The sequence below is a fragment of the Cajanus cajan genome, chromosome 2 (assembly GCF_000230855.2).
Source record: "Cajanus cajan strain Asha chromosome 2, NIPB_CcT2T_4, whole genome shotgun sequence".
Classification (NCBI taxonomy): domain Eukaryota; kingdom Viridiplantae; phylum Streptophyta; class Magnoliopsida; order Fabales; family Fabaceae; genus Cajanus; species Cajanus cajan.
Window position 1 is genome coordinate 54,089,332 of NC_138518.1, and position 144,179 is coordinate 54,233,510.

At 33.1% G+C, this 144,179-nt stretch overlaps 8 protein-coding genes across 8 annotated transcripts; 4 read left to right on the forward strand and 4 right to left on the reverse strand.

The window, feature by feature from the left end:
- Window positions 1-11,743: 11,743 nt before the first annotated feature.
- On the reverse strand, window positions 11,744-13,431 carry LOC145955041 (uncharacterized). Its single transcript, XM_083069737.1, has 7 exons — window positions 13,347-13,431; window positions 12,729-13,227; window positions 12,511-12,620; window positions 12,328-12,387; window positions 12,164-12,246; window positions 11,873-12,049; window positions 11,744-11,803 (listed from the first exon to the last, which is right to left on the reverse strand). Exons 1-7 carry the CDS (start codon window positions 13,429-13,431, stop codon window positions 11,744-11,746), a joined length of 1,074 nt encoding a protein of 357 aa, XP_082925863.1.
- A 26,598-nt stretch (window positions 13,432-40,029) lies between these two features.
- Window positions 40,030-41,037, reverse strand: LOC145955042 (uncharacterized). Its single transcript, XM_083069739.1, has one exon. The coding sequence runs from the start codon at window positions 41,035-41,037 to the stop codon at window positions 40,030-40,032; it is 1,008 nt and encodes a 335-aa protein (XP_082925865.1).
- Window positions 41,038-41,760: 723 nt separating this feature from the next.
- On the reverse strand, window positions 41,761-43,158 carry LOC109811243 (uncharacterized). Its single transcript, XM_020374921.1, has one exon. The coding sequence runs from the start codon at window positions 43,156-43,158 to the stop codon at window positions 41,761-41,763; it is 1,398 nt and encodes a 465-aa protein (XP_020230510.1).
- Window positions 43,159-54,228: 11,070 nt separating this feature from the next.
- LOC109811244 (putative sucrose-phosphate synthase 3) lies at window positions 54,229-67,174 on the forward strand. The gene is made up of 12 exons (XM_020374922.3): window positions 54,229-55,189; window positions 55,920-56,152; window positions 56,705-56,768; window positions 56,871-57,566; window positions 58,462-58,596; window positions 58,680-58,811; window positions 58,891-59,067; window positions 59,158-59,211; window positions 59,307-59,369; window positions 59,541-60,461; window positions 60,562-60,689; window positions 66,710-67,174. Exons 1-12 carry the CDS (start codon window positions 54,911-54,913, stop codon window positions 66,990-66,992), a joined length of 3,165 nt encoding a protein of 1,054 aa, XP_020230511.2. The 5' UTR covers window positions 54,229-54,910; the 3' UTR covers window positions 66,993-67,174.
- Window positions 67,175-74,818: 7,644 nt separating this feature from the next.
- On the forward strand, window positions 74,819-105,535 carry LOC109811229 (callose synthase 7). The gene is made up of 43 exons (XM_020374906.3): window positions 74,819-75,527; window positions 77,919-78,019; window positions 78,318-78,430; window positions 78,513-78,600; window positions 78,689-78,799; window positions 78,905-79,066; window positions 80,592-80,678; window positions 80,813-80,904; window positions 81,275-81,398; window positions 82,574-82,708; window positions 82,798-82,874; window positions 82,989-83,079; window positions 84,501-84,629; window positions 84,757-84,874; window positions 85,645-85,976; window positions 91,085-91,137; window positions 92,114-92,174; window positions 93,645-93,729; window positions 93,808-93,857; window positions 94,172-94,258; window positions 95,110-95,214; window positions 95,332-95,426; window positions 95,515-95,596; window positions 95,693-95,856; window positions 95,952-96,075; window positions 96,167-96,261; window positions 96,367-96,472; window positions 96,562-96,713; window positions 97,379-97,488; window positions 97,577-97,684; window positions 97,775-97,843; window positions 97,935-98,118; window positions 98,213-98,324; window positions 100,841-100,963; window positions 101,058-101,176; window positions 101,310-101,393; window positions 101,977-102,089; window positions 102,226-102,455; window positions 102,972-103,769; window positions 103,865-103,915; window positions 104,186-104,371; window positions 104,837-105,101; window positions 105,211-105,535. The coding sequence occupies exons 1-42, from the start codon at window positions 75,317-75,319 to the stop codon at window positions 105,074-105,076; spliced, it is 5,757 nt and encodes a 1,918-aa protein (XP_020230495.1). The 5' UTR covers window positions 74,819-75,316; the 3' UTR covers window positions 105,077-105,101; window positions 105,211-105,535.
- A 5,754-nt stretch (window positions 105,536-111,289) lies between these two features.
- On the forward strand, window positions 111,290-111,826 carry LOC145955043 (secreted RxLR effector protein 161-like). Its single transcript, XM_083069740.1, has one exon. The coding sequence runs from the start codon at window positions 111,290-111,292 to the stop codon at window positions 111,824-111,826; it is 537 nt and encodes a 178-aa protein (XP_082925866.1).
- A 7,415-nt stretch (window positions 111,827-119,241) lies between these two features.
- LOC109811251 (uncharacterized) lies at window positions 119,242-122,645 on the forward strand. Its single transcript, XM_020374935.3, is given in 4 exon segments — window positions 119,242-119,366; window positions 120,779-120,844; window positions 121,997-122,489; window positions 122,491-122,645. Coding segments are annotated over 3 exon segments (552 nt in total). The 5' UTR covers window positions 119,242-119,366; window positions 120,779-120,815; the 3' UTR covers window positions 122,521-122,645.
- A 3,589-nt stretch (window positions 122,646-126,234) lies between these two features.
- Window positions 126,235-126,654, reverse strand: LOC145955044 (uncharacterized). The gene has a single exon (XM_083069741.1). It carries the CDS (start codon window positions 126,652-126,654, stop codon window positions 126,235-126,237), a length of 420 nt encoding a protein of 139 aa, XP_082925867.1.
- Between the last annotated feature and the right edge of the window lie 17,525 nt (window positions 126,655-144,179).

The window sequence follows — 144,179 nt, forward strand, 5'->3', positions numbered from 1 at the left end:
CTAAACCACATTTAATTTTCTTATTTGTTTAGGTGACTTTTAGGACAAAAATTAAACCAATAAACTACACCGCAAACACCCTATTCTTAATGTCCTAACATGACACATCATTCTCGTCATTCTATAACCTATAACTTTTAAACAAGCTTTTAATCCTACAACTTTGTAAGAATTTAATTTTTACTTCAGTTGAATTTTTTTTTACTAATACTTAATTTTGGCATAAATATATTTTTAATCTTTTAAATTAATTTTTTAATCTCAATAACTTCAAAAAAAATCTTGTTTTAGTTCTTATACTTATTTTTTTTATAAAATATGTCAAATATAGTTGTAAAAAATCTATCTACTAATGTCTTTGTTAGTGAAAATATAACATTAAATTTAATTAGTAATAGTTATCTAAATTTGTTACTTTCATATATGTTATTAGTGACTTGAAGGATTAAAATGAGATTTTTGAAAATTACACGGACTAAAAAAATATTTTTAAATTTATTGAACCAAAAATAAATTTATTCTAAATTTGAAAGACTAAAAACATATTTAAGTCTTTAATCTTTTAATAAGTTTCCATCACATAAATTAGTCCTTAAGAAAAATTTAAGAAAGAAGGGGAATATTACAAAAATATTTTCAAGTTCAAGTTTAATAATAGTCCTTAATAATAAAAACTTACAAATAATTTTTTTTTTTAATTTCGGTAAAAGGGTTCACATGAGAATTTTCAAAATTATTCTTCAATAACCACAATAATAAAAATGAAACGCAAGAGTTTACAAATTGTTTTCAAAAATAACATTTACAATTCCAAATCCATATAAAAACCTATGTTCTAAAAAAATCTTCTGCCCCGATGTCACAATATCAGAGCATCCCCACAATTCAACTGTTGGCATTCTAGATGCCACTCGTAGCCGAATCTTCCTCACCTAAAACATCCACAATTTGCACGGTGAGAAAAGAAAACATTTATATATACAGCACACGAGGAAATCCACAACATCATAACATGAAATATTAATTACAAGCATTTCTATAGATATATCATCATTCTATCAATCATTCATCATCTTCACATCACAATTCATAATCAAACTCATTCATCTCAAATCTTGCAATTAAAATTATCCTTTTCACATTCATAATTCACACAAACTTACAATTAACAATATGCCAAGGCCACGCCACAACTGACATAAGTGATACAGGTTAATTGCCTCGCTCATCCCACACCATGCTAGGGTCACGCCCTCCCTGTAGCATCACTTACCCAGGGACCATGTCATCCCTAGTCATTGATGTAAGGAACCACAATCACATCACAATCCACACAATCTCTTGCAATTAACCCTATGCCAAGGCTGTCATATATTTGACATAAGTGATACGTGTTAACTGTCTTACTCATCCCACACCATGCTAGGGTCACGCCCTCCCTGTAGCATCACTTATCCAGGGGCCGTGCCATCCCTAGTCATTAGTGTGAGGAACCTCAATCATAATCATATTCACATTCATCACATCTCATCTTATAGCTCAATAACATATCACATACGTACACAACGAATAAGTCCAACAAAATAAGGGTTTCATACACCTCAAGCAATTCACATATAAATCATCAATTTTTATCAATTGATATAACAATAATATTCATAAATTAATATAATACTCAACAGAATTACCAATTTAATATAATTTAACATAAATAGTAAAATTCCCAATTGTTCCAAAACCTAGCTCACAGGCACTTTTCTACAATTTCGTTCTCTCTCTCAGATCATCATTCTTACAAATTATTAACATATTTATAATCCTCAACACATACAGAATCTAATGGGATCATCAATTCCTCAAACAGAAATCATCCAATTTTTCACAACCTAACTTACAGGCACTTTTCTATAATTTCGTTCTCTCTCAGAGCATCATTTTTACAAATTAAACATATATTTTTAGTCCTAAATATATACAGAATCAAATAATACTAATAATTCTCCAAATAGAATAAATTATAAAATTACTCATAGTCTTAAGGGATTCTTCCTCTACCCAATTCCCTCATGTAACTCTACATATAAATAATTCCCTTTTCCCCAGTACCTGGATATGTAGAAGCTGAATTTATACGAGATTTGGTTGATCTCCCTCGCTGGGTTCCCCTCGGTCTGAAGCAGAAAGTAGAGGGAAAAGAAGAGAGAGCAGAAGAAAAGAAATCACAAAATGAGAGGTGTGCTTTTTCAGAGTGGCAGACAGCTCAATTTATAGGCCTCAGACTTCGCCAGAATGGCCCGTTCCAATTTCAGAACGGCCCGTTCTGGACCCCAAAATCGTGGGCAAAAATCACACCCAGAACGGCCCGTTCCCAAACCAGAACGGCCCGTTCTGGTGTGCATTTATTACTCAACTGCCATAGCCCGTTCCAAGTCCATTCCCACTTAGAGTTTAAGGCAGCTTTTAATAGTCTGGAACGACCTGTTCCAACTTGAGAACAGCCCGTTCTGGGCTATTAACTCACATACAATTTGGTAGTTTGGAACGGCCCGTTCCAATTCCAGAACAGCCCGTTCTAAGCTACTAAATCACACACCTTTTGGTAGTTTGGAACGACCCGTTCCAATTCCGGAACAGCCTGTTCCAAGCTACTAAATCACCCTTATCACCTTTATAAAATTACCAAAACACCCTCAATTAAAATAAATAAATAAATAATGAAATAAAAACTGAGGTGTTACAATAGTCCTTAATAATATTTATGTACGAGCTGAGACGGAATATTACATGTACAAAAAAAACTCTAATCTCACATCAATTAGAATTAAGGTGAACAAAAAGTATATAACTAAAAGTCAACTCTTATCTTACAAGATAAATTTGTTGGGTTGAGTTAGTTCAAAAACTTATGAATACATTTATTTGACATTACTAGTTTTAGAACTTTTTTATTTACTAGTTTTATTTCTGGAAATATGTTTTTCTCTTCCAGAAAATATTATTCCATTAAAAGAGTATTTAGGAAATAAATAAATAAGTAAAAAAATATGTATTATATATTAATTAATATAGGCGTATTTAGAAAAAATAAAAAGTCAAAATCAGGCCCCAAACGAAGGTAGACCAAGCCCTAGAACCCAAATGAATCTTAGACCCAGATTATACTCCACTATTCACACATGTTAATTCATTCTCTCGCACAATTCACACAACTGAAGGAAGATAGGAGATACTATTCACACATGTTAATTCATTCTCTCGCACAATTCACACAACTGAAGGAAGATAGGAGATGGCTGATGGTGGATGTGCATGTGAGTCATATAACAACACCTTGACGGTGTTGTTAGTTGCCAGGAAGTATTAGTGATCCAGTTACTCCATTTTTCACCACAACAGCTCATCAATCAACATAACTCAGCCACACCATGAGTTTAGGAACTCATTTTCAACCCAAACAGATAAAGACCTAACTTCCCTTACCTCAGTGCGAAAGTCTGAGCTCCGGGAAGAAGAAACGGAGGGGAAGATTGAAGGAGAGCTTGAACGAACACTGAAGGAGAGGAAAGAACTCCGAACACCCAGCTAGCAAAAACCCAATTCACTCCGCACCACCACCTTGTGTCAGCCAAGAAGAAAGGTCCAAAGCAAAAGAGTGAGTAAAGAGAAATGATAGTTAGAGTGTGAGGGTGAAGTGGGAAAAGAAAAAGAGGGGCCTCACAACCTCCCCAACAACAGGAGTTTTCGTCCCCGAAAATAGACTTACCTGGAAAGAGAAACGGATACCGCTCCCTGCACTGCTACTCCACCTCCCAAGTAGCCTCACCAGTAGCTGCATCCCACAACACCTTCACCAGAGCAATGGACTTGCCCCTCAATTCCTTCAGCTTATGATCAACCACAGCTACCAGCAACTTCTCAAAAGTCAGGTTCTCCTTCACTCGCACATCATCCAGCTCCACCACATGACCAGGGTCATGAACATACTTCCTCAGCTGGGATACATGAAATACATCGTGTTGGTTTGAAAGAGACGGTGGCAAAGCCAACCGATAAACAACCGGACTCACACGTTGTATGATCTGATAGGGACCGACAAACCTCGGTGTCAACTTCCTTGCCTTCAGCGCTCTACCCACACCAGAAGTCGGGGTCACCTTCAGAAACACATGTCACTACAAGAAAATTCGCTATTACAGACGGCCAAAATCCGTGGGAAATGCCAAAAATCCGTGGGTAATAGTGCATTTCCGACGGATTACCGACGGACACACCAGAAGTCGGGGTCACCTTCAGAAACACATGTCACTACAAGAAAATTCGCTATTACAGACGGCCAAAATCCGTGGGAAATGCCAAAAATCCGTGGGTAATAGTGCATTTCCGACGGATTACCGACGGACACTAATCCGTCGGTAAATTGCTCGTCTGAAATATTTACCGACGGATTTTTATCCGTGGGTAACTTTCCGACAGATTTTCCCACGGATTTATCCGTGGGTAATTACCCACGGATATATCCGTGGGAAATTTCCCACGGATTTATCTGTGGGAAATTACCCTGAAGGAATTTTTCGTCGGAAATTATAAATTTTTTTTTAATTTTAATAAATTTATTAATGTAACAACCCTCATATTTGGCCTCTCAAGGGTTTTATTTCACGATATTTCATTGTTTAGCGTGTTTTATCCTTACTTGTGCAATTTCTGGGAAACTTCCCAGAAGGTCACCCATCCCAGTACTACTCCAGCTCAAGCACGCTTAACTGTGAAGTTCTGATGAGTAAGCTACCGAAATGTATATGTATTTGTCAGTATAACTTGTACAAATTAATTCATTTAAGTCATCCTCAAATATACAATCTCATATTTGTACTATAATAATAATATATAATAATTTTATATTACAAATAATAATAATTAATAATAATAATAATAATAATATATTTAATTATTATTTATTTATATCTACTTACTTTTATAAGTAATATCTACTTATTTTTATTTAAAATTATAATTTAAATTATTTAATTTTATAATTTATAATGATAATATAATTTATAAAATTATAAAGATTTATTTATTACATACTTATAAATTAAATTTTAATATTTTAAATAAATTATTAATTAATTTAATATATTTATTTACCTTAAATCAAACATAGAAAATTCAAAAAATGTATTTATCCTTGTTTTTTTTTCTTTCTAATTATCAACTATTAATAAAATACTAACTTAAAATCTTATCTAATTATATATAATATTCTCATATCAAATTTAAAATAAGATATTAGTTATACAAAAATATTAAGATCATATAGTAAATTGTCAATAAGATTCTAGTTAAATAATTTAAAATAATTAATATTTCAATTATATTGTTAATTAGCAAATAATTTATTTCAAAACTAATTAATTTTTTATATTAATTATTAGTAAAATTTAATAACTTTTAATTTAACAATTAATTGGATCGATAAAATTCAACACACACCATGAGTTATTCAGCGGAATAACTTTACCAAGAGTTATTTTGTAAGTTATCTTAAATCAAACATATAAAATTCAAAAAATGTATTTATCCTTGTTTTATTTTTTAATTATCAACCATTAATAAAATACTAACTTAAAATCTTATCTAATAATATCATAATATTTTCATATCAAATTTAAAACCAGTTCTTACATTTTTCGACAAATATAAATTTGTCTGAAATATTTCATCAATAATATAGCTTTTCCTACAAAAATTTTCTCATCGAAAATATAAATTTTCCAACAGATTTAATTTTGTTTTATAAGAAATCATCTTCGATTAATATAACATTTTGTATATATGATTTAAGAGTAAAAGATTTTTAATTTAACGATTGAATTTATAAAATTCACATTTAATACAAAGTTATACATCATCTTGTAACTGATTTTGTCTAAAAAATAATAGATAATCATACCCTTAACTGATTTTTCTTTTATATATTCTAATTTTATTTGTAATAATATTGTTATATATTTAAATATGTTAATTTTAATAATTTTTTAAGTATATTTTTGTCTTTTCACTTAAAATATTTGAATTTCTATATTTTAATTTAAATTATTTTTTAAGTATATTTTTTGTCTTTTTGTCTTAAATTTTTGAATTTCTATATTGTAATTTTAATAAATTTTTATTTCTATTATTTATTAATTCTTTTCTTTTTTAATGTTTTATAACATTATTAAAATTTTATAATTTTAATCTCTCTAATTTTATCTTACTTTTTATTTTATAAATATAATTTGGATTATTCATTTTATAATTAAATTAATTTTTTAAATTTTTTATGAGTTTACATTAAAAAAATGTATTAAAACCCCTCAATCTTTATGAATGAACTTATTTTGATTTACATAATTATAATTGATTTAATATCTTTAAATAGGATAATTATTTAATACAATTTTGAATTAAAAAAAAATTCACAGAATTTCCCACGGATTTATCCGTGGGTAATTTCCCACGGATTTGTCCGTGGGTAATTTCCCACGGATAAATCCGTGGGAAATTCTGTGAAATTTTTTTTTAATTCAAAATTGTATTAAATAATTATCCTATTTAAATATATTAAATCAATTATAATTATGTAAATCAAAACAAGTTCATTCATACAAAATAAAATGTCATACATAACAAATAAAGTTTAGGAGTTCAAATTTAAAAATAACATATAGTACGATCAGTAGAATTATAACATAATGTCTAATAATCAGAATATCCATGTTATTGCTATAATCAAAGATTGAGGGGTTTTAATACATTCTTATAATGTAAACTCATAAAAAATTTAAAAAAAATTAATTTAATTATAAAATGAATAATCCAAATTATATTTATAAAATAAAAAGTAAGATAAAATTATAAATAAAATTATAAAATTTTAATAATGTTATAGAACATCAAAAAAGAAAAGAATTAATAAATAATAGAAATAAAAAAATTATTAAAATTAAAATATAGAAATTCAAAAATTTAAGACAAAAAGACAAAAATATACTTAAAAAATAATTCAAATTAAAATATAGAAATTCAAATATTTTAAGTGAAAAGACAAAAATATACTTAAAAAATTATTAAAATTAAACTATTTAAATATATAATCATATTATTACAAATAAAATTAGAATATATAAAATAAAAATCAGTTAAGGGTATGATTATCTATTATTTTTTAGACAAAATCAGTTACATGATGACGTATATTTCCTTTTATCTATTACTATAGATAATCAAACAACTATATATTTAACTATTTTTCTTCCATTCATTTTCTTTGTCTTTATCTCTACTTTCTATATATAGATTCATTGAATTAAATACTCATATTTATACTCGTTACTTTGTATTTTACTGATTTACTTAAATAAAAAATTCAGAAATCAATAAAATGTAAATTTAAGAAATTACTACAACTTAAAGAGAGATTTTTAAATTAATCAGTTATTAGGAACAAAAATAATTATTTAGTGTAATTATTTTAACTTTAATGTTTTAAATTTTAAATAAAGAAGATTTAATCTAGAAAAAATTCCATTAACCCCTACTTGAAGTTTTTCTCAATAACGTCATACGTATATCTCTTCTCAAATTTTTAAGTGAGTATTAATTTTCTTATTTATTTATTTAAGTGGCACATAAAGATAATACTATTTATATACTAATAAGAGAAAATAATTTATTAATACAAATATCATTAATTAAATGAGATTTGATCTCTTATTTCATTATTTCAACTTTTTTGAAATTTATTTTAAATATCATGCACACTGTGATTTAAAAAATATATTAAATTTAAGTAATAATTTTGAAAATAAATTGAAAAAAATCTTATTTTCAAAATTGAAGATCAATGAAAGTTTTCATGAAAATGACATGCATAGTATTGGATGTAATTTAGAAATAAATGATAGATACTTATATATGATATTTGCAGGACATAATTTAACTTTTTTCTCCCTTATTTAATTAATAACGTTATTTTCAAAGAGATGAGTGATTTTTAATAATTAAAGAAAAGATATGGTATTCTTAAATTTGGACGTCATGTGTTGGTATTTAAGTAAAAAAAACACATTTATGCTAATTAGTTTATAATTTATAATAACCTAAACATATAATTATATATAGGTAATATAATATAAGTCATACCTCACACACTTTGATTTATATTTATTTTATTTATATTATGAAAACACCCATATAATAATGAAAATATTATATAGTGCATTGTTGTGTGGATCGATGCGATTAGGATTGGTTGTATTTGAAAAATAATTGGCTTAAATTTTATTTAATAATTTCATATGGGTTTAAATCCGTGGGAAACTCTGTTCAGAAATTTCAGACGGATTTAAATCCGTGGGACATTCTATTCAAAAATTTCAGATGGATTTAAATCCGTGGGAAACTCTGTTCAGAAATTTCAGACGGATTTAAATCCGTGGGAAACTCTGTTTAGAAATTTTAGACGGATTTAAATCCGTGGGAAATTCTCTCAGAAATTTCAAACGGATTGAAATCCCTGGGAAATTTCGTCGGAAATTTCAGACGGATTTAAATCCGTCGAAAATTTCGTCGGAAATTCAATCATTCAAAAATCCGTGGGAAATTTAACTTTTTCTTGTAGTGTGTTCCTCCTCAGCAAACTCCAAAGGCTTGCGCCTTTTATCAGCATAAGATTTCTTCCTACTCTGAGCAGTCTTCATCCTCTCCCGAATTATCTTCACCTTCTCAGTAGTCTGTAGGATCAACTCCGGTCCCACAACCACTGACTCACCATCTTGATACCAGCACAGAGGAGTCCTACATCTCCTGCCATACAAGGCTTCAAACGGCGCCATCCCAATACTAGCGTGAAAGCTATTATTGTACGTGAACTCAACCAGCGTAGGACATCCTCCCAGCTTCCCAAGTGGTCTAACACACAAGCCCTCAGTAGATCCTCCAAGGACTGGATTGTCCTCTCTGACTGACCATCCGTCTCCGGATGATAAGCAAAACTCAGCTTCAGCTTCGTGCCTAAGGCTTGATGTAGACTTTGCCAAAATCTGGAAGTGAACCTCAGATCTCTGTCTGAAATAATACTGGAAGGCACCCCGTGCAACCGTACTATTTCCCTCACATACAACTGTGTTAGCTTCTCCAAGGACCACTTGATGTTGACAGGCAAGAAATGTGCACACTTGGTCAACCGATCAACAATCACCAAAATAACATCACTATTCCTAGCCAACCTATGCAACCCGACGATAAAGTCCATAGTGATACTATCCCATTTCCATTCCGGAATCTCCATCTACTGCATCAACCCACTCGGCTTCTGATGCTCAACCTTTGCCTTCTGACAGGTCAGACAGGCCGCCACATATTCAGCTATCTCCCTCTTTGTACCAGACCACCAGAAAGTCTTCTTGAGGTCTTGGTACATCTTAGTCATACCTGGATGTATGCTAAGTCTGCTCTTGTGGCCTTCCTCCAACACAGCTCTCCTCAGCTCAGCATCCTGAGGTAGGCAAATTCTGCCTTTGAACCTCAAGATTCCATCTTCACCCAGCTCAAAACCAACAACCTTCTCGGTACCCAGCAAACCAAGAAGCTTCACCAGTTCCACATCTTGCAACTACTTAAGTCCAACTTGCCTCAAGAACTCACTAGTTATGGTAATCATCCCACAACTAATGTGATCCTGAGCTAACTCCACACAGAGGTTCAGATCTCTGAACTCCTCAACCAGCTCCAGCTCTCTCACCATCATATTAGACATGTGGATGGATTTCTTACTCAGCGTATCCGCCACAACATTGGCTTTTCCAGGATGATACATCAACTGGAAGTCATAATCCTTTAGAAAATCCATCCACCGCCTCTGTCTCATGTTCAGCTCCTTCTGATCAAACAGGTACTTCATACTCTTGTGATCACTGAAGACGCTGAACCGAGCACCATACAGATAATGTCTCCATATCTTCAAGGCAAACACCACAGCTGCTAACTCCAAGTCATGACATGATTCTTCAGTTGCCTTGAAGCATATGTCACTACTTTCCTGTTCTGCATCAGCACACACCCCAGACCCTGGTGAGAAGCATCACAATACACATCAAAGGGTTCACCAGAATCCGGCAACACCAGCACAGGAGAAGTAGTCAACCTCCTCTTCAGCTCATTAAAGCTCCGCTCACAGGCATCTGTCCAAATGAACGACTGCTCCTTCCTTGTCAACTGGGTTAGAGGCGCCACTATCTTGGAGAATCCCTCAATGAACCTCCTATAGTAACCCGCCAAACCCACAAAACTCCGAATATCAGTGACAGTTCTTGGACGCTCCCACTGCAACACCGACTCCACCTTAGCCAGATCAACAACAATCCCCTCAGCTGAGATCACGTGTCCCAAGAACTTCACCTCATTCAACCAAAACTCACATTTTGAAAGCTTAGCGTATAACTGCTTCGCCTTCAAAATCTCCAGCACTAACCTCAAGTGCTCTCCATGCTCCTTCGGGGTCCTCGAATAAATCAGGATGTCATCAATGAACACCACAACAAACTTATCCAAGAAAGGCCGGAAGATCCTGTTCATGTAATCCATGAACACTACAGGGGCGTTGGTCACACCAAACGGCATCACAACATATTCGTAGTGACCATACCTAGCCCTGAAAGCAGTCTTGATGTGATTCCTCTTGGAAGCACATGAACTCTTCAAGCCTTCACGAAGTTCCTTGGAAGATGCTTCAAGGAATGGAGTCTCCACAAGGCCCAAGGTGACCTAAGCTAGCGTGTAGCCAAGTCCCAAAGAAGAACAAGACCCTAACTCTACAAGGAGAAGCACTCAAGGAGGGTAGAGTAGGATGCAAAGTGACTTCGGAAGTGATGAAATTCAAAGAAGAATATCTCATCAATATATGATCCAAAGTGATGCAATATCCGGCCATGGGAAGATTTATAAGAGAAATTAGGTTAAGGGTTTAAGTTGGGTTCACCTAGAGTTAAGTAAAACAATGGTATGGTTAACTTAACTCTAGGCGCCAAAATTTGAATTCTAAAATTCAAATTTTGGTGCCAACCGGCCACCCCCTCCATGTGCACTCATTTGGATGTGATTTAGCATCCATTTGAGTTGCATTTCGGTCACACCATGTGCATGTGTGCACATGGCCGAAATGCACCTTCAAATGTCATACTAATGACATTCACATGAAGTGAACATGTGACCTAAATTAACCCTAAATCTTAATAACCATGAAATGAAATTCCTATGCTATATGGCCGAAAATACAAGGCCCAAAAGAAATACAAGGCACCAAGGCCCAACCCTATACTAACCCTAATCTACTTGGGCTTGAGTCAAAGCCCAACAAAACAAAGTGGTGGGCTTTCCATGGGCTTGGGCTCACTCTTCATGCATCCTCCTTGCCATAGTCCTAGTAGTTGGGCCCTTAGCCCATGGGCTTCCTCCATCACTTCGGTATGTCACCCTCCTTCACCCTAATCTGGTGATAACCTGACCTCAAGTCAATCTTCGAGAAAATGGATGCTCCCCTTAGTTGATCCATTAAGTCATCTATCCGGCGAAGTGGATATTTGTTTTTAATGGTCAACTTGTTCAACTGCCGGTAATCAACACACAGTCGACTACCTCCATCCTTCTTCTTTACCAACAACACAAGAGCACCCCACGGCGATACACTCGGCCGCACCAACTACTTCTCCAGCAGGTCCTCCAATTGACCCTTCAGCTCAACTAGCTCAGCAGGAGCCATCTTATAGGGAGCCACCGACACTGGCCCCGCACCTAAAACCAAGTCAATGCTAAACTTCATCTCCCTAACAGGAGGCAATCTCGACACCTCATCAGGGAACACCTCAGCAAAGTCCCTCACCACATCAATATCATCTATAACTCTCTCAGTCTCCACACTCATGGAAGCAAGTAGAAGACAACACTCTGCTCCATCTCTCAGCAATGATTTAGCATGGCCAGCTGAAATCAACAGCTCCTCCTCCATCTAAGGAAAAATCAGTCTCTTATTGGCACAATCTATAAGGATGCGATTGGCAGACAATCAATCCATCCCTAAGGTTATGTCAATGTCAACCAAAGGCAAACAGATCAAGTTCACCTTATATCTCCTCTCATTCACAACAATCGGACAACCAGCACACAGCTCAGAAGCAACTACCAAAGCAGAAGCGGGCGTCGACACTAGCAGTCTCAATCCCAAATCACACACAGGCACACCCAGCATAGCAGCACAAGCATATGATATAAAAGAATGAGAAGCACCAGAGTAAAAAAGAATCATCACATCCTTGCCCGCAGCTCTACCCTTCCCCTTCACAAGATCTGAGGAAGTAGAAGCTTTAGCCTCAGTCAAAGCGAATACCCTACCAGCCGTAGTGGGTCTGTCATCCTTCTGAGCATCACCTCTCTAGGCACCACCCCTCTGAGCATCACCTCTCTAGGAACCACCCCTCTGAGCATCACCCCTCTCCGGTCTGTTTCTAGTAGGACAGTTGGTCGACTCATGACCCATCTGATGACACTTTAAACACCGGCTCTCCGTTTGTGGACAATCCCTGACAAAATGGGGCCCAACACACCTGTAACATCTGAGAGTGGCACCTCCACCCTATCTCCCTCCCCTAGCAGCATCAGAAGGTTGCCTAATGACAGGACCCCCTTACTGTGGTTGGGGCCTATCATATGGCTTCCTCTGATTTCCTTCTCTCTTGGACCCAACTAGTCCCTCAACAGTTTTCACTACACAGTTGCCACCTTCCAACCGCTCAACAACCTTCGCCTTCTCCACTAAGGCCGAAAACTCAGTGGTGGCCATAGGCACCACCACCCTCTTCAACTCATGCTTTAGACTTTCAGCAAATTTCCTACATTTCCAGGCCTCAAAAATAGCTTGCGAATAGAAACGAGCTAGGTGCTCGAATGTCATCGCATACTCAGATACTGTCATCCCTCCCTGGTGCAACCGCATAAACTCAGCCTCATTGGCGTGCCTCACGCTCTTAGGGAAATACTTCTCCATGAACATCCTCCTAAAGCACTCCCAATCGACAACCACTCCTCTAGAGGTCAGCATATGGTGAGTACCCCTCCACCAAGGCTCAGCCTCCCCAACCAGCATGTACACAGCATATTCCAGCCTCCTCTCTTGAGAACATCCCAACACTGTAAAGATCTTCTCCAGCTCACAAATCTAGTGGTCAGCTACTTCAAGATCTGCATCTCCCTTGAACTATGGAGGATGGCATTTCTGAAACTCAACTAGATCCCGACTCTCCTGTGACCCATGGGCCTTGCTGCACCAGCTGCAGCTCTATCAACATCCATCCGAGAAAAATAGGCATTTTGCTGTTGCATAGCCATAGCCATCATCTCCATGGCACGGGCTATCTGCTCATTGGTTCTAGTCATTGTCTACAAAAATAACAACATCTTCAGTATACAATAACTAAACCAAACAACAATCAACAACACAACAAACAACAAGAAATCTGCACATCATAGAGTTCAGCACAACAAAAGCCTAAAGGAACCACCCCCAAAGAGTGTTCACTAGACTTGAACTGCTCTGATACCACTAAAGTGTAACGACCCGACTGGTCACTACACACAGCATAGCACACCAGAAACACCACACAGAAAGGAACAAGTGTATACATATAGTGTCTAGAATATATATATATATATATATATATATATATATACAAGGTCCAAGCCTGGATAGAGTTAAAGTGTACAAAATACATCAATCGCTACTACACCAAGCTGCTAAAACAACAAGACACCCAAGAGGATCAGCTCTATCTGCCAGCTGCAAACTTACCACCAGCCACCTATCCCTGCTTTGCTCCCATACAATGTATGATCATCATAGTCCAAACACATGGAAACAAAAAAGGGTAAGCTAGTGAAAAGAAATCAACATACATATATAATAATATGAATGGTAAACAGCTACAGCTATCAGCACATCAACCAGCTTATACTACATCACAGCATTCAACAATATCAGCACCGCAAAGCGGCAATATCAGCACTGTATAGCAGCAATAACAGCACCACTCTAGTGGCCATAACAACACTGCATAGCGGCAATAACAACACCGACTTAGCGACTATAACAGCACCACTTAGTGGCAATAACATCATACAACATAGCTTAACAGCAATAACAACTCACATCTCAACACAGCCCAGCTAAACAACTTACGGCCCAGCTAACACAGCTCACAACACAATACAGCACAGCTAACAACTTACAGCATAGTAATATACATCAACTACAACTTAACACTCATAACTCAGCTCAACAGTCCACAGTACAACAATATTTTAATTCAACATTAATAATCATCAATTGACAGCCCAACTCAGCATAAAACAGCGTTTCTCAGCATTTCACAACATCTAATAGCAATTAGTTTAACATCACCTCCGCACCCGGTGCACTCCTGGTCGCGCCTGGCGCGACACAACTAGAGAGCACCAAGGCCAACGCGCCCGGCACAAGAGTTCTCGCGCCCAGCGTGACCCAGCCAGAGAGCCCAAGGCTCACCCGCGCCTGGCAAAATACCAATTGTGCCCAGCACAACCCCAGGCAGAGACTCTGAGGAGTCTCATCCGCCCTATGTGCCCTAACCCGCACCCAGCGCGGGAAAGGCAGAGACCTCCCAAGGTCTCGCGCCCAGCGCAATTCGAATTGCGCCTGGCGCCCCCATGGAAGAGACTCCCAAGGAGTCTCCGCGCCCGGCGTGACAGAATCGCGCCCAACGCAGCACCAGAAAACCCCAAACATGTCATAAATGATATCGCGCCCGGTGCGGTCCAAGTCACGCCCGACGTGGGCCATCTAGAGGCTCACATTCTCAAACTCGCCCGGCGCACATACCTTTGCGCTCGGCGGGCTTGCCTAAATGGAGCCCCCTGGTGGTCACGCACCCGGCGCGAAGAACGGTGCTCAGCGCGAAGCTCATCAGCAACCCACAATCTTTCGAAAAACTTCACCAAATCCTGCAAAATCCACCAGAAAACCAACATGCAATCCATCCAAAAGCCCACATTTTCATCAAACATCAAGAAAAACACCTCATTTTCAACATGCAATCTCAAATCCAAGAAAACCCAAATTTCTTCAAAAATCCCGAAAACCCAAAACTCCATTTTTCACCACAACAGCTCATCAATCAACATAACTCAGCCACACCATGAGTTTAGGAACTCATTTTCAACCCAAACAGCTAAAGACCTAGCTTCCCTTACCTCGATGCGAAAGTCCGAGCTCCGGGAAGAAGAAACGGAGGAGAAGATTGAAGGAGAGCTTGAACGAACACTGAAGGAGAGGAAAGAACTCCGAACACCCAGCTAGCAAAAACCCAATTCACTCCGCACCACCACCTTGTGTCAGCCAAGAAGAAAGGTCCAAAGCAAAAGAGTGAGTAAAGAGAAATGAGAGTTAGAGTGTGAGGGTGTAGTGGGAAAAGAAAAAGAGGGGCCTCACAGTATACTTGGATAGAGAAACATTTTTTTAGTAATTTACAATTGACTTAAATATATTTTTAGTCCCTCAAATTTAAGATAAATTTTAAGTTATTAAACTGAATTTTAGAATGAAAAATCATTAATTATTTATAAAATTTTAAAAAAAATTCCAGTGACAAACTATATATATATGTGTGTGTCATAAAAAAAATTAATACGATAACTAAAATTGTATTAAAGAAATGATTTTACTAAAAAAAAAATATAAGAATTGTAGTCAAATATATATATTAAGTGACCAAAATATTTTAGTATTATATGCTATTAGTTTTATTTTTGATATATAGCCTTAAACAAGTAATATAATATTACATATTTTTAAATGATTTTTAAATAATAAATTTTAAAAACTGCAAAAAATAAATTAAACCAAATTATAAAAGATTGATTTGGTTTAATTCATATTTCATAAGTCATTCAAACTAAACAAAACTAAATCACATTTAATTTTCTTATTTGTTCAGGTGACTTTTAGGACAAAAATTAAACCAAACTACACCCCAAATACCTTACTCTTAACGGGCTATAACATGACACATCATTTTCATCATTCTATAACCTATAACTTTTAAATAAGGTTTTAATCCTACAACTTTGTAAGAATTTAATTTATTTTTTAATCCTACAACTTATAAGAATTTAATTTTTACTTCAGTTGAATTTTTTTATTAATATTTAATTTTGACTTAAATATATTTTTAATCTTTCAAATTTAATGTAAATTTATTTTAGTTCCTTAAATTTAAAATTGATTTTTTAGTTCCAATAACTTCAAAATATCTTGTTTTAGTCCTTGTACTTAATTTTTTTTTATGAAATATGTCAAATGTAGTTGCAAAAAATCTATCTACTAATGTATTTGTTTGTGAAAATATAACAGTAAATTCAATTAATGTTACATAACTAATTCAATTTTTCACTTTCAGATATATTATTAGTAACTTGAAAGATTAAAATAATATTCTTGAAAATTACATGGACTAAAAATATATTTTTAACTTTATGAACCAAAAATAAATTTACTCTAAATTTGAGGGACTAAAAACATATTTAAGTCTTTAATCTTTTATTAATTTTTCATCACATAAATTAGTCCTTGAGAAAAATTTAAGAAAGAGAGGAATATTACAAAAATATTTTCAAGTTCAAGTTTAATAATAGTCCTTAATAATATTTATTATGTACAAGTGGAGGAAAAAAAAATCTAATCTTACATCAATTAGAATTAAGGTGAACAAAGAATATATTACTGAGAGTTAACTCTAATCTTATAAGACAAATTTGTTAGGTTGAGTTAGGTCCAAAACCTATGAATATATTTATTTGACATTACTAGTTTTATAACTTTTTTATTCACTAGTTTTATTTCCGGAAATATGTTTTTTCTCTTCCAGAAAATGTTTTTCTTTTAAAAGAGTATTTAGGGAATAAATAAATAAGTAAAAAATATGTATTATTAATTAATATAGGCAACCCCAAGCGTGTGGTTCAGCGGTAGGAGTTGATCCACGCTTAAGCAAGGTCAGGGGTTCGAATCCTGCCTTGTGTATGCAGCCGCGTTAAATCTTGGGGCCAACTATCCCACTCTTTGAGGTGCCTCCAACGTAGCGAGGAGATTAGTCACGCCTGTCGGGAGTGGATACTCCAGGGACGAACAAAAAAAAAAATTAATATAGGCATATTTAGAAAAAATAAAAAGTCGAAATCAGGCCCCAAACAAAGGTAGACCAAGCCCTAGAGCCCAAATGAATCTTAGACCCAAATTATACTCCATTATTCACACATGTTAATTCATTCTCTCGCACAATTCACACAACTGACGGAAGATAGGAGATGGCTGATGGTGGATGTGCATGTGAGTCATATAACAACACCGTTAGTTGCCAGGAAGTATTACTGATCCAATTACTGTATTTTGAATGTATGTTTTTTTGTTTTTTTTAATTTTTAATTATAAAGATAAAAGTACTTTTATCAATATGTCCCGATTGATTTTGATTTTTTACTATTAATATTTAAAAACACTGTAAACATAAATAAAGATTATAAAAAAAGTGAAATGAGTACAGCAACATGGGAAGACAAAATATGATTAATGTCATTGTGAAAATATGGAGCAAACAGGACAGTAAAACACTATCAACGTAAGACTGATTTATTAAAAAAAATTGGTAAAACTGATATAAAAACAAATAAGTAAAACTGATATAAAAACAAATAAGTAAAACAGTAAAATACTATCAACGTAAGACTGATTTATTAAAAAACTTTGTTGTTGTGTTGCATGTGTTGAAAATTTGTTGGATTTCAAGGTGTAGCTTAAAATCGGGTTCTACATTATGCAGAATTCTAATGTCAGGCTAAGTGTGCTTTCAAAGTGTCAGGTGTTGTTCAAACTTAAAGCTATTTGTCTGGATAACGCTAGGCATAAGATTGGTAGTACCAAACGTGAGGAGAAAGACTCATCTCGTGTTGGAACAATGTTGGACATGGTTAAATAATGTTGGGCATGGGAACCCTAAGAACTCTTTGACTTGGTGACGTTGGGCTAAAGTTGAGTGACACCCAGTATGTCCAAGCTAGAGTTCTTTGTCTGGATTTCATCAAGTGTCAATGTCATGATGTTGGGCAAAATTCAGGCAAAAACTCTCTATTTGAGATGGGTCTGGGTGTCATATTTTATCACGCCAAGCACAATTTCTCAAGGACCTTTATTTTAGTCATATAGAATACAAGTCATGTAATATAAAATTATTAATTTTGATATATTTCCAACGTAAATATTTTAGCTTATGAATTAAATATAAAAAAAATCATAGATATAATGTTTAAAATACTTATTATAAAAATTATTTTTAATTATATGTTAATTCTTTATTAGATGAGTTATAAAAGTTTTATATTATCAATACATTTAAATTAAATTTTAACCATGTCTTTTGTTTTAGTAATTGTAAAATTTGTCTTAAGATATAAGATTCGTCAAATGTTAAAATAATGTTTAACAATCACATTTTATAATTGAAGATTAATCATTAATTATCAAATTTGAAATATATATATATATATATATATATATATATATATATATATATATATATATATATATATATATATATATATATATATATATATATATATATATATATATCCACCAGATTGAGGGCTCTATGACAAATCGAAGTTATGTTATTGAGTATGAAAAATCTCTATGAAATTGTTATAATAAAAGTGTATCTATATATTTTACTATTATTTGAAAAGGGGGAATAAAGTTAGGAGTTTGAAAAAAAAACCATCTAAGAGAAGCTTGGTGCATGTCTAATTCAAATGAATTAAACAAAAGAGATCGAAATGTAATTTATTACATGGCTAATTTCTACACAGGATCATAACAACATCACAAACTCATACTCTTATTGATGCTCAAAATGAAGGAACAAATTAACCAATTGGAAGATAATCTAAGGTAATATATAGTAATAGTAGTATTACACATAGAATTAATTAATTAATTAATTAATTATTCAGAAGTTGCAACCACAGCAAAGGTAGAATACACAAAGCGTGGAAACTATGACAACGCCCTCCACCACGGAGACAATCTTGAAAACGACGGTGTCCACGATGGTCGTCGCGTGGAGGTGAAGCCGTCGTTTTGGGCGAAACGACGACGACGACAACTTCCGAGGCCACAAGTCCTTGCTAAGCCTCTTAAACGACCAGCTAGTAGCACTCTTGACCTTGTTCCCCTCCATCGTGAACGAAACGCTCTGGATTTTTCTTTGGTTTGGTCGTTTATTATTATTCAGCGGGGAAAGAGAGCGCGTGGTGCGTTTTATATATATATGCGTGAAAAGCAATGCTTGAACGACAAGAGTGTTTGCTGGCTCTGCCTGTTTCTTGCATTGCTGGCTCAAGATTATATGTAAAATAGCACTTTAGTTCTGGACTGGTCCATCTTCAGATTCGTAAGGGATAAAATTAAAAATCATATATAACCTTTGTCATGTGTATAAATTTCACAAATGATTTTTCTTTTTAATGTTATTTACTCTTGTATTATATATCAGAATATTTAATTTGGAAAATAAAATTTTCACTCTCACATTTTTTCAATTCTACATTCTAAATATTTTCTCTCTTTTTTTAAAAAAAAAAAAGAATATTTTTGATCTCTCAGAATATGAAGATTCATTTAAAAGATTGATATTTTTTAAGGAATTTTTTTGTTCTAATATGATTAGGTGCTTAAGGGTAGGGATGACAATAGAACTCCATGAGGGCAGATAGTAGTATACTCGTTCCCGTCCCGTAGAATAAAAATTCGTCTCATACTCGCCTTATATCCATGCGTGTACCGGTTAAGCATGTATATATGAACTTTTTAAATATCCACGAGTACCCATGAATATCCATGGATAATTATGATTTTAAGAAATTAAAAAAAAAAAAATTTTTTTGTTCGTTCATGGAGTATCCATTCCTAATAGTGGTGACTAATCTCCTCGCTTACGTTGGAGGCACCTCAAAGGGTAAAGGGTGAGATAGTTGGCCCCAAGATTTAACGCGGTTGCATACATAAGGCAGGATTCGAACCCCTGACCTTGCTTAAGCGTGAATCAGCCCCTACCGCTGAACTACACGCTTGGAGTTTATTACAAATAATTTTAAGTTTGTATTTGATATCATTAAAATGTTAAAAATAAAAAATTCATATTAACTTTTAAACTTGCATTTAATGTTAATTCGGTTGATATTAAAAATAATAAAAATATGTAAGATAATTAATAACTTAAAATATATTAATCTCATAATTTAAGAAATTTTATTAAACGGATACTCGCATGTATGTATACTATAATACTATTATACCTATCCCCACCCCATTTATAAATAGGTAGAAAAATACATGTACTCGTTACTTGGGGGTATCCATTTAAATTACCTATTTATTATTCGTAGTGGATTTTATCCACGAATACCTACGAGTACGAATATTTTTGTCATCCCTACTTAAGGGCATGTTTGTTATTATATTATTTAATTTTGTTGAACAAAAAAATACATTCTAAAGTATCAAATTAAGAAGTAATTTTTTTAATCTTTCTTGTTGAACGGGATTTTGTGGATTTTTGGGAAATTAAACACACGTTAAGAAGCATACTACATCATGTTAGTCTCTCTTCTCTCTTTTAAATGTGCATTTCACACACTACTCTTCAATAAAATTAAATTTTTAATTAACTTTTATACCACTTAATGAATGAAGGTGATTTATTTTAAGGACTTGTGCTTGCTTATATATTTTGAACAATAGTAAGATTTTGATCATTTAGCACCTAAATAATTATTGCAATAATCAAATGAAATTAGTTCTTATAGACAATTTCATTAACTATAACTAACGACCATTTAGTTTTCATTAAAATTCTGCTTTTCTATAATAGACTTTTTTTTTATAAAAAAAAATAAAACTCCGAAAAACCTTGTCATTTATAACCATGATTAATTAAAATTAGGAAATTTTATTTATCTGATTAATAGTGTTTCATTCGGAAGAGGTACCTTTAGTTGTAAAACTCACATGAAGCCTACCCTGAATTTGCCTTTTTCTCTACGTGCTTTCTTTTTAAGTCCAAGTTCACATGGTAAAGCTGTGTTTGATAGTTTTACTTTTCACACTCATTTTCTTTTGAGATTCTTTTCTCCTTTTCAACTCCATCAAACACCAATCAAATTTTCTTTACCAAAAATATAAAAATAAAATAAAATAAATAAACCCCAATCAAATATTGCGCAAAAGCTGGACTTCATTCATTTTTTGTTTTGGCCAATAAAGAAAGAAAAGGAAGGATAGTATATATTCCCTTCCAACACCAAACCTGACCATAGCAAGGTTGGAGAGCTACTTAAGTTTCCCACCCTGGAACATTAATATACACTATTAGTCATATTAATTATTAAGGTTTAAATATATTTTAAATCTATGTAAAGTAGATTTAATTTGACTTTATTTTTGTAAAATATATTATAAAATTTATGAACATTATTTTTTTTTAATGAAATACGTGAATTTTGATTTGGGCCTTTGTTAAATATATATTTTTTTTGTAACCCCAAGCGTGTGGTTTAGCGGTAGGGGTTGACCCACGCTTAAGCAAGGTCAGGGGTTCGAATCCTGCCTTGTGTATGCAGCCGCGTTAAATCTTGGGGCCAGCTATCCCACCCTTTGAGGTGCCTCCAATCTAGCGAGGAGATTAGTCACTGCTGTCGACCCTGGATACTCCAGGGACGAACCAAAAAAAAAATATTTTTTTTGTTTTTTATCATTCTAAAATATAAAATTATTTTTTGTTTTTGTCAATCATTTTAAAGTAAGTAAATAATATCTATTTTAAAAATTTATGAAAATTTTTAGAAATGTTACACACTAATATAATATTACTAACAATTATAAGTAACATTTAAATAAATATATAAGTAGTTAAAAATAATCAAATGATTGAGACATAACATAATAATAGCAATTTTAAAGAAATGAAAAACAAAAAATAAATAAATTTATAGAGACTAACATCAAAACCTACTCATTTTATAAAGAATAAAAATATATTTAAGAGATTATTTATTTAATAGTTTTTTTTTTCTTTTTTCCTTTCCACTTTTCTCTTTCTCAAATTTCTTTTTAACCCATATCTATCCCACTTTTGATGGTGATGGATTTGTCCTGTCCTCAACACATATGGGTGACATAGATGCTTCCTCCCATTGCTCGCTGCCATGTTTAACAGTTTTATTGTCACAATCACTATACACGGAATGCACAATGCTTGATGGAAGATAGAATAGTATTCTTCAAGAAATGTTTTATAGGCCAACATAGGTGTTCTTGGATTCGTGAAATTCACCATGTGATTTTGTATTAGTGACTTTCAATGTTCATTTTTGCATGTATCTTCTTTATCATTTTGTTTTTAATGTATGGATATGAAAATGTGCAAGTACTTTTTCGTTAAGGTACATCTTGTGCTGCTTAACTTTATTAATAAAAATTTCTTTGATATTAAAAAAATAACTTGGATGGGCAAGGATTGAATTTTTAGAAATTAAATTCATTAATATTCGATTAAATGGGTTGAGTTTAACATTTATATTCTCTTTTTTTTTTCTTTCTAAATTTGGATTAAATTTTTTGAAACTAGTTTTAAAATCAGTTTGTGTTTAAAATCAATTTTAATTGACTTCAAAATGCATATAAGATTTTTTCTTAAGATGTAGGTGAAAATTTTAAATTCGAGCATGCATGGTAGCTATTGAGAAACAATATGGAAGATGGACATAATAAAAAATTCTTCAAAAATAACAAAGGTGTCTACTTTCTAGGTGTATTCTCATCTTTTATCATAAAGGCACCAATTGATTGCGTAGAATATGACTCAAATTATTAATGGTCATCCTTATAGGACTAGCAAAAAGGAAGATTAAAGATAAAGGAATTAAAACATTTTTTATGAATATTTATTTTACAAGCATGGAAAATGTTAAATGTGACACCCTGTATCTCTCATGCATAATTTTAAAGTAACATAATGATAAATTGGAGCATACTTCATTTAATAGAAGAAAATTTGAGAGTAAAAGGTATTATATTCAAAATTTGAAATTCAAAGACTTAAACTATACTAAATCATTATAAGGAAATTCAAACAATTGTGAAACTGCATTCAAAAGAAAGAAAGTAAATGCTAATGCAGTAATAACAAGAAAGTAGTCCTAATTAAGCTCCAATATCACATCCTATCAAAGTATTCTCATCCATAACTTAAATTTCTTTAAAATTTGAAATCTCCTACATAACCAAACCAAAAACAAGACACAAAAGAAACATGGGAATGAGAACATATCTCACTCCAACTACTAGTGTAAGAAAAAGCCGGATAGCCACCCACAAACAATTCACATGAGTGGAATATACATAGGGCTCATCAATAATAATCCTACATAACATTACAACAATTAAAACAATAATTCTCGATTCATACTTCATCACATCACAACATAAACCATATTTAATTTTAATGCAAATAATATGTCATATTCATGCAAGGACAAAACTCTCCTATTTATATGTATGTGGCACCAGTAAAACTTTTATCATTGTCCAAAGGGTAAGTAGCCTAAGAGTACATGTTAGGCCAAATCACCACAACACTCTACACTAGAAGAACATACAACTAGGGTCTCGTTGACATAACTGAGTCGCACAAGATCCATCTCATGCACACAATGGACGAAATTGGGCCTTTCTAAACCAAATTATCCCCGGGGACTGATCTCCAAACTTTTACACAATTGGATCTTCCTTAGCAACGTATTACGTATCGTACTCATCACAAAAACAATTATGAAAATGATGAATTAATAACAAACAAAACTCTATGCATGATCACATAATTCACATTTACATATTTCACAAGTCACATCCCTAATAAGTTATACTTAGACTTATTTACACAATCATATCGCATGGATTCACATTTCACAATTCCCATTACATCTAAGTTTCACTTAGACTTTTTAATCACTTATCACAATTCACATATTTTCCAATATCATAGGGGCACAACAATATCATATAATTTAGAACAAATCAAGTTTCAAACTTACTAATTAAATGAAATTAAATCAAAAAATTGAAATTTTCATAATAATATCCATAGATCTCCCTCTAGGATATAATATATCAATCATGTGTTGCAAACAATCAAATAATGTTTCGAAGATAATTAATCTAATCAAATTTTATAATTTTACATATATTGAATTACATGCATGAAAATTAATGGACATACTAAATCAAATTTAAAACACAAAAAACTTTTCAAGGATACTTCAAACAACATATATGGCATCATATAAATTCAGATACCCAAAATTCAACTTTTAAGTATTATCTTTGAATTAAATATCTTTGTTAAACTATATATGTAAAATAGGATTGATGTTTTTTTTTATAAATATTAAACCTTTAAAATTCAAGATATTTTACAAAGGTCATATCTAATATCATTATATACACATATAATTTTTTCACGATTTATGATGAACCACAAATACCATTTTTGCAATTATTTATCACCATTGGTAGAAAACACAACTTACACCATAAATTAATATCACATCAATTTATAATATTCTAAGAAAGTTCTAGGGTATTCTTCATATGTTTACACGCATCATATATATTTTCCAACAATTACCCCACACATAAACTATTTTTCATTCAATAAAAACTTGATAAGATAAATTTATGAAATTCCAATAAATAATCAAAATTAAATACTTATAGAGCTTGGTAAATTCATAATAAAATTCATACACATCATCAATGACATGCAGAAGGTTTTTATTGCACCAATTTTTACTAATACCATATTTAACCAGTTTAATTGAATAAAGATAGTACTAGGGTAAAAATTGAAATTTTGGGTCCTAGCCCTCAACATATGAAGGTTCACTCAACGAGAACGATTCGTTGTGCAAGAATGCATCGCACCTCCATGGTACTCTCCAACATCAAACTAACCACAAAAAACCCACATACATTCCATCCAAACTCTAGATCATGAATTCATCCAAAAATAACACATGCAACATAGATTTGAGAACCAAAGCAACAATTCCAACTTCACCATTAAAACCCCCAAAATCGCTCAATATGGAACTCAACCAATCTCAACATTCATCCATTAGTTCAATTGAAAACAACTACATATATGCTTATACAATCTATATAAGCTACAATCAATCTTCTCTTACCTTAATTAAGCTCTTTAAATAAAAGAAATTGAGGTAGAATAATACTTCCTCTACAGCTTTCACTAGAGCTCCTTCAACTTTGATTTTTAATAATCTTAACACCAATATCTTCATTAGGCTTCAAGATCCACCGATATCTAACTTCAGGTAAGATTCATGGAGTTACTCAAAAGCTTGAATAGTAGCTCAGAGTTCCCATAAAACTCTCCAAATTTGCCTTATGTAACTCTTGTTAGTATATCCTTTATGTTTTTAGTTATGTAGTAGTTGTGTCGTACTAAGTGTACTGATCTGTCAAATCATTATAATATTTTTTCTTGAGACAACTCAAGGTTGTTAGTTGATTAATTAGTTTGTAGCATGTTTTGTAGTTTAGGTTTTATATCATGATGTTATGATGTTCTTAGTTGGTTTATTTTATGGTTATGAGTAGAACATTTGCATGCACTAAAGTTGTTAATTTAGATCATTTTTAGTTAATTTATGTATTTATGATGTACCACATATAATTTAGTAATATATATGAAGTATTTTGGTCCATTGAGAACCCATTAACTACCTAGTATCTACCTATGATCTATTTATCTGAATTATTAAAATTGTAGTTGCAAGATTGGGATCACAAAAAATGAACTTAAATTTTTTAAAAAGTTGCAATATATACAATATTGGATATTGTATTGGCCTTGTTAAATAGATGAACTTAGTTGAATATGCATGTTATTGAGGTGGTACACTTAGACGAATTCGATCATGTAAATCATCTATAACATCGGGATAACACATCAACAATGAAATTTAATCATGACATGATATCGTGACAATTATACTTTTCAAAATAAACGTCTTATTAAAAAGAGATGTACATATAATATATATCGCAAATAAATTAGACTAACTTAATCTTCAGAGTCTTTTGTAACGTAGTAAGTTATTTCAAAAGGTCCAGAAGCCTAGTATAGGTGATTCAGTAGCCTAGAACGGGCCGTTCTAGAGGGAGTACAGGGCGTTCTGGAGGGAGTACGGACGGTTCTGGATGGAGAACGAGCCATTCTGGATGAGTCCCAAAACGGGCTGTTCTGGTTTCAGAACGGACCGTTCTGCATGTGATTTTTGTACGTGATGAAGGGGTGCAGAACGGGTCGTTCCGGATTCGGAACAGGCCATTCTGGCCACTCCTGAACTTCTATAAATAGGGGTTTGTGGTTGAGGAGAAAGTGATGTTTTTAGAGAGAAGTTTTAGAGAGAAGGACTCTGGGTCTGTGAACTCCTTTCTCTCCCAAATTTCTTTGTATGATTCATTTTCTCCTCTAGATCACTAATATCTTTTGTCTTTTCTTGAAATTCAGACTAGGAAGCTTGCTTTGGGAGAATTGAAGTTACGGGTTGAGCTTCGGAAGGGAATTCTACTTCTTCTCAGTTATTGGCTATTTTGAGCCAATCTTCAAGTGAAGGAAGCTAGAATGTTTGTTGTTTAGGTTGCATGTGAGTTTAGAAACTCAATTATTGCATGAATGTTGAGAATCCACAAATGGATTGAAGAAAATCTCATTTTTTTTTTGGGTTTTGAGAAAAAAGAGGATTTTGATGATTTTGATGCATAGGTTGGATGCATGTGAGATCTAAGTTTATTTAAGTTGTATGGAGCCTATGCATTGTGTTTTTGTGTTTGCTGTGGCTGGATTTGTTGGGTTGGATGTGAATTTTTGAACTCTATGACTGGGATTTAGGCCGGGCACAGGTTGAGCACGCCAGACGTGGAAGAGCTTAGAGCTCTCGAGTTGGTGTTAGGCCAGGTGCGAGCTGACTGCGCCGAGCGTGAATATGTTTATAAATAATTGACTTTAAATTGATGCTTATGCATGTTTAAATTTGAAGTTTTAGATCATGTATGTATGATATATGATGTATGGTGAGGTGTGATTCATATGTATGCTTTGTGATGATACATATGATGCATACATATGAATGTTTGAATATGATATGACATGTGTATATGTTCATATAGGTATGTTTATTGATCATGATGGTGGGTAGACCATGTATGATGTATGATGCATTATTGCATGTGATGCTTTATAGCATGAGTATGTTTATTGATCATAATAGTGGGTAGACCATCTATGATGTATAATGCATTATTGCATGTGATGTCTTATGACATGTGTATGATTGTTGATCATGATGGTGGGCAGACCATGTATGATGTATGATGCATAATTGCATGTGATTCCTTATGGCATGAGTTTAGCCTAGGACTTGAGAAGAGAAAAAATATTTTTGAACTGGAAGAGCTCATATAGAGTCTCTTGAGAGTGGTGCTTGGATAGGCCACTAATATATGAGAGTGGTGCTCAGGTAGGCCACTGGATTTGGGAGAGTGGTGCTCAGGTAGGCCACTGGTTGGGTGAGTCTCCTCTAAGTCCTTAGCTAGTGTTGGAGTGGGGTATGAGGTCGAGAGTTATTCCCTTAACCAAGTACTCGGGAAGGTGCGTGGATCCTTGCGGATAGTCGGTGGGTGAACCCCACAATTGACTTGGTTATGCATGTCAAGGTCGTGGTAAGCCCGTACCCAACTGTGCTATACCTGACGGTAGATTTGGACTTCCAATTGTGTTAGTGACATCATCCGAGTAAACCTGAGTGAGGATTATATCCTGTTTAGCTGTGACCGAGCGGGTGCATTGGGCGTGAAAATGGTTGGGGTGGTTTCGGTAGGATGGGATGTCACTTATACAGCTCTATTGTTAGGGAGATCTCCTAGGTGTATGCGTGACGACGCATTAAATGATTGATATGCATTGAGATTTGTCATGAGATGCATTTATTGCATGATTGTTAATATGATGAAGTGTGTGGTGTTTCGCTTCATGATTGGTGGATAGTATTTTATGCATAATTAGTATTGGATAGAGTATATAGTGTGTGACTCTATGAATATGATTGCTAGTTGAATGATTGTGTAGTATAGATTATTGTTCTATACTTGTATGATTGATTTTTGAACTCTAGTTTACCTTTCTGTTTCCATGTAGATGGACTGCGATGATCATACCTTGTATGGGAGCAGGTCAGGACTAGCTTGGAGTTGAGGTGACCACTGCGAGACGGGGAGTTTGATCCTCGTGTTAGAGTTACCATTTTGGGTAACGATTTCCTCTGTGTTTGACCGACACTAAAATCATTATTTTTGGGATGACTGTATATATATGGTATTATATTTTATAACCAGAAACTTAGTTATTTTCATTCTTATTTATACATGTATGTATGAATTATCCAGCTTAATATTTTTCTTAATTCACTAACAGTAGTGCGATTCCACTAAATATAGAGACCGTAGCGGGTCATTACACTTTTTGTCATATACCTCTTTCATTTAGAATCGAAAGAAGAGATCATATCATTGAACCTCGAAATACACGTAGAAGAAGGAATCATATTTAACTACGTCAACAACCCAACTATTTCCGATAAAAAAACAATTTGAAATAATTGATGTAAATGCACATACAATATCGATCAACATTCAGTATTGTATGTGCCCAAATATTACGAGAATAATATCGGTTGTAGAACTAATTTTATTTTACAACACAACTGATGTGAAAAATCAACAGTGACTATTTACATCGGTGCTTCAAGTTTCAAAATATTATTTTCCAAAAAAGACGTGAACTCATCTCTTTGGCCCATGCATGTTGGAGAATGACAAATTAACGAGGAAATGAAAACCTCAAAAAATTATAAAGCCGACAAAATTAATAGAGAGTATTGAAATTTAGCTTTACGAGACAAAATATAGATAAGCAACCCCAAATTAAAGATGACAGAAACTTGAGTCCCACAACTGCCATATAGTTAGGTTTTGTTTGGCAGCTGCTGATGTGTTGTCAATATCACATAAATTGAACTAATAATAAGTGCAGTATAGTGAATATTTCTGGTTCAAATAGACAATCTAGTTTAAAAGGTTCAAAAAGTTTAAGAAAAATATGACGAGATAATGTTTGGTTGATGGTATTCTATTGGTCTCACAGCTTGTAGGATGGGGTCCACGTGTCACAAACCTTCACATCAAGTCTCCACAATGAGATTAACATATCAACATTCTGTTCATCGTGGAAGGATAAGAAATTTTATTTATTATATATATATATATAATTAAATTATTAGAAATTTATTGAAGAAAATAAATTAATTATAAACAATTAATCAATATCGATTGTTTTACTAGTAAAAATAAATTTACCAATAGTTTTTAAAAAATAAATCAATAATATTAAATTGAAAAAAATATAATGTATTATTGATTTTTTTGTGTGTAAATTTCTATAAGTGTTAATGTTAAACTATAAATAAGAGTTATTTTAATTTTCTCTATTTCTTTTATCTTTAATTCTTTGATTTTATTTTTATTTTTTAAACATGATTTGTCTTACTCCATGAAAATTTCATAATCAAAAAATCTCCACTTCTCTTTTATGAATCTTTGTGATATGTAATAATTTTTTAAGGATAACTCATAATATTGTATGAATGTATCTTTAGTCATTTTTTAAGTTATTATATATTTAACTATTTATATGTTTATACTTTCAATGTCAAGAATTAAAAATGTATAATTTTTTTTTTTAACTTTTATCCAGAACACCAAAAAATCCTGGACTGGCATGACCATATATGCTTGATGGTGAGTTTTTAATTATATATATTTAAGTTGTTTCTAACTTTCATACGACGATAAAAGTGATTCTCCAACAAAATAGACTTATCATCTAAACTTTTAACAGATAGAATCAGTGGGTTTACACGTGACTTGATTTGACTTATCAAATATTGCTTTAAAGACACATTTTTAGCATATTATCTTAGGTGATTTTTATATTATTTTTTAATTAAAAAAGTAGAATTTCGCCTCATTAATTAACTAGTTTCAAGTACAATACCGAATTTTATTGCATATGAGTTAATAAAATAAAACTCAAATTTTAAGTAGAGAATAACACCCAAAGTATTACGATAAAATTTTACCTAAAGTACGTACTACAATAAAGTTTTCTCTTTCTTTTTAATTATATAGAGTTATATTCAAACCCAATCCTACTAATCGGACAGGTTAATTATTATTTTATTATAAAATAAATCCAAGTAAATTTGCTTTACTACAATCAATGAAATTTTATTATATTGAAATTTTTGTTTTTGGTTAATTGACTTAAAAGTGTTTAAAAATAAATGAAATAGCATATATAGCAGAAAGATACTTGGTGGGTCTTCTTTTATGAAAGGAAACGTGTTGATAGAAGGGCTCAAAGATTCAATTAAATAAGGTACGTGTGTTATGTGTAAAGAGCAATGAGTAAAGACAAAAATGCGTGGCTATGGGTCAAGTACAAACTGAACAAATATTTTAGAGGTGCGTTCTGTCTCATTAGGTTTTTTCTACTTGATCATACTAAACAATTAAAGGCTTTAATTAAAGTGAATAATATTCACTTTAATGAAAAGATTAAAAAAAAAAAAAAGTGAAGAGAATTTTTTTAAAAAAACTATTTATATTTATTATATAGCTATGTAACATTAATTGTAGTTTTCTTATAAATAATTTTTATTTCTAAGGAAAAACTATTTTTCATTTATTATATGTTAAATTTATATTTTATCTAACTTATCCCAAAAGTTCTTTTATGAAGCAAAGAGTTGTCTTCTTTTATACATATATATAATTTAGACATATTATTAGTTAATATGTGATCTTTAATATTCTTTTTCATCTCAAGACTGAACATTTGTTGGATAAGTTAACAACAACTAATTGATAAAATAGAATATATATATATATATATATATATTATTTACAACTTGGGTTAAACTTAATTTACCTTTTAAAGTTCATTACACAAAAATTAATTTTTTGTGGCAATTAATTTATTATTTAGCGGTCATATAAATGGTCATTATTTTTTTTACCAGCATTTAAATAATGGCTGGTGTATTCAGTGTCGCTATTATCGACATTTATATAAAATGCTGGTAAATATCTACTAAATTGTCAGAAATTTATTTTTTTAGTGACAATTCTAATAGTCATTTTAAAAGTTATTTTTTTTCAATTGTCTCATTTACTTTAAATAATTTATTCCTATAATTTTCTTTTCTAAATTCATAACTTATATACCTTTTTATCTCTACTCGATGTGGGACTTCTAAGATGAGGGTTGTCTTTTATTTATATATTTTTAATTTATTATTTTTTTTCTTGTCTCTTAAGAGATGTGAGATTTATAATGTGAAAGTTACTCTCTAATTGTTTTATAGCACTATTGAACTTGGTAATAATGGATAATTTGATACCAATTTAGAATAGTGAATTAGGAGTCAACCCTATAAAATGAATCTGTAAGGTGATAGTTATTAATCACTTATATATTATTTAATTATCTTATCTCTAATCGATGTGGGGCTTAATTTTTTTCTAATAAATAATTGTCGCTAATAGTAAACTTTAGTGTAATATAAATACATTTTTAGTGGCTATTATATATTAGCCATTAATATTTTTATATATGGCGGTAATTAAATTATTGTCATTAAATAATTGTCGTTAATAACAAAATTTGTTGTAGTAGTTAGTTCATGAGACAAAAAATTACTCATATTTCTATATATTATATTGGTCATATTACTAGTTATTATAAGGTGTATATTTTGAAATATATTATTAATTTATTTAAATTTAAAAATTATATTATTGTCATAAGCTCTTTTTAATTCATTTTAATTAATTTTTTAATATATCTTATGGAAATAATTTTTAATTTATTCTAATTATATTATAAGTTTATTAAATTTAATCAAATTGTTTATTCCAAAACACCGTTTAAGGTGAACTTTCAAAATAGATGAATGTGACTAAACCTCTAAACATGTCAAAGTCAGTGACTCCTAATAACACTTATAAGTAACTCATATTATATTTTTATAATTTTTACTCCAACGAGAATTGCTTATAAGCACTCCAACTTTTCTACAATTTATACTACACCTTTTAATACCTCACACTACACTTTATAATAAATTAATTATTATAATAATTTATGTACAGAAAGGGAAAAAGAAAGTGAAGAAAAAACAAACAAAAAGTACAACAGAAGCAGGCAAGCACCCGTTGCTTCTACAAGACACGGACCTAAATTTTTTTTTTCTTCTTGTGCCACGCAAGCGTACTCCAACGGGCGTTCCTTGTTGGAGAGGGTGCTTGTGAATAAGAAACTCATTAAGCACCGTGCGTTGGAGGTGCTCTTAGTGCATCTAGGAACTTCCAAACACTACAACAATTAAGTTGTCGAGAAAGATTGTGTAGGTCCAACTTGTAAAATATAAACTTTTATTGTTTGGTACAAAAGATTCTGATCCAATGATTGGAAGTATAATACTGTGATGGAAAAAAAATGTTTAAAAGTATACTAATATATCAATATGTACAAGTCACTAGGCCTCGAAAAAAATTTTCGAACCATCCAAAAATCCGATTAATCCGAAATAAAACATAATTGTTAGGATGGGTGTGATTGATGAATATCAAATTAAAAAAAAAAAAGAAGAAGAAAAATTCAATTATAAACAGCTAAATTCGGAGGTGAGGTGAGGGTTAGAAAAATAAAATTCATTTCAACTTACATTGGAATGAGAATCAAATAAATTAAACAACTTTTAAAAGCTTTTTTTTTTTTCTCTCTATTAAACCATTTTACAAGTTACATTACCATTCACAAGTGGGTCTTAATAGAAAAAAAATACATATATAATCTAAAGCATTATATCTATTACTTTTTCTTTTTCATCATGAATGTCACCTTTCACTATCAATAATGATTCTATAAATTTATGTCAGACTTTATATTGTTGCAATGGATATGGAAAAACAAATATATAAATCATATAGATTTTATCTTCTACATGAAAGTCACCTTTCACGTTTAATGATTTTAGAGCTCAAACCTTTTTTTGCCATCCTTTTATTCTCTTAGCCACAATAACATAACATGTTCTCCTTCATAAGAACTACAACTTTGATACTTTCAAAAGAAGCTTCTTTTTCATCGGTTGTGATTCCAACTCTTTCGTTCACACCCAAAAATAAGAAGGAGCATACCCGCTACAACCTACTCGAACAATCTATACATTTGACACTCTTGAACCCGACTAAACTAAGATCTTAAATTAGTCAGAATCGGTTTCAATTTTGCATGTTTTGATTTATAATAGGTTTAAGATTTTGAGACCTTAACTGATCTGAACAGTATGATGATCATCCTTACAAGTCTCAATCCACGACTAGATATCTAATATATTACAATTTAAAATAACATTAAAATAAATTTAGTATGAATTTTGTTACTTATTATTACTTAAAACTTGATAAATTGTGAGTAAAGTATGTTTTTTTAGTACTCAATGTTTTAATCTCACTTAATCTTACAAAATCAACATTAGTGCAAAAAATTATATAATAGAAAAATGATTAATACTACCTTTCTATGCTAATAAGGTTGACCCTTTCCACAATTATAGGGAAATGATTAATATTTCCCTTTTAATTATTACTTCCTGCATTTCTTTTTATTGATTAGATTTTGATTAAAATTTTATTTATTTTTACGTTCAAGACAATATTAATTGTTATGTTGTTAATTATATCCTAACGTTTCACTTAACTTTTAATTAATTTACACATGACAACTCATATGCATTTATTATGAAGCAAAATGGAAAAAGGTATAATAGGAAACATTAAAATCAACAACTTGTTTTTAGTAAAATTTTGTTTTTATTTATCAATCATTTTCAAAGTTTAAAACTACATTAATTACTCTTTTATTAATTATAATCTTACATCTCATCTAATTCTGAATTAAATTACACTTACAACTAACATGTATTTATTGAAAGAAGACATAATAGAAAACATTAAAATCATTGTATGGAAAACTTAAGAATTTATTGTGTTTCTTAGTTTGTATATAACAATCTTAAACAACTATTAAAAAAGAAGGGAGATACTAATATCTCTTTATAATAAATTGTACCTGTCTGATGGGCACACTAAGTCTTCTAGTAGTCCAAAGGCCGAACGAGAGCTCCGATCCAATACGCTGGTGAGGGGGTTGGTACCTGCAAAAGGCACTCCAACGCTCAAGTCAGGACAAACACGAATATCTAAGGTAATTAATGAACAGTGACGTTACCTTTTGACCTGAGCTATTTATACTGACATTTATGGGCCCTGGACCCCATGGGCCTTGCACATATTTACCGTATTAGGTAATACACCTTAATCAGCTAATTAACCCCTAATCTTTGATTAAGAGTAACAAGTGATAATAGGCCGATCCTGGTGGCCGATTGGCGTTCGGCTACCCGGTTCTGCCATTCGGCGACCGATAGGCTGGTGGCCGAACGCCCTTACCTGTACACTGCCCCCCAGCCTTGAAGGTGAACGGTTGTGTACCTGTAACCGTTGGATCTTGGAGATTGAACGGTTACATTTTTTCAAAACTTGAACTTTCCCGCCCCTTTTTGGAGTTTATAAATAGCGGAGTGGTAGGGCCATTCACACGTATTGCTCTCAACCGAATTGTGGTAGTCGAAATTCTCTGAAGCCAATCCGATTAACAATTGTGATTCTGTGAAGAAATTGGTAAGTTTTTATCGCCATGGTTAATACTTCTACAAGCTCTTCGGTCGGTAGCTCTCGACCGTCATCGTCCGAGGGGTCCCCGTCTAGTGATTCAAGTCGTCCAAGTATAGTTCGGTCTCCTATTGATGCCGAAAGTCCGGATGGTGGTGCTTCCTCTTCAGGAGAAACTTCTATTAGTGGGAGTGAAGAGGTTCAGGAAAAAACGAAGCGTGTGTCGAATCGACAGCGGTACGGTCCTTCCGAGGTGCCTGACTACGAGTGGGTGAATGGGGAGGTAACCTCCTATTATTCGCGTTACCAGGACACGAGCATGATTACAAATCTCCTGGATTACACAAAATGCTTGACTTTTGATGCCAAGGAGCAGCCATACCCGATCGGGATTCGGTCATGCCGAAACGATGCTTTTTCAAATCCCGATACAGTTTGTCTTGATCAAAGTGGTGTGAAGATGGAGTCGTTTTACATATACGACTGCCTGGTTCGGGATCTCAAGGTGAAACTACCTTTTGACGAGTTTACCATAGGGGTGTTAAAGGTATTGAATGTTGCCCCGACACAATTGCATCCGAATAGCTGGGCACAATTGCAAGGTTTCAAGCATTTATGCAAGTGTATTTGCATTAAGCCCTCTCCCCTCCTTTTTCTCTATTTTTATTCGTCCAGGCCTTCAATATTGGCTAAATGGCTTTCATTAAGCCGAGTGGGTGATCGGAAGCTGTTAGATAGTTTTACTTCATCATATAAGAACTTCAAGGCTGGATTTTCCGAGTGACGATCCGCCCGAATGGACGTCGCTTCTTCTTTGACCAGGACGATAAGAGTCTATTTCTGTTGTACTGGACCCGTGCCCCTCGGCCTTATGACGTGGTGCCGAAGAAGATGCTATCGGCCGAAGAGTGGAAGGACCTAAAGTTATTACTTTGTCTTCCTCGACGTTTGCCGACTAGGTCCTTAATTAACTTGATTGAATCTTCCGGTTGGGAGAACGATCTGATAGGTAAGTTATTTGTCCTGTTTCGGCTGTAAGCTTAATTCCTATTGATGTTTACTTAACCCTTTTTATAGGAATCATGGTTACCAGCGGTGCCGATGAGCTTAATATTCGCAACCTTCTTGCTGCGCGAGTGAAGCAAGTTAAGCAAGCTGGGGGTGTTGGTACTTCGACCATTGCACGGACCCCCCGACCTGAATAAGATGACCGAACGCCTCCATCTCCCGAACGCAAGAAAAGGAAGGGAAAGAAGGGGAAAGAGGTCAATCGGGAGCAACAAAAAAGGAAAGGTGTCGAGGAGCGACACGAGAATCCGAAGAAGGCTAAACAGGTGGCCGAGGCGTCGCCCAACCGGATCGTGATTGTGGTGCCGCCTCAACTAATGTCTCGGGCCTTTTTGAGTGATGATGTCCCGGCCGATACTCTGATTCGGCCCGATGCTGTGTCGCCCTTCGGGCAGGAGTTCTTGGCCGGCTTGGAGGCAAGGAACAAGTGGAGACTCTTCTGTGAGCTGCAAGCACGTTCATTGGCTCTGGCTCATCACTTGGCGATGGAGCCTATCGGTGAAGTGATGCACCTGAAGCAAAGACTGGAAGAAGCCGAGAAGGTTGCAGCCGAAGCTTTTTCGGTTAATGAACAAGTTGCAGCTAAAAACCGGGATCTGGCGGCCGAGTTGGATACCGTTCGGCGAGAAAATGATACTCTTCGCCTGATCCTTCAAAAGGCAGCTAATGAAGAGCGCCGCCGACTGGAGGTAGCTCAGGCCGAGTACGACCGCCTAAAGGAGCAGGCGAAAGAGAAAATTGTTGCTCAACATGAAGCCGGATTTAAACACGCTGTTCGGCAGGCCAAGCATTTCGGCCAATTTGAAGAAGGCTTCGAGTTTGACATGACCCACGATTTTTATCAAGGGTCGTTTATGTCATTTGTTGAGATGCCCCAAGGGGCCGACCCTGATGACGCTGAACTGGGTGCTGCCCCCCAAGCGGAAGATGATGCTGAAACTCCTTTTGAGGAAACCGCCACCGAAGGAGAAAACCCCGTGACCGAGACCGAGGCCGAGGGAAATCCCGAAATCACCGTTCAAGACGATCCAGCCGGAACCCCCGAGGAGTAGTTTAGCTTTTTTAGGGTTTAGTTTCTTGCTTTGGTAGATGTAGACTGGGGGCCGATAGAGCCTCCATTTTTGGAATGAAATGACATCGCATCTTTTTGAATCTTGCTGTCTTTAATAAATTTCGATTCTAAATTTTGTCAAATTTGTGCTTACGACTCAAATAATCAATAACCAAACGAACGTCTTTGCTTGTAAATTGAAACCCACTTACATTTTGAGAAAGACCGAGTGGATTCACTCGGAATTGCTTTGCTTTCTGAGCAAGACCGAGTGGACTCACTCGGAATTGCGTCGCTTTCTCAGCAATTCCGAGGTGATTCATTCGGAATTGCTTTGCTTTCTGAGCAAGACCGAGTGGATTCACTCGGAATTGCGTCGCTTTCTCAGCAATTCCGAGGTGATTCATTCGGAATTGCTTTGCTTTCTGAGCAAGACCGAGTGGATTCACTCGGAATTGCGTTGCTTTTTGAGCAAGACCGAGTTGATTCACTCGGAATTGCTTTGCTTTTTGAGCAAGACTGAGTGGATTCACTCGGAATTGCGTTGCTTTTTGAGCAAGACCGAGTGGATTCACTCGGAATTGCGTTGCTTTTTGAGCAAGACCGAGTGGATTCACTCGGAATTGCGTTGCTTTTTGAGCAAGACCGAGTGGATTCATTCGAAATTGCGTTGCTTTTTGAGCAAGACCGAGTGGATTCACCCGGAATTACATTGCTTTTTGAGCAAGATCGAGTGGATTCACTCGGAATTGCGTTGCTTTCTGAGCAAGACCGAGTGGATTCCCTCGGATTTGCGTTGTATTAAGATTGAAGATTGGCCGAGTTGATCAACTCGGGAGGGAAGCCTTTTTGCGTGAATTTCCGAAGGCACATCCTTGGCCGAGTTGATCAACTCGGGAGGGAAGCCTTTTTGCGTGATTTTTCGAAGGCACATCCTTGGCCGAGTTGATCAACTCGGGAGGGAAACCTTTTTGCGTGATTTTTCGAAGGCACATCCTTGGCCGAGTTGATCAACTCGGGAGGGAAACCTTTTTGCGTGATTTTCCGAAGGCACATCCTTGGCCGAGTTGATCAACTCGGGAGGGAAGCCTTTTTGAGTGATTTTCCGAAGGCACGTCCTTGACCAAGTTGATCAACTTGGGAGGGAAGCCCTTTTGAGTGATTTTTCGAAGGCACATCCTTGGCCGAGTTGATCAACTCGGGAAGGAAGCCTTTTTGCATGATTTTCCGAAGGCACATCCTTGGCCGAGTTGATCAACTCGGGAGGGAAACCTTTTTGAGTAATTTTCCGAAGGCACATCCTTGGCCGAGTTGATCAACTCGGGAGGGAAGCCTTTTTGAGTCATTTTTCGAAGGCACATCCTTGGCCGAGTTGATCAACTCGGGAGGGAAGCCTTTTTGCGTGATTTTCCGAAGGCACATCCTTGGCCGAATTGATCAACTCGGGAGGGAAGCCTTTTTGCGTGATTTAAAGTAAGATGAATGATGAGAAGGAAGAATTGAACTGTATTTCATTGATATGTGCCTCATTAAAAACCTTGTCGGCCAAAACCCCTTTTCACTTTTTTATAAGGGGAGAAAAGACCGATCAAGGAAAAGAGTGCACTCTTGTGATTACATTGTCATCGTATTACAAGAACTAACTATAGTATGTTTTCAAAAGCGACGCGTTCCATGTTCTTGGGATGACCTTGCCCGAGATCTCTTCAAGTTTATATGCACCGTTGTCGAGGCTGTGTCGGACTCGAAATGGTCCATCCCAATTTGCTGCCAACTTTCCTTCCCGTGGATTTTGCCTTGCCGTTCCTTGAACTCTCCACACCAAATCTCCTTCCTTGAAGCTTCTCTTGATGAGATTAGAATTGAATCGCCTGACCATTCGCTGCTTACAAGCTTCGACTATGATCTGGGCCTTGGTGCGGACTTCATCGGTCATATCGACTTCGGCTCGAAGTGATGCTTCATTAGCACCCTCGTCAAAATGTTGCCGCCGAAAGGATGGTTCCCCAACTTTGACAGGGATCATGGCATCGGTGCCATATGTTAGCCGAAAAGGTGTCTCTTTAGTTGTGGACTGACGCGTGCACCGATAAGCCCATAGGACTTCTAACAATTCCTCGGCCCAAGCTCTCTTAGCGTCTCCCAATCGCTTCTTTAATTCAGTGAGGATCACCTTATTAGCCGCTTCGGCTTGCCCGTTGGATTGCGTATGTTCGACTGACGTAAATCTGTGCTTAATGTCGAGATCTTGAATAAATCGGTTGAGTTTTTGATCAGTGAATTGCAGACCATTGTCAGTTACGAGGGCATGTGGAATGCCGAAGCGAGTAATGATATTCTTCCATAAAAATTTCTGGACATTCGCAGCTGTGATATTGGCAAGTGGCTCGGCCTCAACCCACTTTGTGAAGTAGTCTACGGCAGCTAATAAAAACTTGCATTGGCCCTTGACAATTGGGAATGGTCCGAGGATATCCATGCCCCACATTGCAAACGGCCAAGGTGAACTAATACCATGAAGCTCTTCAGCTGAAGCATGAATAAGATTGTCGTGCCGTTGGCATGACACACAATGCTTAACAAATTTTACGCAGTCATCCTTAAGGGTTGGCCAATAATACCCCGCCCGAAGCACCTTCGTGGCTAGGGTTCGTCCTCCTGAGTGAAAACCGCATATTCTTTCATGAATCTCTCTCAAGACATAGTCCTCTTGTACCGAATCAATACATTTCAATAGTGGGACCGAAAGACCTCTGCGGTATAACTCTCCTCCAATAATTGAATACCTGGCTGCCTATGTTCGAAGTTTCTTGGCGGCAAATGGGTCAGATGGCTCCTTGCCATGTTCAAGGTAATCTGTTATATCGGTGATCCATGTTCGAGTGGGCTCCCCAACCGTCATGCATTCGGTAGGTGTTACACTCGGAGTTGTAAGGTCCAGGTGAAGTGTGGTTCGTAACTGTCCAGGTTTCCGAGTACTGCTTGCTAACCGAGCTAACTGATCATCCCTCTCGTTATGTTTTCTCGGCGTGTGCCTTACTTGGACTTCATCAAAAGTACTACGCATTCTTTGAAACAAATGATAGTATTTCAACAAGCTAGAATCTTTAACCTGGAAGTTGTCATTTACTTGCTCTGCAACGACTTTTGAGTCAGTCCAGCACACCAATCGTCTGGCCCCGATCTCTTGTGCAAGTCTTAAACCTGCCAACAATGCTTCGTACTCGGCTTGATTGTTCGAAGCTTTGAACGCAAACTGCAATGACTGTTCGAGAGTCAACCCTGTTGGTCCTTCAAGGATTATACCAGCTCCACTACCTTGATTGTTTGAAGAGCCGTCCACATGCATCGTCCACATATCACTGAGAAAGTGACCCTTCGGTTGCAGTTCATTAACAAAATTCGCCAAGTATTGAGATTTGACCGGACCCCGTGGTTCGAAACTAATGTCGAATTCTGATAGTTCAATCGACCAAGCCATCATCCGCCCTGCTAACTCTAGTTTACGCAAAACCTTAGCGATCGGGCAGTCAGTTTGGACTATGACACAATGACTATGAAAATACTGTCTGAGGCGTCGAGCAGTGTGAACAAGTCCTAACGCCACCTTTTCTAGGAGCTGATATCTCGTCTCGGCCTCCTGTAACATGCGACTAATGAAGTAAATGGGTTGTTGCCCCCCTTTCTCTTGAATTAGAACGACACTGATTGCCTCATTCGATACACATAAATAGACCACCATATCAACCTCAGGAGCAGGTTTTGAAAGGATGGGGGGAGAGCCGAGACGTTCCTTCAACATCCGAAATGCTTTTTAACATTCGATCGACCATTCAAACTTTTTCACTTTCCTTAGCAATCCAACAATAGGTTTCGCTATTTCGGCCAAACATGGGAGGAACCGTGACAAAGCTGTGAGCCGTCCTGCTAGCTTTTGAACTTCTTTGAGGTTCCGAGGGCTCACCATGTCGACAACTGCCATGCATTTATCAGGACTGGCTTCCATGCCCCTTGCCGACAGCATAAAGCCGAGGAACTTTCCTCCTGACACACCAAATACACACTTTTCAGGGTTAAGCCTCATATCATATTTGTGCAACTGTTGGAACACCTCCGAAAGGTCAACTACGTGTTGCTCGAGGTCTCCGAACTTGACAACCATATCATCAACATACACCTCCATATTCCTACCGAGTTTTTGTCGAAAAATTTTATTCATTAATCTCTGATAAGTTGCACCTGCATTTTTCAACCCGAAGGGCATTACTTGGTAGCAATAATTGGCCGAGTCAGTTATGAAGGCTGTCTTTTCTTCGTCGCGGGGATGCATGGGGATCTGATTATACCCCGAATAAGCGTCGAGAAAGGTGAGGACTTTGTGACCAGAGGCACCATCAACTAGCCGATCTATGTTTGGGAGTGGGTAAGCATCTTTGGGGCATGCTTTATTGAGATTAGTGTAATCAGTACACATTCTCCATTTTCCATTCGGCTTTTTCACGATGTCAGGCATGTCAGAAGGTGTCTATGCAAAAAGGTCTTTATTTTTCACTATTACCCGGCACAGGATGGAACGATCTTTTTTAGATATATCAGCACCAATATATGTAACTTGAGCTGGGTGTAACCTGATTTGTAGCTGTATTTTTGGTTCAACTGGCTCTACACGCTCTTCGTCATTCATTCGCGGGTCAAGATCCCAAACTGACTCTTCAACCAATGCCGAAGAGTCAACAACATGCACCCTCTTGGACTTTGACTTTCTTTCTTCCATGGGCGTAACTCGCAAACTAGCAAAGTAGCATTCTCGGGCGGCCTTCTGATCGGCGTGTATAGTGATGATCTTCCCCTTGTCAGATGGAAACTTCATCGCTAGGTGCGGTGTTGAGACAATTGCCCCTAGTGCGTTCAATGACGGTCGACCGAGGAGGATGTTATAAGAGGTGTTAGCATCGACCACGATATATTTTACTTGAATTTCCCTACTTTCCTGTTCGTCAAAATAAAAGCGAGTGAAAAGTTTAATATATCCTTTGGTGCTTACTCTCTCTCCTGCAAAACCAACCAACGGGTCATCATAAGGAATTAACTCTTTTTCGGATATACCCAACTGCTTGAAGGTATTCCAATACAAGATATCTGCTGAATTGCCTTGGTCGATCAGTGTTTTCTTGACGATGCAATTGTGAATTTCTACACTGATCACCATTGGATCGTCTTGCACCGGATCAATGCCTTGAAAATCAGCATCAATGAAAGTTATTGTTGGCAATCGCCGAGAAGGTTGTCTATCAACGGCATTAACTGACCGGATGGCTCGTAGGTGCCTTTTTTGGGCTGAAGAAGTTGAGCCTCCGCCCGCAAATCCACCTGCGATTGTATTAATGATCCTCCTACGCGAAGGTGTCGAGTCATCTTTCCTGTCCCGCGATCTGCTTCGTTCGCGTCGGGATCTATCAGAACGGTCCTGTCTATGCCGATCCTGGTACCGAGGTTGATATGAGGAACGAGTTTGGGATGAGCCTGACCGATCCACAAAATTATGCAATTTGCCTTGTTTAATCAAATCTTCAATTTTGTCTTTGAGGGCCGCACACTCCTCGGTAGAATGCTCACGATTGCGGTGATACCAACAAGATTTACTAGTGTCCGCACGTGGTGGAGTGGATGCTCTCTTCGGGACTGCCAGCACTTCTGAAGTCAAAGCTTGCTCGAGTACCGCGGCTCGTCTTGTATTGAGTGGAGTGTAGTGAGTGTACTTCGGACCCCGTATAGGGCGGTCGCGAAGAGTTATCTCCTTGCCTCGCCCCCTGTATGGTTGTTCTGCTTGCTTCTCTGGCTTGCCCGATGGTTCGGGCTTGATTGCGATACTCAGCCAATTCTTCCATTTGCATATACTTATCGGCCCGCCTTCGTAAGTCATTCATGTCCGAAGGAGGCTTTTTGCATATGCTATTAACAAACGACCCAGGCTTTAAAGCTGTTGTGAGGTGATGCAGTGCAACAGCAGAATTGAGATCCCGGATTTCCAAGGAAGCCTTGTTGAACCGATCCATAAATGTCCGAAGAGACTCCTTTTTATCTTACCGAAGACCGACCAGGGATAGAGACGTCAAGCTGTGAGGACGAATCGTTGCAAACTGAATAGTGAACTGAGAAGACAACGTGTTGAACGAGTCAATGGAGTTAGGAGGTAGTCGAGTAAACCAACTCAAGGCCCTGCCTTTGAGAGACATCGGAAAAATCTGGCACAAGGCAGCATCATCAGTTGTACTCAACGTCACCTGTGTCAAAAAAACATCCAGATGTTCATCAGGATCTGTTGTACCATCATATTTATCAATGGGCAAGGATTTCCAGTTATCCATTAAAGGGAGTTGCATAATGGAGGGTGTAAAGGGGTGTCGGTGCGATCCAACAGTGGCCAAGTCTGCAGGACGACCAACAGTAGGTTGAGCCGAAGGGATTCTTAGAGGTGCTGCTACCGAGGCATGAGGAGCCGAGATATGGACCTCATGAGATTGATAGGACCCCTGGGTTTGCGTGTTGGTCACTTGAGTGGGTTTCCACGACGAATCATTTTTCAGTGCCTCGTTTTCGGCTCTTAAGGCCGAAAGCTCCTTTGCATCCTTCTCCCGCTGTTGTTTCATCGTGGCCATCTCCTGTTTCAATAAACGGACGGTTTCAGAGAGATCGGTCTCGTCCACCACCTCAACATGTTCCTCCTCAGGTTGTTTTTCTACCGTGTTTGTTCTCCTTGTTATCGCAATTTGGTCTTCTTGCTCAATTAATCTTCCAAACGTCTCAGTTCGGCCCCACGGTGGGCGCCAAAATGTACCTGTCTGATGGGCACACTAAGTCTTCTAGTAGTCCAAAGGCCGAACGAGAGCTCCGATCCAATATGCTGGTGAGGGGGTTGGTACCTGCAAAAGGCACTCCAACGCTCAAGTCAGGACAAGCACGAATATTTAGGGTAATTAATGAACAGTGACGTTACCTTTTGACCTGAGTTATTTATACTGACATTTATGGGCCTTGGACCCCATGGGCCCTGCACATATTTACCGTATTAGGTAATACACCTTAATCAGCTAATTAACCCCTAATCTTTGATTAAGAGTAACAAGTGATAATAGGCCGATCCTGGTGGCCGATTGGCGTTTGGCTACCCGGTTCTGCCATTCGGCGACCGATAGGCTGGTGGCCGAACGCCCTTACCTGTACATAAATAAAATGACAGAGAAAGATAAATACAAAAATAACATTATACAAGTTGTTATACAATTTTTGTTATACATGTAACATTACTAATCAAATTAAATTAAATTAAAGATGAACACGTGAATTAATTACATAATGTTGTTCTAACAATTTATGATCTTAAATTCAAGTATTGAGCATACATCTTGTAAAATATTTGAATTAAAATTTTTATCATCTATAATAGTGATCATATATTATTCAACGAGATTGCTTCCTTTGAAGGATATTTTGTCTTATACCAAAATAAAAAAATCTAAAATTATTTTTTATACAAAAACATTATTAAATTAACAGTTGATTCATGTAAGTTATTTTTATAATGAGTATTTTAGCCTTTTTTTATATATGATTAAAATTTAGAATATGTAACGATTTGTCATATTCCTACACTTTTCAGCTTAGCAACTAAAGTAGTGGAAATCCTAAATACAATTAGCTCAAGTTAACATGCAAATAATCCCTCTGTGTGTGTAAACTTCATCAACTAAAAAACATAAATGTACGTCTTTTAATAGGACTACAACTACAAGCTATACATATATGTATATACAATAATCCTAGACAGAAGCATAAAAACCTAAATTGTTGATCAAACAACTACTAAAACTAGTTACTTTAGAGTAGCTAAAGCAATGATGTCATCTTCCAACACGACTCTCGAAACTCGTACCACCTCCAACTTCTCCCTATTTTACTTCTATTACAAGTACAATCGTTGTATTTCAACCACAAGAAACACATGCAAGGGTAAACTTACACATAACAACATAACAAGTATAAAGGTAAAGTACAACTATACTATCAACATCAACATATATAAACCACATCATACAACTCATAAAGGTTTTTCAACTTAAAAAACACAACAACACCATAACTTACAACACAACATACAAATTATCAACACATCTTGTCCATAACACAAAAACCTAAGCAACAATACCACATATCAAATTTACAATTTATCAACACAACATAATGTGTTGTTACACATTTTAATTAGGAGATCTCTTACTACACAAGTAAGCAGTCTAAGTGACTTGATCCAACCGAACCAGCTTAACAACATGATCTTTTTGGGTTTGCTAGATCAATAGCAAATTTGGATGAAAATCCATAATGCAACATGATTTCTTAGATCTCACTACTTAAACTAGGAAAATCCAATATTCATGTCAAGGTTAGGATAGCTTGGGTGTGAGCCTACCATGGCCTTAGCATGCATAACTAAGCCTATTATAGAATTAGTTTGCCAACTAACCTCCAAATATTACGCCCCTTCCAGTACTAGTTAGGGATTTTGGCCTCCGACCGTGTACCTTACTTGGTTTGGTCACTTTATACATGTGTGGCTCAATCTTGTCACCATATAGATCTACATTTGGTCGCTTTAGTATGGCAATCTGATCCACATACTATATCAACTAAGAATTAAGAGGAGACTCAACACTCCACTTCAAAAATCAACTTCTCAATAAAGGTTTTCAAAAACTAGGCTCGTAGAGTATCACAACGCCATATCTTCACAATGAAATACTCATATTTTAAAACATCTATGTTTTAGTCCTAAACTAATCAACACAACTCAACTTCATGCCTTAAACATTATCAACACAACTACTTTAACACTACACAACACACAACTCTACTATAGTTCAACTACCATCAACTTGCAACTTTAAAAAACTTAAATATCAACCACCATCATCCTAGATCAAAATATAATGAACTATAATTATACAAAAACATGCAACACGTGAGTAACTTAATCTACAAACCACTTGTTCAACACTTAGCCAAATAAACAACACATTTTCATTTAGTATCTAGCGCTTAATGACATTCTCCCTAAACCTGACATCATTGAGACAGAGAGTCTCTGACTCGCTCGCACTTGACACCATTCTACCCGAGCTCGACATGAATGAGTCAAATAGTCTTGTGTCATTCACATTTGGTGTGCCTCATTTAGGCCTAGATCCTTTACCTGCCTCGCGCCTAATGTCACAATATTGATACTCGACATCATCTAGGTAGAGAGCTACTAATTTCGTCACACCTGATGCCACTTAACTAGCACTTGACGTCACTAAGTCAAAGCTCCACGCCCGATGCCCCTCAACCCATGTCTAGTATGATCAAGTCAGAAAACTCTCCTCTAACTCGTGTCTAACGCTACTAATCCCATGCCCAATGTGATAAGCTAGAGAGCCTCTAACCTATATCATACTCATGCCATAAAGTTGTGCTTGGTGTGATGGTGAATTATGCACTTGGCATATTCGCATTTTATTTTTGGCTCAATCCACCTGAAACTTAGAAAACTCCTACATGCAATGCACCAATTAATATACATGCATCATAATCAGTTCAATTCTAGTTAGATGAACAACATGTAACTATAATCAAATACTAGAATCATCATTCTCTTTCAAGAAATGCAAAACACGCAAAACTCAATAACTCAAATCTTCTTTCATGATTCAGTTCAATCAACAATCTGTAAGAGGAAAACTACATGAAATCAGCATCAACAATCCGACATCTAGAAATCATCGAGCTTCTTTTACCTCAAGTCATCTAGAAAAAAGGTACAAGATGAGAAGAATGAAATCCTCCAAGACTCCGCACGACTAATCCACATCTCTAATTCTTAGCACTGAGTGCCTTGAATCTCAACTAAGTTGTTATTAACTCCAGGGAAGGGATCCTAGCACTCTTGAGATCTCAAAAGAAGAAGGAAATTGTAACTCTAGAGAGCTCCTTTTTCTAGCTTCTCTCTAGCTTTCTTTAAGAAATGAACTTATGAAACTTAAGTCTTAAGGAAAACATTATATACCTTCCCTTAACTAGTCAACTTGACCTTAATTCATAACAACTCTTAAATAACAAAAACACATTAGAATTCTTAAATCCTTAGAATTTTACAACAATTATACAATTAAACACAATATCAATTTAATTAATAAAATCAATAATTATTAACAAAATGTACAGCGTTACAAATTAAATAAATATTTTTAACTATATTTTAAATTATTATATAAATTTATTTTTAGCTATTAACATTTATTTTAAAAAAATGAAATTCAATTTAAAATCATAGTTAAAAGATATTAGTTCTTATTTTGGTAAAAACCACAAGTGTCATCCACGGTAGACAACGACAAACTTTTATGAGTATTTAATATATTTACATACTCAAGAGTCAAACTTGATATTATAGTAAAAATAGCTGACAAATAAATTTTCTAAGACGTACTAATAACTATCCTAAAGGACTTATGCTTAGTATCTACGCAAGCCCCCATGATACAACAAAAATATATCATAATAGAACTGAGACTATAGAACTTAGCAAGAAGAAAGTTTAGAACCTAGAGCATAAGATATCTAAAAGAGAAGAAAGAGCTTTTAGTGTATCTTTCCCCTTCAATAGAGATGCCTATTTATAGGGAGCTGGGGCATCAAGCGAAATAAAAAAATATTTAAAGAGAATAATGGGTAATAAAGCACCAATGATCAGAAAGCAAAAAACCTTAAAAAGAATAACGGGTAATAAAGCACCAACAATTAGAAAACAAAAAACCTATGAGTAATCAATTTCAGAAGATGCTAAATTTGTTACTCTCCTGAAGCCTATTTAGCTTTGAAATTATTTAAAATAATAATAAAAGAACATAAAAATTTACAAGAAGTTTGTGTATCTCGTGCACAGGGGGGACAAATTGGCTAATTTATACTACAATAGACCTACTTGGCCCATGTACATGGGTGCGAGCCTCACCACTTATGCTCTTTATATGCTTATATCACAACTTGATATATAAACCATTCTCCAAAGGTAATAGTAGTCAATGTGAGACTTCTTCCTTTTGTAATACCTTATATACAACAGATACTACTTGTTAAATTGAAACAATCTCATCCCAGTTAATCAATGTTTTTGTCATTAATAAAAGATAATCTAAATTAAACTTTTGATCTTTTATCTTATTTTTAAAATTTATTTTAATCCTTTATCTTTCAAAAAAAATTCATTTTGGTCTTTTATCTTTTAAATTTCGTTTTATTTGGTCATTTTGAAACAGTTATTATTTTCAATTTTGATATATTATTTTTAATCATTTAATGAATGATTTAAGACTTGAAACTTGTTTTATTAGATTCATTTACATAAAAACTATTGATTCTAATTGATGTTTGAACCAAAAAAAGTCATAAACACGGTGAGAATCGTGTAAAAATGAATTCAACGAGCAAATAAAATATTTTAAAAAAATATAATTCAAATTAGTTTCTAGTTGCTTGTGCGGTATATTTTTTTATGCAATTTTCATAATGCATAGTGTTTTTTGTTTAAAACATCAATTGAATTGCATAATTTTTGTGTAAATGAATTTAATGGGATAAGTTTTGCATCGTAAAATAAGCAAAAAAAAATAATTCAAAATTTTGCTATAAAATTGAAAATGGTCATTGTTTTAAAAGGACAAAATTGATCCAAATTTAAAAGATAAAAAACCAAAATTAGCATTTTGAAAAGTAAAAGACTAAAATGAATCTAAAAAATAAAATAAAGAACTAAAGGTATAATTTATCATTAAAAATATTAGATTAAAAGAGAAGAAAAGTTAAAATTTTCAAATATACATATAAAAATAAAATAAAGGTATTTTGAGAGAGAGGGATAAATTGAAAATTTTGGATAATTGGGAAGTAACGTGTAAAGGTAGGCATGACAATAAAGTGACCTAACTAGAAAGTAGTTTGAAACATGATTCAATAATTAATTTATTGAATATATTTCATTAACTAAATGAGTTGAACTTGAGTTAAAAGTTAAACTCAATATAAAAAAATGAGTCAGACTTGAATTACGTATAAATATATTTGTTTGGTTTATGATATCGTCTCAACATATAAATATATAGTTTATATAATTGACTATTTTATTTAATTCCAATTTATTAAAAATTTAAATAGCCTTCAAAATTTATATAAAAGTTAATGACAATAAAAGAGTTCGATACCTTAGGATTTCATGATTATGTAGAGTTTTTTTTATAATTATTTTATGCAATATAAAGTAATATTTATTTGTTACTAGTGCAAAAATTGGATTTAAAATCGGAGTTTTAAGATTGATTACAAGGTAACCGATCTTAAAAGTGACGCGGTGACAATTTTGTAAATAATATGAACACTTTTAAGATAGGTTATTTTATGAATGATCTTAAAAGGTATGTCTAATACAACTTTGAAGATCAGTTACAAAAAAACCGATCTTAAAAGTCGTATCAAACATCACTTTTAAGATCGGTTCTTAAATAACCGATCTTAAAAGTGCTACTTTTAAAATCGGTTATTTTAGAACTGATTTTGTATGTAGTATACAAAATCGGTTCATAAATAACCGATTTTAAAAGTATCGTCAGAAACCTTTTATATTTTCCTCCATTCTCATTCTCTTTAATCTTTCCCTCCATTCATTTTTTTACTCTCTCGCGCTCTCATTTTCTAAAGTCTCCAATAAGGTAAATTTCGTTGTCATTTTCGTTTTCGTCTTCTCATGCTCTTCTTGTGTCTCTTTTCGTTTTCTCATGCTCTTCTCTTGTCTATATTTTCGTTGTAGGTTCATTTTTGGCAAATTACGAAACTGAAACGGCCCGTTCTACAAGGAGAACGGGTCGTTCTGCCAGGAGAACGGCCAGTAGAATGACCCGTTCTCCTTGCAGAACGGCCCATACTCATTTTTAACAACCTGGAACGGCTCGTTCCAATTTTGGAATGGCCTGTTCCAGTTTAATTTTTTTTCACAGCCCGGACTTTTAAGATCGGTTATAGAACAATTGATCTTTAAAGTTAACTTTTAAAATCAGTTATTTAACTGATTTTAAAAGTCTAACTTTCAAAATCGTCTCTTTTAAAATCGGTTACGGAATCGATTTTCAAAGTTAAAAATAACCGATTTTAAAAGCCTTTTTTCCACTAGTGTGTGCAATTTTTGGTCGTAATTTTATTTCTTTAGAATCATGCATTGTAACCTTGTAAAGCTAATGTAATAAGTTATTGTTGTCTTTTCAAAAAAAATTAAACAATTATTTTATCTAAAAAAATCCATTAATAAATTAAAATTTTGAAATGTATAAGATTTTTTAAAAAAAATTGACTGTTAGTTCATATGATTCAACTTAACAAGCTATATCGAATTGTTAGTAAACTTGAATCAAGTTGTGTTCGAGCTAATAACAAAAGTTTACCTCTAACTCAAGTAGAGTTGAACCAAATATTGTTCAACTAAATCAACTCAACTCATTTTCAACTCTATATATATTAAGCACACTTGAATATTAGTTGAGAGATAATATTGGTAATGTTTGGTTAAGATATCGAAGGGGTGCGAGTTTAATTTACTCTTGTTATATATTTTGATTTATAATTAAAGTTATATTATTTATAATGTAATGATCCATTGGGTTATTACACTTACTATGATCTAACAATTAAACGAAAGCACAAACATCAAGCATTTGCTAGGATATCATGCAATAAGTAAGTAAATATCATGCGAGCAATCATATATGTAAGACATAAAACAATTGTTCCTAAACATATATACATTCATACTTTATATAAGAGAGTAACTATTGTATACAAAATAAACCTAATCGTTGATCAAATGTCTTTACAAGACCTAGCTACCTCATAGTAGCATCCTCCAAAAGAAAGTCACCTCCAGCATGACTCACCATCAACAACACAACTCGACCTGCTAATCTTGTCATGCTTTAATACCAAGTATGATTATAGCAATCCCAAACCACAAGGGATGACACAGGTAAGGTTGTGATACAAAAGAAGCGTCATACAAAAACATGCAACATAAGCAACTTTAAGTAAGCATCATTCAATACATTGTACGTACCATGTTCTTGCATACAACCTAAAGCACTCAAACAACTTGTACAACTTGGCAACTTCGTTATAGATACCATATAACACATAGTCATCAAACAACATTACACTCACAACTTTCACCATATAGCAACCTATACATCTTTACACCTTTAACTTAACCATTTTCAATATACACTAGACAACATGGACATCTATGTCATCAATACATCACAAACAACATATAACAATACAAACACTTATTCGAATATCATCCATCTCAACACCTTCAATAGAACATCATTATATATATATATATATATATATATATATATATATATATATATATATATATATATATATATACATATACACACGCACACAATTGATGTATCTTCACACATATCAACTTATGGAGATCTTTTACAATTGAGATGAGAAGTTTAAGTGGCTTGAGCTTACCAAATTACAATAGCTGGTATAATACCAGAAAACAACAATTGACACTAAGGCCAAAAATAGCGTCTGACACTATTACCAAAAATAACGGCAAGCATAAAGCTAGAAATAATAGTTAGTATAAGCTAGATTGATTTCTTAGATTTTGTCACTTAAACTCGGAAGTATAGTACTATGTCAAGGTGGAATAATTTGGATATGAGTCTACCATGACATTAGCTTAAAATGCCCTATGAGATTAGTCCACCGACTACCCTCTAAATACCATAACCTTCCAATACTCGGTTAGAGACTAAGTCTCACTCCGACTTCTTACTTTACTTGGTTGGTCACTTGTAATCAATATAGCTCGACCTTGCCCCTACCATGGTCACTTTATACACGTATATCTTGACCTTGCTCACATACGGATACCACATAGAGCTTAGAGGAGACAATTGAAAATAACACACCCATTTAGGAGTCAACTTACTTACTAATGAGTTCAACACAACATATATCCACACAATGGGATATTAAAGTTCGAAAACATCTTTAGCTCTTCTCTAGTTTCTATGTAACATGGATATGTATCACAACCACATGCTTAACAACTTAACACCATATATTGTTACAACTTAAACATCATTCAACTTATGTATTAACTAACCATACAACATAAAATCGTATCAACTTATATCTTTATGACTTAATCATCCTTCAATATAAATACCAACTTTCAACTTTACAACAATAATAAACACAACAACTTTCAACGTTAACAACTATCAACATCCATCTTATAACATATACATCATCATATTCAACACCAAACGTACAACTATCTTTCACCTTAACAACATAATTATCATCTTACATCATCCATCATACAGTTCATATATCCTCATTCAACTATAAGACAACTTAAAATATCATACAACATGTATCAACATACAACTTACATCTTAACATCATCAATTCATCTATCAACTTTCAACATAGGCATTCATCATCATAACATACATATACATCAAGATTTCACAATCAAAGCAACATGCAACCATACATCAAGGATTTACCATGAGCCAAAGATTCCCAACTTTAAAAACCCTCTTTAGTTGTAAATTTCATCAAGAAGAACAAATGAAAGTAATAGAGAATGTTTCTCAGCATCGAGAGCAATGCTTAACACCTAATTCTCTATGAGCCCAATGATCAACATTGGGAACAATGCTTAACACCTAAATTTCTACAAGCTTAATGCTCAACAACGAGAGTAATGCTCAAAACCTAACTATCTTTGAGCCTAATGCTCAGCATCAAGAGCAATGCTCAACACCTAAATCTCTATGAGCCCAATGCTCAACATCGAGAGTAATGCTTAGCTCCCGAATAAGAACAATCACTATTATTCAACTCCAAAACTTCAGATTCACACATGGAACTTAGAATCAACCACAAGCAACATCAAATTTCATATATATGCAACATTCTTAACTCATTTTCAACCAAAATCAACACATGCAACCATCAAGACATCAAAATTATCCACCTTTGCTCAACTCACTTAAGAGAACATCAAAATCTCAAATCCCCTTTGTGACCCACAACTCAACCACCAATAAATCCAACAATACAACACAAAATTAAGTGTTTCGAAAGGTATCAATCAACATGCATATCACACAGAAATAATGCAAGCTTCCCTTACCTCATTAACAATTTGGAATCGAAAAGAATAAAGGAAAAGATAGCAAGCTCCATACAACTTTAAGGATGGATCTCAACTCCTCCTGCCTTGATCCCTCAGCTAGCCCACTGGTTCAACTACAAGAAAGAAGAAGAGGAAGGAAGATTTTAGGAGGAGGGGAGAAAAGTTTTGATTGCTCCCTTAAACTTCAAAAAATAGAGGAAAGGAAAAAAGCATTCCCCTTCTTTTTCTTATGAAAGTTCCATAAGATCCCACTCTTAAGACTAAATTAACTTACTAACCTCAACTTTCTATTATAACTCACAACTCAACTCATATACCCTAAACATAAGTGTTACATATAATTTCTTCTAAAATATATTAAAACTTAATTTAGAGATATATAAAAGAGCATATAATTTAAATAAAAAAAATGTATTGAGAAAAAGTTGTACAATTGAGAATATCGGTTGATAAAAAAAATAGTTTGAAAGAAATCATTTTCATGTCTAATCAAGAGAGAAAGGATAATAAAAGTATCATTCTCAGTATATTTAATTTTTTACCATATAAAATTAAATATTATAAAAATGTTATTAAAAAAGTTATATGAATCATATATCTAGCCTAGAAATTAGTATATTTCAGTTCCATAACAATCATGCATGAGAAGAGACCCAATTTCTCTCTCTATCTTTTCTTCATAGTCTACACGTGTGTATCTCTGTGTCCCACCATTCCCTGCCACGTGTCTCTCTCACTTTTGGCATCTCCTTCTCCACCACCCCTTCCTCTGTTCTCACCATCACACACACACACGTTCCTTCCCATCTCTTCTCGTAATTCTCCCAACGCTGTCTATCTTTGAACCCTTCTTCATCATCAATCCCAAACACACGTTCTCTTCATGCAACACCACAACACACACACGCACTCCCTTCATCCAAATCAAAAACACAAAAAAAGAAAAATCCAAACTCACTTCTTCTCATAACAATATCTCAGGAAAAAAAAAACACAACAAAATTCCCCTTTGAAGTTTGAACCATAACATAACAAAACAAAGTTCCCTTGTTTTTCACTTTTCATGCTTCCTTAATATCCACGAAACCATGATGGACTTGAGCACTGTGTGATATTGTGGTTTCAAAAACATTGCATTGTTCACAACATATACATATATATATATACCCCCACCTTTTTATTTTCTTTCTTTCTTTTGTAGTTTTCCTTTTAAGTTGTGAAGAAGAATCTGATAGTAAATTATATCTATGAAAATTTGATCTTTGATCGAGTCGAATTGCATCATATGATGCATATATCTGACCTCATCTAGTGAGTTAAGAATTTTGTAGTGTTTGTTGAGAGAATCTGTGAGAAAGTGGTGATGGCTGGGAATGAATGGATTAATGGGTACTTGGAGGCTATACTTTCAACTGGGGCCTCAAACATTGAAGAGCAAAAGCCAGCACCTGTGACTCTAAGAGATGGGGGGCATTTCAATCCCACAAAGTACTTTGTGGAAGAGGTGGTGACAAGTGTTGATGAGTCTGATTTGTACCGCACGTGGATCAAGGTGGTTGCCACCAGGAACACCAGGGAGAGAAGTTCAAGGTTGGAGAACATGTGCTGGCGCATTTGGCACCTTGCCCGCAAGAAGAAACAGGTTCTTCTTCCACCCTCTTCATGTTTGGAATAGGTAGTTTGATCATAGAATGAATTGATGTGACATGTAAACTACATGAATTGTAAGGTTGAAATGATATGGTTTCAAAGAAGCTTCATGCAGGAATCCAATTGTAAATCTAATGGTGTTTTCTTTTTGAGATTCAACTTCAATGGCATGATTGAATTAATACCGATATCAAACCAAATACATGGCATGAGTGTGCATAGGAAAAAGTGTTTGTGTTTCTCTTGACTGATATTTTGATCTTCTGAAAGGGTTCTTCTAATTTCTCTTCGTGATTCTTTTTATTTAGTTATTTTCTTGAAGGGGGCTTTGATATGATTGAAGTTAGGATAACTTGTTATTCTCAGTTACAACAAAGATTTTTCAAGTAATATCAATTGAAAGTAGAGATTCTATTTTAGTCACATGTATATATGTGTGTATACACTGTACATTAAGTTAACATTGCCCATTTGTTTGGAGATTCAATTCAACTTATTTATCTTTAGTTATGCCATATTTGTGAACAATTAGCACTAGTTATTGTTTTCTGTTTTCCAGCTAAAGTTAGAGAGGGGAATTTTCTTGCCAGCATAGTATAAACTGTTTCTTTTAAGTGTTCAATCAATTCACTATGTTTACTCCTTCACCTAACAAACATGGGGAACTATCATTTTACTATGGATGCACGATCATAATAGGCAACAATGTGTGGTTTGTGTAGTTCGAATGGGAGGAAGTCCAGAGGGCAGCACACCGAAGATGGGAGAGAGAACAAGGACACAGAGAAGCAACAGAGGAAATGTCTGAAGACTTGTCAGAAGGAGAGAAAGGTGATAGTGTTGGGGAGATTGCGCAAAGTGAGACCCCAATGAAAAAATTTCAGCGTCAGATTTCTAACTTAGAAGTATGGTCTGATGACAAGAAGGAAAAGAGGCTATATGTTGTCCTCATAAGGTATTGTATCCACACTCCTAGAGGTGCTTTGTATTGACATTTGTGATTATAAATTGTCTAGACAAATTTCTGAGGTTGTGTCAATGTGTCAAGGAATACTCATTGATCATAGTGGCAAACAGATTCAAATTTATTCCCTTTATCTGTGATCAACAAAAATAGTTTAGCATTGCTTCAGATGCATTTTACTGCTTAATTCAGATGATATGAATGAGAATCAATGAGTCAGTTCTAAAGTTTCACCCTGTCTTAAAACAATCATAATGATATTTTTTCTGCCCTAGAATTTTTTTTTCCTGGTTTTGCATAATGAGAAATGTTGTGGGTTTAGTTGGGGGCTATCTCAAGATCAATCTTATTAAAGGGGGAATTTTGAAATTGCATTGCTAGGAAGGCATTTGCTATCAAGAAATAAGAAACCACATGCTACCTATGAAATTTTAAGCATTTTATTTCCATTTTGCAGACACTAGTGTTGTGAAATGTTTGAGGAAACAAACTCTAGAAATGTGTGATTGTGATGATTGCTAACATTGTCCTTGTATTCTACAGTTTGCATGGATTAGTTCGAGGAGAAAACATGGAGCTTGGTCGAGATTCTGATACTGGTGGACAGGTACTTTGACATTCTTACACACATAAATCACAAACTTACAATATAATATCTTTTGTCGTTCCATTTAAATGATGATTAATACTATAAACAATGTATTTCCAGATTAAATATGTGGTAGAACTTGCCCGTGCGCTTGCGAAAATGCCTGGAGTATATAGAGTGGATCTGTTTACGCGCCAAATCTCATCACCTGAAATTGATTGGAGCTATGGAGAGCCTACAGAAATGTTGACAGCAGGTGCAGATGATGATGATGATAGCATTGGGGAGAGCAGTGGGGCATATATCATAAGAATACCCTTTGGTCCTCGCAATAAATACCTCCGGAAAGAACTTCTTTGGCCTTATATTCAAGAATTTGTGGATGGAGCATTGGCTCACATTCTCAATATGGCAAAAGTATTGGGTGAACAAGTTGGTGGGGAGCAACCTGTCTGGCCATATGTAATTCATGGACATTATGCTGATGCTGGAGATAGTGCAGCTATTCTTTCAGGTGCTTTAAATGTACCAATGGTGCTGACAGGTCATTCACTTGGAAGAAACAAGCTTGAACAGCTTCTTAAGCAGGGACGCCAATCAAAAGAGGATATCAATTCGACATATAAAATGATGAGGAGGATTGAGGCAGAAGAACTTTCTCTTGATGCAGCAGAACTTGTCATCACTAGTACAAAACAAGAAATTGAGGAGCAGTGGGGACTCTATGATGGATTTGATGTCAAGCTTGAGAAAGTATTGCGAGCTCGTGCTAGGCGTGGTGTCAACTGTCATGGTCGATACATGCCAAGGATGGCGGTAATATGTTGTTAACTGATGTCACCTTAAAATTTGAAGGAGAGTTAATGTTCTAATTGAAGTTATGATATTTTACCTACTCAACTCCACTGCATAAAATTCTCTGCCAATTATATCTTTTTCTTAAAAACTTTGGATAAACTTCTTTTTGGAAATGGCAACCACCTAAAGAGTTTTGTTGGGATTCAAACAAGTTCCACATCGATAAAATAATACAACAAATAACAACTTATATAATACAAACATACTTCAATGATTGAGAGGCCTTTTGGGTGATGAACAAAAGCAAAACCGTGAGGGTTAAGGCCCAAAGCGGACAATATCTCATCATTATGGAGTATGTTTGTGTAATAACCTTATAAAAATAACTCATAAAATATCCTCTCAGACAAATACCATAAAAATAATCCCATCAGTGGTATCAGAGCCGCAGGTTGGATTCGGTGACAACCAATAACCCTATGTGCTATATAAAGACAGATTCCGCTGCATGAAAGGTTAGGTCCCTTGTTTGAGAGGAGGATTGTTGGGATTCAAACAAGTTCCACATCGATAAAATAATACAACAAATAACAACTTATATAATACAAACATACTTCAATGATTGGGAGGCCTTTTGGGTGATGACCAAAAGCAAAACCGTGAGGGCTAAGGCCCAAAGCGGAAAAAATCTCATCATTGTAGAGTATGTTTGTGTAATAACCTTATAAAAATAACTCATAAAATATCCTCTCAGACAAATACCATAAAAATAACCCCATCAAGTTTTAATCTCTTTACTGGATGAATATGTTGGTTACTTTCTTTATTGTTTTTGTATGCTCATTGCATCACCTAAATAGAGTGTTTTTGTTGAATGACTTTGTGAAGTACTAATGGTTCAAACTTCTTGCAGGTTATCCCTCCAGGTATGGACTTTAGCAATGTTGTGATCCAAGAAGATGGCCCTGAAGTTGAAGGAGAGGTTTCTCAGCTTGTTGCTGGGATTGAAGCATCTTCACCAAAAGCAATGCCTTCAATTTGGTCAGATGTGAGTAACTGATAATCCAGATCCATCTATAAATATTACTAATTAATTATTGTTGCCAGCTTCCTACTCACAATTTAGTGCAGGTGATGCGTTTCTTTATAAATCCTCACAAGCCTGTGATCTTGGCCTTATCAAGGCCAGATCCAAAGAAGAACTTAACCACTCTGTTAAAAGCCTTTGGAGAAAGCCGTCCCTTAAGAGAACTTGCTAATCTTGTAAGTTGCTTAATTCATCTGCCCTCTCAGTGGAAGCTATTGTTAAGTACTTGTAGAAGACTAATGTGTTTTTAAACAGACTCTCATAATGGGAAATAGGGATGACATAGATGAGATGTCTTCTGGGAATGCTAGTGTGCTCACAACAGTGTTGAAATTGATTGATAAGTATGACCTATATGGGCAAGTGGCATACCCTAAACATCACAAGCAATCTGATGTTCCAGATATATACCGATTTGCTGCAAAAACAAAGGTATAATGAAGTTCAGTAGTTTACTTTATATATAGAAATAACTTATATTTTAATAGTTATGAAAAGCTAAAAGTTTGAAATTTCTCTCAGGGTGTTTTCATCAATCCTGCTTTAGTGGAACCTTTTGGTCTTACATTAATTGAGGTAGGATTTAACTAACTTGCTACTTTGGTCATATTTTTCTCTTTTAATGTCACAATGATCCCTTTTCATCTCTAAACATGTTCAAACTCATGCAGGCAGCAGCACATGGGCTTCCAATGGTGGCCACTAAAAATGGGGGACCGGTGGACATTCATCAGGTAAAATGAATTTTGTACTAGTTTCCTGGTCCATGTTCAGTGTGAACTATTTTCTCAGATATAATCGTAAAACATAAAATTCACATTTAAATGCAACAATCTCTTGTTACAAAGGTTGTTATAGGCTCCAAACCTTGCAGCCACTTACGATGTCTCCTTTTGATATGTTAGGCCCTGAACAATGGTTTGCTTGTGGACCCTCATGATCAGCAAGCAATTACTGATGCATTGATCAAGTTGTTGTCAGACAAAAACATGTGGCATGACTGCAGGAAAAATGGTTGGAAGAATATACACCTTTTCTCATGGCCGGAACACTGTCGTACCTATTTGACAAGGGTGGCTGCCTGCAGAATGAGGCATCCACAATGGCAAACTAACACTCCAGGGAATGATATAACTGGTGAAGAGTCTTTCAATGATTCACTCAAGGATGTGCAGGACATGTCCCTTAGGCTCTCAATTGATGCCGACTTAGCAGGAGCAAGCTGTAATTCTGATATGCAAGACCAAGTGAAGCGGCTCCTAAGCCGGATGAGGAAGCCAGATTCTGGTGGTGTAAATGACACTGATGGTGTGAACAAGTTGCCTGACAGTGTAACTGGGAAATTTCCTCTGTTGAGGAGACGACGTTGGTTGATCGTTATAGCACTAGATTTCTATGACAACAATGGAGCTCCTGATAAGAAAATGATCCAGATAGTGCAAAGGATCATCAAAGCTGTTCAACTAGACCCTCAAAATGCAAGAGTTTCAGGATTTGCTTTGTCAACAGCAATGCCAATGCTAGAAACAGTAGAGTTCCTCAAATCAGGCAACATTCAAGCAAATGATTTTGATGTTTTGATTTGCAGCAGTGGAAGTGAAGTTTACTATCCCGGTACTTATACCGAAGATGGAAAGCTTTCACCTGATCTGGATTATGCGGCGCATATTGACTACCGTTGGGGTTGTGAAGGCCTAAGGAAAACCATTTGGAATCTTATGAATACTGCTGAAGCTGGAGAAAATAAATCTTCCAGCCCCATTGAAGAAGATGTTAAATCTAGCAATGCTCATTGTGTCTCGTACAAAATAAAGGATCTCAGTAAGGTACATGAAATTCACTGGTGTATTTGCTTATTGGAAGTAGTCAAGGGCTCAAGGCAAGTGGTTTTATTGATTGAAATGATCTTGTTATTGTCTTTCTCAGGCAAAGAGAGTTGATGACTTGAGACAGAAGCTTCGGCTGCGAGGTCTACGTTGTCATCCTATGTATTGCAGAGGGTCATCTAGTATGCAGGTTATTCCATTCCTTGCATCAAGAGCACAGGCACTCAGGTAATAATTCAAACAAACAGCTTAGGCGATTATATGAGATAACTCAAAACCTATGAAGCGGCGTTACTTCAATTTACTTCACTTTATCCGATAATGATACTCTTTGATACTTCACCAATACATATGAGTGATGTATTTAAGCCTTGAAAAAAAATATTAAAATCTTATTCGGTATCAATAATATCGGTGAAATTTCCCATCTTTTAAAAAATAAATCTAATACAGCTGTACGACACACACACGTGTGTGTATATATATATATATAGACACACAAAGAAACATGTCCTTTATTATGTTTTATGAATTTTGATCAAAATCACAGGTATATTACATGTACCATATCCTGTATTTTTAAAATAATTGTATCACTGTATTTGATACTTGGTATTGTATCTGTGCATCATAGCTCAACTTTCAAATTGAAGGCTCACATTCTAGGTTACATGCTAAGAGAGTTTGTAGAAATCTATTTTTAATCCTTTGGAGTGAGATGCTGCAAGAAAACTGAAAGTGGGCATGGAGGGGGAAAAACATTAAGATTCAATGACTTGTTTAATAAGCTAGTTTGTATGTCTACACAATAGTTAATTTTTTTATTATAGGAACAAAAGCTTCACTTTAAAACTGCATACTGTTAGGTACAGCTGCGTACAGCTGCCACCACCTTTCGGTGGTTTTCTAATTTTATATTAGAAGCGGGTCCCACATAATAATAAAATAATATTAAAAGTTTAGGAGAAATTACGAAAATGCCATTGGGACTTTCCTATAAATAGGGAAGCTGAAAATCATAATTTTCATCCCAAATCTTCTTCTCTTCTCTCTTCCTCTCTTATACACCTTGAGATCTGTTCTCGGTAGTAGTAGTCTCCTAATTCAAAGGAGTAAGTTATAGAGAGAGAAGTGCTGTAATTTCCTCCCTTTCAGTAAATAATATTTTTTACTGTGGTTATTTTCTCCCTTGTCTCTTTTTACTCATCTCTTGTTTTAGCTGTGAGTAACTATTAAGCCTACTCTGGACCTAACAGTGGTATCAGAGCCTGGTTGTTTATTATTCCGCTGTAGTGTACATTGGTATAGTGTCGGAGAAAATTCTTAGTATGCTCTGTGGCTGCAGTATTGTCTGATCAGTCACATCAGAAAAGAATTATTCTTGTTACTGGATTTTATCATTGTTCCAGTAGGCGGTACTATTCTAGTGGAAGTTACTTAAGTCGGTTTAATAGAAGAAATTATGGCAGCAAAGTTTGAGATAGAGAAGTTCAACGGGAACAATTTTTCCCTGTGGAAATTGAAGATAAGAGCAATTTTGAGAAAAGACAACTGTCTTAAAGCAATTGAAGGCAGGCCATCAGATATTACTGATGAAAAGTGGAGAGAAATGGATGACAATGCTGTTGCCAATTTGCACTTAGCAATGGCTGATTCAGTTTTGTCGAGCATAGCAGAGAAGACAACTGCAAAGGAGATTTGGGACACGCTCGTAAAATTATACGAGGTCAAGTCACTTCACACCAGAATATTCTTAAAGAGGAAACTCTACACTCTTCGAATGAGTGAGTCCACAGCAGTGACGGACCACATCAACAATCTGAATACGCTATTTGCTCAGCTTTCAACAGCTGATTTCAACATAGTGGAAAATGAACGTGCGGAGCTTCTACTTCAGAGTTTACCAGATTCATATGATCAACTCATCATCAACATAACAAACAATAATGTTGTTGGTCGTCTATCCTTTGAGGATGTTGCCGGAGCTATTCTTGAAGAAGAGTCCAGGCGAAAGAATAAGGAAGACAGACTGGAAAGTTCAAAGCAAGCAGAAGCTTTGACGATGATGAGAGGAAGATCAATGGAACGTGGCTCCAGTGGGAGTCAAAATCATGGTAGATCAAAATCTCGAGGAAGGAAGAACCTCAAATGCTATAATTGTGGCATGAGAGGGCACATGAAGAAAGATTGTTGGCACAAGAAGAGTGGAGGAGGGAAGAATTCTGAAGCGTCAACCTCTCAAGGTTGTGTTGCTAGTACCCAAGAAGATGGAGAAATCTTGTACAGTGAAGCAATAAGTTCCAGAGGCGAAAAACAACTCCATGAATGTTGGATATTGGATTCAGGTGCAACCTGGCACATGACTCCAAATAGAGATTGGTTTTGCACTTATGAATCAATCTCAGGAGGATCCGTATTTATGGGAAATGATCATGCTTTGGAAATTGCTGGAGTTGGTACTATCAAATTAAAAATGTATGATGGTACTGTTCGTACAATTCAAGGGGTACGACATGTGAAGGGCTTGAAAAAGAATCTATTGTCCATTGGGCAACTAGATGATCTCAAGTGCAAGATCCACGTTGAAGGTGGAATCTTGAAGGTAGTTAAAGGCAATTTGGTGGTGATGAAAGCTGAGAAGATCACATCAAATCTATACTTGCTCTTGGGAGAAACGTTGCAAGAAGCAGATGCATCAGTTGCAGCAATAAGTCAAGAAGAGGCAACGATGATGTGGCATCGTAGACTAGGACATATGTCAGAGCGAGGCCTGAGAATTCTTGCGGAACGTAATCTCTTGTCGGGGCTTAAAATGGTAACCTTACCATTTTGTGAGCACTGTGTGACAAGCAAGCAACATAGATTACAATTTGCCAAAGTAACTACAAGGAGCAAACACATACTTGACTTGATCCATTCTGATGTCTGGGAATCACCAGAAATTTCCATGGGAGGAGCAAAATATTTTGTATCATTTATTGATGATTATTCCCGGAGATTGTGGGTGTACCCAATCAAGAAGAAGTCAGATGTGTTCCCAGTATTCAAGGAATTTAAAGCACAAGTGGAACTTGATACTGGAAAAAGGATTAAGTGCTTGAGGACAGATAATGGAGGAGAATATATAGATGGTGATTTTCTGGCATTCTGCAAGCAAGAGGGTATTAAGAGGCAATTTACAGTTGCTCATACACCTCAGCAGAATGGGGTAGCAGAGCGGATGAATCGAACTCTCCTAGAAAGGACAAGAGCTATGTTGAGAACTGCAGGATTAGCCAAGTCTTTCTGGGCAGAAGCAGTAAGAACTGCTTGTTATTTGATCAATCGCTCACCATCAACAGCAATTGGTTTAAAGACACCAATGGAGATGTGGAGTGGAAAACCATCTAATTATTCTTCATTACATGTGTTTGGATGTCCGGTGTACGTGATGTACAACTCCCAAGAAAGAACAAAACTGGACCCAAAATCCAGGAAATGTATATTCTTGGGTTATGCTGACAATGTTAAGGGGTATCGCTTGTGGGATCCCACTGCCCGCAAGGTTGTTGTTAGCAGGGATGTAGTCTTTGCAGAAACTGAACTGCAAAAGGAGCAGGAGAATGACAGCACTATCAAAGACACTAGTATAGTGGAGATAGGAGGAAAGTCTAAAAAGGATGACACCTCTGAAACAGAACAAGAGCATGAGGAACAAGAATCAGATGAAGCCAATGATGAAGAAGTTCAACAAATAAGACGTGAGAGAAGGAGACCATCTTGGCATTCAGACTATGTTATGGCAAGTCATGATGCGTACTGTCTCTTAACTGAAGAAGGAGAACCATCAACCTTTCAAGAGGCGTTGAGGAGTTCTGAAGTTTCTCAGTGGATGGCAGCAATGCATGAAGAAATGGAGGCCTTACATAGAAATAAAACATGGGAACTTGTTGATCTTCCAAAAGGTCGAAAAGCCATTGGTTGTAAATGGGTCTATAAGATCAAACGTGATGGCAATGATCAAGTGGAGAGATATCGTGCAAGATTGGTGGTTAAGGGATATGCTCAGAAAGAGGGCATTGATTTTAACGAGATATTCTCGCCAGTTGTCCGATTAACCACAATCAGAGTTGTTCTAGCTATGTGTGCTGCATTTAATTTACATCTTGAGCAACTTGATGTAAAGACTGCTTTTCTTCATGGGGAACTCCAAGAAGAAATATATATGCTCCAACCAGAAGGCTTTAAAGAACAAGGAAAAGAAAACTTGGTTTGTAGGTTGACCAAATCTCTGTACGGTTTAAAGCAGGCGCCAAGGTGTTGGTATAAGAGATTTGATTCCTTCATTATTAGCCTTGGTTACAACAGACTGAGTTCAGACCATTGTACGTACTACAATAGGTTTGATGACAATGATTTCATCATCTTGCTGTTGTATGTGGATGACATGTTGGTGGTAGGCCCCAACAAAGATCAGATCCAAGAATTAAAGGCACAATTGGCTAGGGAGTTTGATATGAAGGACTTGGGACCAGCAAACAAGATTTTAGGGATGCAAATTCACCGAGACAGAAAAAACAGGAGGATTTGGCTTTCTCAGAAGAATTATTTATTGAAAGTCTTGCGGCGCTTCAACATGCAAGACTGTAAGCCAATTTCGACCCCACTTCCTGTCAATTACAAATTATCCTCAAGTATGAGTCCTAGCAACGAAGCAGAGAGGATGGAAATGTCTCGAGTGCCGTATGCATCAGCGGTGGGAAGCCTTATGTATGCCATGATTTGTACGAGACCAGACATTGCACAAGCAGTGGGAGCGGTCAGTAGGTTTATGGCAGATCCTGGTAGAGAGCACTGGAGTATTGTAAAGAGGATCCTTAGATACATCAAAGGAACCTCAGATGTTGCATTATGTTTTGAAGGATCGGAGTTTTTTGTCAAAGGCTATGTTGATTCAGATTTTGCAGGAGATCTGGATAAAAGAAAATCTACTACTGGTTATGTGTTTACACTTGCTGGAGGAGCAGTGAGCTGGTTGTCTAAGTTACAGACTGTTGTAGCTCTATCTACTACAGAAGCTGAATACATGGCAGCTACGCAAGCATGCAAGGAAGCAATCTGGATTCAAAGGTTACTGGAAGAACTCGGGCACAAGCAGGAGAAAATTACTGTGTATTGTGACAGTCAGAGTGCCTTGCACATTGCAAGGAATCCAGCCTTTCATTCCAGGACAAAGCACATAGGAATTCAATATCACTTTGTTCGTGAAGTAGTAGAAGAAGGAAAAGTGGATATGCAGAAGATCCATACAAAAGACAACATAGCAGACGTAATGACAAAGCCTGTCAACACTGACAAGTTTACATGGTGTCGATCCTTATTTGGCCTATTGGAAACATAAGCAACATGAAGTATCAATAAAGAAGAAATGGTGTGAAGATATGATTAACTTAATCATAATCTTCAAGTGGGAGAAATGTTAGGTACAGCTGCGTACAGCTGCCACCACCTTTCGGTGGTTTTCTAATTTTATATTAGAAGCGGGTCCCACATAATAATAAAATAATATTAAAAGTTTAGGAGAAATTACGAAAATGCCATTGGGACTTTCCTATAAATAGGGAAGCTGAAAATCATAATTTTCATCCCAAATCTTCTTCTCTTCTCTCTTCCTCTCTTATACACCTTGAGATCTGTTCTCGGTAGTAGTAGTCTCCTAATTCAAAGGAGTAAGTTATAGAGAGAGAAGTGCTGTAATTTCCTCCCTTTCAGTAAATAATATTTTTTACTGTGGTTATTTTCTCCCTTGTCTCTTTTTACTCATCTCTTGTTTTAGCTGTGAGTAACTATTAAGCCTACTCTGGACCTAACACATACAACTTTCAAACAGATTTTGCATTTGACATCAATCCGGATAGCTTTATGTTGATGTAACAGTTCATACTTCTTAAATCTTAACTTCATGTTTAAGACAACATTTTATCAAGATGGCACAGAACCAACCGGTAGTTTTAAGGTTCAATCCTAAAGTTCTTCATCTTTAATGGGAGAGACTTGGCTATGTAGTGTTTATGAACAAGTCTTAAAATTTGTTTAAATACAAGTTTAAAAGAACTTTAGAGAGTTCCTCTATTAAATTTAAAGACTATTTTTCTGTAAATAAACTTTTAAACATTTCTATATTTGTACCCAAACAGGCTCTATGGCTTATAATTGCAAAAGAAAAAAAAACTTAATATTCAGTGGTTGACTGTTTACTATTTACTTAGGTATCTCTTTGTCCGGTGGGGACTGAATGTTGCAAACATGTATGTGTTTCTTGGAGAAACTGGGGACACTGATTATGAAGAGTTGATTTCTGGAACTCACAAGACCATAATATTGAAGGGTGTGGTGTCTAAGGGATCAGAAGAAATACTTAGAGGTCCAGGAAGCTACCATAGGGATGATGTTGTTCCCAATGAGAGTCCTCTTGTTGCATGCATTAGTGAAACAACTGAGGACAAGATTGCTAATACTTTGAAGGAATTATCAAAATCTGGACAAATGTGAAGTGCTAAATTACTAGGTGCAACTATTCTTTCTTTCTTTCTTTCTTTTAAATAGTATTAATCTATTTACCCTTACAGAAACCAAATTCAAAATGGATGTAATGGTTTGTGAAGGATATATAGAATCTGGCAAAAATTACATATGGCTTGTTGTTATATACAAGGTGCTTTTTTTATGTTTTATGAGGAAAATTCCCTTTAAAGTATAGGTATAGTAATCATGAAACCTTATTTGTTTTTTTACATTAAAGCAGTGGGAATTTTGCAAAGTTTGGTTTAATAGAAGAAATTCTCATGCACATAGGAAGCATATGAAACTTTAAGAGGAGGTAAATTGAAATAAAATTTTCTGATGATGGCTGCTGGAAGAATTTCAAAATCTTGGCATCCAAATAACTAATGTGATGCCAAGTAAGGAATAATCAACTTACGTCAATCAAAGAATGCAACTTTCCGTATATATATCTTGTTACTTTTCTTGTTTCAAAAGGATCCAAATAGGTCTGAGTTCATATTAAGTAATTACGTGGAGAAAACTTATGTATGAGGGTTAATTTGGATAACATAAATCTAGAATATCTTTATTATTAAATATCGATTTATATTTTTTTTCTTATTTGAGTTAGATTATGCATTTTTTGTTAATAATTTTTGTATGATTAAAAATTTAGTATTGAAATAATATTCTTGTGTAATTAATTTGTAAAAAAAAAACACAGTAGAGAATATATTTTACTTTAGTAAAACATGAGAAATAAATCCAAATTTGATATATTAGTTATATGAAATAAATAAAATTACTATCAGAGTATTATACGACTTCTTTTTAATGTTAAAATCTATTTTGACTCATTTAACTTAATATTATAGAGTAAATTATATTTTTCTTTCATGAAAAAATCCAAGTGTAAGTAATACATTACTCTCGGTCCATATATTAAAATATAGAATAAATTATATTTTTCTCTCTCAAGAAATATGAATATTATTATACTCATTCTCCTGGCTATTATATTAAAATTAAAATGTGTAGTATAATTTAATTTATTTATTTTAATATATTATAAAATATTATAAATTTTAAAATATCTTTTTCATTAATATTAGCAAGAAAAATAGACACTCCGTGTCTCTTTGTTTTAAAAGGAAAAAACAAAAGATAAAATATAAAAAAATTATATAAATAATAGGTAATTATTTGAAAAAATGTGGATATTTTGTAGAATGTTAAAAAGTAATTAGAAGGACAAAATAGGAAAGAAAATGTGTTTCCTATAAAGAGTTATCGTTTTTATTATAGTTATTAGTGGAGTTGAGAAACTCTTTACCTCTATATTTAATTTAATAAAAATGTTTTAAAATTATTAATATTTGTTAAATGACTCGATAGTATGCTTGATCTTCAAATCTCAAAATCTTGAATTAAGTCTTTTGTTTTCCAAGATAGTTATTTTCTAATATTATTTTTTATTATTTAAAAATTTAAAGATAAAATTATCTAAAAAAGTTTGTACATCAAATCAAGCTATCACTTTCATAAATGTTATAAATTATATATATATATATATATATATATATATATATATATATTAATTTATTAAGTTCTCACTCACTTGATAAAATTTTCGTAAAATATAATTTAATTCATTAAGTACTACAATTTTTCAATAATTATATTTTATTTTATAATATATTTTAGTTATAAATAAATCCACTTAAAAATATGTATATTTTTAACATACATATATTAGTATTACATTTAATTAAGGAGTTGAACACAAGTAATTAAATTTAAAGTTGAATTATTGACAGTATTCGAGTTCATAAAAATAATTTTTAATCAAATTTTATTTAAATTAGATTAGTTTAAGGTACAACATTAGGACACGAATGTGAAAGTAAAAGAATATTAGCATTATATTTGTAAATTTTAATGAATATATTATATTTAAATAAATAAAATAATTAAATACACAAAAAAAATATTAGTTTAGTTTATTTAAATATTTATAAAATAATATATTAATAACATCAATTAAATGCTACTTTAATATTCCTCTATTACATTTAATGAATGTAATAATTTATAATACATAATAAAAATACTAGCTTACTTAAATATTAATAAAAATGTACTTTTATCAATATCATCAATTAAATATTATCTTAATATTTTTAGCGTTTGATCACATCAAGCTATGCAAAAGTGAACCATGCATGTTTTCATGCATGTTTTTAATATATATATATATATATATATATATATATATATATATATATATATATATTATTTATATTTATATTTACTATGTAAATAAGAAATTTATAGTATTGATGTCTATATGATCGTAGTCTCTGACGCAAATATAAAAATATATATAAATGTTATACATACATGTAAAGAAATTAGATATTTTTCTTTTGAAGAATTTGTCAGCTCTTTTCATTTTACTCGTATATTCACAATAAATTAGATAAATATGTACAAATTCTTTTATTTTTCAAAATAATTTCTTATAATAATCAAGCATGTAAAAGCATAATTTAACTAGAAAAAAAAAAAGATTACGGGATTTAATTTTTTTTCTTCTATAAAATAATTTTTTTAAAGGAACAAAATATATAATTAAAAATTATTTTTATTCAATTATATCTTTAAAAACACTCTTACTTCCAGCAATTTCTTTTTTTTTTTTTTCAATGTAGTCTCGCCATTAAATTGATTTGTTTGAACAATTAATCCCTATAAAAGTTGTAATATATATTATCGTTTTCGTCTCTAAGGATGTAGGGACTAAAAATACTGCAAAAATATTGAAGGACTAAACTGAATATATATATATAGGAATACTAAAAGTGTTTAAAATATATTTCACATCAGTAACTAAGTTAACGAAAATAGAACTATATATATAATCAATAGAAAGAAATATATAGAGATTTAATTTAAAGTTATTTTTTTTAGAAGAGTGAAATTAAACAAAAAATACGAAAAAAGAAATATGGTAAACCCGTACAAATATAGACGCATGTCGGTTTAGAAAACAATCTCATGAAAAAGTTCCTAAAATAATGAAGAAAAAATTACACAAGAAAAAACTAGGGAAATTAAAACACAACTAGCAAAAATTAAAAGATGTTCACTAATTAATTAATAATATTATTATTATTATCATTATTATTCCACAGTTTTATTAATTTCTTTTTTATATTTCAACTATGAATATTTATTCAAAATATATTTTCATTATTTAAGGGTATTGGAATTATTTGACAACTATACAACTTTTCTTTATTTTTATTTAATTAAATAGAGAAAATATTTATTTTTATCTCTCTATTTTTCTTCTTATCAAATAATAATTAACATAAAAAAATATTAGTCGTATCTTGTTTTTCTTTTCTACTTCCTTCTTCATTAATTTATATTCTTTTTTTTTTTTTCCATGCAAACTCGATGTAAATAGATATCAATTAAAGCATTGATGAATATAGTTAAGATATCTTAAAGGATTCGAAATATACGACTACGAGAATAAAAAAGCATAATTCTTTGACTGACTCATAAGTCATAACTCAACTGAATACCAATCAACATAAGACACATGTCACTCCTTTAAATTCCATGCATCCTCAAATGCTACGTTCTTTTATCTCTTTTACTTTTTATTTATTTTTTTCATAATTTCTTATCTAATAAAATGGATAATTTTTTAAAAACAAAAAATTAAAAAATAATCATAATTAGAATTGCACTTAACTCTCCACATTTTAAGTACTCTAACTCTTTCCCCTCAACTACTAAATTAACTCTAATAATTAATAAAATAGACATTCAACAAAAATAATTAATCACCTAATAATATTTTATCGAGGAGTGAGAACAACATGTTATCTGTTAACATGCCTAATTTTATTAGTTAAAATTTATTTAAAATTACAAAATAAAAAACAAGTTATTAAATAGAATGTAAGATACATCTAATTTTATATTTTTCAATAAATTTTGACCAATCAGAGAGTGTTTAAAAGAGTATGTCAAATTATGTGTTGCTAACATGATATTTAAGGAGAAATTACACCAAAAGAGTTTGGTGAAATCTTAATTACATACTTATTAAATGTACATAATTAAGAAAACCATGATACTACATCTAGACTTCTAAAAGGACTAAGCCCTAGACTAAAATTTCTCCCTATTAAGCATAACTTAGATTTCAAAACATGCATAACTCACATATACAACAACTTAAGCACAAGATCTTGTTCATATAACTTTTAGCCCTCTCAATTGTCACTTGTATTTTACGCCCTAAACTCTTATAGATTCTTCTATAACTATTTTTTTTTATTAAACCTCGATAATGGCTCACTCCATTTCTAAGATTGGAACACTCATAACAAAATGATAGCATGTAGATATTCAAACTTTCAACTCCTACTCATTATTTATACTATAATTTTCTCTAATACTACTATGAACTACGTGAGATGTAAACACTACATCTTTAATTATACTTATGATTTTAAGTTGATCTTTATATCTTTGAAAATCTAAAAATATTATCTACAACTTTTATATTATCCTCAAATTTTGGTTTTATCATCTATTGTACCTAAAATTACAAAAATTGCAACCTTTAAGCCTAATTTTAGTAGCTGGCTTTTGCTAATTAATTTAATCATATCTTGAGTTCACAACACCATTTTGAGTGATTTAAAAGCCATTGGTTAACTAACATATCCAATACTATAATTCTTATGTGACTTCAAAACCTAATTCAATCATCTAGTCACTTAAGTGAGGCATTATCTCACTATAGTGATATGTTCATTTCACTTAAGCGAGTTAATTTCTCTTAAGTGAGCTCCTACCAGAGACTCTTCGTCTCAAACTCACTTAAGTGAACCATGATTGTCCAAATTACAAAATTCTATGCTTTATGGGTTTCCAACACCCCCCCCCCCCGCCCCAAACCATTCCACATGTCATAAAGTTTATCAAATCAATATGAAGGACTCAATGTACAAATTTTATCTCCAATTAACACATAATAAGCAATTTGATTCACAAAACTCAAGCACAACAAGAAATTACACAAAATGCAAATTCAGGTACTTAAGAACCCTAAACACATTTTGCAAGGACAAAAACTTAATTCATTCATATCAATTCAACAATTCAATCAATAAACATCGACAACAAACAAATCTTATTGCCAACGCTCACTTTGAGGTGTTTAAAATCCCTCCAATGGTATGCATAAGAAAATCAAAGAAATTTAGGGGTTGTCTCACTAACTACATTCTTTATACATGCTCATACATGGGATAATTCTCACTCCCCCTCTTATCTTAGATGGCGATCTTTGAATCTACGAGGTGTGATCTTAGGATTCCAAAATCAGCTCTTTAAGTTCTTCAGGTAAGGTCATCTTTACGGTTCCTCTCGAGTTAGGAAGCAAGAACACACAAGTTTTGAAGTGTAAAGAATCTTACCCCTCACTTAGTCTCTTAAAAAACTAAGTTTTGATTTAGGCTTAAAAATTCAAACCCAAACATAACTTCAAACTATGACAACTCAACCAACCTAATACATTTTATTATCTTTATAAAAAATACTCTTATTTTATTTAAACCAACCTTACTTTATTTTATATAAGCCCAATTAAATAAAATTAATTAACTAATATAATAAACTATACATTATTTAATTATATTATTTTATTTTAGAAAAATGGGATGTCACAAGTGTCGAGTGAATGAATGAGGCTCCAAATCAATATTTCAAAGAAGGAAGTATTTGTGAGTCGAACATCCCAAATCCTTTGTATTACAACACAATCCTTGAAGAAATTTACTAACCACAAAAAATTAAAACGCAAATATTCTTACTACTTCTCTAGGCTACAATATCAACAATCTCTAAATGAGATTACACAATACCAAGTATATTTTTTTGTCTCCAAGTCTCTTCGAGCTTTCTCAAAGTTAAGAAGTTTTACAAAGATTAAATCATAAGGTAAGGATATATCAATAGTGTTTTGAAGGCTTAAGGTTTTGGAGTTAAGTGAGATTTGTTATCTTTCGTAATGCAATTGTGTGAAGAAATAAAAATGAAATTAAGTCATGTGAACATGTGTTAAACAACACCTGAATTGTCATGTCATCATCTAATTGTTACATCTATAAAATCTACCACATCAACAAAAATCGTTAAGTATTTGATCAAATATTGATAAAAAGAAACATAAATCACATAATTGTTAATTCAATTTGTGCAATTTGAACTTTAACCGTCAAAATCACATAATTATGAAATTTGAAGGCTCAAGTGTAATTAACTTTACTTGTTATTAACTTGAAATAAATGAGACAATGTGAACTTTAATCATTTTAAAATTAAAATAAATAATATACGTATTAGTAGTATAAGGATTTTTACATCGTTATTCAATTACAAATCATTATACATAATGATTATGATGACTTTTATAACAATTACTATAAAAGTCATAATAAAGATGAATTCTAGTTAGTTAATAGTATAAGTGTATTGACTTTTATAATAATAGACTTAAATGCATTTTTTTCCTTCAAGTATACTTGATGTGCAATATTAAACCCTCAAATTTTAATCGAGTAATTTTAATTCATCAAGTATCATAATTATGTAATTTTAGTGTTTTAATTTTTAATTAAACAATTTGTCCCTAAAGTACTACAATTGTGTCATTTTAGTATCTAAAGTATCACAATTATACAAATTTTTACTTATTTAAGTTACATATATTAGTTATTTTAATAATAATAATAAATATATATAATTTAATATATCAATAAAAATTATAATAGATGTAACTTAAATAGGTTAAGATAATATAATTGTGATACTTGAGGACTAAGATTGTATAATTGTGATACTTAAAAGACTAAAATTATTTAATTAAAATTTAGAAGACTAAAATTATATAATTGCGAAATTTAAGGGACTAAAATTGTTTACTTAGAGACTGAAATTGTACAATTATAATATTAGATGATTAAAAATTTAATTATCTTAAAAATTATATAATAATAAATTTTAATTAAATAAAAATTAAAAAAAAATATACATTATCAGAAAGACTATTTTTCATATTAAAAAAATTGCAAAATAAAACAATCCCATTAAGAATTAATAAGGATGCAATGAAATACAGCACAAGTTTCAATTTTTCTATCCTTGTTCTTTCCTCTAATTCTGGATTGTATAATATTCTCGTTCATGCTATTCGATGGATTTAAAATTTGTATTCTATAGTTATCTCTATTGACTATCGATTATATCTATCTCTTAAAAAAGTTAATTAATTATTTTTGAAAAAATAAAAAAATACAAATATCAATATATAGTAATAATTATAAAATTAAAATAGAATAAAAATTATATAAATTCTTTAAATATCTTATAAATTTAAATAAGGAATAAAATAGGAATAGAAACATGAAACAAGTTATTATATAAATATCTTGTGTCGGATTTAATAAATCAATTATTACTGTACTCATATTTGTATCTAATAAAATTCTTTATAAAATAAAATTTGATCAAATTAGATATTTTTCATAATTATAACATTATTTGTCATCCATGTTTGTGAAAAACCGCTTAATTTAGTACAAACGAAAGGATCATGCTGATTACCGTAGGATTATTAGGGAACAGAGCACACACTATATACTTTCCTTTCACAACCTCCTTTTTCTTTTTGTTGCATGTTTTCCGTAGACTCTTTTGAGAACACAATGATTGATGGCAACTCCAAACTCCAATGTCCTAAGCTTAGCTTCCTTGGCATTTAAGGATTAACAACTCGTCAGTTCACAGTTTCAAAGACCCACTTTTCTCACAAAACAACAAACGAAACAAAAAAAAAAAGTAAAACAAATGCAATCCGATGTGTGAGTGAAGTACTGAAGTGTGATTTCTTACCACTTGTTTGATGCTTTGTTTATCCCAAAAGAAAAAGCACTCAGCAAAAAAGAAGCAGCAGCTGCACCACCCTCTGTTCCCTTCTTTTTATTTCTTTTATTTATTTTTTTATTTTCCCCCTCCTTTTCCCTTGCTACCAGAGCAATTCCAAAACCTCTCTCTCAATCAAAGTATCAATCTTTTTGGTTCCTTCTTCTACCCCAGTACAAAAAGATGGCAACTTTAGCTTCCCCCACTCTTCACTCAAACTCCAATACCTGTGGTGCTTTCTGGGTGGTGAAGGAGAAGAAGAAAATTGGGGAAGAAAGCTTAAACCTTGTTGCATTGGTTGTGGTGGTGGTGGCAGGACCATGGCCAGCACCAGTGGCACAAAGGGTCCTCTTGAAGTTGGTAGGAGCCAATCAAAGAGGATGTTAAGGGCTCCTACTCGGAGTGTGGACTTGGCAAATGAGGAGAGTGTGGTGGACAGTGAGATGGTGCCTTCTTCTCTTGCTGTGCTTGTGCCTATTCTCAGAGCAGCCCTTGAGATTGAGGAGGAAAATCCCCGAGTAGCCTATCTTTGTGAGTAATTAATTATTCATTGGGTTTGATTTTTTTCCCCCCTTCAATTTCTGCTTGATCATTTCAAAATAGTGGGAAGTGTTGTCTTGTAAGTAGTTGTTAAGTAGTGGGGTATGTTCACCAGAAATGGTTTCTGGTTTTATATGTATGGAAGCATTAAAGCGTAACTTTTTTTTTTTTTTTTTTTTTTCCTGGTGTTATATGTATGGAAGTATTAAAGGATATTTATCTAGTGTTATATGATGGATGTTTTGTGCAACATGCCTTTTTTTTTTTTTTTTTTTTTTTTTTTTTTTTTTTTAATGAAAGAATATTAGAATAATTTTTATTATGGAATATGAGTACAAAAGTTAAGGCTGGGATACGTAATTAAGAGTTGCAAATTGCCAAAACTAACAGCCAAAGAGAAGACATTTATAATATAAGATTTGTATCTCATGATATTGCATGATTATAGCTTTTTCTGGAGAGGGGAGGAGATAAAAGTAGAAATATTGTGAGGGACTGAGGGGGGAGTAAAAAAGAGAATAGAAAAAGAGGTGGATAAGATATCCTGCTTAGAAGAGAACTGTGTTATTTCTTCCAATGCCCTTAAAGTTAATTTTAAATTAACTGGTTTAAATTGAGAGGCCATATCCAGCACTCACCTCACACATTAAATAATCATCATTAGGAATTGGCTGTAGGGAAACATGAAAATAAGTGGGTGACTGCATCAGACCTAAACCTCATCTCTATAATGAATTTCCATCAGATCTTTGGTGCTTATCTTGTAGATTACCACAGTCCAAATGAAATAATTTTTTTTTTGCTGTGAGTTTTGGATGGCTATTGGACTTTGAAACAGAGTTCTGTAACAAAAAGGAACACTTGATAAAAAGTCTAAGTCAAGTTAATATGATCATCAATAAAGAAAAGAAAAAGTACCCTTCCAAACAACCAAGTGGTTGGAAATCTTTTGAAACAGAGAATATCCAAACAAGTATGAGTCCGCTGCAAACCAGTTACCACTACTGAAGTTTTCAGAAATTTATATTATAAAGGTTATGCAACAGTGGTGGAGAGTCCACATGTTTTCAAAATGAAAAGATGTGTAGCCTGACTTTACTGTGCATGAGATATAATGTCTCTAATAGGTGATCAGGCAAAGAATCCCCCCAAGTTACAGGGAAAAGGAATTGAAGAAACAATCAAAATGGCCAAATAATTATTCATAAAAAAGTAAGTATGTAGTAGACAAAAGAAAGAAAGCTGTTGGCACCTCAAATATTCATGTAATGGATGTATAAGAATATTGAATTTCAATTAAATAATAATAATTATTAAGTTAAAATTGTATTCATCTGTATTGAGTGACTCACTGAAAACCTTGCAGTGGATGCTATGCTTATATTTTAGCATTGTATTTCACCACCTCTGTTATCCTCATGACTGCAGACCTGTCAAGCACATACTATTGTTTATCCTTTTTACAATTTGGCCACATTTAATAGAATTTTGTGTAAGGGTTTTGAGTTATTTTAATGCATATAGAATCCTGTAAAAGAACATTAGTGTGAGAGTAATAATAGGTGCTGGGAGCTTTCTTTCAAATTTCTCAGCAGTGTCTAGTTCAGCTTACTTTATGAAGACAAATTAAAGTTGTCTATATATGATTTTTGTTACTATCACCATTTCTGGTTTTTGTTATTATTGATTAGAGAAATATTTCCTATAAATGTACTGATAGATTTTCTGCTACACTGGCATCCTTTCTTTCTTTTTCTACTGTTTTTTTTGAATAGATAAGTACTTTGTTAAAATTCTTCATACATGTTTACTTCAAATTGCATCTAGCTTTTATATGCTGTAAAATTTTTTGTTTATTAAAGATGGTGATTATAGTTGTCACTTGTCTGAACTTGTTTCACTACTGATTCTACTCCAGTGGGTTCCTCTTCATTCCTCAAAAAACCAACATGTGGTTTATCATAGATAGACTTCAGTCTCTGATTTAGCCGAAACTCGCCCATATCTATCTAATCTCCATGAGAGAAATGAACTTCCAACTACTCACTAAAAGTCCTTTTTTCTAAGGGCAGTTTCAGTGAACCTAAATTTGGCATGTTTAACATAATCCGTATATAACTCAGAAGAAAATGGATATAACAAAATATTTATTAGAAAAAATATGTCCAAAACAAGCCTTTGTTGAAAAGTATCATATTGAAGCCAGATTCTACTTGCAGAATTGTTACTCTCACAGCAAACACATTCAAAGTCAACATCTAGAAAAGGGAAATGAAACAACAAAATAGAATGGAAGCATTCGTTCATCAAGTCAAAGATGTTTTTACCTTATATTTCCAGAAGAGTACAATCATACTGATGTTTATTTGTTTGTTTGATTAGGTCGCTTCCATGCATTTGAGAAAGCCCATACAATGGATCCAACATCCAGTGGGCGTGGTGTTCGCCAGTTTAAGACTTACCTATTGCACAAACTCGAAAAGGTACACTGGTTAATTTTATTTTATGAAGGTGCTGTTTTGTAACTTCTCATTGGCGTGTATGAGCTGGTAATGTTGGGTGTCCTGTTGATTCTTATTTAAATATTAATATCAGTCTGATAGGATTTTCTCTTTTTCATTTTAATAAAAGTCTTCTGTTTATCAGGAAAATATTAACATTAGACAGTGATTATGTTATTGATCATTTACAAATAAGAGTAGCAGACACTTCTTAATTACTACCCAAAATTGAGATTATAGTAGTTGATGTTTAAATATATTTAAAATTTCCGGGTTGCAGGAAGGGGAGCTTACTGAAAAACTTGGTAAAAGAAGTGATGCCAGGGAGCTGCAGAACTATTACCAACAATTCTATGAAAAGAAAATCCGTGATGGAGAATTTTCCCAGAAACCGTGAGGCTTGATCTTAAACTTGTGCTTGCAAGTTTTGCGAATTGTGTTATGATGTCTTATTCTTCTCGTGTTTCTCTTGAAGGGAGGAGATGGCTAAGAATGTTCAGATTGCTGCTGTATTGTATGAGGTGCTGAAGACTATGGTAGCTCCTCAAAGTATTGAGGATAAGGTTTGTTTTGCTTGATTAGGCTACCATGACTAAAATTTGTAAAATACTTCTAAACATACACGGACTAAGGATGTTGTTTCATTGCCAGACAAAAAGATATGCCGAGGATGTTGATAGGAAGAGGGGGCAATATGAACACTATAACATCCTTCCACTATATGCTGTTGGTGTTAAACCAGCAATCATGGAACTTCCCGAGGTCTGTGGATATATGCATTGTTTGTTTTGCATCTGCTAATGATATAATCACCCTGATATTTCAAATTTTTAATCTGCTTGTTTTTTTTTTTCTTGAAAATTATAGATCAAAGCAGCAATTAATGCTTTATGTAGGGTGGATAATCTTCCAATTCCAGTAATTCATGCAAGACCTGATGTTTCTAATGATGATTCTATAATGCCTATGGAGAGGCTTAAAAAAGTGAATGATATACTTGATTGGATTGCCTCAGTTTTTGGGTTTCAGGTATTCAATATTCTCCTCCTCCCCCCCTTCTATTTCCTAATTTCACTTTGATTGGAAATTGTCCTGGTTACAAATATAGGTGAGAGAGAATTGGGTGGCACACTTATTACTAATCCATAGGAGTTGGGTTCTAGGTTTTAAGATGGTGGTGGAAGTCATGATTGGGTTTTGATAGTTGACTTCATAGTAGAACAAGGGCTGGCCCAACATGATGTTAGGTCTAAAGCAAATTTTAAAGTAAGACTTTTTAAAATTAATAATATCTTTTGATTATAAAAATAAAAACATTTTAGTGTTGCGTCTTGAAAAAAATAATTATATTTGTATATCTTTTAGAGATAGGCTTTTTAAAGTGAATTTTTAAGAATGCAAAAAGTGACTTTTAAGTTATTGAACCTTAAAAAAAATTATATAAATATTAATTTAAAATATTTTTTTGAAAGAGACTTAAAGCGAGAGCTTTGTTAGCCTTGCCCTTGGGCCGGCCCCGAGTAAAATTGGAATCAAGTATTTAGTTTTTGATAAAAGGAATCAAATTTTTAATGTCCTGGGGTTAATTTCTGAAGAAGTGGATTGAAGGTTATTTAATATGTTTGGTTAAGCATATTTTAGAGAAATACTAATATTGTTTTTTACCAATTTCTTGAGAGAGCTTTTGAAATATGATGTCTATTTCTCCCAAAAAGATGTTACCAAACATGCACTCGATTGGACAAGTGTGAACATAAGGCTGATCCAGAATCAACAGGATGATGATTATTGACTATAAATGGTGCTGTTTCAAGGCTGAACAAGTGCAAACATGTTTGACTAGATTTTTGCATGTTATCTGATAATGAGAATGGATTGGAGCAATGCTTAAAGCATAACCATTTGTCGGTTTGTCTGTCTGTGGCTGAAGCAAAATACTAGTGTTTTTCAGAGGAGATATCTTCCTTGAACCTTTTATGGCATTAGTTTTTTTCACTACAAACATGACAAATGAACAATTTAATATAGTTCTTTTTCTTTGGGGCTTCCTCGCAGTTGTTCTTTTCAAAGCTTGGCTTCTTTGATGGGTTTTTATTAATAAATTTATAAAGGGATTGGAGAGTTCTATTAGCTGATACTTCTACATTTCATAATTTCATTTATTGAGGTTGTTACAAGAATTTCTTACTCTTCTTTTTCATAATTTTGTTTCTATTATTTATTCCTATTTTAAAATAGTAAAACCTGTCAAAATACATGAGATGGGATACTGAAAATAAAGAAAATTATTCTTAAATTGCTACTTCTCATAATATTAATGACATCTTGATAGCAGTAGTATGGCATACATACAGTTATGTTGAGAACATAGAGAAATTTATTGAATTTTGTTTTATTTATTTTTATCTCCTTAAATGTTTCAAAGGAGTGAATTTGAATCTCTTTTGTACCAAAGATACAGAGCAGCCAATGTTGAATACAACTATGTATAATTGTCATGCCATTTCTGGGGAATAATCTGATTTACTGTTTCCTTCTGTTTTGGGATATGAAGAAAGGAAATGTAGCAAATCAAAGGGAGCACCTTATATTATTGCTTGCCAACTTGAATATAAGGAACAGGGATGTATCATCTTATCAGGTGAACTATTATTTACTACAAAAAAAAACTTTTGTTTTCTAGTTATTTTTTTTTCATGTTTATTGTGATGCTAAATTTCAACACTGTGATTACACTCCCACTTATATTAAAAGCTAACAAGAATCTTGTGGCAGCTCCATGAAGAAACTGTACTAAAGTTGAAGGCTACAATTTTCAAAAATTATGAGTCATGGTGTCATTATGTGCGTTGTGATTCCAATCTTAGGTAATTAAATGTTTTATTGTGAGATAATAAAACTCAAGGATTTTCACCTTAAGAGTATGTTTGGATTGAGGAGTTGGAAAGGGAAGGGAGGGTTAAGTTTTCAATTTGAATTAACATTTTATTTTTGAACATTTTTCTAAATGAAAGGAAAAAGAATGAAATATTTCCATGTAACCTTTTCCATCATCCCTTATTCTTCTTTATAAATGTTTTATAACTCAATTCAAAACCATAAAATTAACCCTCCCTTCCCTTTCTCTCCAAACCATTGTGTCCAAGCATACTCTAAATTGTGCTTCATATAATGTTTATATACTAACAAGAGCTATTTGGTTCATTTTGGTGTATGAATTTTTTTAACCCTTTATAGGTTTCTAGATGATTATGACATGCAACAGATGGAGCTGATTTATATTGCACTTTATCTTCTAATATGGGGAGAAGCTTCAAATATTCGCTTCATGCCTGAATGTATTTGCTACATTTTCCATCGTGTAAGTTCTCTATTACTGTCTGTTGAACATTATTGATGACATAGCATTATTTTTCTGTTTTACCTGTGCTGTGAGTAAATCATCTCAATCTTGTGCTCTACTACTTATAACCAACTTATGCTTCATTATGATAAACAAAATGTTTCTTGTGATACCTCTTTTAAATTATATTATATCATCACTTGCACCTCCATCAACGACATTACATATGTTATAGCTTCTATATTTAACTATTTTCTCATCGACATCTTTAATCTCTTGTGTCATTCTTTGGGAGAATGAAATACTGAAATTATGCAGAAGATATTTCATGAATAGAGCAAAGTAGATGCTATTTTCAGATTAAACAAATAATATCGTTCTAGTTATTTACCAAACTCATTCTAATTAGGCAAACCTTCTATACACCCCACAAGATTTACTTTTCCTCTTTTTTTTAATTTTTTTATTTTTATAAAAGATAGAAATGCTATTGCATCAATATACAGAAAGTGATCCTAACTAGGTTTGCACCACAGTCTGTATCAATCATTTACAGCATTTCTAAAGTATTATATTAACATTTTAGCTGAATATGTTTTTTGAAAGGAAAATGATTTGCGCAGGGAATCACTTCCCTCTCATGAAATACCTAAACCTAAAAATACCTGATGTGAAAATCACAAATGAAATGTCACAAGTTGCATGTTTATCACAAATAAAAGTTTGTGGGAAGGAGACATTTTTCCAGTTAATTTTAAGAGCACTACATATAACGTGAGAATTAACTGTAAAATATTTTCAAGCATTAGGGTTTAAGTAGACCTGTGGATGGGAAGTGAAAACAAGTCATAAATTTGTAAGAATGTTTACCTTCAACATAATTTGATTAAGGCATATCCTAGTGCTCAAACACAAATAATTAATAGCATATCTATAAATAAGATTCAACATTCAAACGACTTACAAAGAAAAAGTCAAATCAATATAAGACCTATTCTGAACATGTTTCATGTTTCCACCCAATGGCAAACCTAGTTTTGGCATCATTCTTTCTAATTCTAGTAGCATTGGTTGTGACTGTTACACACATTTTCAATTTTAAGTTCATGTTTTAGCAGTGACATAGCAAGCATGGTCTAGATAGTTAGATACCATGTTAATAACTCTCTCTCTCCTCTTTTTTTCTCCCAAAGATGTGTGATAAAGTCTATGAGATTTTAGATAAGAATACCATTCATGTGACTGGGAGCACACAGCAAGTCGAAGGACGTGATGATGAATATTTTCTGAGGGAAGTTATAAGTCCAATATATCAAGTTTTAATGAAGGTCAGTATAATGCAACTATAATCAGATTAGTTTTGCTGCATGTTTTCTAATGTTTTCCTTGACACCTGTTTCTGTATTTGGTGAAAAAGGAAGCAAAGAGAAACAACAAAGGCAAGGCAAGTCATTCTAATTGGAGAAATTATGATGATCTTAATGAATACTTTTGGTAAGTGTTTTATTAAACTTTTAGTTATCAAATAATGAAAACTCTTGAAACTTTTTTTTTTTTTTTTTTTTTTTGCATTTGGATAACAAGAAACTCAAATCTGTGCCTTTTCAGGTCTAACAAATGTTTTCACGATCTAAGCTGGCCATTGAATCCCAAAGCAGACTTTTTTAGGCATTCAGATGAGACACAGACAGGACATCCGGTCTGTATCTATTTTCCCACTTTTCCTTTTCATTCTGTCTGAATGTGTTATTTTCCATTTGCTGAATTCTCTCAATACATATGTATCAGAGTTTGTTAGAATAAATGGATATTTGGTTTGTTCTTATGTCAACATATTATTTACTTTATATTGTTTTTCTTTTAATTATTTTTATCACATGTTAATGCCATTTATTTTATACTCTACTCTACACCAATGTGCCAAATAATACTATTTTTTTTATCGAAGAATGATTTTATTGACATACTATTTCATCCGTAAGATATATGAAAGACGATTAAGTCTTTTTCCACTAGCAGGGGTTGGGTACATATATCAAATGATGCCATAATTTTTTTAAAGATATATTGAAACAAAAGCTATAGCAAGAATAATCCTGTAACTACAAATGTGGAGTGCCAATTCTTATGGAACCCGTATGAATGATCCCTGCACCAGAAATTTGGATTAGGATACAATTTTTGGGTAAATGATTTTTGAAATTTTATTAGAGATTTCAAGGACCATCTCCTAAAAGCTAAGTTGCAAGGTGGAGGCATTTGAATGCTTTTATACTTTCAAGTTCCAAAGAGTTCCTTGTGCAGAAAATCCAAATAGAAGAATATCAGTATCATTGCAGTGATGGAGATATTTAAAAAAAAATGATTCATATAACAATCAATTGTCTCTAAATTGACCAAAATAAACATTTAAATGAAAATCATTTCATGGCAATTTGTTTTATCAAAAAAAAAAAATCATGAAAGTGCCTTAGAAATGTAAAGGGTCTTTCCTTACCTGAGTTTGTTAAGGGATAGAATTACTTTCATGATTTCACATTGATGTTCAGCACATGAACTTTAAAGGGTATTTGTGTTTGATATGCAATTACACTGATTAGTTATGAGAGTTTCTTTTATTTTTTGTCTGTGTTTTTCTCCTTTTGTATTGTCTCTGTTGAGGATTTCTTATTCTCCAAAGTTTTATACTTTTATCTCTCTTTTGCTAATAGATTGTCTTCTTTTGTCTGAAATGAAAAAGAAAGAAAAGTTGCCAGGAACTGTGGGTTCTCACTTCTAGTTAGAGTATCGATAAAAGTATAAGAATAATGGAGTTGGTATTTTAGAATGACTCCATACTTTAATATGGTTTATTTGATTGGATAGGACATGGATGACCTCTATTGAATTAGAGACATGTGCCATGTATGTATATAACAGAATTTTAGTTCTATTGCTCAGGCTGAAATGGTCTTTAATGGATAGCTGTTTGTTTTGTGTATTTATTATTGTCTTCTCGTTCTTTTTTTTTTTTCCCCTTTCTCTTAAAGGTCCAATGGGCATATTTACAGTCTACTTGTATTTTCCTTCCTTACATTACATTTAAAGAGACCTTTATTGAAGTACAAATGCCAATGACAGGGCCGTAGCCAAGCAAGCACCGGAGTTGGTAAGAGGAAGCCAAAAACAAATTTTGTTGAAGTTCGTACGTTTTTGCATCTGTATAGGAGTTTTGATCGAATGTGGATATTCTTTATATTGGCTTTACAGGTAATTGTAGTAGTTGGATCTGTGGAATGTTCTTTATGTTGACTTTAACAGAATGTGTAGAGCTATGGTTAAGACTTGAAACTTCACCATGCAAATTTTATTTCAAATATGCAAGTATTTGTTTCAGGCAATGATTATCATAGCATGGAGTTCCTTGGGACCTGTTGGAGTGTTTTTTGATGCAGATGTCTTCAGAAATGTTACAACTATATTCATTACATATGCTTTTCTCAATTTTCTTCAAGGTACTTGATTCCTATATTATGGTTTATTTGGAAGGAATAGGTGATATATATAGGAACTGGGGTTAATTTCTTGCTTTCCAAGAAACTTTAGGCACCCTAAATCTGCATATGTCCATGCTAACTGTAATGGCTCTGCTAGCTCCCTGTCAACCTCAGTTCTTTTTGTCCCCATCGCTATATATGTAAACCTCTGTTGACTTAACTATTTTTGTTGACATACAAATCCAGAGTTCAAAATGGAAAGATTTGCCAAAAGAACTACTCATTTCTGTTGGAAGTTGTTCAGTTCTTTGTTAAACAAAATAGAAAATACTACCTTTGGTCCTTGATACAAGAAACAAATAGGTGTATTGTTTTGGTCCTAATTATAAGAAACATAAATTCATTTTGAGATGTGTTAATTGCTAATTTTATTTTATTTTATTGTATTAATTGCTAATTTTATTTTATTGTCAAGTCTATTTAATGAGACTCGAACCCATTTCTCATGCAAGTGAATGCATTCATTGACCTATTAACGAAATAAGCCATTTAATTCAAGGGTATTTGTGGAATAAAACAAATTTTTTAGGTTCATTAAAATTAACTAACTTAACTATCTTCATTGGTCTTTAATCTTTATAAATTAGTTATTTGTTTCTTATATAAAGAACCGCAGTGGTAGTATTTTTCTTTTTCTTAAAGATGAAGGTAGCTTTATTCTTTATGTAGTTTCAATAGCAATTGCTGTTTATCATTTATTAACTTTTTCTCATATATTCTATTTGCAGTAACTCTTGATATTATTCTCACATGGAATGCATTGAAGAATATGAAATTCACTCAGTTGCTTCGATATTTTCTGAAATTTGTGGTAGCAGCTGTTTGGGTTGTTGTTTTGCCAGTCTGTTTTTCCAGTTCTCTACAGAATCCATCAGGGCTTATAAAATTTGTTACCAGTTGGGCTGGCGATTGGGGCAACCAGTCACTTTACACCTATGTTGTTGTATTATATATGTTACCAAACATAGTGGCTGCAATACTATTTTTCCTTCCTCCTCTGCGGAGAACATTGGAGCGCTCAAACATGCGTCCCATTACCTTTTTGATGTGGTGGGCTCAGGTCAGCAACACATTTATATATTTATTTATTGTGGAAATACCTGTATAGATGCTTGTTAGAAAAATTCTTAGAACTAGGAATTGTAACAATTCGAAGAACAAGAGTGAATAGGGATACCTATATGAGAAAGGAATCCGAAGAGTGTACTGTTATTGAATGAATTTGATATAGAAGGATTACAAGAATACATGCCTAATCCCTCTGTCCTGACAGCTATTTAAACTCCAACAATTCTAACAACTAACTAACTTGCTGACTCAGCAAGGATACAAGTCCAAATTTATTATTCTAAAAAATTCTTCGTAACAATGCCTTCCTCTTGGAAACATCCTTGACCTCAAGGATGAAACGATGGATACTTTTTTTTAAGATCATAGTAAAATTCCCACGTAGAGTCTTCTGGTAGTTTATGCTTCCATTTAACTAGTACTTTGGTTACAACTACTCCCTTCCTTTTTACTGTCATCCTGTCCAATATCAATTCAGGTTCCTTTTCATAAAATGCATCTTCAGCTTGGAATGGTAAATTTGATGATGCTGTTGTATTACCAATATGTTTCTTAAGCTGAGAAACATGAAATACATTGTGCACTTTTGACTGTGGAGGTAATTCTAATTTATAAGCCACTTCTCCAATTCGATCCAGTACCCTATAAGGGCCAAAAAATTTAGGACTTAATTTAGCGTTGCTCCTATAAGCCACTGACACTTGTCTATATGGATGCAGTTTCACATAGACCAAATCCCCTATCTGATATTGCTTATCCCTCCTATGTTGGTCAGCAAGTTGCTTCATTCTCTCCTGAGCTCTTTTCAAGTGAAATTTGAGCAATTTAAGCATCTCTTCCCTTTTTGATAAACTCCTATCAACCAACTCAATCTTGGATTCACCTGGTAAGTAAGGAAGATAAGCTGGAGGTGGTTGACCATACATGATTTCATATGGAGTAGCTTTAATGGCTGTGTGGTAAGTGGTATTGTACCACCATTCAGCTAAAGGCAGCCATTTACTCCACTGATGGGGAGTATCTGCACACATGCACCTTAGATAAGTTTCCAAACACTTGTTCACTATCTCGCTTTGACCGTCCGTTTGAGGATGGTAGCTTGAAGAAAGCTGAACCTGAATGCCTTGAAATGCCATAAATTCCTGCCAGAAACTGCTAACAAATACTGGATCTCTATCACTAGTTATTGAGCTTGGGCAACCATGCAACTTAAAGACATGATCCATGAAAGTTTGGGCTACATCACTGGCTGTATAAGGATGTGATAATGCCATAAAATGAGCAGATTTGCTCAATCTGTCAACCACTACAAATATCACTTGTTTTCCATAAGAACTCGGTAAACCTTCAATAAAGTCCATATTAATGTGCTGCCAAATTTGTTCAGGAATTGGAAGGGGTTGCAGCAGTCCAGGCGATGCAATAGTCACACTCTTGCATTTTTGACAAGTGGTACACTTAGATACAAAAGTCTTAACATCTGATGACATACCCTTCCAATACACCACTGACTTGACTCTTTGCATAGTAGCACCAATACCAGAATGACCTCCAATAGCAGAACAATGTAGCCAATTTAAAAGATCGTTTCTGAGCTTCGCATCCTTTCCCACTACTAATTTACCCTTTCTCCTCAATTCTCCTGAATGCCAAGTATGATGTTTGTGGGAGGCAGCATTAATTTGCAATTCACTAATTAATTTTTGGATATTAACATCAATCACCCATGAATTCTTAATCCTGTCCACCAAATCAGATTGTAATTGATGAGTAGTCAGATTTTTGCATTCCACATAATCCTCCTCATGCTCGATTCTGGATAAAGCATCAGCTGCAACATTTTCATGACCATGTTTGTATTCAATGGAGAAATCAAATTCCATTAGCTTAACTAACCACTTCTGCTGGAAAACAGTGGTCAATCTTTGATCCAATAAGTATTTTAAACTGTAATGATCAGTTTTAACAACAAAATGTCTGTTGAGAAGATAATGTCTCCACCTTTGTACCGCAAATACTACAGCCAGTAGTTCCTTTTCATAAGTAGATAAAGATTGCTGCTGTTGGTTTAATACTCTACTGATGTAAGCGATGGGATGATGATCCTGCATAAGTACTGCTCCAATACCGAAACCAGAAGCATCTACCTCCACAATGAAAACCTTATTCCAGTCGGGTAAAGCCAAAACAGGTGTATTACTTAATAAATCTTTAAGCTGCTGAAATGCCACCTTGGCCTCTTGAGTCCAAACAAAATTATCTTTCTTTAACATATCACTTAAGGGTTTCGCCACAACACTAAAACCCTTCACAAATCTTCTATAATAACCAGCTAACCCCAAAAAACCTCGTAGTTGTTTGATAGTTAGTGGTAGTGGCCAATTCCTCATAGCTTCCACCTTGCTAGGGTCTGTGGACACACCTTTCTCACTAATGAAATGCCCCAAATATTCTACTTTATTGACAGCAAAGAAACATTTAGACTTCCTAGCAAACAAAGAATTATTCCTCAGAGTAATAAAAACCTGTCTTAGATGAATAACATGGTCATCCAAGCTGCCACTGTAAACAAGTATATCATCAAAAAATACTAAAAGAAACTTCCTGAGAAACTGCTGAAATATTGTATTCATAAGACCTTGAAATGTAGCAGGTGCATTAGTCAGGCCAAAAGGCATGACAACATACTCATAATGTCCTCCATGAGTTCTGAAAGCTGTTTTATGAACATCCTCCGGATCCATTCTGACTTGATTATACCCGGCTCTTAAATCTATCTTGGAAAAAATTGAAGATCCTTGCAACTCATCCATTAAATCTTCCACCAATGGTATTGGAAACTTGTTTTTCACCGTATTTCTGTTTAGATCCCTATAGTCAATACAGAGTCTCCATGATCCATCTTTCTTTCCCACCAACACTACCGGACTCGCATAGGGACTACTACTATTTTGTATCACTCCCGACTTTAAGTATTCTTGTACTAACTTGTCAATCACATCCTTTTGGTGCTTGGCATATCTATAAGGTCTCTTATTAACTGGATTAGCTCCTTGTACAAGTGGTATTTTATGATCATGTTCATGTCTAAAAGGGGGCAGCTGCTCAGGTTCCTCAAAAATATCTGAGAATTCCTCCAAAATCTGAACTATTATTGCTGGTAACCCAGGTTGATCTGCATGAGTTGTTAGAGATTGCAGCAATCCTCCATCCTCTGTACATAACTGCATCATTGAAAAATATACTCCTTCCTCCAAAGTTTTACCAATCTGCTGCCTTTTTACTGTCTTAATACCGCTAGATGTAGCCCCTCTTAATACATGCTTCTTGCCCTGAACTTTAAATTCCATAGTCAACTTATCAAAATTCCAAGTGATGTTACCCAGTTTGATCAGCCATTCCACACCTAATACAAGGTCACAACAACCTAATGGAATCAACAACATATCTGAAGTAAATGTAGTTCTCTGAATTGTCCAAGTGAAGTTTCTCACAATAGAAGAAATTCTCAATTTGTTACCATCTGCTACTGTTACATTCACAGGATCCATGTTCTCAATCTTACATCCAAACTTCTTAGCCACCTGTATATCCAGAAAATTATGCGTGCTGCCACTATCAATCAAAATATGCAGAGGAGATTTTTTATGATACCCATTGACCCTCATTGTTCTGAAATTGGCAATGCCCGTTAATGCGTTGACTGAAATTTGAGGTTCCTCCACCGTTGTTACCTCTTCACTCACATCTTCACTAACCTCCTCCTCATCCAGAACCTCCATGACATGCACCTGCAACCTCTTATGTGTTAAACTGTGTTCAGGAGAATATGGTTCATCACAAAAATAACAAAGACCCTTGGCCCTCCGCTCATTCATGTAAGCCGGTGTTAAGCTTTTGCCAGGTCTCACCTTATCCTTACTCTTATCACTCCCCAAATTCAAGGAACCAAATTTATCTGCAATTACTGGTCTAGAACCAAGCACCCCTTTCTGTGACCGCGAACTAACAAAATTCAATGCTTGTGGAACATTAGCAGCTTCATACAATCTTGCCAATTTAAAGGCCTTACTCACCGTGGTCGGTTGAAACATCCGCACCACCATTTGTATATCATGTTTCAATCCGCCTAAGAAACAACTCAACATATAATCCTCAGACAAATTCAGACGAGTAATAATGGCATCAAACTCCTCGTAAAATTCAACCACGGATTTCTTCTGCCTCAAACGCATCAATTCAGCCATAGGATCGTCACAAACTTCTCCAAACCGTTCAAGAACCAATTTCTTGTATGCAACCCAAGGAAGATTAGAACAATTGGTAGTTTTATCCATGGTCGTGTGCCATTGCAACGCACGGCCCTCCATGTGAACCACCGCAAGTTTAACCCGCACAACATCGGGGGTATTGTCAATAAGGAAGAAATTATCACATTGATAAAGCCATTGACTCACATTGTCGCCATTAAAACGAGGAAAATCTATGCGGGCTAGTCGTGTACCACAAGAATAAGAAGAAGAGGGACCGTGAGAAATGTGAGACCCCGAGCCCGGACTATGATTCTGCGTTAACAAATCTTGCATAGTTTCCTTTAAAGAATCTGCCAGGGTTCGTTGAATGGAACCTGCAACTTCAACCAATCGAGCCTCCAATCGCGCTGAGACTCGCTCCTCCATGTCTTTCAACGCTTGAGCGTCCATCGCCCCACGGGTTGCGCCAGCCATGATCAACACTCCGAATGAACCGTACAGACTGATACCAATTGTTAGAAAAATTCTTAGAACTAGGAATTGTAACAATTCGAAGAACAAGAGTGAATAGGGATACCTATATGAGAAAGGAATCCGAAGAGTGTACTGTTATTGAATGAATTTGATATAGAAGGATTACAAGAATACATGCCTAATCCCTCTGTCCTGACAGCTATTTAAACTCCAACAATTCTAACAACTAACTAACTTGCTGACTCAGCAAGGATACAAGTCCAAATTTATTATTCTAAAAAATTCTTCGTAACAATGCTTCATGTATTAATCTTTGCATCTCTTTCAAATTGAAATGTTTTCCTACTCTAACGTAAAATTGACTATACTGCAGCCAAAATTGTATGTAGGCAGAGGAATGCATGAGAGCATGTTTTCACTGCTGAAGTAAGTGGGAAATTCTTATTAAATTCCATTTTGCATTCAGTTCTTCTTGTCATATATTGGGGGGAAGGGACTTTGGATGGGAATTTCAAGGTGAAAACCTTCGTTTCACTCCAACCATTTTTTTTTTGGTTGGTTTTATTTATGCTCAAGAAATCATTTCATCTTTAACTGTAGATTACCAATTATTCTTTTGTTATATTACACATGATTTGATTTATTATAAGCTTTGTAAGATATTACTGTTGGGAACCCTTTTTTTCAAAGAAAATAAGTTTTTTCCTCCCGAAAGCTCTTTCAAGAAGCTGCCAAGATCAAAGATTTTTTTACCCAAAATAAGCTAATTCAAACATGCACTTACTCTCCTTGTTAAAGAAATGAAGAATATATCTATCAACTGTTTTTTAATGTTTTCATTATATTATTTATGAAATTATTTTGGCCCATACATTTCAGAGACTGTTGAAGATCCCACATCAATTAATGATAATGTCATAGTGTATATAAGTGGAGAGCAATTTTTACTTTATAAGTCAATTTTGTAAGGTTGAGTTAGGCTCCAATCCACCTTCTTAAGATGACCTCAGAGCCCATATACTACAACTGTTGATTGTTATTGGGCCTATCATGCTACCCACTATCGGACTGTTATTAGACCACTAGATGTCCAGTTCTACAAATTTTACACTCAAGATGTCTAGCTCTCGACATGAAGGGTGTGTCTTAAAGATCACATATCGATTAGTAATAAGACCATAATATTGTATATAAGAGAGGAATAATTTTCACCTTATAAGCCAGTTTTGTAAAGTTAAAATCCACTTTCTTAAGAGAGACAGCAGGTCAATTGTTGGATTTTTTTTTTCAATTGGATTAGGCTAATGATGGGGTATTGCATTGAATCATAGTCACATATGTGTGCTTCTATCATTAATTTTCACTATATATTTTGGCTTTAAACTGTATGTTTTTATGGCAGGTACACTCTCTTCTGGATCATGCTGCTAATTAGCAAGCTAGCATTCAGCTACTATGTGGAGGTAGTATTTATTTAACTGGTTTTGATTTGATTTTTTTCCCGAGTTCAGTAGCTTTTGGACACTAAAACACTTGTAAGTGATAATGTGGCCATGTCCATATATACATGCAGTCAGTGATTGAGTTCAACTCTTGAATTGAATATCAAAATCCCCACTTTCTGCTGAGAGCCTGGGAGAAAGATATTCTATATTGTGTAACATGAAGTTCTCTTAATATGTGATTGATAGTTATAATTTAATATTTATTCTTTTCCCAGTTAAGTTATCTAATATTTATATCCATCATATCTATTCAAATCAACAAAGGTGATTAGGGTCTCCCTTACTTTTTAGAATGTTTGTCAATGACATATGAGTGTGTTTGTTAACCAAAGTAAAAGGCATGCCTTGAATGCCAAAAGAGAGAGATTAAAGTCTTGAATGACAAACTCACTTTCTCTGTCAAAATATCATTTAGGGTGTTAGAATATCTACAAAATATTTAGAGGAAAAGAATTATGATAATAGATTAGGATAAATAAGTTTAGGAGTTTGGTACTTAATTCCTAGTATAAATAGGGCTATTTGTGCTTTGTACTTTGTAAGTTTGTATCACAACAAAATATACTATATCAATTCAGTGTTGTGTTTCTATTCTCTCTTTTTCTTCTTCCTTACTTGAACTGTATAATTTCAACAACTATATTGGGTGGAGCAAATTCATACATTGTTATTAATAAATTAAATATATATTTTAAAGTTATGTATCAGTGTTCATATTCTATTTTTACAAAATTTAGGATTAAATATGTTTTTAGTTCCTGAACTTTTGTCAATTTTTGGTTTTAGTCCTTGAACAAATTTTATTTGGTTTTAATTCCAGAAATTTTCCTCCATGAACAAATTTTTTTTATGTTAGGGACCAAAATGTTAATGGGAGACAAAGTTCAAAGACTAAAAGAAAATCGACAAAAGTTAAAGGACTAAAATTAGTAAAAAAATTGTTCAAGGACTAAAACCATATTGAACCCTAAAATTTAACATAGATGCTACCACAGTTACTTCAATTATACAAGGTTAATGCTAAAATTTGGAGCTTTAATATTATGCATTGACAGAATTATTATGTAAATAGTGTCTATACTCTATAATAGATTCATGGTTTGGTCTGGCCTAACCAAATCATGTAATTATGTTAATCAGGAAACTGTCTCGTTTATTTATAATAATCCTAATACAGCCTCTATTGTGTATTTGAAACATGGTTTCAACATCTCTTGGTTTCTCCTTTTCCTCTCTTTCTCTCATTTGTAAGTTTGTGCAAAACTTAAAAAAATAATGCAATCAATTCCCAATAAATGGACTATTGAATTCTTGCAATCATGTTTCATGTATTTTATTTATTATTGTGTCATGATTGTATGAAACTCATCAAATACTTTTTAAATTGTACTTGTTTTTTCTGTTCTACTAAATTAAATCTTTCTATAGATATTGCCTCTTGTTGGACCCACAAAATTAATCATGGGGATGCCTATTGATAACTACCAGTGGCATGAGTTCTTTCCTGAAAATGGTAAGTTTTATGTCCTTTTCTCTATCTTTATCACATTCTGTATAGCTTGCTTCAACTCACATTCTGTAACTGTTACAGAGACTCACAATATATGTATTGTAATTGCAATATGGGCTCCGATTATCCTGGTGAGTTTAGAAGAAAAGCAATTTTGGACTGAAACTTTATTTTGTGAGTTAATCACCTATACACTGCCAGTGTAAAGTTTTTTTTATACTGGCAACCAATCAGATTTGTTAATAGTATCATGTCATTTGCTCATTTAATTAAATTAAAATAAAAAAGGTACTATTAACAGATCTGATTGGTTGCCAGTGTAAAAAACTTTACACTGACAATATATAGGTGATTAACTCTTATTTTGTTCCATTACTCTGCCTTTCACATTTTGTGCATTAATTCACTCATTCATTCCATTCTTATATGTTTTATTAATATATAGGTTTATTTTATGGATACTCAAATATGGTATGCTATATATGCCACTATATTTGGTGGCATTGTTGGAGCTTTCAGCCATTTGGGGGAGGTTAGTGGCATGTTTATTGCAATATTTTATATTGAACCTTTTCAGTTTGCTCCCTTTGTTATGTGATTTCTTCTTAGGCCCACAGGGTAAAAATTGCATTTTTTGACACTAAGCTACCACATAAAACCCATCTTTTACATGGTTGTTTTTTCTTGGGAGTTGGGATAATGATAGTAGATCATAGTACTAAATTCATATTGGTGATATAATACTTTTTTGGCTATTGTTGGAAAGCCATCTTAGAATTTGGACTTTGAATCTAACTCAACCATACAAAACCAATTGGTACTGCGAGGATTGCCCAAGCTTTAAAAGCTCTATTCAAGCTAAATCTATAGTTGATGTGGAACTAAACACCACCCTTGAGGATGCAATTAAGGTAGCCCTCATAGAAGCCACAATTAAGGTGGCATTCCAACAGATATGATGCATGTATACTTGAAAGTTGGTGACATATACTTGTCAGCTGCCTCCTTATCAAAGCGTGATTACCTCATCTTCAAAAGGCATACATTTTTTCTTTGGACAATGAAGGGATCTGTATCTTAACATGAATACAGTATTTTTATATAAATTTGATTACAGTTATGATTTTTAGTAATTTTTTCAAGAGATTACAGGCCAACAATAATATGATGATTATGGCAAAACAATATAATTTGAAAAATAAATTATTAACATATATGCAATGTACAAATATAATTATATTTTACTCAATATATATTCTACTTGTATCCTGTTCTTTTAAGAATTGTCATATTTATGTATTGTAACTTACTGTATCCAGTTCTCATACCCATACCAATGTGACTGTTTTGGTGATTTTTGTCCTAACCTTTTGCACCTTTTAGATAAGGACACTTGGAATGCTCCGCTCCAGATTTCAGTCTGTACCAGTAGCTTTCAGTCTGCGCTTTTGGACTGGAAGAGACCGAAGGAATAAACAGGAGGAATCGGTACTGCATTTCATGTTTCAAAATTTAGTATTTGTGTACAATGAAATCATACAACTACATAAAAAGTAAATATCTATCTGGAGTCCTTCAGTCTTACGAATGGAGTTTCTGTGGCAGGATGAGACATATGAACGGAACAATATTGCATACTTTTCTCAGGTTTGGAATGAGTTTATAAATTCTATGAGAGAAGAAGACCTCATCAGTGACAGGTCCAAACTGCTGCTTGCCTGATACATCTTGCATTAGATGCCTGATTTTCAAGCTTCTGATTATATTTCTTTACTACTAATTGTTCAGGGATAGAGATTTGCTTCTTGTCCCATACAGTTCAAGTTCTGTTTCTGTCATTCAGTGGCCTCCATTCTTGCTTGCTAGTAAGGTGTGTCATATGAGTGGCTCCCTGTGGCCAAAAGTTGATTATGATCAAATGAACATGTCTTTTGCATCCTTTCTAAATTGTTTCAATATGTGATAGATTCCTATAGCTGTTGACATGGCAAAAGATTATAAGAAGGAGAGCGATGATGATTTATTCAGAAAGATTAAGAACGACGGGTATATGTATTCAGCAGTTGTTGAATGCTATGAGACTCTCAAGGACATCATACTGAGCCTTCTGCGAGATGAAGAAGATAAGCGGTAAGAGAAATAATTGTATAGCCTCAGTTCACCCATTTAATTTTCTTCTTATTCGAGTCCTCATGAGTATTGGGTTTCTTCCATGTATGAGACAGGGTTGTGATGAATATATGCTATGAAGTAGAACGGTGCATACAAGAAAAAACATTTGTCAGGGAATTCAAGATGAGTGGCTTGCCTTCACTCAGTGAGAAGTTAGAGAAATTCTTAAGTCTACTAGTAAGTGTTTTTCGCATCATGCTTCCTTTTTTTCAGTATATATCAGGTTCTTCTTTAGGTCTTATAAATATATTTTTTTTCCCACTTGCAGCGATCTGAAGATGGCAAACTAGAGTCCCAGATAGTCAATGTCCTGCAAGATATTGTAGAAATTATTATACAGGATGTTATGGTCGATGGCCATTTGTATGTTTGAAACAGTGACCGGAACTTTGGTTTACTAATGTATTTTTTTTTTAATCTTATAACAAGTACTGCTTTACGATGTTGACTTGGTTGTGCTTTCTCCAGGTTTTTGCAATTTCTACAAACACCTCAGCAATATCATGTAGAGAGGGGGCAGAGGTTTGTCAGCATTGACACTTCTTTTACAAACAATGGAACAGTAATGGAGAAGGTAGTCTTGACAATTATACTTAAGTGAAAACATTACATTATTCTTTTTGAATGTGCTGTTGCATACAAGTTTCTGTTTCTTCTCTGCAGGTTATTAGGCTTCATTTGCTTTTAACAGTCAAGGAATCAGCTATAAATGTTCCCCAAAATATAGAAGCCCGCCGCCGCATTACATTCTTTGCCAACTCCTTATTTATGAATATGCCAAAGGCTCCCAAAGTGCGGGACATGTTGTCCTTCAGGTTAGTCATTGCGATATACTAATATATTGAAAATAAAGGAAAAATAGAATGAGTATCGGATAATGTGAAAGACTAATTCATAAGACTAATTCATGAGTGGGTTTTACATGAGTAACATGACCCACCACCTCATGCAAGAGTCTTTTGAAGCATAGACAAACACATTGGTCTATTACATCTTGTGTTGAAATTCAACTTCATAGTAGAAGAATGAAGGCAATGAGAATACCACTTGGTTATAAAGACTTGAATATCACAAAGAGGGTCAACTTTTATAAAAGCTTAAGCTGTTGGGCTGAGGCTCATGAATAATTTTATATCTAACAAATTTCAAATTTTGAAATGGATGGATGAAATGTATTCTGTATACAAGGTCTATTTCTATTGAACCATTTTTTTTTTCTTCTGAATAACTCAAAAGAGAAGAATGATTAAGATACTAATCAGACGTGTGTTTTCATTACTATTACACTTTACGGTTGGTAACAATTGCCACCTTGTTTATTGTGGCTGCATGTTTGGTGTATCTACAAATTATTGACTTTCCCAAATATATGGAATATGGGTTAGTTTACTTCTGTGGAGAGAGAAATATTGGGAGAAGTTTGTGTGTAAAGTTAAACACATGTTCTATTGTTTATTAACTTGTCTGAGTTTTGCTTCAGTGTTCTGACACCCTATTTCAAAGAAGATGTTCTATATTCTGATGATGAACTCAATAAGGAAAATGAAGATGGAATATCAATTTTATTCTACCTATCCAAGATATATCCTGGTGAGTACTTTAATATGCCAACTTGCATTTTTCTGCCCCTCTATTGTACGTGTGCACTCATTTACTGTCTGACATTAATTTACTGCAGATGAATGGGACAATTTTCATGAACGAATAAAAAGTGAACCACTTGAAGATAAGGAGGAGTTAATTCGTCGGTGGGCATCTTTCAGAGGGCAGACACTCTATCGAACAGGTCTTTATTGTAATTAACATTATTTTTGTCACTAGATTTGAATATATATTCCAATTGAAGTTTTATTTTTCAACCTTTTGTTTTTGGTAGTGAGAGGAATGATGTACTATTGGCAAGCTTTGATCCTTCAGTGCTTCATAGAATCTGCGGGAGACAATGGTTATTTCCCTTTTTACATACTGTGTTCAAATGCTGAGATATGACTGGACCCTTTCATATGCGAATGAACTATACATTGTTACTCTTGCAGCTCTCTCTGAAGGCTACCGGCCTGATTCTGTTGACAAAAATAAGAAGCTTCTCGAAGAAGCACAAGCTATGGCTGATTTAAAGTTTACATATGTTGTTTCTTGTCAAATGTACGGTTCTCAGAAAAAGTCCAAAAATATTAGAGACAGAAGCTGCTATACTAACATTCTCAATCTGATGTTAACGTGAGTGAATTCAACCATTTGCTGAACTTGATAAGTTCCTTGTATATTGTAAAATAATGGGATTGACAGTGGAAAAATGGAACATTCCATGCAGGCATTCTTCCCTTCGTGTTGCTTACATAGATGAAACAGAAGACACAAAGAATGGAAAATCTCAGAAAGTTTATTATTCCGTTCTTGTCAAGGGAGGGGATAAGTATGATGAGGTATGGACAAAAGATCTTCATTTGATGTATTGTTGTGAGTTGTGCTTTTGCCATATTTATTAAAGAGTTTAATTTTTAAGCACCATCAATGTATATTGTTTTTTTTACATTCAACCAATAAGAAATCATGTTAAGTATGATTTTTAAGGTAATTATTGTAAAAGTAAACAAACTTACATGCATGATAATTGGTGATTAGATGATAGTGTAAAAAGTACAAACCCTTTATATTTTTGGTGCATAATGTTATGAAATAAATTTCAGTTTGTACATTTGTTCTTTGAAAACACTCCTGTCATTCACTGTATAGGAAAGTCTACTGTGAAATCTGATGACTGTTTAATTAGTCATTGCAAAAGTGGAATAAAATTTTTCTTCAGAATCTCTTTTTCACTCTAGCATATGGTGTGGTTTTTGTGGTTGTCTTCTGTGCATTTTTATTGGTTGAATAATCTAGCATTCACTTGTGGAAAGACGAATGATCCATCTGGTATGTGACAACTAGATGGTGGTGAGGTTTTTCAGTTTTATTAGTAGATCAAAGAATCCTAAATTGGTTGAAGGCTGCTAATAAATGACTCAAATTGAGTAGGTGTTTAGTCCCTGCTAACAACGGGCAAAGCTGATGTTACTCTCTTGGGTTTCTCTCTTCCAAGCTTTGGAATCTGGATTTTCCATATTAATAGAGACAGAGATATGTTAGAATCATATGAAAATATCCAAAAATTTCTTATTATATCTTTAGATTATCCTCTGAGATTAGTTTCACTGATTCCTCATTATATCCAACTTAGAATTGGTTACTAAATTTCCCTATTTTATCATGATTTGTTTTCCTAATCATCTAAGATCGTATAATAAAGTTTAGTGCTCTAGGTTTTATACTTTTATGAACATGTCAACACATCAATACACTGAAATACATCTTAGTTAATTTCACCGTTGCACAGCTAATTACAATAGAATTGCATCTTTTGTTTAAAAAAAACAAGACACTTTATGCACTAATTAATCAGGGGAAACTTAACATTTTCTATGTGCATATTGTTTTTCTTTTATACAAATTTTATACATTTTGTAACCTTCATTTTTCTATAATATACATTCTTATATTTAATTATTTTTTAATTGCACTTAATTTATACTTTTAATTTTGTATTTTATTTTCTGGGGATAAGTATTTTAGTAATTTTTTTAAAAAAGTTTCCAATATTTTTACTACAAAATAGTAATAAAAAATACAATAACATAAGTTATTTTCATGAGGACATAATTTTACTTCCTGTGTCTAAATTAGGGATGGCAATGGAGTCTCGTGGGGGCGGATAGTAGGATTCGTACTCACTCTGTCAGATAACAATCTGTCCCATACCTGCTCCATACTCATGCGAGTATCTGTTTAGCGGGTACCCACAAATTTATAAATATCCGCGGGTATTCATAGATATTTGTGAATTATTTTAAAAATTAAGAAAAAGTAGTATAAATAATTTTAAGCTTATATTTGATGTTAAGTATATTGAAATATTAAAGATAAACAATTGATATTAATTTTTGAACTTGTAATTAATGATAATTTTTTGAAATATTAAAAATAATATAAAAAATCTAAGATAAAAATATGAATATTTAAGTAATATTATTTAGCGGGTATTTGCGAGTATGAATCATATCGTACCCGCCCCCACCCCATTTATAAATAGGTAAAAAAATACCCATACCCGTTACCCTTGGGTATTCATTTAGGCTACCCATATATTATTTGTGACAGATTTTATCCGCAGATACATGTGGGTATCGGTATTTTTGTCATCCCTAGTCTAAATATAAGACTCTTTAAACTAATTATATTACACCTATTAAGAAAGATAATTAGTAGCATTAAATTTATTAAAAATTTGTATCGTTTTCCAAAATTACCTTAAAATTATTGAGACTCTTTAAACTAATTATATCACTCTTTCTCTTAATTTCTGTTCACCTAATTAATGAATTTGTGCAAGTCATGTTCTCCAATCCTCATAAAAGAGAGAATGAATTTATCCTATTAATGTATAACATTTATTGTAAAGTAATAAATGGTATTTTAGTAAAAAAATAAATAAATTAATGCAAATTTTTTTTTGAAAAGAGTCTTATAAAAAGGGACAAATAAATTTAAAAAGTGTCTTACATATAGGCATGGAGGGAGTAGTGTATAGAAAATAGATAATTGAGAATTATACGTATAAATTTGTTATTACTATATTTACATGCTATTTTAATACGTGTAAAGATGAATGTGACCTTTGTGAATGTACAGGTTAACATACTAGTTAGAATAACAAACTAATGTGCAGTTATTTGCATGATATAAACCCAAGGGGTTTTCTATTCCTTATTAGTGTTGTGCCTAACTATATAATGAAATATTTTGATATTGTGCAAGGGTTGCTCAATTCATGTTGAGTTGGTTTTGGGTTTTGAACACTCCTAAATTTTAATTCAAATTATTCTATATTGCATTACTTTAATAGGAAATATATCGCATCAAACTACCTGGTCCTCCAACAGAAATTGGTGAAGGGAAACCTGAAAACCAAAATCATGCCATAATATTTACTCGTGGAGAAGCCTTGCAGACCATAGACATGAATCAGGTATATTTCCCTTGGACTTCAATTTGATATGAATTAAGTAGTACTCTCTGTATAAGTCAATGCTTCTAATTTTATAGTTTTTTTTTTGGTTAAGGATAATTATTATGAAGAAGCTTTCAAAATGAGAAATGTATTGGAAGAATTCCGGAGAGGACATAGTGGGCAACGGAAACCCACCATATTGGGCATAAGGGAGCATATATTTACTGGAAGGTTGGCCTTGCGACAATATGTAGTATTAAATTATATTTGAATAAATTGTTTCATGACTAAGAAAATATTTACTTTTATCATCAAACTTGAATTGGTACAAGTTATCTATGCTCATGTGTTTATTATTCTGCAGTGTTTCTTCACTTGCTTGGTTTATGTCAAACCAGGAGACCAGCTTTGTGACCATTGGCCAGCGAATTTTAGCAAATCCTTTAAGGTTAGTTCCAATTTATTTGTCCTGTGATACAGCATGTAAGTATTATTATAAAAATTGGTTTTGTTGGTTTTGTTAGCTACGGTTCCTTAGGTACTATTGGTTTTATTCTGCAATAAAAATTGGAGTTTCACGTTGGTAATGTGCATAATTATTTAATGCATGCCTCTAATAAGCAAATTATCGAGCTAAAACTTCAATTTGATTTAAGAAAAGTACCAACAACACTTGGGAGTATCTAAGTTTTGTTCTTTTATAAATCCCTTGTTTCATATTGTTTTCATGCATTTTCACTTTTTTTTAACCTTATTTTCTATTCTGTTTCTTTCATTTGGTCATCCAAATAAAATTGAACTTTAAGTTACCTGTACATGTTAGTAAATGTACAAGAAAGGGTTCTATTTAATAGATATCTACTTGCTTCACACCTGAAATCTGTTCAGGTTGAAAATATGAAGAAAGCATAGAGTCTTCACTACTTAGTGCTGCAACTGAATTTAATACAAGAATAGGATATGTCTTACTTTATTATCTATTCACTAAACCTTTTTCTTCTGTTAAGTAAACTATATTCCTGAATTTGCAGGGTCCGGTTTCATTATGGTCATCCTGATATATTTGACAGAATCTTCCACATAACAAGAGGTGGCATAAGCAAAGCATCAAAAGTTATAAACTTAAGTGAGGATATATTTGCAGGTACTAATATAAAATGCTCTCTGAAATATCTAAATTTTCTACTGCATGTGCTTAATATCCATCGAGTTCAACTTAAATCTACATTGCAGATTTATGTGGGTAGGAATTTTTTACTAATTGTTGTTAACATCCATAGGGTTCAATTCAACTCTCCGTCAAGGATTTATCACACATCATGAATATATACAAGTAGGTAAAGGGCGTGATGTGGGCATGAATCAGATATCACTCTTCGAGGCTAAGGTTGCAAATGGAAATGGAGAACAATCACTTAGCCGTGATGTTTATCGACTTGGACGACGATTTGACTTCTTCAGAATGTTGTCGTTCTACTTTACAACAGTTGGTTTCTACTTCAGTAGCATGGTAAATAATCAAATCTCGTTTTGGGGATCTTATCTTGATTGGTTAAGGATTTTATGAATAGCATATTATTGGAATGTACTTTGTGTTACTGGTGTCTTCCAATATAGAAACAACTTCTTACATAACGCTTTTAAAAAATAACTTGTCTCATTTTTTGGATAATACAGTGATGCATGTAACTTTGAAAGACCAAATTGATGGTTTCCACTTAAGTTTAATTCAGGCTCATTCAGCATCGTGTTGACTTTTGAAAGTTGAGGATAGACAAAATGTATGTCTTCTATCAAAATCACATTGCTTAATCTGGTATTAGATATGAAAAATTAAAATCAACTTAATTTTTTAGTTGGGATGTTTTATATTACCATATAGTGAAATATTTGTATTTGAAATGTAAAACATACAATACAATCGCAGCTATACCGAGATGACTAAATTTGAAAGCACATGACCCTAATTTTGTCCTGTAAATTGAGCTTATGCTAACACCTGTTTTGGATGTCATGAATTTTTCAGATAACTGTGTTGACTGTGTATGTGTTCTTATATGGACGTTTATATATGGTTTTGAGTGGAGTTGAGAGAGAAATTCTTCAAAGTCCAAACATACATCAGAGCAAAGCCCTTGAAGAGGCCTTGGCAACTCAGTCTGTTGTTCAGTTGGGCATACTGCTTGTGCTGCCAATGGTTATGGAAATTGGCTTAGAGAAGGGATTTCGCACTGCGTTGGGTGATTTTATCATCATGCAGCTGCAGCTAGCCTCTGTGTTCTTTACTTTCCAGCTTGGAACAAAAGCTCATTATTACGGAAGAACACTCTTGCATGGGGGTTCTAAATATAGACCAACTGGTCGGGGATTTGTTGTCTTCCATGCAAAGTTTGCCGAAAACTACAGGATGTACTCACGAAGTCATTTTGTGAAGGGTCTAGAGATTCTCATACTATTGATTGTTTATGAAGTCTATGGGGAGTCATACCGCAGCTCCCATCTTTATTTATTCATCACAATCTCAATGTGGTTTTTGGCCACTTCATGGTTGTTTGCTCCTTTCTTGTTTAATCCTTCTGGCTTTGATTGGCAAAAAACAGTGGATGATTGGACTGATTGGAAGCGGTGGATGGGAAATCGTGGTGGCATTGGTATTTCATCTGATAAAAGTTGGGAATCTTGGTGGGATGAAGAAAATGAACACTTGAAATACTCAAATATCAGGGGGAAAATAATTGAGATAATTCTTGCATTTCGCTTCTTTATGTACCAATATGGAATTGTCTACCACATGGACATTACTCATCATAACAAAGATTTGCTGGTAGAGTAACTCATTTTCCCATTCTCCAACCCTATTAATGGTTGCATGTTTTTATAATGCCATCTTACGATTACTAATTTGATTTTTCCTTATAGGTATTTGGACTTTCTTGGGCCGTTTTAATAATAATACTCATTGTATTAAAGGTACGTAAATTCTACAGCTTGGGATCAAGATTGACTTCCCATAAAACCATTATTGCTTCAATTTTAGCCTAATCAATTGTTTGCTACAAAAGTATTATCAACTTAAGTGAATTTTTGCTTCTAGTATCATGTTGTAAAACATCTTTTTAATCAAACAAGGGGAGCTTTTAGACCATTGTAGCCATTTTACAGTTAAAATTAGTTTACATTTGCGCCATATTAATGCATGTGTCTTCTTCTGTTTGTATGAATTCCATATGACCGTATCAGATGGTATCCATGGGAAGACGAAGATTTGGCACCGACTTTCAGCTCATGTTTCGTATTCTCAAGGCACTTCTCTTTCTTGGCTTCTTGTCAGTCATGACTGTATTATTTGTGGTATGTGGACTTACTGTATCAGATTTGTTTGCTGCCATCATCGCCTTCATGCCCTCTGGATGGGCCATTATTCTGGTAAGTTAGAACTTCTGCATTCTAGAGAAGCACTAGTTAAGAACAATTTTTATGTCAACTTCCTATTCTTGTCTGACATGTCTTGGGTAGATTGAGGAAAGATGAGTGTTAACAACACATTTCTAGCACACTCTTTTTAAGCTAGAAGTGTTTTTGGCAACTTTTTTACTAAAAATAAAGTTTTTTTTTTTTTTAAGTAGAGAAACTCTTAAAAGTATTTCTAATCTTGTATCCAAACAGATTCTTAAAAATATTAACAACTACAAAATCATGAGTAGAATTCATGAAATAAGAAGTGAGACTTACAAAATTTTGTAATTTCTAATAAATTTCAATCAATAGTAGATAATGTGTTTAAAAGAAATATTGATACATATACTACTTGCACACAATTCTAGACAATTATCTATGTGAGTACTTAATTCATCCAAAAATACTGACTTCCTTCTTTCGTTCGCATTCAAGATTGCACAAGCATGCAAGGTATGCTTGAAAGGAGCTAAACTATGGGACTCAGTGAAAGAGCTAGCCAGAGCTTATGAATATGTGATGGGTTTAATAATCTTCTTGCCAACAGCCATTTTGTCATGGTTCCCATTTGTGTCAGAGTTTCAAACTCGCTTGCTATTCAATCAAGCATTTAGTAGAGGGCTCCAAATTTCAATGATTCTTGCTGGAAAGAGGGACACTTTTAAATCTGATTGACATGCTATACTTTTGAATTGCTAAGGTAATCTTGCATGCACCATATGCATCAAGTTTATTTTTGTGCCATTCGTTAGAGAAAGTGATACTTTATAGTTTGCTCACTGACCCAATATCTTTACAAATATTGGCAGGAATTTGAAGTTTTCAGTTTGAGGAGAGATTGATCTCCCACATACCTGAAATTTTTTGGGAGTTCTTATGATTCCCTTTTCCTTTTCATACTATATCTTACTGACTAAGAATAGGAATGATAAATGACTCAGGCAGGACTTCACATTTTGAAATTGCATAATTGTATCAGCAATGTAAATGTATGAGCTAAGAGGAGAGCTTTACTTGTTTGTTACAATACAAAGAGGATTCATAGGTCAAAATTATTATTATTCATTACTAGTTTAATTACGAATATTTAACATATTTATATATTAAAGTTTACATTCAGTTTGAATTTTAAAAGAGATAAGAGTGCCGTTTCTTAAATAATGTTAGATTTTCTCCTGTGTATATCTTCCAGTATTTGGAACTAAAAGAATTACAAAGGCATTTCAATATGATAAAAAAAATTTATCCCTAACAGGGAAATGTTTTTAAACTAATGAACTAACTAAATTCTTTGAAATATTTTCCGGGATGTATAAATTCTTCTGACTTTATATATATATAAATTATTTGGTTATGCTTGTGAAGTTAGATAGCTGCAGTTAATCACTTGATCTCACAAGTTGGTTGTGTCTCTTAGAAACATGTCACATGGAATCATAAGTGACTGCCATCTTTATAATTATGCGTGTGAATAAAACCCCTAAAATAAGGAACACTAATTCCTAGTGCTTGAAGAGTTATTTTGGTTTAGATGTGGGAGTTATTTCTTTATTAGTAAAATGATAGGTAGGGGATGACATCATAAAGACTACTAAGTAAGAAGTGAATGACATGTTCAAATCAAGCATCAATGTCCATTTAATAGTTAATAAAAGTATAGTAGTATTCAATTTCACTTAAAATTTTGCTTGTTGAACAAAGATTTAACAGAAATCTATTAGTGGAATTTTACGTGTGACATTAAAGGAATCTCTTTAAGTAATTTGTGTCAATACATGATGGTAGTTTTGAGAGTTGTTACCATCCATAAATTAGATATTAATTAAAGTTTATAAAAATTAGAATAAAGTGTTTATTGAATACATACGACTGTGCCTATTTATTGAATATGCATCACTTGTAATGCTACAATTTCTCTTGATACATTCAAAGGTTCATTATCCTTTATTTTAGTACATGTAGCTGTAAAAGCTAAGTTTTAATTTCATACATACCATTATTATCACACTCTAGGTTTTTGAGTGTAAATCATATTCAAAAGTTTTTGTTATATCTAAAAAAAAGCCTTGCTAAACCCTAACTTGCTTCATATGTGTACTTTTCTTCATACTTGTTCTTCCTTTTTCCTTCAAAAGTTTTTTCCCACCAACATTACTTTCTCATCAATCCCAAACACTGAAGAATGAGTAGAAAAAAATGTGAATGGTAATCGGATTGATGATAAAATATAATTTTGGGTTGCAATCAATGATTTGACTGATAATAAAGAAAGAAAATTCTCATTTTCGATATCTATCTTAACAAAAAGAATAAAAACAAAAATTGATCAAATTATATTGAATTTAACTTGTAACGATCATTTATCATAAAAATAATTTTGGTTATTAAATGATTGAATAATTAGAAATAGTTTAATAGGATACTAAGTTGAGATTCATAATTAATATATATATATATATATATATATATATATATATATAACGATTTTTCATTTCCCATCTCATTGTCTTTTAACATATTAGAGATTGATAAAGGTGACATAAAGTCATAAACATTTAGTATAGTACACAATTTTTTTTATTCTTATGATTGAAAGGGATGAATTTTTACCAAACAAACAATCCAAACTAATTCAAACACCATATATGAACCATATTTTCCTTAATTACCAAATATTTAACATCTGTTATTTTTAATAGTCAGTTTTAGTTTTATGATAAACTGTCCAAACTAAATTACAAACACCAAATATTTAACATATATTATTTTTAATCTCTGTAGATACGTAACTTATTTAATTTATGAAAACAACATAATTTTTATAAGGTATTTTTCACTTATTTAATATTCAAGAAAAATATGCTTTTATCCCCATGTTGTGAATCAAATTTGGTCTTGGTCACTATATTTTTCAAATCGATGAATTTGGTTTTCAATTTTTCTGAAAACCTATGGTTTTAGTCTCTCCTTACTAATTCTGTTAGTGACTAAGTTTACCTGGCAATATATTTATTAGTAAATATATAAGAAATTAAAGGACAATTTTTCAATACTAACTAACACTGCTTTCTAATATAGTATTATCGTTTATCGATTTAAATTTCATATCTAATGAATCCTATTTTAAATTTACATATAATATTTGAACTTAATCCTTAAATTTTATTGCAATTTTCACTTCCTAAGTACAATTTTTCTGTTGATATTTTTATGTTTTGTAACTCTGTTTTAATTGGCTAATAAGTATTGCTTTAGTGCAATGACGGTTACAATTTTTGAATTATTTCTCTTTATGATGAATTATGTAATTGTTACCATTAAAAGGGCTCCTCCTATTTTGAATAAAATAACCACCTTTTCATATTCTCTTTTCTCGATTATTATCAGTGGTATCAAGAGCTAGGTTAAGAAAAAGGCTGTAGTCCAAGAGTGTAAAAAAAAAAAAAAAAAAAAAAGAGAACAATTATCCCACCAATGACTTTTAAAAATTTTGTGCAGCCAACCATTCCATGTTTTGATGGTCACTACGACCATTGGAGCATGCTGATGGAGAATCTCTTGAGATCCAAGGAGTTCTGGCAGGTTGTTGTAGATGGTGTGGCAACACCAGGGGATGGTGTAGCTCTTACACATGCCCAACAAAAGGAGCTTGATGTCATGAAATTGAAAGACTTGAAAGCCAAGAATTATTTGTTTCAAGCCATTGATCGATCTATCCTTGAAACTATTCTTTGTAAAGATACTTCTAAGGATATTTGGGATTCAATGAAAAAAAAAATATCAAGGCTCCTCGAGAGATAAACGTGCTCAACTTCAAGCTTTGAGAAGAGACTTTGAAGTCCTTCAAATGAAGGAAGGTGAATCTGTAACCGACTATTGTTCAAGGACCATGGGTATTGCTAACAATATGCGATTTCATGGTGAAAAAATGAATGATATAGCCATTGTTGAAAAAATCCTACGCTCATTAACACCAAAGTTTGATTACGTGGTGTGCTCAATTGAAGAGTCAAATGATATAGATGATCTCTCCCTAGATGAGCTTCAAAGTTCTTTGTTGGTCCATGAACAAAAGATGAACAGAAGTTCAACAATGGAGGAACAAGCATTGAAGGCTTCTACCAATACTCCTTCATACAACTCTAGAGAAAGGGGTAGAGGACGAGGGCATGGAGGTCGTGGAAATAGAGATTTCAGCAAGAACTCTAGGGCAACAATGACTAATTTCAAGGCAATGATAGAGGGAGAGATTATAATAAATCAAAGGTAGAATGCTTTAGATGTCATAAATTTGGTCATTATGCTTCTGAATGTTATACTAGACTGCCTAATCTTAAAGAAAAGGGTGAAAGTTCAAATTTTATCAAGGAGAAAGAAGTAGAAACCTTGTTGATGACAGTTGAAGATGCAAAAGACAGCGAGGCAGAAATTTGGTATGTTGATACTGGCTGTAGTAATCACATGAGTGGAAGTAAGTCCTCTTTCTCATATTTAAATGAAAATTTTCATTCTACCGTGAGCTTTGGTGATTGCTCTACTGTGAAAGTGATGGGAAAAGGTGATATAAAAATAAAAACCAAGAATGGTTTTGTAGAAACAATTTCTAATGTGCTTTATGTCCCTGACTTGAAAAGCAACTTGTTAAGTGTTGGTCAATTACAAGAAAAAGGTTATGAAATTTTTATTAGCAAAGGTTCTTGTGAAATTATTGATCCTGTTCGAGGTGCTATTGCAGTTGTAAACATGAGTTCAAACAGATTATTCCCGTTGAAAATTGAAAGCATTCAATCTAGTTTGTTGGCTAAAGCTACTGATTCTGCTTGGTTGTGGCATTATCGTTATGGCCATTTGAGCTTTAGTGGACTGAAGACCCTTGAACAAAAAGACATGGTGACAGGCCTTCCACAAATTACTGTTCCTTCTCATGTCTGTGAAGAATGTGTTGTTAGCAAACAACATCGTTCTCAATTCCCTAATGGAAAATCATGGAGAGCAAAGAGTGTTTTGGAATTGGTCCATTCTGATATTTGCGGCCCAATAAATCTTTCTTCTAATGGAGGTAAAACATACTTAATTACTTTCACTGATGATTTTTCTAGAAAAACTTGGGTCTATTTTTTGTAGTAAAAATCTGAAGCTCTCTCTTCATTCAAAAGCTTCAAAGCTCGAGTGGAAACTGAATCGGGAAAGACTATTAAGTCTCTTCGAACAGACCGTGGTGGAGAGTATTGTTCAGATGAATTTTCTATTTTTGTGAAAAACACGGAATATGGAAGGAGTTAACAACAGCGTATACACCACAACAAAATGGTGTCTCAGAGAGGAAAAATAGAACCATTCTCAACATGGTACGGAGCCTCTTGACTAAGAGTGGTGTTTCAAAATATTTTTGGCCTGAAGCTATTAACTGGAGCGTGCACATTCTAAATAGAAGTCCCACATTTGCTGTGAAGAATATGACACCAGAGGAGGCATGGAGAGGAAGAAAATCAACTGTGGACCATTTCAGGATTTTTGGGTGCATTGCTTATGCTCATATTCCTAAAAAGAAAAGATCAAAGCTTGATGACAAAGGTGAAAAATGTATCTTTCTTGGTGTTAGTGATCAATCAAAAGCATATAAATTGTATAATCCTATCACTAAAAAGATCATTATTAGTCGTGATGTTGTTTTCAATAAAGAAAGATTTTGGGAAAATAACATAGATGAAACAAAGCAAATAATTGCAAACTTTGATGGAGATAATGAAGATGAAGAGTCACAGCCAATGGAGCTAGAAGAACAACAAATTCCAACAGCCACGTCTGAAGAAGAGAGACCTCAACGTGCAAGGAGAAGGCCTACATGGATGTCTGATTTTGAGGTAACAGGTATTGAAGACCCTATTACTCATTTTGCTTTGTTTTCAGAAAGTGACCCTACAACCTTTGAAAGTGTTGTTAAAGAACAAAAATGGAGAATAGCGATGGATGATGAAATTGATTCCATTGAAAGAAATGATACTTGGGAGCTGTGTGATCTTCCAGATGGGCACAATACCATAGGAGTGAAATGGGTTTTCAAAACAAAACTAAAAGAAAATGCTGAAGTAGATAAGTAAAAGGCACGTTTGGTGGCTAAAGGCTACAAGCAACGATATGGGGTTGATTACACAGAATTTTTTTCACCAGTTGCAAGGAATGACACAATCAGGTTGGTAGTTGCATTATCAGCACAAAATGCTTGGCCTATTTTTCAACTAGATGTAAAATCATCATTTTTACATGGTTACTTGGAGGAACAGGTATTTATTGATCAACCCCCTGGCTATGTGAAAATAGGAAATGAGAACAAAGTTTACAAACTAAAAAAAGGCTCTTTATGGGCTAAAACAAGCCCCTCAAGCTTGGTATAGTCGCATTGAGTCTTATTTCATAAAAGCTGGTTTTACAAAGTGTCCTTATGAGCATTCATTGTTTGTTAAATCTGGAGAAAAAGGAAAATTGCTTATAGCATGCTTGTACGTTGATGATCTTATGTTTACTGGAAATTGTACTGTCATGTTTGATGAATTCAAGAAGTCTATGATGAATGAATTTGAAATTACTGATCTTGGCATGATGCACTACTTTCTTGGCATAGAAATAGTGCAATTAGAAAGTGGAATTTTTCTTTCTCAAAAGAAATATGTGGGAGAAATTCTAAAAAGATTTCATATGCATGATTGTAATTCTGCAAACACTCCAGTTGAGTGTGGTTTTAAGTTATGCAAAGATCATGAAGGAAAAAAAATAAACAGTACACTTTACAAACAGATTGTGGGAAGCTTAATGTATCTAACTGCAACTAGACCAGATATAATGTATTCTGTAAGTTTGATTAGCAGGTACATGGAGAATCCTCCATAAATGCATTTACTTGCTGCTGAAAGAATCCTTCGTTACTTGCAAGAAACAAGAGAGTTTGGACTATTTTACAAGAAAGGTGAAAAGTCTAATCTATTGGGGTTCACTGATAGTGATTGTGCAGGAGATCAAGATGATAGAAAGAGTACTTCGGGGTGTGTTTTCATGCTTGGCACAGGCGCTATCTCTTGGTTCTCTAAAAAACAACCTATTGTTACTTTATCAAGCACAGAAGCAGAATTTTTTGCAGCAACTGCTTGTGCTTGTCAAGCCATATGGTTAAGGAGAATCCTTGAAGAGTTGAAATTCCAGCAACATGGGGCTACTAAGATATTTTGTGACAATAATTCAGCAATCAAACTTTCAAAGCATCCAGTACTATATGGAAGAAGCAATGATGGGGCCATTAAATTGATTTATTGTCAGAGTGAAGATCAAGTTGCTGATATTTTCACCAAGCCACTCAAGAGAGAGTCATTCATGAAGCACAGAAGGTTTCTTGAGGTCTGCACGCTAAATTCTGTGAAGCCTTTAAACTGAATGTTAGCAAACATTAGTTTAAGGGAGGGTCTGTTGATATTTTTATGTTTTGTAACTTTGTTTTAATTGGCTAATAAGTATTGCTTTAGTGCAATGACTGTTACAATTTTTGAATTATTTCTCTTTATGATGAATTACGTAATTGTTACCCTTAAAAGGGATCCTCCTATTTTGAATAAAATAACAACCTTTTCATATTCTCTTTTCTCGATTATTATCATTTTCAACGATAATTATTACAAATAATTTTCTATTAACAATTTTGTTTGATACCACCTTGACGGAGCCTCTCAATCCAATACATTTCATGACTTTATCATGTTTCACTACAGCTATCATATTTATATCTCATAGAACAAGAGGATCGTTAAACTTGATCATAGATGAAAAACTTTTTGTTACACAAGATTCTCATAAGAGGCGAGTATAGAACATACTTGTGATAGAAAAGAATAACTCAATCCAAGAGGGGGAGGTGAATTGGATTCAATGACACTTAAAAATTTTAAGAGTCTAAGGATCTTTATTTCACTCAAAACTTTTCTAATATTAATTCTCAATGAAGTAATTAATTGAACCTTTAACAAATGGGAATGACTCCTATGTGAATTCTTGGTTAATCTTTATTGAATTTAGTTTAAGAAACAACTAATATGCAATTGTAATATTTCAGTTTTAAACCATTATTAATCATACAAGCATATTAATCAAGACCAGTCATTTTAGCATTCAATTAAAGATGATTCAAGGTAAGAGATGGAGATGAGAGAAGAGTGCAAAGTGTTTTATCCTGGTTTAGCCACTCTACATGTGACCTACATTCAATCCTCAATCATAACCTGATCAAGATTTGTTCCACTATTTCAATGAAGAAGTTTTACAAGCATACCACACATGCATACACTCCTACATTCAAGATAGACACTTTCTTGCCCCCAAGAAAGCACTTCTTGTAGAAACCCATTACAAGAATTTCTTACCACTTGAGACACCTATTCAAGATTTCTTTACACTTTACACAATGAATTAAAGGAACGAATTCACTTGGAAGATGAGCAAATCAGATTGTGAATTCTTGACACATCTTAATCCTTCTCTTCCAAGAATGTAGTGATAATGATGATTTCTCTCAAAGCATTTCACAATATATTTCTCTTCTTGGTTTCACAAAGAAAACACCTCAAGAAAGTCACAAAGACTTCACAAAATCAGTTTTTCTCTCTTCTATTTTCAGTTCTTCTCACTTGTCTTGTTTCAAAGTGTGAAAACTATTTATAAAGTTTTCCAGACCCAGATAATCGATTATTTCTTAGGATAATCGATTATTTTGTTCTTCAAGATTTCTAGAAACCACTCAAGAACAGAATAATCGATTATTTTGCAAGATAATCGATTATTCCAGAAGGTACTTCCTGGAATAATATCGATTATTTATCAGATAATCAATTATTACATCAAGGTTCCCTGAATCTCTTGCTGGAATAATAGATTATTCATAATGATAATCGATTATTTTGAGTAAGTTTTCAAAAACTCAATTTCACACTTAAAGAAAACTTTCCAAGTCATTTAAATCATCATCATACTTACTCTTAGTTAATTGAGATTAAGATTTACTCTAGCACAAAGCATACACATGAAAAAATAACTTCAACAAGGCAACACAAAACATAAGAACATATAAGCTATCCCTATTACATTTTGTACTCTTTCATATCTTCCTTTCTTAACTAGCTTGCCCTTTGCTCTTGGCTTGTATCCTTTGTTATCATCAAAACTTCTCAGATCTTCAGATCTGAGCTTGATTCATCACCCATGAATCTCAGCAACTTGCACCTATATAGGGGACTAATAATATGAACAATATATTTCAGATTTTTAGAGAGAATAAAAAGATTAGAAGAAAGTCATTTTTGAAGGAAATATTTATTTCATTCAATCAAGTCAATCTTGAGCTATAATATAATATTCCATTTATAGAGGAGGATATTCACTATTGACAAAACCTATTACATGTCTAAAGATGACATTTATCTAACTTTATTTGTAACAATGACACCTTATCATAAATGTAACTAACAAAGCCTTGATAATGACATCCACATAACCTTATCTATGACACCTTATCTTCTAAAATAGTAGACATGATAATTTTACATGGTGATATGATATTGATTTCTAATTGATCTTATCTACACATAATAATGACATCTTTAATAACTAAGGTTCATGCATGCTCTAGAGACACAATTGTCATAGTTGACACTTTAGTCTAATATTTTTGAAAATAAAGAGTAATATTGTCTTACTTCTAATCGAGTCAAACTCCCATACACAGGATGATGATAAGGATACCTAGTCTCATGCATTATTTCTTCCATCAACTCTGCATTGTAATCATATGTTAAATCATCAACATTTTGGATTTCTTCATCTGGAACTTAGATCTCTAATGTAGACTTAAAGAATCATGTCTCTTGTGAAGAGTTGGAAGGGATTATCCTGTTGCTAGGATAATAGTCATTGAGTCTTTGAGACGAACTTGCCTGATTGAGATCTGGTGGCCTAGACTGATAGTTATTAATTTCATAAAGATGTCTAGGAAGTTGAAGTTTATAACTCAAATTTGGAGGATAATCTTCAAACTTTTCTAAAAAATAGGCTTCATTTCTGGATCATAATTGTTTGGCTAGGTTTTGAAAGTAAGGATGATGGACTATACTAATTGAAGTCAAATTATTAGTTTTCTCATATGAAATTCCTCTACATTCTTCAAAATCTAAGATCTTTTTCAATTCTCTTCTCCACCAAGATAAAGGAGAAAATCATTCAAATAAAGTCCAAAAGAAACAATCTTCTTTTTTGGTTAAGAAATATTGACATTGTCTAAAAATCTTGTTTATAGCCTTTAGAGTCATTTGATGAATTTAGCCCACAGTCATGGTTAAGAAATATTCCTTTTCAGAAGTCATAGTCATTTTGTTAAGTTCTAGTTCAATTTCTAATGGCAAAGAAACTATGTAGGCATTTTTCGTACTAAGGTCATTGAGACCATTTAAGAGATAAGATCTTTGATTCACTCTTTGAAAATGTTTGTCTAGATCTCTTATTTTGAGAGAAAAACATCTCATTTCAATGAATTCTATTCCTAATTTTTTGTCAATAATGTCTCTATCTCCAATAAATTCTTGATGAAAAGCTCCAAAAACAACTACTATTGTATTTTATGAAGTTGATCTTGTCCAACAACTCCTAAATTATGGTACCATTCTTTTAAAGTACTATTCATTCTAAAGCAAACTTCTTCAATAACTTTGTAGAGATCAGCATCTTTCATAAGCTTGGTATCCAACCATGCTCCAAACTCAATGAGTATTTTTCTCAATTTCCTGGGAGGATCATCATTAAGAGTAAACCAAGGTGCACAATTAGCTTTTAAACTATTAGATTTGTGAGGAGAAGAATTAATTTCATCATCAGGAGAATCATAAAATGACTAATTTCTCACTTATGAACTAGTTGTGTGAATCATCAAGATATTTGTTATATCAACATAACCTTGATCTTTTTCTGTTCTTTCAAAATTAGAATAAAAAAAAAGAATCATCTTGATTGACTTTTGAGTATAAAGAAACATCAGTTTCTAGAGCTTTTGGTTTATCATAACAGGGTTCTATTACAAATTGGGAATATGGATCTTGAGAATTTTGAAGAATTTTTTTAGGAGAAGGTTGTGTCTCTTGAGACAATTCTAAAGAACCATCAGATGAGGTGTTTATTTCTTTGAGCTTTTCTTTAAAAGGTATTGGTTTCTCTAGTCGAGATTTAGATTTAGGTTTAGGTTTTGGTATATAAGTTGTGGGTAAGGTCCATGAGAACTTTGGTTGTGGAAAAAAGTAAGCAAGTGGTTTCTAAAAGTAAGAATGGTATGTAGGAAAAGAAAAAGACTAGAAAGAATATGGATTTGACTTGGGTGTTTATTTTTCTTTTATTTTGGTTTCTATGTAGCTATCCATATCTTGAATTTGAGTTTTGAGTCTTCTTATCTCTCTCTATCTCTCTTTCTCTCTCTCTCTCTCTCTCTTTAGCATTAGATGTTTCTTTGAAAGTACTCTTTCTTCAATATTCTTCTAAACAAGAAATATTAGTTAAAAGTTGTTTGTAATATTTTCTCATCTTTGAAGAAAGATATTGTAACCTTCCATATCTGACTCTTCAAGATGTGAAGAGATTTTGTCTATCTTTACGTCAATCTTTTTTAAGATGGTGTTCTAGGCTTTGGCATTTTCAATCTACTAATTAAGTACTTCTTTTGCTTGACATAATAGTTCAAGCCTTTTATCGGGTCCAACTTCTAGTGAAGAGACATTTGGCTTGGTGGTAATTTTAGTAACTTAATCAGACTTTCTATCAGGAGAGAGAACTCATGATCATATGATGTTCCAGTAAACATCATGCAAGGAATTATTTGATTGATTGGTAAATCTATAATTTAATTACACCTATTATACTTTAGAGGCTCTTTAAGAGGAAAAAGTCCTCCCTCTCTTAATAATTCTAAACCTCTTTTATAAATCCAAAGAGGTTTAGGTTTTTCTTATCTATGCAATCCTATCCACAGTCATAATCAGGATCACACATATTATAGCATCTCTATCGCAAGTTGCTTCTGTTGTATCTTATTGACAAGAACCAATGCTTACTAGCAACTACCATTGGAGTCCAAGTATATGGCACACTGAATTGCTTGAAAATAAGCAATGTCCCTTAAATAAGGGGTGGTGCTTCTAAATAAAAAATATTTTTTAGTTCAAAATCTACCAACGAACATCACAAACAGCTAGTGAGAAAAAAACGATATTATCATAGAAGAAGAATCACGTACCAAAAAAATAAATTTGAAACTTGAACAAAAAAGATCAAAACTTTAACCTTCAATAGATACAATAATTTCAAAATATATCATAAACTAGTGAGAAAAAATAACAACACAAGATTTGGAAAAATAAAATTGAAAAAAAATAATTTTTTTAGATAAAACTCGTGAAACCCAAATAAGCAGACCATACCAGATTTGCATAAGAAAAAAGGAACATTAAGAGGAACAAGATGATGCTTTTTCATCTATGTGTGCTGAGACTTTTTCTTGAGAGGTTTGGGAGAGAAGGTTTTTGGGATGGAGAAGGAAAGAATATAAATATTAAAAATGAAAGAGTAAAAACCAAAATAAATAAAATAACTTGATCCCATTCCAACATCAAGTCCATACTCTTTTCCAAAAATATCAAATTAATATTTAATTATAATAATTAAATTATTTATTTAAGTTGTTAAAAAATTATAAAGTGTAGGTTGCTTATAAGAACTAACTATTGGAGCAAAATTTCTAAAAATATAATGAGTTGTTTAAAAGTGATGTAACATAGTGCATCCCATTTAAAGTGGAAAAAAGAACTCATTAAATTGCTTATAAGAACTTGCAACAAAGATACTCTTAGGATCTACATCCGATATGAAGTGACCATCCATCCTATCAATATAAATAGGTCTTCTATCAAGGTGAACAACGTAAATAGGAATCTTCCTTGCTTTGTAATCGGAAGAATCATCACTGATGAAAGATGAACTACTGCTAAACCCTAAATCCTAAACCCTAAAGATGTACTGCTACTAGAAACTTCATCATTTCTTGTGAAGATGATTTTTATATTTTCATCTATAGACTTCTTGAAAATCTCTTCTAACAATTGTATTGACTTTCTATTTTCATGTAATACCCATTCTAACGGAATGAGTTCCTGGAATTGTTGTATGGAGATGTTCTTAGAGATTTGGATGATCGAAAGAGTCTCCTCTTGATTGTTAGAACAAATAAGGCACCTCTTCAATAACAACAATCGACTTATAACCAATAAATTATGTTCTAAATCATTCAACCGTTGAATTAATAATTATTAATGTATAAATAAAGTTTACAGGTTTTTTAAAAATTAAAAATTATATGATACTTTATTTCATTAATTTAAATTGACGGATAATCATAAAAATATTTAATATGTTGATTTAAATTAATAAAAAAAATATCAAATATTTTTTAAATTTTTTAAAAATGCAAACTTGAAACCATTAAAATATTTCACTATTTTTTTTAACAATCATACGTTCTAAATTTTAAATAAACTATACATTTATTTAATGAATAAAAAAATAATTATAAAGTTTTATACACTTAATTTATTAAATAAAAAAATTAAATTTGATAAATAAATTATTAAAATTTATCATATATAAAGAACTGTCATAACTATCAAAAGTTTTTGTTTTATTTTAATAATAATAAATATGCAACATAATTCATATTTATCCATAATTTATTATTTTATAATAATACTAATCAAAGATAGTTGTTCACATTTTCTATTTCTAAATTATTAACTAGGAGTAGTAAACTATATATGCGTATACTCTTTTTTATTTTATTTTTAGAAGAGCTAAGGAATATCTTTCGGTAGTAATGTATTGCAATATTAACGAATAGTAATTCACTCATGTGCAATATGTATAAAATTAAAATTTAAGTTTCACTTATTATTTATTATATATATTTTTATATATTAGATCTAATTTTTTTAAAAGTCTAATTTTATTACTCTATTTAAAAATTTATTTTATATTAATAATATTAAATAGGTTAACAAATTTAATTTAAAATAAATTAATAATATATTTAAAAATATATTGCACGAATTTTTTTATAATTTGTATGATAAAAAATAACTTATTTAAGTATTATTAAAATAGAAATAAAAAATTAAAAGAGAGATAAATCATACATATCATATACACTAACATACACTTGTACACATACTATAATAAAATAAGATAATTTTATAAAAAAGATTTTTTTAAATATCTTTTATATCTCATTTTAAATATTTTAAATAATCAATAAATGAAAACAAAAATAAACAAAAATGTCAAATATAAAACATTTAAATATAATGAAAATGTTAAAAATATTAATTTGATGTTTGTATTACAAATTCATTTATTTAGTTGTATTGTTAATAATAGATGTAGACTAATTTTTTTATTATACCAAATGGATAAACAGATTTTTTTATAAGTATAAATTTAATCTTTTTAAATAAATAATTTTAAAAAAAATTAAACATAATATTTTTATTAAATAGATGGAGTCAAAATAAAACTTTAAACATATTAAATCATAAATATCTTAATTAATCTATTTTCATTCTTATCCTCAAAAGATCTCGATCTCACTTTAAGTGCTAACTAAAAACTAATTTAAATGTCTTTATAGAAAAAAAATTCTATTACAATATTAACTGTAAGAAGAAAAAAAATACAATATTGATCTAAAGGTCATTATCGTAATTCCATTACTTATTTCTATGTACTTCAATCGTCTTGAGTTCAGTTTCCAGTCCAAAACGCACTTTTACGAAGTTGAAACTGAAAAGTGAAAATGGCCACACTACACACGCTGTTCTAATTAACACTTCTCACTTCTTCTCAGGTAACCCTCAATCTCTTCTTTCTCTGATTCGCTTCAAAAGCCTTTTTTTTTTCATCTTATTATACAAAAATCACAAGTTTTCTGCTTTCGGATGTTTTGAATTCTTTTTCCATTTTTTTCCTTTTATGAATTTATTATTATTTGAATTTATAATTTTTCTAATAGCATAAAAAACCCCAAATTCGCCAAATCTACAAGGAAGAAGAACCCACACACATTATTTTTTTTACCTCAATGCCCTCTCACTTTATTTCATTTTACTTTATGTTTTCCTTTTCTTCTCCCTATCAGTGATTATTATAGACTAGTTTGGATAAACTTATTTGAGTAGAAGAAAATAAAAATAAAATAATTTTTTTTTTCTTAAACTGGCTTTAGCTTCTAGTTAAAAAAAAAAAATTGAGAATTTTTATTTTCTTCTCAGCAAGTGATTATGTATGTATAGTATTCCAACATGCTGCTGATTTAAGTTCAAAAGGGGACATGGGAATTGAAGCAAGACTGTTTTTGACATCAGCAATAGGAAAATTGGGAAGAGAATCTAATAATAGAAAAGTGGAATTTTGAAAATTTTAACTTTCAAGTAATAGGAAAATATATTATGGGATGAATTTTTGGTATTTTTTGATAGGGTAAGGAGTGGTGAAAAATTAAAATAAGCATAGGTGTTTTACCTTAGAAAAGTTCAAGTAATTGATGATTAAAAAAGAGAAAGAAAGAGAGAAAAGTATGCTTTGCTATATATTTTCTTTTATTTCTTCGTGGGCAAGGTCATCAATTTACTTATGGTGTGTTCGGTAGGAGAGAAAGAAATAGGATGGATTTTAGGGTTCTTTGGATTAAAGGAATAGGGAAGGGAGAAATAAGGTAAAAAATTTATTAAAAAAAAAATGGATTACTATATGTAAAAATCTATTTTGATGGTGAAAATCGATTATGATGGGGTAAAATAAAGTGTGACATGAATGGTAGATAATCTTATTTCTTAAGTACGTGGTTACGAGTTAGATTCTTGAATAAAAAAAAAAATTGGAAGTCAACCTCTTAAGCACGTGCTTAGCAGATTGTGTTCTTATCTCTTTGTTTATACTTCTGAACAGATCATGTTCATCACACTATCTACGTTCATTTCTTTCTCCACAGTTCTTATTATGTACTAATTTTGTTTGCCTCAATAGTTTAGCTAAGTGCATGTACTTAAATGTTGGTGTTGGTCATATACTCATATTTAGGCATTTGAATATTGCTATGTGCACTGAGAAACTTTTTGAAAGCTAACACATGCTGTAGTTTAGTGTTTCATGAGTAGTGTAGTACATACTTTAATTTATTGCTATGTACACATTACAAGCTTCAGTGTTTTATGAGTATTATTATGTAAATTTTAAGGTTCGTCAAACTTTATGCTGCAGGTGGTGTTTGAAGTGTTGTGATAACAGGGCTGTGACAATGGTTTTGATAAGTGGCAACAACAAAAGGTATGTTTTAAAGTCTAGCAAAGGCTATCCATTCTATTAGTTTTGACCATTTTGATGAAATCTGATTTTTCATCATCAATCAGCTCTTATTATTTTGATATACTATATTAATATCCCTTTATCACAGATCATAGATAGGACGTGTCTGTTTCCTTATCAATTATGGTCCATCACTAGCTTTCATATTTCAACTTCAACCCTCTTATGTGTACCTAAACAATTGTCAGTTCAAATGTATGAGGTAGTTCCTCGATATTGCTATTTTGTTAAAAGTTCTCTATGGAAAAGGTAATATATGGCCATGGTATATTATACATTAATTTCTCTCCAATTTTTTATTTCATGTTTTTGTCTAATTGTTAAAATCAACTGCCATTTATTTTTAATCTTATTAATACTATTTATCTGAAGAGTAGACTTTTGGTAAATGTTGAATTTGTCCACAGAATGTGGTGCACTTTTTCATATGTTGTCTAAGATATTTTGTTGGAATAAAGAAGCCAAGAATTTTTTGCTAATGTCTCCAAATTTATGTTGTTAATTTTGGGGAGCTTTCTTTGTTGGATAAGTAGTGGTTGGAAAGCTTTGCTTATCTAATGTGCTTTCTTGTTTGTCCTTTTTCTTTTCTCTTTTTTGGGTTATTTTAGATCTAGTGTTTATTATTACTTCTTTCTCATTGCTAACAAACTTCTTGTTTTTAGCAGAAGGGAATATGTATTTCTAATTATTAATATGTTGTGCTTTTGATTGTTCCTGGTTTATTTTGTGCTTGTGAAGTCATCAAATCTTAAAAAAAAACTTACAGAATGAAATTACTCAACTAATTGTAGCTTGGGTTGTGTCAAGTAATGTCCAGTATGGAGGTGTTACTTAGTTCAAATTCCCTCAGAAGCATTATTTGATATTGATCTTTGATATAAAAATAAATTGTTGAGATTTCTCTCCAAGTTTCCCATGGTATTACAAATGTTGTGAAACAAAAATGAAACTTTTATCTGAATGGCATGGATACATTAGAACTTGGTAGTGTGGTACATTCAGTGAAAATTTGCATGCAGATCAGCAGATGTTTTATAGACTAATAATAAGTATAGATTTTCTAACCTGTTTGATCATTCTTTATAACTAGTCTATGTTGATTTTTGACTGCAGTGTTATACAACAAACAAATGATGAGAGGGCCAAAGCACAAGGTGTTACAGTGCTTCAGAATTCACATCAGCAACAAGGAAACAAGAATGTTGAAAGTGGGCGCACACAGAATGCGGTCAACACTGGGTTAACTAAAGCAATGACAACAATGGATGAATTCAAGTGTGGATTTCCATCAGAAGGGTTAACAACCACTTCAAATAAATGGTGGGGGAATAGTGATCGTGGTGATTGTGCCGGCGCCAACGCGAATGGAGCCAAGAATCAGGTTGAAGAGAAAGCAGTGGAAGCAGATAAGGTGGCACATGAAACTGGAAAAGCTGAAAATAATGAAACTCCTCATGGTTCATCCTTAATGAGAGGTGTGAGGAAAAGAGCTGTTGAAGAAGGAAGAGAAGCATTGAAGTTGGGGGTTTTTCGAGGCTATGGTGCAAACAAGCTAAGCAAAAGGGAGAAAATATTGCTTTACAAAATATTCGGATCATCATTGCCAAGGTCATCATGGATGGATACATGATTGGTAGTTTAGAAAATGTAGCTCAATTATTTTGCATTGAATACCTGACAACTTAATGAGAGTTACTTCTTTTTTATGGTTTTTAATGGTTTTATTACTGATAGTTCAATGGGCATTTGACACTCTTGTTAACTTCCTGATATCTCTTTAATGAGATGGCTGCTGATATAGTTCAATGAGAGAAGAGGACCAATTAGATAAAGAATTGATTAGAGTCAGGTAAAGGATTAGTGTTTCCTTTTTGACCTAGGATGTTTTTTCAAACTAATTCTTTTGGGATGCAATGATTACAAGCGAGTTTTGCAGTACAAGATTAGTTTTCTACCAACTATGGACATACTTTTATTGAAAACTAGCTGAGAGAGACACACTGTTTGTTAGTATTTTTTTTATTTTATAGTATTGGATTTGTTGAACATGTAATTGATATGACTTTTTTTTTTTATCATTTATGTTGACACAGAATTATGGGATGGTTTGAAGGGTAAAAATATCTATTAAAAAAAATGAGATCATTATTTCTTTTGTTATCAACTCATATTGAACACCAATCATTATCTTGTGGGAGAGTATTTTAGGAGTTTTATTTTTTCAACGAGAGAATTTGTAGATATATATATTTTTTTATTTCTTATCTAAGTTGGTTTTTTATTTATCTTAAATTATTTATGAATTAAATATTGAAGAGGGAGTATGGGGCTTGAATTCAGATCCTTTTTAGTGTATAAATAACATTAAATATTAATATATATTTTTATAATTAAAATTGAATATCATTTATACATTCAAAACTTTTGAAATGAACAAGTAACTAAGAGAAAGAAATGGAGAGAATTTAAACTCATTGGGCTTCATATGCCCCTTCTTGCGTACGTTTGCACTTCTAAGTTGGTTAGAATTCAGATTTTACTATGTGTACACTCCCTATTTATTAAACACACCCCCTCCCTTATTTTTGACATGTAAATATACCTTAATACCCTTTATTTTTATTATCTTTTTTAAATACTTCTCATTTCGTGGAACCTCCTTGCTTCTAAAATATTGATTCCCTTAAATTATTTTTGCACAATTGCACCCGATTTTTGAAAAAAATTGTGTTAATAAGTATTTTTTTTCTTCAAATAGTCTTTCATTTCGTCAAAAGAAAATTAAAAGTACCGAAAATTAGTTTTGGAAACAACTATAATAATTTCATAGAGTAATTTTTGAAACTATTTTTAACAGAAAAAAAATACAGTTCAGAAAATTACTTTCCAAAATTGATATATGGTGTTCCTTGAAAGTAATTTTTGATAATAATAAAAATAAACTAAATTTAGATATACCTTATCATGAGGTTGCACTTATTGATTCGAAGGCTTAATGTACACTTATTTGAACTCTCCCCTTATTTCATACTTTTGTAAATTGAAAGTTGGGATTTAAGTGTAAGTATCTTGAAGCCTATATAGATGAAGTCGAGGATGTAGTGTCACGTAGAAGAAAATAAATAAATGTGACATAGAAAATACTATTTCGACTATCATTTTCAAACGTTGACTACCACATTTTGATAAATACTTTCAAAACAAAATTAGTAAATAATTTTCAAAGGACTTAATTTTAGACAAAAAATTGACAATAGGAACAAATATGAAATTTTATAAATCGAGAAACCAAAGTTTCATAATCAAAAATAGGAAAACAAAAATTACAAATTAGATAAAAATAAAATATAGAATTTAACTTTAACCGTTTTCACATTCAAATATGTTAAATATTGGTGTGACAATAAAGATAATAATGTAGCCTTCATTATCATTTGTGTCTAGACTTCTTTGTGAGAGATTGAGCAACAATCAATCATTAACAACGAGTTAGAAGTGGTTATCCTCAAGAGTTTTGTTTCATTCAAGTATTTATAGATAGAGCAAAACTTATGCACAATTTTTTAGGTGTGGTTGGTGTTATTCTCCAACCAAAATTGGATATTTATCATGGTAATGTATAAATGTATATAAATGAGATATGCATTAAATGTGAGTGTATATTATCAAGGTAAATTTCCAATTCTTATTAGAAAAAAAACACAAATCGAACCTAAAAAACTGTATCTAAATTTTGTCCTTATGCATATAGATGTATACGGGTACGAATAATTTGTGAACCTAAACTAATCCAATTATTTCAATTTAGAATATTTTAGTATTTGAGTAAAATCCAACTCAACTCATTAAGATTTGTTCATATACGAGTTGAGTAATGAGTTTTGATGTTGAATTTGTTACCCGCTATGAATTTGATTCATCCATGTGTATATTATAATTTTGTTATATATATATTAATTATAAAACTGCAAAAACAAAAAAGTTTTAGACCTCATTAACTTCTTTTAATAGAAGATAAATTTATTACTTTTATAGTTGTTGCAATGTTTTTTGCGACCACTAATGTGGTTTTCTCAAGTAAGTAACTTATATCATAACCAAATTCATTACATCTAGTTATCTGATAATTGAGCTAGTAGTCCTTTTTTTTTTCTTTTTTCAAAGAGTAATGATATATGTATAAGAAAATTATATGTTATTTTTTTTGTATTATCTCCTTTCATCATTAATAAATGTAATGAATGAAATGATAGAAAAAGACAAAAACAAAAGAGTAATGTCATATAAGTTGTTGTATAATTTTATAGCACATATATCATTACTCTTTTTCAAAATATGATTATACGAACTATCATGCATTATTTTTTGTATCAATTAATTTTCAAACTCATTAAGATCTAGCAACTAATAAGGTACTCAAATCGATTAATTCCAATTTCTATTCTTTTTAGTTTGTTGTGACATTTTTAATCTGAAATAAAAATTATATGATCTATATATGCTTCTCTATTTTGTTTTCTTTTAGAATGTGTTAAATTAGTAAGAAAAAAATTCAGTTTCAAAAAAATTAAAACAATTTTAAATGGTCAAAACTAATTCGGTCAATCTAAAACATGGGTTTAACAAGAAAATTCAACAAATTCGATTCAATTCAACCCATAAAACTTTAATCAAGTTAACTTTATAACCAAATCAAACTGTTACTACCCCTACTTACCATTACTACCCCTACTTCTAGGTGAGTTAAGTTATATTTTATCTATTATAATATATTTATTAAGATTGAGACGATGGTGTGTGCGCGCACAATGAGTAGGGACAAAAATAAACTCTTTTATTTTAAAAGAATAATAATTTATGAATATTGTTTAAATTTATTAATTAAAAAATGATTTATTTCTCTCTGTTGTCTCGTGTTTTAAAAATTTAAATAGATTCTATTTTTGTTAGGTGTTTCTTCCTTAATTGATGGCTAAGGGAACCCTTGAGAATTAATAGGAGAAAGGAAACATATAATTGATTTCAAGCTTGCCTTTTCATTTCTTCGAAAGGCTATATATAGTCATTACAAAAACATGCAAATCAAAATTGGTTACAATTAGAGGGTCCTCCTGATTTGTAAGCAAAGGAATCTACGAAACAAAAATAACAATGAAATATGGTGACTAGGCACTTCTAGAAACATGCTTACATAGTGATCTCTATGGGATGTAATCCTTCAGATGGGCTGGTGTAGTAGTAATCCTTTTGGGCCTTGCATTAGCCAAATGGGTTGTGGTCTGATTGCTAACAATGTCCGCCTCTGGAAAAAACACCTTGTCCTCAAGGTGTTAATCGAATCTGAGCGGTTCCTATGCTTCCCAACTCGTATCCTCTAGTGATAGTCCGAACCATTGAACAAGGACCATTGTGGTTGGGGGATCTGTTGAGTTTTCCATGCGAGTAGCCAAAATTTCCAAGGGGCGAATTATTGGCTGGTGGTTGAAAGCCTCCAAAGGAATTGGAGTGGTGTCTGGGGCAGGGCCACGATGACGTTTCAACAATGAAAAGTGGAAGATAGTGTGAATTTTGGACTCATCTGGTAAATCTAATTGATAAGCAACCGTACCAATTCGGGCAAGTATTTTGTAGGGTCCATAAAACCTCTTGGAAAGTTTGTGATAAGTGGAACCAGAAAGGGACTGTTGCCGATATGGCCTGAGACGGACATAAAACAAATCACCCACATCATAAGACATATCACGGCATTTGGTATCAACATAATGCTTCATAGTGGCCTGAGCTTTAAGGATTTTTCACTGCAATTGTGGTAATAGTGTTTGGCATTATGCCAACAAGGTATCTACAGCTTCCATGGAGTATGAACCCAATAAGTATGAGGGAGAGACGGAGCTGGCTTGCCGTAAATGATATGGAAGGGTGAATACCCGGTGGAAGAGTGAGTAGAAATGTTATAAGACCATTCAGCCAAAGCCAGGTACTTGGACCACTACAAGGGATTGGAGTGGACAAAAGAACGGAGGTATTGCTCCAAAACTCGGTTAAAGACCTCCATTTTTCCATCCCTTTTTGGGTGACATGACGTACTCATGCGAAGTTTAGTACCACACAAGCGAAACAATTCGCGCCAAAACCTACTAATGAAGATAGGGTCACGGTCGGATACGAGACTGCGTGGTATGCCATGATATTTGCAGATAATATCAAGAAATAACTAAGCCACCTTAGAAGCAGAATAATGTGTTGGCAATGGTCCCAAATGAACTCCCTTTGAGAATCGGTCTACAACGACCAAAATAACCGTGAAGCCCTGAGAAGAAGGTAAACCAGTGATAAAATCAAAGGACAAATCTTCCCAGACAGCCGTAGGTACAGGCAAGGGTTGCAAAAGACCAGCTAGTTTGTGTGTTTCAAACTTCACTTGTTGGCAGATAGAACATTGTTGGATGAAAAGTTTAACATCTTTTTGGAGTCCATCCCAATAAAAATTCGCCAACAGTCGAGCAACAGTTTTGGTTATGCCCATGTGGCCACCAATTGGAGTACTGTGGTATTCATCAATAAGCTTGAGGCGGAAGGTATTACTAGGAGCCATCCATAAACGATTTTTGAATAAAATCAAACCATTATGCAACTTATAGTCAGGAAGAGCAGTCGGGTCAATTTGAATACGTAAAAGTAATGTATTGTAAGCAGAACTAACGACCATAAATTGTCTTAACTAATCCATAAAAATGAAATTAGGCATGGAAATGGCATAACACATACCAGAGGAAACATCGGGGAGTCTAGAGAGGCCATCCGCAACAACATTGTGAGGACCTGGCTTGTAATGGACCGTGTACTCGTACCCTAGTAGCTTAAAGAGGTAATGTTGTTATTCCAGATTCTGGATAACCTGGGACAGAATCTCTTTGAGGCTTTTAAGATCATTATTGATAACAAATGGGTACCCCAAAAGGTATTGACGCCATTTCTTAACTGTCAAAGTAATGGCATATAGTTCCTGAACATAAGTGGATGAATGCAGAAGTTTGGGGCTGAATGATTTACTAAAAAATGCCACTGGCTGATTGCGTTGCATTGGAATGACACCCATAGTTGTGCCAGATGTGTCCGTGTCAACAGTGAAAAGGACAGAGAAATCTGGCAAGGCAAGTACTGGGGTCCGGGTCATAGCTTGCTTGAGAGCGTCAAATGCATGTTGAGCTTCTAGAGTCCACGCAAAGGCATCCTTGCGGAGTAGAGCCGTAAGAAGGGAGGCAATGGTGGAATACCTTTTGATGAACTTTCAGTGAAAACCAGTAAGGTCGAGGAATCCACGGAGAGCCTTGACGTTGGCAGGAGGATGCCAATCCAACACTACTTGAATCTTGGAAGGGTCAAGTTGAACCCCAGCAGCGGGAATGATATGGCCCAAATATTCTAGTTGTCTTTGTGCGAATAAGTATTTAGAAAGTTTAAGATAAAACTGACCTTCCAACAAACATTGAAATACCTGTTCGAAATGAGAAACATGTTGTGTAAGAGATGAACTATAAACAAGGATGTCATTAAAGAATACAACAACAAAACGACGGAGAAAAAGGCCGAGGAGGGTATTCATGGTAGCGTGGAATGTTGAGGGAGCATTACAGAGACCAAACAACATCACGCGGTACTCATAAGATCCCTGGTGGGTATGAAAGGGAGTCTTAGCGATATCATCAGGGTGCATCAATATCTGGTGAAAGCCTTGTCGAAGATCGAGCTTGGAAAACTAGGTTGCACCACCAAGCTCGTCCAACAACTCATCAATGGTAGGCATCGAAAAGCAGTCACGGACAGTGACGACATTAAGAGCCCTGTAATCTACACAACAGCGTCAGGACTCGCCTTTCTTGCGAACCAGCAGTACCGGTGATGAAAACGAACTCCTACTTGGCTGGATCATGGATTTGTCAAGCAATTCTTTGACTTGTTTTTCTAGTTCGCATTTCTGGGAATGGGGGTAATGGTATGGCTTGATGTTGACTAGTGTGGAATTAGGGAGGAGGTAGATACAGTGGTCAGTTGGGCGAGAGGGAGGTAATGATGGTGGGGGTTGGAAGAGGGGGTCGAAGCAAAGAAGAAGTTTTGTGATGTCAGGTGGCAGGGGTGTGGTGTTGAGTGGGGTTTTGGTGGGGAATGGATCGGTTAGGGGTAGGATTTGTATGGTGAAAAGTTCATATGCACCATTAGTTTGGATGTACCTCTTAAGTTGTGGGCTAGACATTGGGTCGGGTCAGTTGTGGTGGATCCCCCGTAATAGGATTGGTTAGCCTTGGTGGGTAAATGAAATTATGAGTTAGGTGTAGTCCATAAGGACATGCCTAATAGACCTGAGGCAAGGCGCGCCCAAGATAATGTCGGCACCTCTCAAGGGGAGGATGTAGAAATTAACATGGAGGGTATGCTCTTGAATTTTAATTTTGACATCAGGGCAGAGGCGATCACATCGCAAGAGGTTGCCACTACCAACCATAACAGTCAGGGGGTTGTAAAGGATTGAAGGGAGATCTAGGAATTTGGCTACCCAATTCTGAACGAAATTATGGTCACTACCACCGTCAATGAGAATGGAAACAGGGTTGTTGCCGATTTGCCCTTGGAGGTGTATGGTGGATGAACCAACACCGCTAGTGAAGGCATGGAGACTGACCTGGGAAGGCATTTCATTGGAAACGGGCTCTGGAGGAGGTGGGGCCAGGATCAAGGTAGGGTCGGGTGTAAAATCTTCTGCGATGGGGTCATCGGTAGTTAAGAGAAAAAATTTACCCTTGTAACGGTGGGACGAGGTGAATAGCTCATCACAGTTATAACATAGGCCTTTTTCACGACGGGCAGCCATGTCGTCTAGTTGAGGCGGCGGAAGTTGACACGGGGTTGGGGGTACCGACAGGAGTGGGGGTGAGGCAGTGGCGGCTAGGGAAGCAGTATGTGAACTAGGTGTCAGAACTTGGGGTTTGGAGCGGAAGGAACACTGACGTCCCTCATTTTTGTCTTCTTGCAGCTTGGCAAGCTGGGTCGCGTGATCTAGAAAGGTAGGGTGGAGAGCCTAAACCTTGCGGCGGATTTCCTGTGTGAGGCTAGAAATGAAATAGTTCAGGGCAAATGGGGCAGGTAAGCCAACTATGCAATTGGCCAGGCATTCAAACTCTGTGAGATATTGTTGGACTGGCCCTTTCTGTTGACTTTGAATAGAGCACCAGAAGGTTCATCATAAAGTGACGGAGTGAAACGTGTTTCCAAGGCACGGAGGAACCTGAACCAAGTCTAGATCTGGCCATTCTGGTACATCCACTAGTACCAACTGAGAATTGGTCCGTCCATATAGAAAAAGGCTACCTGAAGGCATTCCGGTTCCGATGTATTGTGGTAATCAAAAAATTGGGAAATTTTGAAGATCCAACCAAGGGCGTCATTCCCATCAAACCAAGGAACTTCGAGTTTCATATGTGGGCGACGGAAACTATCGGGGGAGTTGGGGTTTGAAGGGGGAATGTGTGGTGGTGGGGAAGATGGCTGAACCATCAAAAGGGAGAGTTGTTCTAGGATAGAATCAACTTTGAGGGACAAATCATCCAAGCGTTCGGAATTGGTAGGGCAGTTGGCCATGAAGGACAAATCAACGAGAGCACCAAATTGTTAGGTGTTTATTCCTTAATTGATGGCTAAGGAACCCTTGAGAATTGATAGGAGAAAGGAAACATATAATTGATTTCAAGTCTGCCTTTTCATTCCTTCAAAAGGCTATATATAGCCATTACAAAAACATGCAAATCAGAATTGGTTACAATCAGAGGGTCCTCCTGATTTGTAGGCAAAGGAATCTACGAAACGAAAATAACAATGAATGTGACTAGGCACTTCTAGAAACATGCTGACATAGTGAGCTCTATGGGTTGTAATCCTTCAGATGGGCTGGTGCAGTAGTAATCCTTTTGGGCCTTGCATTAGCCAAATGGGTTGTGGTCAGATTGCTAACAGTTTTCATGTTTTTTATTTGTTGTTTACTATTTTTCTTTATATTTTATAAAGAAATGTAAAATAAAAAGTAAATATATTGGATAACTTAAAATATAAAAATACTTTCTTAATTTAATAAGTAAAAGAAATGGTAAAAAGATTTATAATTATTCTCTATGCATAGACATGAAAAATAGACTCATAGTTATTCTCACAAACAGGGATTGATATGACAAATGTCGGAATGGCAACAAGTGGGACGCATACAGGTTTTATTATCTTCGTCTTTGTTCTCATTCTTGTACCTTATACTTATTCTCATATTAAAGGGATATTGGATTTGTGTCCTCATTCCTATCCTTATTGTATATTAAATATATATAAGTAACTATCTTGTATCCGTCTAAAAAGTAATTAAATATTTTTTTAAAAAAGATTAAAAAAAAATTTAACATAGAGTAACAATTATAAAATTAAATTAATTAAGTTTCATTTAACATAAATTATTTAATAAAAGGAGAAATTTTACTTTTCTTAATTTATTTGATTAAAAATAAACTCAAATAATATTTACAAATAACCATCATAGTAATATTTAAATTTATACACCAACAAGGTATGATATGATTAGTATATCACTTTCTTCTCTAAATATGTGGTTAGGAGTTTGATCCTTATGAGTGGAAAAACTGTTGGGTTATTTTATGATACTTGTCTGAGAGGATATTTTATGAGGGTTATTTTTTATAATGTTATTACACAAACATACTCCATAATGATGAGATATTGTCCGCTTTGGGCCTTAGCTTTCACAGTTTTGCTTTTGGTCATTACCAAAAAGGCCTTTCTTCCATTGAAGTATGTTTGTATTATATAAGTTGTTATTTTTTGTCTTATTTTATCAATGTGTGACTTGTTTGTATCCCAACAAAATCTTATGTTGAAAAATATCAACATCTTAAATGAATCTCATTACTTCGAGATATTAATCCTTAACTTTTGACCAAAAATATTCATAATTTAAAAAACACTTAAATATAATTTTCATCCTTGTAATTTATCGCCTTTTAACTTTTATTCCTGCATTTTTTTATGTTATTATTTGATCCTTAACCTTTTATACCGTTTCAAAAATAGTTTTTATCGACAATTCTCGTTAAAAAAAATCTTATGTGACAAATAAAATACATATTATATTTGTTATATTCTATTTCACCATTGTTACATAAATAAATTGATTTTAAATATCTTTTAGATAAAGTTTTAAAATACACTTCATTCGTTGTCACTTCATCATACTCTTCCAGCACACCCTCTTAACTCCACGTCCTGACTATCATCAGTGATGGAGCTAAATCACCACCACCAACCTCCCTCCTCTGATGAGGTGTCCTACTCGTCGACGATAATTTTGATGTCCTTAGCCAAATGACACAGTTCTTCTTAACTCTAGAGGAGACGATATTGACAACAACAAACGAAGTAGTGAATGCTTTAGCAATGCATGAGCTCCTGGATGATCAGGGAGTAACTGAGCATGAAGTCAAACTCATCCATGATGAGGTGGTAACTGATAGTAATCTCTCAAAGGCAATAATTGTTGAGGACAAAATCGACATTGTCATCAAGATCACATAATGTGAGAAGTTGCTCCTCTATGGAGGAATTACTGTTGGAATTGGGAGCTTTAGGGTTTGTGATGTCAGATTTGAATCAGAGAGGGGAAAGGTGATTGTAAGGGTGAAAGTGCAGGTTTGTGTGCGGTAGAGTGAAATGAAATTTGAAATTTAGCTTAAAAAAATTAAAATCAATTTACTTACGCGACAATGGTAAAGTAAAATATAATGAATATAATATATATTTTATTTGTCACATAAAGTTTTTCTTTTCACGGAGTTCACAATAATAACTATTTTTGAAACATTATAAAAGATTATAAATGAAATAACAAAAAAGTTAATAGGGACAAAAAAAATAATAGAGATAAATTGCATAGATAAAAATTATATTTAAACTTTAAAAAAAAATCTTATCACCTCAATAAATTAGTTTTAACTTTTGATGAGAAATATTTGTAATTTTAAAAAAATAAAAATAACACACGGACGGACAAAGAGTAGATACCAACTAGATATGGAGAGATGTTAATAAATATGAAACAATGTGAGGTCCATGTGCCTCTGGTTAACAAGTTATCCACATTAGAGATAGACAATGAAAATGATGCAAAGGGATATTGGTGTATGTGTATTTATACATTTTTGCAAGTTCAAGGTGGCAGCATGTGGAATTTTATAGAGAACCCAAAAGGGAATATGCGTAGTTTCATTCATACCTATACTATATTTTATACTTTTAATTTATTCTTTTCTGCATTATCACAGTTATTTATGTCCTTGTGGGAAGCAAGGAGACATTAATCCACTATCAGATGCACACTGCATTTTTAATTGCCAATAATGGCAGTGTAAAAGTAACTGGAAAAGATGTTATTATTGGTAATGAATCAAAAGTTGCAAAATGTTTGTGTTTTGGAAATAAATTAATTAACAGTAGAAGCCAATTGAGAAAAGGTTGTACAGTCACGTCACATGCACATGATGCATGTGAAGTACACTACAAGTTCATAGGATGTTTGGAGTTTTCAGGACTTTGATGATATATATTGTAGTTTAGGTTTCAAGTTTTAAGTGTATAATGTGTGTTTTTTTGGCTATTGATTTGTTTCATTTTCATCCATGGTATGAAATTTCGTTTGAATAATTATAAATTATTGTGTGATTGCTGGATGTAGATTTTTTTTTTTCCCTCCTTGTTGGTTAAAAATATAAAAGATACTCGTAAGATGTTACATTCACATCTGCATTGGCAACAAATATGGAAACTAAAAATAAGAACTTAATAAAAGAAAAAATAAAAGCTACACATAATTTGGCCAAACGTGTGTGTATGTGTGTTAGTTACACAAAATTTGCACAAACATATGTGCGCAACCCCCAAGCATGTATCATGCATGAATGTGCTCGTGTGTGCCTGGTTGTATAAATAAATGATGGATTCATATATTTTACTAATAAATTTACTCAGATTTATTTTTCTTAATAATTTATATTTTATATTAAATTTTAATGATTCAACTATTAAATTAAAAAAAATTAATACATCTGTAAATATTTTAAAAAATTAAATATTATTAAATATTATATTTCATTAGTTCAAATCAATATATAAAATATTTTTATTATTATCCATCAATTTGAATTGATGATATGAAAGATGAAATAGTTTTAGAATTTTGCATACTTGATCTCTGTACTAATTTTTTTTTTAATTTAAGAATATTGAATTGTTAAAATTTGATATAAAACATGTTATTAAGTGAAGTAAGTCTATCATGATTTACTCTTGAAGTAAATGAATCTCACTTACTTTAAGAGTAAGTTTCCTTAAACCAATTTCATTCAATAAGTCATGCTTTATGTCAAATTTTAATAATTCAACCGTTAAATTAAAAATTCTTAATGTATAAATTAAGTCTACAAATTTGCAAAAGATTTTAAAACTATTTGATACTTCTGTTTCATTAATTCAAATTAACATATAATCATAAAAAATATTTTATACATTGATTCGAATTAATGAAATGGAATATCAAATAGTTTTCAAAACGTTTAAACCTTTGTAAATTTAATCTATACATTAAAAACTTTTAATTCAACGATTGAGTGAATCTACTTACTCTAAAAGTAAATCTACCTAGACTTACTCCATCCAATAACTCATGTTCTACATCAAATTTTAATGATCTAACCGTTGAATTAACAGTTCTTAATGCATAGATCAAGTCCGCAAATTTTTTAAAAGTTTGAAAACTATTTGGTACTCTATTTCATTAATTCAAATCAACATATAAAATACTTTTATGACTATCTGTTAATTTGAATTACTAAAATAAACTATCAAATAATTTTCAATTTTTTAAAAACTTTTGCAGATGTGATCTATACATTAAGTTTTTAATTTAATGGTTAGCTAGTTGAAATTTGATGTATAAAATGAATTATTAAGTGAAGTAAGTCTAACAAAACTTACTATTGGAGTAAGTGGATCCCTCTTCACACACACACACACACACATATATATATAGAGAGAGAGAGAGAAGAAGAAGAAGAAGGATCAAATAACTCCAAGAGTAACTCTTGGTAAAGTTACTCCTCTTTAACTCATGATGTGTGTTGAATTTCAACGATCTAACGGTTAAATTAAAATATATTAATGCATAGATCAATTGTACGCAATTTTAATTTTTTTTTAAAACCATTTGATATTTCATTTCATTAATTCAAATTGATAGATAATCATAAAAATATTTTACTTGTTGATTTGAATCTATATAATGAATATCACATAGTTTTCAATTTTTTTGCAATTTTGTGGACTTGATATATATATTAAGAACTTTTAATTTAATGGTTGGATAGTTTAAATTTAACACACATTATAAGTTATCGAGTGGAGTAACTTTACCCAGAGTTACTCTTAAAATCATTTGATCCTTCCTCACACACACGCACACACATATATATGTGTGTGTGTGTGTGAGGAATGTCAAGTCAAAAAATAATCTTAGATCCATCTGGCTTTAAGTTTTGTTGTTAACAAACAAAAATGTTTTTATCAATAAAATATATTTTCAAAATGACTAAGATGAATCTTCTACTAAGACGCAACCCTTCATTAAGACGAATCTTTTTATAACACAAAAGTTGCATTAAAATGATTTTTTTCCTAATTAATATGAACTTTTAAACATAAAAAGGTATATGCATGAAATTTTTATCATTTATGATATTTTAATAAGAAATTCAATATGTCTGAATGTTTTCTTAACAGATTGAATTTAAAAACACTTCTTTGGTACCAACATTTTACAAAAAGGAAAAAAAGACACATTTTGTGTCAGAAAAGGACAAGTAGTTCCCTGCAAACATGGAAAACTACAACTAAAATTTGTTTCATCACTTCATCAATCTAACACATGCATGTTTCTACCCACTCAGTATCCAAAAGGTGATAAGTAACTTCTTTGATCAGATAAGAAGTGACGATCTGGTTAAAGCATTTAATGTAATACCAACAGACACTTTTCTCTTCAAGAAGAAAATCATGAAGACAGATGAAGCAAGCCATGAGAGATAAGCTCAAGGATTTGTAACGATCATCTTCACTATTATAAAAAGAAAGTTTAAAAGGAGGTTTAAAGCTCGAGAAGAAAGATAGATAATACATATTGTAAAAAAGCTATATTTTTTCCTTCTATAAAATGTCTTTGTACTTAACTTATTATATCATATCTTGAAAGGAAGACAAAGCAACTCTATAAAGCCTTGTAACTTTCAATTATCAGGTTTGAGCTTGAAGAGACTTGTCTACAAAAGAACACTCAGACTTGAGTTTGGAGAGACTAGTTTGTAAAAAAAATTACTTGGTGTTGAAGCTTGGAGAGACTTTGTGTAAAAAAACACTTGGGTAGTTGCTTGAAGAGGTAAGTCAAAGAACACTTACAGTTAAAGTAGAAGTGGTTTGGTAAAGAATACTTGTATCTTGGATAAGATAGTAGAACTTGATTTGGTTGGATCAAGAAATGGACATATATAGTCTTGGTGGTTGAGATGAACCAATATAAAAATACCTTGTGTTCTTATTATTTATGTTTTCATCTACACTTCTTACTCCAATGTTATTGTCTCACTATTTCAAGAAAACTGTGAGTTTTTAAGAGATACTATTCAACCCCCTTCTAATGTTTTTCTTTTCTCCACAAGAAGAGATTCATTTATTCCAAGAGTAAATGTACTTAGACTTACTTCACTAAATAACTTATGTTCTACATCACATTTTAACGATCTAACTATTAAATTAAAAATCCTTAATGCATAGATCATGTATGCAATCTTTTAAAAAAAACCAAAAGTTATTTGATAATTCATTTGTTTAATTCAAATTGATGGATAATCATAAAAACATGGCTAAATACCTATTTTGGTCCCTTATAATCTTTTTTTGTTTCAATTCAGTCCCGCTTTTATTTTTGGTCTCAATTTGGTCCCAAACTAATTAATTGGTTTCAATTTGGTCCCTAATAAATTAATTGGTTTCAATGTGGGACTTCCGTCCAAATTTCTTTAACGGAGTTAACTGTTGGCCACGTGGATGCCACCTAGATGCATAGGTGGATGCCACGTGGATGTAAATTTTTTTGAAAACACCTGGAACCAGAACGGCCCGTTCTGAAACCAGAACGGGTTGTTCTGGATGCGCTTTTGGTGTGTTAAATTTGCATCGGAAACGGGCCGCTCGAAATGCAAAATTTACACATCAAGAGTACATCAGAATGGCCCGTTCCAAAACTGAGAATAGAATATTATTTATTAATTTTATTAAAAAAATGTAATAATTTTGAAAAATATTTTTTTATGGTAAAAATTTTAAAATTACTTATTTTTATAAAATACAATTGTCTTATAAATAGAGTAATAACTTTTTCTTTTTCTCTTTCTATCTGAAGAAATATTTAAATGTCACTTTATAATTTTTTGTAACTTATTTAAAATTAGAGGAATAAAATGATAAAAATTAATAAGATAAACATAATAAAATTATTAATTTATTTTCTTTTAGTGTCCTCTAAATTTTTACATTCATTTAAAACAAAAATATTATATATATATAACAACATAATTAATAATATATATTTTATATTAGATATAACAACATAATTAATAATATATATTTTATAAAATTATTAATATTTTATATATAAAAAAAAGAATGAAAAAAATTTAGTGGGGACAAGTGCCCCCACTATGATTAACTTAGATCTGTCCCTGCATATGGTTGTGCAGTGAAATAAAATCTGCTACCATTGTCTTTAGTGATATATTGCATTATCCTTAATAATATATTGTATAGCCTAACTATTTAGCAATTGAAGTTATTAATTTCCATTGACAATATTACCAAATTCAGTGTTTGAAATACTTTGTACCTTGGGTCTTTTTCCTTCCATGATTTACAACCGTAAACTATAATCATTGATCGTTTATGTTCAGCAGGTGGAACCAGAACGGCCCGTTCTGAAACCAGAACGGCCCGTTCTGGTTGCAATTTTAGTGTGTTATATTTGCACCTGGAACGGGTCATTCCGGATGCAAATTTAACACACCAAAAGTGCAACCAGAACAGCCCGTTCTGCTTTCAAAACGGGCCGTTCTGGATCCAGGTGTTTTCAAAAAAATTTGCTATCCACGTGGCATCCACGTGACATCCACGTGGCATCTACTTATACATCTATGTGGCATCCACGTGGGCAAATGTTAACTTCGTTAAAGAAATTTGGACAGAAGTCCCACATTGAAACCAATTAATTTACTAGGGACCAAATTGAAACCAATTAATTAGTTTGGGACCAAATTAAGACCAAAAATAAAAGCGGGACTGAATTAAAACAAAAAAAGATTATAAGGGACCAAAATAGGTATTTAGCCTAAAAATATTTTATACATTAATTTGAACTAATGAAACACAATATCAAATAATTTTTAAACTTTTTAAAAATTTATAAACTTGATCTATATATTAAAAACTTTTAATTCAATAGTTGGATCGTTGAAATTTTGATATAGAATATATAATTTTCATTTTAATTTAAAATTTTGTATGAAAATATTATTAAATGGAATCAACACTTTTGGAATTGACTATATTTTAAGGAAAAAAATACAAAAAAATAATCAATCAACCTAAAAAAAACATTGTATTTTAATATCAAAATAAGGGTTTGTTTGAATAAATTTTTTAGAAGCACTTTTAGAAAAGAAAAATAGGAAGAAAAATTGAAATAAGTTTCTCCATAAGTTAAAAATTAGCTTATGTATGAGTTAAAAAAATAATATTTTAAGGAAACTAATAAGAATTTTTTTTATAAGCTTATGAAAATGCTTACGAAGAATTTTAATCAAATAAAACTAAATATGATTTCTCATAAAATAGACGCATTTTTCTTTTTCATATATATATATATATATATATATATATATATATATATATATATATATATATATATATATATATATTTTGGTGGAGTCAAGTTACACAAATGTATACTAAGATTTAATATCTCTTCTACAAGTACATATTTTAAAAAATATATATATAAATCTAAAAAAGTTAATTACAACAATAATTCTATTTTTAAATGAATGTAATTAAGTTATGAAAGATTAATAATTAAATTAATATTAAAGATAAAATTATCTTTTCACATAATTAAATGATTATTAAGCGGATTTGGATGTTGGAGTTAGACATGTTGTAGCGAAATTGGTGGAGCCACAAAAACATTAAACAAATTTTCTTTCATGTTGAATTGGATGAAAAGCTCGTAGGCACAATCACATCAGGGTTGAGATGGGGTTGTGTTAGGGGCCCTAATTTGAGCCATAGTAATTAACTTGTATGTGTTGTGTTTCGGAGAATCAATTGTATGTTGTGGGTTTTATAATTCATAGTTAATTCATACATAATGAACTATAAATGAGGGTTTATATAGGTTGTTACATGGTTGCATTCACAATTGAGATGCTACTCTAATAGCATAGCCATGGTCAGTTGAGGATAGTTGTGCTAGTGTTAGAGTTGACCACAACTATGTTTAATAAGTATGGTCGTGTTGAGTGTAACACAGTCATGATAGGTTTAACTATGACTGTTATCTTTTAAAAAGAAGAATTAAGTTTGGTGGTTTTCATAAGATTTATAGATATTGATCTTAACTAACTAATGACTTTGGAATCACTAAAAAAGAATGTCTAAAACTCAAAATATGATCAAATTAGTGAACACAATCAAGTTATTAGACTAAGGAAACTATTTTGTGTTTTTTTGGTAATTTTAAGCACAATAGATTATTGAAACAGGGCTTTGGGGTCAACATAAAAATTTTGGATAATTTTATTAACTTTCGTATGAGATAAAGATTAACTTTATGTCATTAATTTAACTCTAAATATCATGTTTACACCTTACAGAGATCATAGACATATAAGAGAAAATTAAGAAAAGAATATAGATGAGATAGAGAATTGAGATAGTAACACTTTAGCATAATTAATTAATGTAAATATATTAGGTATGAAGAGAGTTTGATATAATTGAAGAACTTGTTAACACCTAAGTAATTGGGAACTTTAGACATTTGAGAAACATGTGCGTCTTATGAATTGTGGAAAACTAAGCTTGAGGTTTAGTCATATGATAAGACTAAGTCTAGGACTTATTAAAGGTATTGTGTAACACTGAGTCTAGTACTTAATCAACTGAGGAGTGTGAATAATTAAAGATTCACGACTAAGATTGATTAACTCATGATATATTGCGACATGCATCATATGGAGAAAAAACACACATTAGAAGGGGGATTGAATAGTGTATATCAAAAACTCACACGTTTGTACAGTGAAAAGAAAATAACATTATACAAAGCACTAGAGAAAAGTTAGATGAAGCATTAGAGATTTTTATTCTAGTTCGTCTCAACAACCGAGACTACGTCTAATTCTCAATCTAACCAGATTGAGTCCACTAACTTTCAATAAAGTTACAAGTATTGTTTTACCAAACCACTTATGGCTCAATCCTAAGTAGTCTTTGACTTGTCTTTTTAAGCAACTATCCAAGTATTCTTTAAACAACAAGTCTCTCCAAGCTTAACACCAAATATTCTTTCAACCAATCCTCTCCAGGCTCAAACACTAAGTATTCTTTCAACCAAGCCTTTTAAGGCTCAAACACCAAGTATTCTTTCAACCAAGCCTTTCCAGACTCCACACTAAGTATTCTTTCACATAAGCTTCTTCAGGTTCAACCCTTATAATATGGTAATAAATGATTACAAAATTGTTTCGTCTCTTCTAGACGTGATGTAATCAACAATAAAAGCACAAGTAATCTACAAAGAAATATGTACAATATTTACAATAGAATGTTTCTTTGTAATTTTTTAGCTCTGTGTATTTTTGTATGTATCTCTATATATATTTCTCAATGTGTATTGCTTCTATCACTTTTGTTCTATATGTGTTGCTCTATCTTTTTTGTTGCTTAAGGGCTTGATCCTTTTATAATAGCTTCGGAGAAGATGGTCGTTATAACAACTTTGAGTTGAACTTTCAATTTGCTTCACAAGTTGCTTCATCTGTCTTTTTTGTTGATCCTAAAGATTATCATTCATGCATTTAATGCGAGCATTAAATGCCTTTAAGAAAAGTGTGTATCACTTATCTGATTTAGTAGGCTACTTATCATCATTTCCTTCTAAATTGAGCATTGTAGAAGTTATGTCAGCATAGAGTGGTTGAAATTAGCGTAGAGTAGCCTTTTGCAAAGCTTTTTCTGTGATATTTGGGATTTTGTTTGTAGATATTTGACTTTGCTTAAGAAAATTTTTTTTTGTTTGTTATCATTAAAACTTGAGGGATCCAATATCGTCTTTTGACTTAACACATCATATGCATAAGTTCTATTTTTAATAGGTTAATAATGTGTAGTGTTATGCAAAGGAGGTTTGTAACACCCCAATTTTTTTAAAAAGGTATTTTTGTAATTAATGGCATTTTGTAATTTTAATAAAGGAATAAGGGTATTTTTGTAATTTTATTATTAATGGCATTTTTGCAATTTTATTAAAGTTTGAGGGGTAAAAGGGTAACTTGGAACGGGCTGTTCCAAAATTGGAACGGGCCGTTCCAAGCAATAAAAATATACTAAAATTTCAAGTTGAGAACGGGCCCAGAACGGGTCGTTCCAACAAGGAGAACAGGCCGTTCCAGAGGGAGAACGGGCCGTTTTGCTGAGATTGAGAACGGGCCGTTCTGGTTTCAGAACGGGCCGTTCTGCTTTTTGAAAACGGGCCGTTCCAATATTAGAACGGGCCGTTCCAATTGAGAATTTTACGCATATTTGAACGTTCCAGAACGGGCCGTTCCGAAATCAGTACGGGCAGTTCCGGGTGCGTCAGATTGCCTATAAATAGGAGGCAGGGGGCTGTGAAAAATCATACAGCCAGAAGTGGAAATTTAGAGAGAGAAAGAGAAAGAGAGAGAGAGAGAGAGAGAGAGAGAGAGAGAGAGAAAGAGAAAGAGAAAGAAAGAGGGAAAGAGAGGGAAAGAAAGAGGGAATCCAGAGGGGGGAGGTTCTGCTCAAGTTTTAGCTCCTACTTATCCAGGTAAGGGGGAGGAGAACCTTATCTCTTTAAAATTTTATATACTACTATGTTTATTTATTTATGTTATTTTTTATGTATATTTATTTAGTGGGGTGTCCCTAACCTCATTTATTTGCTTAACCTTTGATTATTTTTGTCTATAATAATTATTAAGGTGTTCATATTTTATATTGTTTTATTATTTTATAATGATCGTCATTTTTATTTATGTTATTGGTACTATTAATATATTCTTGTTACGTAAATATGTTATAAATATATTTATAATCAACTATGATATAATTGTGATATCTTGAACTCGTCTTGTTATTATTTTTCATGGATTTATAAAGATAAATATTGTTCTATGGCCATAGAAGATAAAGTTTGAATTATTTGTAGCTGGAGGTTTGACCTTGGGGATTTAAATGAGTAAGAAATGAAGGTGAAATATCCTATTGTTGATCAAGGTGAAATATCCTTTTATTGGTTGATGTTATGATGATGCTCATTTATCCTGACTAGTCACTACAAGTATAATTCAAATCTTATTGTATCATGAAAATCTAACATATGAGTTGTATATATATTTATATTTATATATATACATATATATATATATATATATATATATATGTTTAATATTGATTATAAATAATTCTGTTTATTCTTTTGAATTATTGTATTTATTGGATATTGTTCTTACTCCTCTCTTTTCTTTGTTTTTATAAATTAAATATATTACAAAATAGATGGATCTACTTTGGATTCCAGATCATTTTGCAGTTGTTATTGCTGTTGTCTTCCTTGGAAGGAATTGGAATGTGGAGGCTATTTGATGAATCTATTACAATTTTTTTTGTAAATTTATTTTCACTATCAATGTAAATATTATAATAAAAGTGAAAGAAAAGTATATTGTGTAAAATAATACATTATTGTAAATATTTTAGAACGATATATTATGTATTAAATTCACAAAATATGATTGTTCTTTACCTTTATCTTTATTATTAAAAAAAAATATTGTTAACGATATAATTGTGAAAATATTATATAAGAAAATATATAATTATTATTATATAAATTGGGCGTTAGAATCGGGCGTTACAAGGTCCCTTAGTGGCCAATGGATCCAAACCTTAGAGATCATCTTATAGGAACCCCAATCACACTCTTTGATGAGTATGAGTGGACCTAGCTTGACTACATGACAATAACATGCTCTGATGCATCATTCCCTTAGTGAAAGTGCATGGGTGCAAGCATCTTTGGTTGGATGTCTTTGAATGGTGCCACATGTATATTCCATTGGATTATGAGATATTGCATACTACATTTTCTATAAATAATTGGAATGTTTATGAATACGAGCTAAGTTATTGAGTTATCATTGTTATATGTATGTATGTATACATGTGTTTGTTATGTTTGTGGATGCTAGGCGTTGTTTCACATTAGGAGCATGAATGAGACGTATTTCACTTCCCTTTTTTGTTTTCTTTGTTTGGATTTGGGCTAAAAGCCATTTGTAGGTGAGGACCAATGTGAGACCCCCGTTCCCTCCCTCTCCCTCATTTCCTCCTTCTCTCATTCTTTTCCCCTCACTCATTCCCTTTCTCTCAAATTCTCGGTGGTGAATCTTGGTGACCCTAGGTGCTAGTAGCAGGAGAACGGATTCCTTGTCCGAGAGCTGAGTCCGCAAGCTTGTTCTTCCCCCTTTGTTCAAGCTCCTTTTCGTTCTTCTTCTCCATTCAAGTTTCCGGAGCTCGAAATTCTGAATTTAAGGTAAGGGAAGCTAGTTTTCTTTTGGTTTTGCTTGGCTGAAACGAGTTCTATGGACTCTTGTGGCTGATGATGATGGATTATGTTGGCTGAGTTGCTGGACATTTGGGGCTTTGGGGTTTTTGGAGTCTTGAGTCAAAAATTTGGATTTTTGCTTTGTTTTGTTGTTGCATGCACATAAAGCTGGTATCTTGGAACTCCTTGATGAAAATGTGACATCTTGAGTGTTTGAAAGATTTACATTTTTGGGATTTTGGGGTC

Coding starts and splice junctions, on each gene's coding strand:
- LOC145955042 (XM_083069739.1), bottom strand. CDS start 41,037: ATGTTGAAGGAACGTCTCGGCTCTCCCCCCATCCTTTCAAAACCTGCT.
- LOC109811244 (XM_020374922.3), top strand. CDS start 54,911: ATGGCTGGGAATGAATGGATTAATGGGTACTTGGAGGCTATACTTTCA. Junction 55,190..55,919: donor TTGCCCGCAAGAAGAAACAG/GTTCTTCTTCCA, acceptor TGGTTTGTGTAG/TTCGAATGGGAGGAAGTCCA. Junction 57,567..58,461: donor GATACATGCCAAGGATGGCG/GTAATATGTTGT, acceptor AACTTCTTGCAG/GTTATCCCTCCAGGTATGGA.
- LOC109811229 (XM_020374906.3), top strand. CDS start 75,317: ATGGCCAGCACCAGTGGCACAAAGGGTCCTCTTGAAGTTGGTAGGAGC. Junction 75,528..77,918: donor TCCCCGAGTAGCCTATCTTT/GTGAGTAATTAA, acceptor TTGTTTGATTAG/GTCGCTTCCATGCATTTGAG. Junction 78,431..78,512: donor GGAGAATTTTCCCAGAAACC/GTGAGGCTTGAT, acceptor TTTCTCTTGAAG/GGAGGAGATGGCTAAGAATG.
- LOC145955044 (XM_083069741.1), bottom strand. CDS start 126,654: ATGAAGCATTATGTTGATACCAAATGCCGTGATATGTCTTATGATGTG.
- LOC109811243 (XM_020374921.1), bottom strand. CDS start 43,158: ATGACTTACGAAGGCGGGCCGATAAGTATATGCAAATGGAAGAATTGG.
- LOC145955041 (XM_083069737.1), bottom strand. CDS start 13,431: ATGGCTATGGCTATGCAACAGCAAAATGCCTATTTTTCTCGGATGGAT. Junction 13,228..13,346: donor TGGTGCAGCAAGGCCCATGG/GTCACAGGAGAG, acceptor AGATCTTTACAG/TGTTGGGATGTTCTCAAGAG. Junction 12,621..12,728: donor TATGATAGGCCCCAACCACA/GTAAGGGGGTCC, acceptor CCATTTTGTCAG/GGATTGTCCACAAACGGAGA.
- LOC145955043 (XM_083069740.1), top strand. CDS start 111,290: ATGCATTTACTTGCTGCTGAAAGAATCCTTCGTTACTTGCAAGAAACA.